The 144,179-nt window shown below is 40.5% G+C and overlaps 1 protein-coding gene across 4 annotated transcripts; it reads left to right on the plus strand.

The window, feature by feature from the left end:
* The first annotated feature begins 44,560 nt into the window (after nucleotides 1-44,560).
* Nucleotides 44,561-115,822, plus strand: FAM83B (family with sequence similarity 83 member B). Of its 4 annotated transcripts, XM_043510382.1 has the most exons (6): nucleotides 45,841-46,110; nucleotides 52,024-52,184; nucleotides 52,305-52,808; nucleotides 91,839-92,003; nucleotides 109,640-109,764; nucleotides 112,883-115,822. In XM_043510382.1, exons 3-6 carry the CDS (start codon nucleotides 52,365-52,367, stop codon nucleotides 115,248-115,250), a joined length of 3,102 nt encoding a protein of 1,033 aa, XP_043366317.1. In that variant the 5' UTR covers nucleotides 45,841-46,110; nucleotides 52,024-52,184; nucleotides 52,305-52,364; the 3' UTR covers nucleotides 115,251-115,822. The 4 variants fall into 4 exon arrangements, with proteins under 4 accessions (XP_043366320.1, XP_043366318.1, XP_043366319.1 ...); XM_043510385.1 differs by lacking the exons at nucleotides 45,841-46,110; nucleotides 52,024-52,184 and adding an exon at nucleotides 44,561-44,616; XM_043510383.1 differs by lacking the exon at nucleotides 52,024-52,184 and having other exon boundaries at nucleotides 45,628-46,110.
* Nucleotides 115,823-144,179: the final 28,357 nt, after the last annotated feature.

Here is a 144,179-nt window from a genome sequence, read left to right on the forward strand (position 1 = left end):
AAAAAGAAAAGTGATCACCACAGTGTGCTGTGGTATGAAAAGTGACAGCAAAATGGCATTTATCTTGTCTGAAGCAGAGCTCTGTGTAAGCTAAAAAGCGTGTCTCTCTCACCAACAGAAGTTGGTCCAATACAAGATATTACTTCACCCCCCCCCAACACTTGTCTCTCACTCTTTACTTCAACAGATGTGTTCTCTGTGTATTCAGAGTCATACCTGCTTAGTTGGCTGATGATGGGAAAAAATGGTTACTGCTATTTATTCCTCCATTCTGGCTTGTTCATCATTAAGAGACTAATTATTTTAATAGGAGCTGGATCAGGCATTATGTTCCCACTTAAATCTGTATCACTGGTGCTAATATGTTTGAGAAAAGAAAGAACAGGGCTTGACTTAGAATTCTCAAGTGAGTTTTTAGGATTGGAAGTTAAAAAAATATCTTTACTTGTAAAGTAAGCAAATTTGATCTAACCGTCAGTCAGAAACAAAATAAAAATGGAACCCTCTACCTATAATGCCATTTGCATGAAGTAACTTTTCAGAAGAGAACCGTGATTTGTATATATACTAGTCTTACTGGAAGGCACTTTCTCAAATAGCTGCTTTCAGTTTACTGCTTTATTCAAATATAAGATTTTTTTTCATGAACATGAGCTCTCCACATTTCTGTGCTGCAGAACACTGTGACTGGGCTGGCCTGTTGTGCTGAAGTCCTCAGGCCATGCCTCAGAAACACCGAGATAGCTTTTTGGTAGGGTAGAGTGACTAATGCAGCCTCAAGAGAAGGTTTCCATGCTCCTTTCCTGCCTAACCTGGACATATATATCCTTGAAAATATTAAGCCCAGAACTGGACATAAGCTAAGGCCCCACCTGTGCCAAGTAGAGTGAGACAATTACCTCCCGATATGCCATGAATTAGCCTTTTTTGCAACTGCATCACATAGTTGTTGACTTGTTCAATTTGTGATCCATTATAACCCCCAGATTCTTCTTTTGCAGTACTCCTGACTACCCAGTTATTCCCCATTTTGTAGTTGTCCATTTGATGTTTTTTCCCTTCCTAAGAGTAGTACGGTCTTTTCCGAATTTCATCCTGTGGATATTAGACCAATTCTCCAATTTCTCAAGGCTGTTTTGAATTCTAATTCTTTCCTCCAAAGTGCTAGCAACCTCTCCACTCCATTATCCAAGTCATTAATAAAATAATTGAATAGTATTGGACCCAGGACATACTCTTGCAGGACCCCACTAGATACATCCCACTCACACATAAGCTTGTACAGGGACTCATTAACATACGAACATAAGAACGGCCCAACTGGGTCAGACCAAAGGTCCATCTAGCCCAGTGGCCAGTGCCAGGTTCCCCAGAAGGAGTGAACAGAACAGGTAAGCATCAAGTAATCCATCCCCTGTTGCTCATTCCCAGCTTCTGGCAAACAGAGGCTAGGGACACCATTCTTGCCCATCCTGGCTAATATACATTGACTAACGCATCCTCCATGAATTTATCTAGTTCTTTTTTTAACCCTGTTACAGTCTTGGCCTTCACAACATCCTCTGGCAAGGAGTTCCATAGGTTGACTGTGCATTGTGTGAAGAAATACTTCCTTTTGTTTGTTTTAAACCTGCTGCCCATTAATTTCATTTGGTGACCCCTAGTTCTTGTGTTATAAGTAGAAAACAACACTTCCTTATCTTCTTTCTCTATACCAGTCATGATTTTATAGACCTCAATCATATCTTCCCTTAGCCATCTCTTTTCCAAGCTGAAAAGTCCCAGTCTTATTAATCTCTCCTCATCCGGAAGCCGTTCCATATCCCTAATCATTTTTGTTGCCCTTTACTGAATCTTTTCCAATTCCAATATATCTTTTTTGAGCTGGGGTGACCATATCTGCACACAGTATTCAAGACGTGGGTGTAACATGGATTTATAGAGAGGCATTATGATATTTTCTGTCCTCTTATCAATCTCTTTCTTAATTATTCCCAGCATTCTGTTTGCTTTTTTGACTGCCACTGCATATTGAGTGGATGTTTTCAGAGAACTGTTCACAATGACTCCAAGATCTCTTTCTTGAGTGGTAACAGCTAATTTAGACCCCATCATTTTATATGTCTAGTTGGGATTATGCTTTCCAATGTGCATTACTTTGCATTTATCAACATTAAATTTCATCTGCCATTTTGTTGCCCAGTCACTCAGTTTTGAGAGATCCTTTTGTAGCTCTGCACAGTCTGCCTGATCTTAACTATCTTTAGTAATTTTGTATCATCTTCCAATTTTTCCACCTCACTATTTACCACTTTTTCCAGATCATTTATGAATATGTTGAATAGGACTGGTTCCAGAACAGACCACTGGGGGACACCACTATTTACCTCTCTCTACTCTGAAAACATTTATACCTACCCTTTGTTTCCTATCTATTAACCAGTTAATGAGAGCATCTTCCTTCTTATCCCATGGTGGCTTACTTTGCTTAAGAGCCTTTGGTGAGGGACCCTGTCAAAGGCTTTCTGAAAATCTAAGTACACTATATCCACTGGATCCCCTTGGTCCACATGCTTCTTGGCCCCCTCAAAGAATTGTAGTAGATTGGCGAGGCATGATTTCCCTTTACTAAAACCATGTTGACTCTTCCTCAACAAATTATGTTCATCTATATGTCTGATAGTATTGTTCTTTATTATAGTTTCAACCAGTTTGCCTGGTACTGAAGTCAGGTTTACAGACCTGTAATGGCCGGGATCACCTCTGGAGCCTTTTTAAAAAATTGTCATCACATTAGCTATCCTCCAGTCATCTGGTACAGAAGCTGCTTTAAATGATAGGTTACAGAATAGAGTAGTAGTTCTGCAATTTCACATTTGAGTTCCTTCAGAACTGGGTGAATACCAGCTTGTCCTGGTGACTTATTGCTGTTTAATTTATCAATTTGTTCCAAAACCTCCTATAATGATACCTCAATCTGGGACAGTTCACAGATCTCTCACCTAAAAAGAACGGCTCAGCTTTGGGAATCTCCCTTACATCCTCAGCTGTGAAGACCAATGCAAAGAATTAATTTAGTTTCTCCACAATGACCTTATCATTTTTGAGTGCTCCTTTAGCTCCTTGATCATCCAGTGGCCCCACTGGTTGTTTAGCAGGCTTCCTGCTTCTGATGTACTTAAAAAAAATTGCTATAACTTTTTGAGTCTTCGGCTAACTGTTCCTCAAATTCTTTTTTGGCCTTCCTAATTGTATTTTTATACTTCATTTGCCAGTGTTTATGCTCCTTTCTATTTTCCTAACTTAAATTTAACTTCCACTTTTTAAAGGTTCCTTTTTTACCTCTCACTGCTTCTTTTACTTTGTTGTTTAGCCAGAGTGGCTCTTTTTTGGTTCTCTTACTATGTTTTTTAATTTGGGGTATACATTTAAGTTGAGCCTCTATTATGTTGTCTTTGAAAAGTGTCCATGCAGCTTGCAGAGATTTCACTTTTGGCACTGTGCCCGTTAATTTCTGTTTAACTAATCTCCTCATTTTTGTGTAGTTCCCCTTTCTGAAATGAAATGCTACAGTGTTGGGCCACTGTGGTGTTTTTCCTGCCACAGGGATATTAAATTTAATTAAATTATGGTCACAATTACCTAGCAGTCCAGCTATATTCACCTCTTGGACATGACCCTGTGCTCCACTTAGGACTAAATCAAGAATTGCCTCTCCTCTGGTGGGTTCCAGGACCAGCTGCTCCAAGAAGCAGTTATTTAAAGTGTCAAGAAACTTTATCTCTTCATCCCATCCTGAGGTGACATGTACACAGTCAATATGGGGATAATTGAAATCCCCTATTATTATTGAGTTTTTTATTTTAATAGCCTCTCTAATCTGTGTGAGCATTTCACAGTCACTATAACCATCCTGGTAAGGTGGTCAGTAATATATCCCTACTGCGATATTCTTATTATTAGAGCATGGAATTTCTATCCATAAGAGATTCTATGGTACAGTTTGATTCATTTATGATTTTTACTTAATTTGATTCTATGCTTTCTTTCACATATAATGCCACTCCCCCACCAGCATGACCTGTTCTGTCCTTCTCATATATTTTGTACCCTAGTATTGCTGTGTCCTACTGAATTATTCTCATTCCACCAAGTTTCTGTGATGCCTATTATTATTTAGACTTCTAGCATTGGTATATAAGCACTTTAAAAACTTGTCTCCTTTTAGCTGTGTGCCATTACACGATGTAATTAAATAGGACTTTTTTTTTATTTGACTGTTTCTGATCAGACCCTGCCTGTATTTTATCATTTTCCATCTCTTGTCCTCACTAGGACATAGAGATTCTCTTTTAATAGATCCTCCTCTAAGGGATGTCCAAACCATGTGCTCTTCCTCACCAGTTGTACATTGATAACCATTTGTACATCCACCTTTATAGTAATTTCATTTAGAACACATTTTCCTAGTTTGCTTATGAGAATGTCATGTGTAACTGTGTTAAAATCCTTATTCACATCCAGATATAGCCCGTCTACAGCTTCTCCCCCCACCTAATAGGCCAGTAACTCCGTCAAAGACAAAAATAGGTTGATTTGGCATGATTTATGTTCTTGGCAAATCCACGCTGGCTATAACTTATAATATTATTATGCTCTAGGTACTTATAAACTGATTGTTTAATAATTTGTTTGAGTCTTTCCACATATTGAAATTAGACTGACTGGTGTATAGTTTCTGGGTGATCTTTGTCCCCCTTTTTAAAGATAGTTATGTTTTTTTCTTTTTCAGCCCTCTGGGGCCTCAGCCATACCCCATGTGTTCTCAAATATAATTGCTAAAGGTTCCAAGATTGCTTCAGCTAGTTCCATAAGTACCTTAGTGTGCATTTCATCGGGCTCTGCTGACTTGAGTGTATCTTACTTGTGTAAATATTCTTTTACCTGTTCTTTCTCTATTCTGGCTTGAGTTTCTTCTCCATGGTTGTTAACATTAATTGTGTTAAGCATCTGTTCACAGTTAACATGGGCTATAGAACTTCCCCAACATCCAATCTTGATTTGAAAACTGCTAGTGAAGGAAAATCCACCACAACCCTTAGATTGTTCCAATGATTAATTACCCTGTTAAAAAATATTCCTTATTTCCAGTCTGAATCTGTCTAGCTTTAACTTTCAGCCATTGGTTCTTGTTCTACCTTTGCCTGCTAGATTGAAGAGCCCACTATAAATTTTTTTGTTCCGCATGTAGGCACTCATAAACTGTAAGCAAGTCATCCTTTTACCTGATCTTTAATAGGTTAGGTTAAACAGATTGAGCCATATTAAAACACATATTGTTTGCTTCTGGCCAGGACTCCAGATCACTCTATATAAGTGACCTGTCCTTTTACAGCCTCCTACTGCTATCAGTTACTCCATGATTACAAGTGGCAAAGGCCAGAGCCGTGGATTTAATGATTCTAATCATCCTGATGAACCATGTGAGTGTCCAAATGATGCCATGTCATGGAATGTTAGTTTTTCAGCTTAATTTCTTTAATTACTTAAGAAATTACACACAAAAAAAAACTGTTAAAGGAACATTATTAAGGTTGCCACATCAAGCACTCCAAAGTTTGGAAATGGCAGAAGTAAGGTTGTCTGTGCAACCTTAACTTGGCTCCCCGATGCATACATCTTATGACAGTCATTAATTACATTATCATACTAATTTTTCCACAAGACTCCTGCCTCATTCAGTGCATAGGATGGGCTTGGTCTGTGGATAAATCAATGTTTGTATAGTAAAGGAGCCTGTCTCATCTATTGCCAAAGTTGGAAGGCATATAGTGAATGAGGTAGGGGATTGCAGGAAGAAAAAGGAGGATCTCATAGTTAAGACTGTTTGCTGCCTTCAGAAATGGATTCTGTCTCTGTCTCTGACACAGAGTTCCAATGCAATGCTAGACAAGTCAATTAAACCAAGCTTTTCAGAGGGTATAACTGTGTTTTCCTTAGTTTTGGGAGCCCAACTTGAGACCCTTGGGCTTGATTTGTAGGAGTGCTGAGCCCTCATGACAGCAACTGAAGTCAATAGAGGCTTTACTTGAATATATGACATGCCATATAATGCTAAGTACTCCGAAAAATCAGGTCCTAGGTATCGCTAATTGAGCAATTAAATTAGTGGATCCTTTGGACTTTTTTTCTGTGCTTCAGCTCCCCATCTGTAAATGAGGATAATATGCCCCACCGACCTAATGGGTTTTGTGAAAGTAATTAGTGTTGTGAAGCATTCACATAGCATAGTGACGAGTGCCATAAAACAGCCCAGGGAGTTAATAATTCTGTTGTCAGAGGTGGGTTTGAACAGCGTGCAGTAAAGAAAGCCTGGGGCGATGCATTCAACAATGAGGAGAAAACAACATTTTGAAGAGCTCAGTGAGCACTATCCATCCTGGGCACCGAATGAGGCAGAAGGTCTGTGGAAAAATTAGTATATGATCTTGTAATTAAAGAATGTATCATAATGCATATGTATGAGGGGTTGAATTAAATTTGCACAGGCAAGCTCAATTCTGGCATTTTCTAACTTTTGAGTGCTTGACTTTTGCAACCTTAATATCCTATTATATACATACACATACATGCACACATCCCTCCATATTTGTATTTCTAAAGCATCAATCAGTATAGTATCTAGGCAACATTACCTGAGATTAAAAATCAAGTCAAGTTCCTCATTAAAGAGGATTTGCCTTTCTCCATCACATGCTGGAGGAAATAATCTACAGTACTCTGTTTCCCACAGCACATACCCAAAAGCAACATCGTAATTAGAAAAGAGCCTGCAGAAAGAGGTGTTACAATGTGTCCTGAATGTGTCGATATCAAGGAAACTGACTTAATATCTGGTAATGAGCTCCATAGCTGTAAGTATAGGGATTAGAAACCCAGCACACTATGGTTGGGATGAATGCACCATTGTCTTGCTGTTTACACAGACAGACCTCCTTGCTATATGCCCACTAATGGTCACCTTGCATAGCGGATCTATACCAGGGGTCGTCAACCTTCGGCACGCGGCCCATCAGGGTAACCCTCTGGCAGGTTGTGAGACGTTTTGTTTACGTTGACCATCCACAGGCACAGCCCCCCGAAGCTCCCAGTGGCCGTGGTTCACCGTTCCCAGCCAATGGGAGCTGCGGGAAATGGTGACCAGCATGTTCCTGTGGCCTGTGCCACTTCCTGCAGCTCCCTTTGGTCAGGAATGGCAAACCACAGTAACTAGGAGCTGCGGGGTGGTTGTGTCTGTGGACTGTCAACATAAACAAAGTGTCTCATGGCCCACCAGTGGATTACCCTGATGGGTCACGTGCCGAAGGTTGCCGACCCTTGATCTAAACATTTACAGCTACCACCACAGTCAGCCCCTTCACTGAGAACACTGTGCCTCTAGTCCTACAGGTTTCATTAGGGTAACCAGATCGCAAGTGTGAAAAATTGGAATGGGAGTGGAGGGTAATATGTGCCTATATTAAAAAAAAGCCCCAAATATCGGGACTGTACCTATAAAATTGGGACATCTGGTCACCCTAAGCTCCATTAGCTGGAGCATCACTATCCAGTCTAGTTGCTGAAGTTGAGAGTTGCACAAAAAGAGTCTGGATGAACAATAGATGGCCAATGCTCAAGGTAAGCAAGGTGAGGGTGAAGAATAGGCAGGGGGACCCATTTCCAATACTCAGGCCAAGACCATTCAGAGCTTTATAGTGGAAGGCCAGGACCTTGAAGTGAATGCAATAACGCTGGCTCACCAATTTGGAGTGCTGAGTATCATTGTGATGTACCCTACCTTGCCTACCCAATCTAGTAGCTGGATCACCCTTTATTGACCAGCTTTAGGTTCTGGAGAGCCTTCATGGTCAGACCAAGGTAGAGCATATTGCAATAGTCCATTCTTGTCTTAGGTACATGGAACACACCTGCTATTTCCTCATAATACTTCTTCTGTCCTATCAGCACACTGCTCCCCCTCATATCAGCTGGCTGGAACTTTGACCAGCTGTTTTCATTCAAGCTCCTGTTTCCCACAGGTAGTGAAATGTCAGGGACACTTGATTATCCACATCCACATCCATATCCCACAGAAGTCACTAACAAAAGTCCTATTAATTTAAATGGAGGTAGGGATTAGAAGCAGATTCAGAACTGGGTTTTGCAACCATATTGGTAGCATTTTAGCTTACAGTGTCTCTTGAAGTGGCCTTACATAAATATGTGCCAGGAGTGGGCCTTGCACAGCCCACAGGCAGTACCCTTGGGAGGACTACTGACATCATGACCTTCTGGAATCTATCTGAGAGGCAAGACGTGTTATCTGTGCCTGACACAGACAGGTAAGAAAACAAGCTTCCTGCCCAGAAGCTCTTTAGTCTGATTATGACCTGTGAATAAAGAGGAATACTAATGTAGCTCACATTATATTTTGAAGGATGGCCTTGGCTTTGAGAGCTGCATAGAAATTTAGCTTACCACATTTTATATTTCTTTGGCTTTCTCCAAGAAAGGCATTATACAGTACATGCTGTTGCTATATTACAACTCTATTGAAGACTGGGTCCCCCTTTTTGCAAGGGGCTATACAAACACATATGAAGACACATTCGCTGCCCTGAAGGGCTTATAATCTCCCAGCTATTGTACATATATTTCCAGGCCAGAAGAGGCTTCCTGTATAACACAGTCCTTAGAACTTCTTCCCACCACCCTTCCCCACAAAATAAATCCTAGAGAAGACCTTTTAGAAAAGCACCCAATCTTGATTTTTAAAATGGTCAGTAGTGGAGAATCTGCCATGATCCTTGGTAAATTATTCCATTATTAATTACTCACTGTTAAAAATGTATACCTTATTTCCAGTCTCCTGTTCTAAGGGTAGTATTCTCCTCCTTAGTAGTGATTATTACTATTATAAATCTCCAGTGTGTCTCCCTGTATATGTACCTCTTTTCCAAGAAAATAAAATTTGTCTTTTGGAAATACATTTTAGACATGGAAACAGGTAGCTTGCTGATTTTTGTTCCTTGCTGTGTCAGTTCTCCTAAATGCTCAGTCAACAGTAGAGCTGCCTTCCAAATCAGTATTTAATCTATTTTCATGTATTTAATTGTTAACTACAAAGCAAACCAAAATGTCTAGGTTTGCCCTTTGCTTTGTTATGATGTATAAAAACAACATCCAACCTTTTGGAGACCTTTGTATGTCTGCGGCATTTTTACATCTGAAATATAAAAAATATCAGGCAGCTCTTCTCTCCCCCACCTTTGAGTGGAATATGAGTTGCAGTTCAGTTGACAGACTTGTGTGACATTGCTGGAAAACTTGGACAGTGATCTTTCTGTGAAATGCTATAAAAGAGAGGCTCTGATATTTCTAATAAACAGGAAGATGTGAGATTTCTCCTTTTTTTAATAAGGCAGATGTGGGAGATGGAAACTGTAACTCTGAGACTGGGTATCCAAGACAAAGGAGCATTAAAGTGGAAGACCAGCTTGGTGGAGTTTTGTTTTTTTGGGGTTTTTTTTGGTCGTGCAGTTCATTTTTATGTGCGGAATGAAAATGTTTAAGCAGAAAGGGGAAAATATATGCTGTATCTCATTGCTTGCTTAGATTTCTGCAGAGAAACACCTTGTAGTTGCAGAAACACTTGATTGAAACAATATTTTGCAATCTGACAATTCTCTCTCTTTAAAAAGCTGGGGGAATACAGAGAAATTTGGTCCCTGATAAAGTCAATCAAAAGATTCCAGGGACTGCAAGAGGGTTGGGATGGGGCCCATAGAATGCAGAATATTTACTTGCAGTGTTCACAGGGATTTTGTTTTTTTAAATGCAGAGATAGAGAAAGAAGTCATGCATACTTGTACACAAAACACGAATGACACAGAATGAAGAGGATTTCCCAGTGACACAGAGATGGTCAGTTACTGCATGGATTAGCTCCTGAATAAGTGTCAGTTGGGCATGATATAAAGTTACCCAGGAGGTCAGTGCCACTTTCCCCCTCAGCAGTCTCAGCTGTCCTTTTTGCCTTGAAGTCTCTTCCACAAACACCTGCAATGTCACTACTATGCTGAGATACTGTTTCTACATTACGTGAAAGAAACTGCTTTGTGAAAGATGCAGGATAGTTGTCTTCTCTCCAGTGTATGAAATTTGATGTTATCTGGGCCTTAAAAAGTAGCCATGTAATTTAGGCGTGATATGTCACATAAGCAGACTGGGGGTGATCTAACCTAGACAGTGATGTCATTAACATTTGTGGAACATTCCAGGTGCAGGAAAAAAGATACTAAAATTCTGGTTTAATGAAGCACACTTTCATGGTTGCTCTGCTCTGTAATAAAGGGTCCCTAGCATTAATATTAATTAATTAATTAATGTTATTAGAGTTAATATTTACAATATTAATTTAAATGCAAAATATTGAATCTTATTTAGTGAGCACGTGAGGCTTGGGAGATTAATGCTAGAATGATAAAATCTTGTTTACCTGTATCATTTTCCTCATTATTTCTGTTGCAATCGAACTCAAAAATCTCAGTCAGAACTGGGGACCCATTGTGGTAGGTATTACATTTAAGTCATATTTTCTATTCCTCTTTTTCTTGTACATGTATTACTGTGGTCCTAAAACATATGCCACAAAAGAATGCTTTGGTATTCTAACTCTATAATTTCTTGACTCTTAAAAAGAAAAGGAGTACTTATGGCACCTTAGAGACTAACAAATTTATTTGAGCATAAGCTTTCATGAGCTACAGCTCACTTCATCAGATGCATGTAGTGGAAAATACAGTGGGGAGATTTTATATACACAGAGAACATGAAACAATAGGTGTTACCATACACACTGTAACAAGAGTGATCAGGTAAGGTGAGCTCTTACCAGCAGGAGAGTGGCTATTGTTCAACAAAAAAACTTCAAAAACAGACTCCAACAAGAGACTGCTGAATTGGAATTAATTTGCAAACAGGATACAATTAACTTAGGCTTGAATAAAGACTGGGAGTGGATATGTCATTACACAAAGTAAAACTATTTCCCCATGTTTATTTCCCCCCCCCATCTGTTCCTCACAGGTTCTTGTCAACTGCTGGAAATGGCCCACCTTGATTATCCCTACAAAAGATTTCCCCCTCTCCACCCTTCCACTGTCCTGCTGCTAATAGCTCACCTTACCAGATCACTCTTGTTACAGTCTATATGGTAACACCTGTTGTTTCATGTTCTCTGTGTATATAAAATCTCCCCACTGTATTTTCTACTGCATGCATCCGATGAAGTGAGCTGTAGCTCACGAAAGCTTATGCTCAAATAAATTTGTTAGTCTCTAAGGTGCCACAAGTCCTCCTTTTTCTTTTTGAGGATACAGACTAACACGGGTGCTACTCTGAAACTTGACTTTTAAATTAATTGCACTGAAATGAATGAAAATTTTCCCATTATCTTCAGTGGGAGCAGGATTAGGCACCATTTTAATATGAACTGTAATCTTGACATTGCATTATAAATGTTACAATATTCTAAACACTTCACAGTTTAAAAAACCAAGCTAAAAATCCCACGTGCCATTATTATATAAAGATGGAGAACCCAGTTTACAAACCTGGCAAACAAAGTTTATACTAAAGGAGATATCCAGTCCACTCCATTTCAAAAAGTGCTTAGAATAGTTATTTGATGCCATTGGGCAAATGATGTCTATTGAAATACAAAAACAAACAACAACAAAATCTGCAATCACACATTTTTGAATCACTGTAATAGCTCAGAAGCATTTTCTTACTTATTGAGTGTTGTTCACTCCTTTGTCAAAACCAAGCCTTCGGTTTTAAAGGTACATACTTTCAGAGATGATCTGTAGAAACGTGTTCACTGCAGGGTAAACCACACCCTGGTGCAGCGAGACTTATAGTATGCCTCATTCACCAGGCAATAAGAGGAGGGAAGATCAGCTCTAAAGTTTAACTTATTCTGTAGTGGAAATTTTTATGCACTGATGTTCCCAAATATTTAGAAGAATTTTCTGTGAATTTTATTCAAGGCAGGACATGAGGCTATTTTTTGTGAGCACTCCAGATATATTTGGTGAAAATTACTCCATTTTGTGCTTGAAACTGAAACCTCAACTAATATAAAAAGAAACCAAATCCTTTCTCCCTACATGGGCCATTGCATAAAGTTTACATTCAGGACTTAGTACCACATGGAATTATTCAGGAACAATTTTCTGGAATAATTCCATGTGTGGACACTTACTCCATAATGACAGGTTTCAGAGTAGCAGCCGTGTTAGTCTGTATTCGCAAAAAGAAAAGGAGTACTTGTGGCACCTTAGTCTCTTAGGTGCCACAAGTACTCCTTTTCTTTTTACTCCATAATAAGAGTGCTTAGCTTAACCCAGTGGGACAAAGCACTCTTATTCCAGAATAGGAGTTTCCACTGCCACACACACACACACACACACACACACAGAGAGAGTTATTCAGGAATTGCTGTTCCTAAGTATCTCCTTGTGTTGAAAAGCCCTCAGTTCAACTCAAACCATCATGATGACATCTCATGCAAATGCCCCTGCTCTGGAAACCTAGTAAGTGTTTTCTCTTCCTTCTTTCCACTCTTGAAAGGAACAGCATTTGGTATAGCAGTTGATCTGAATCTGTGGCGCAGAAGTGAGGGCAACAGAAAGTAGCCCAGGGAGTCTGACACACACTCCCTCTTACGATGGCATTGGAAAGTGTCCAGTCGTTCCTGCTCAAGACTCATACAAAGGAAAGTAAGTATAATTAATCACATTTTACAGATTGGAAAACTGAAGCACAAAGAGACTTGCCCATGGTCACCATCACAGTTCCCAAAGTAACTGCACCTCTGACCCCTTTGTAGCCTCCATGAAGGCACCCCAGTTAGGTCTCAGATCTCTTCCCATCACCTTTCTCAGGGCAGAGTCCTGTGACACACTCTCTCTACACAGGGGGCTTAAATGCAGACTCCTGTAATTCACAGTAATGATCTCAACAGGTCTGCCTTCAGTTCATCATCTGCAGTCTTCTTCTCACAGAGGCCATGACAGGCTTACCCAGTGACCAGACAGCTTTCATAAAACAAAGTACTATTTATTCAGAACAAAAACATTACAGAGAAAACGTATCTTAAACAATAAACAGCTTAAATGTGGGTCTAGCTTACCAAGGAGTCACCCATCTTCCGTATGGAGACCCTGGTAGGATTTAAAGTACTTTCCTCTGTAGTACTCCTCTTTCCCAACAAACTGCAACAGTGTTAATCTTATTCATGGGCATGCTTTATGGACAGTGTCTGTATTTTGTACTCACCCTTTAAGAGTGTTACTTAGAGTGTTGACAATTCATCCAAAATTTTTTGCTCCTATCTTCTGCTAATGATCAGGAAAAGGGAGTCTCTTTTAATGTATGATAGTTAGAAACATGTATAGGAAACCTTCCTTTTCAAATGGTATTGTCTGATTGAAGTAAACCATAAATCAAGACATTTGTATAACCCCTTCATGTCACCTGTTTCACAGTGATAAGCCAAAATCAGCTTTGCCCAGTTTTTTAGCTGTTACAGCCCTCAGCCTTTTAAAATTAATTTCTCATTAACAATCTCTTCCTCATAAGTGTAGGAAATACATTTTTCCTCGACTGTGTTACTGTAATATCCAATTACAGAATGCACTAGCCCTATTTAAACCTCATCATGGTACCGAGTATAGGACTGTTGGAATAATAAATAAGCATTGCTCAAGTCTATAGGCTTTCAGAGATGGTGCTAGCCCATTGGGGACACTAAGCAGGAATATTTTGGAGGCCTTCCTCTGCAATAATAATAAGTAAATTAGAGCCTCCTCTCCCCTTGAGCTGCTCAGGGCCCTAAGCAACTTGCTTATGCCTAGCTCCAGCATTTTAGGCATTGTTATAGTAGAGCTGAGTGAATGATTTTTCAGTTCAGTGGCCAAAACAAACAAACAAACAAACCCAAATCAAATGCATACAAAAATGCAGGCTGAACAAAGCAAAGGTTGATGGCGGAATTACCTCACTGTGCAGTTTAGACTCCTATTTCAAGGCGATGGTTACTTTGTGGATAACATTAATGTATTGTGATAGGAGTAAGTCCCACACCTTGGCAAAATCAGTAGGGTTTTTTTTTAATGGAATAATGAGGTCCATTGTTAGAAAGACTCCTTTTTATTTGCCAGATATGGATTCCTTGAATCTTCAGTTTGTGCATTTCTGTTGTAAGACTGGTATTGTTCAAGCATTCTGCTTCAAACAACTTGCTGAAGTAATCCACAACGACAATATAGTGCTGGGGTCTCAAACATGCGGCCCGCAGAGTTACTTCCTGCGGCCCGCCATAGGCGCCGACTCCGTGGGTGCTCCGGGGCAGGAGCACCCATGGGCAAAAATTAGTGGGGGATTTGGGGAAGGGGGTTGGAATGGGGCAAGGAGGAGGCGGAATTGGTGTGGGGACTTTGGGGAAGGGGTTGGAATGGGGGCAGGGAAGAGGTGAGGCAGGGGCGGGGCCTCATGCAAAGGGTGTTGTGGGGGTTTTGCAGTCTGTTACCAGCCAATTTTGAAGTTCTCAGCTATTTTAACTTGACAATTGGTGTACAACCTCAGAAAGGTGTGTTTCTGTACTGTGCCAAGCGTACTAGACCATTGTGATATCAGAGATAACTCAACCAATCACCACCCGTACTCAACAGCAAATTTGCATGCTTCAGTTTCATTGGTTGAATGAGGGAGCCTTCACAGATGGTGGATTACTTGGCCCAGCTGCCAACCCTTGTGCCTAGCTGCCATCTCACATATCACCACAACCACCTACACAACAACACAACCAGCTAGTCCAAACACAGATAGCCCACACTCCAGCACGCCCCTTATTTGCCACCAACACAAATCAACCAAAATCTCCGAGCGTCACACAACCGAGGCACAAATAAACACAGCTTTCCATCACAACACACATTTGCCCACCTTCACTTATTCTTATCATAAACTTGAGTGGCTAAGTGGCAAGTCCTTTGCTATTAAGCATATATTGGGCTATTGTGACCATGCAATAAAAGTCAGTAGAAAAATCACTGTAGGATGCTATACAATTTAAGGGTGTAGAGAAAAGGTATATATTATATGAGAAACAGTATGTGACCCTGTAATTAAAAGATTACATGATAACACATAGTCTCAAAGGGGCAGAGAACAAGTTGTGTGTGCAACCCTAATTTTGGCATGTGTGCTTAACTGTGCAATCTTAACATTCTCTTAGTGTAGTTTTTTTGTATGGAATGTGGTACAATTTGCAAGCAACACTGAGACTGGTTTCATCTCAGGGTATCAAACCTAATATTGATGCTCCGGTTGATGCAAAACGCTGGCAGCTAAGTGGCCAAAAATGAAATTAGCACTGACTTTTCGCGTTACAGTTTTAAAAAAGTTAATACATTAACTTTTAATAGCATACTATAATATTCTTCCTTTTTTTTTTTTCCTTTTTGACTATACTTTTTGTATCGTTGTATGAAGAGGTTTTAGTGATGCGGCCCTCGCACGAATGTGGCCTTCTTGGTGATTTGAGTTGAGATCTCTGAGTGATATAGTGCATGTTGTTCTGCATACACAGTGATAGACTTTACTGTTGCAGATTTACTAAACTGCACTCAGCTCTCAAAACTGAACCCAACAACAAACAATTGATTTCTATTACTCCTGTGACCTGAATAAAAATGATACCTTTATCAAATGGCTTGGATGAAAGTAGCAGCTTATTGTCTGAACAGGGACTTCACCTGCCATGTGATTATATTCTGGTGCCTGCACTCAGCAGGAGGGCTATATAGTATCCAGACTGATCAGATCACAACACAGCCCCCCATAATGATATTTTAAAAATAGATTTATGCAATATTGTGGTAGTTCCAGAGTTAACTTGTGTTATGTTATATTTGACTAAAACATAACCAGAAGGCCTAAAGAAAAAAATCTTTGACTGATTCTCCCCTTTTCATTCTTTGTGCTTTGCTAAGTGGCTTAGCCAGCTGATAATGTTACTGCTATTTAAGGGGACCAATGAGGGAATCTCAAACTGATAGTAGTAACTTAAATATGAGGCTGCTTTTAACCTGGACTTCCTTTGTCCTAACCTCTTGCTGCTCTGCATTTCCGCTTACCTGATTATTATTGCACACTCTGGTGCTTGAACCTCTATTGCTTTCTGGCCTGATGTTCCCCTGCTAACCTTTATCTGCTGTTCCAGCTCAGCCAGGTGTGTCGAGAAAATTGAAAAATCAGTACAGTATATAACTGTTGCCTAGCATATCTCCTACTGAGTTCCAAATGTCCTTTCTGCAAAACCATCCAACTCCAGCTCCAATTCCAGGGGATGGTAAATGTAGGGAACCTGAAAATAAAAAGGCTGAGACTTAAATTTATTTTTTTCAAATGTTCATTTTCACTTCAGACGGAATATAAATAAGAGTTAAATCACTTAATGGGATAATTAGTAACTCTGGTTTTTTCTTCCTTCCCCACCCCTCTGAATTTAAATATCCTTTAAAAGATCTTGGAAATAATATTTAACAGGGATAGCTTTTTTCCATTTGGCAATAGGGAGCAGCTGCCAATATGGCTCTTCATTTCCTTGTTTTGTGAGCCAACATAATCAATTATATAATCTATAATGTCAGCAAAGTTTTAGAAATAAGGGGACTCATCATCCCTTTGGTTCTGCTCTATGAACCTCAAGGCAAGCATACAAATTGTATTCTCTAGTCTAGTGGTTCTTAACCCGGGGTGCATGCACCCCCTGGGGGTGCGAGATGCCCTTTCTGGGGGGTGCGAGACATGCCAGTTTTTTTAGAAGGTAAATCATCGAAAACATAAATTAAGCACAGGCAGATAAGCACAACTACTTTGTTTCATCAAACCTATGTATTAACCTTATACATTTTTAACGATTACTGTAATATACATACAAAAAAATCTAGATTTAAAGAACTGACCTATTTCAATGATTTTTGATAAGGGGTGCGAGAACATATTTTGAGAACCAAAGGGGTGCAGGCTGCAGTAAAGGTTAAGAACCACTGCTCTAGTCCCTACAAGGAAGTAAACTGCATCCAAAATGCTATGCTGGAGCCTTGCCCCAGCTTCTCCTCAGTGGAGACAAAGTATTGGAGAGAATATGCCCTTTGTACCCCCACAGTTTTCTATAACTATAGATAAAATACAAATGATTATACATCCTATATACACAGTGGCTATTTTAAAAGTTGGCAAATAAGTAATAAACTTTTTTCGTCAATAAATATTTAGGATCCCAACCATCAGATTATAACAATTTTTAAGATGGTTAAATTTGAGCCTAAACTACTTGACAATGCCTCTTTGTATATGATTTTTAAAGTTACATTCACTGGGAGAAATATGACTCTATCACAGTAACATCAGATGGCCATTCTAGCGACTAGGATGTGTGCTCTGCACATTTTTGCACACACATCCCCTGAATTGGGAATGGCAACTACATTTATCTCCAGTCCCTCCCTATCGCCCCAGGAATAAGCTTTGGAGGATGGAGAGGTATTCATGGCTATAATTGTCTGTGGAGGGTGGCTCCGGGAGGCCATTACTGATCAGAATAAATATTCACATTTTTATAGCCTTGAATGCACGTCATTTTGAACCATTTAAATCAGATGTCTCAGGTGTGGGTCTTTGCTCACAAAAAAAATTAAAAATTCTTAATCCTTTGACAGACCACAATGGAGGAGAGCAAGATGGTAGGAGATGGCTCTAACCCATTCCCTGATCCTGACTGGCCAGGGGCTGAAACAGCCTAAGGACTGCTCTAAATGATTCTGGATGCAGGGTTCCATGACATGCTCCCTATGTCTGTTTGAGAGAATCCTTATCTGCCCCCATAGGGCAGGTTTCCAACTGTTTGTTTTGCCAGAGCCAGGGCCAAGGATCGGACCCTACATCTTTTTTTTTTCTTTTTTTTTTAAAGGAAAGTTAATTGAGCCTCATTTAACCTAATGTACCATTAAAGTAGATCTCAAGTCTACTAGTTTTCACCATTTAAAATAAAATAAAATGATTTCTCCTTTCGCATGATTTTAATCCTATAATGCAGTGGTTCTCAAAGCCGGTCTGATGCTTGTTCAGGGAAAGCCCCGGCGGGCCGGACCGGTTTGTTTACCTGCCGCATCCGCAGGTTCGGCCGATCGCGGCTCCCACTGGCCGCGGTTTGCCGCTCTAGGTCAATGGAAGCTGCGGGAAGGACGGCCAGCACGTCCCTTGGCCCACGCCGCTTTCTGCAGCCTCCATTGGCCTGGAGCGATGAACCGCGGCCAGGGGGAGCTGCAATCGGCCAAACCTGCAGAGGCAGCAGGTAAACAAACCGGTTTGGCCCACCAGAGGCTTTCCCTGAACAAGCAGAGGACCGGCTTTGAGAACCACTGCTCTAATGGAAAAAGACATTGAAAGAGTGGTGACTACCAGAGTGTGCCTGAGTGTGAAAGTGAGATAGAAAATAAAAGTATATATCCTCCATCGTGGAGTCTCAGAACCCCAACATCTACACTGCAATTTTATAGACCTGAAGCCTGAGCCTGAGTCAGCTGACCCAGGCTAGCCACAGGTCTTTAATTGCAGTGTAGACATGTATGATGTAAATTTATCCACATTATTTTCCATGGATATGGGGATCTGTATATCATTTCCCCAAATGTATTGCAAACATATAAAAGTTAAAGTGAAGTGCCCCATAATAACATAGTACTAAATACAGCACCAACCCATGATTAAAGTTTTATATCAAGGACCAGCCCTATGTTTTGTGGCACCTCCTTCTTCCAACCATTGTCTGCTTTCCCCATCTCTGTCTTTTTCATACACAGTGGCCTGTGACTTTCTGCAGACGGTGTGGACTCTTGACGCATTTTTGAGGCTCTGTAATCTCTGGTGACCACCTCTGTGGTTTAGGAAGTGAGGAAGAAGACATGAAGTGCAACTTTCCAAACTGAGAATGAGAGAAGGCTATAAGAGAGTTTACTTTTGCCACAGCCTTCTGGTGATAGAGTCAAAAGAGGAAATCTGGGATGGTGCTTCGGCTTCGGAATCTGGGATGGTTCATATATGGTGTGGGACCTTTGAATGAATGGGACCCCTTTGTAAATAAATAGATTGCATGGGACTTCAGCCACCACAGGTTTGTACTGGATTGTACAGAAAAAAGTAAAATACAGTCTCCAAAGATCCACCTAAATTGTCTGCCACTGCTATGCCTGACTTTATCATTTCAGTCCAGGCCTGCCTTGACGAGGGGGCTGATGAGCCTGGCTTACCTAGAGAAAAGAGATTGTAAAGAGGGTAAGGTCTATAACATCTGGAGAGGTCTAAACTTCATCAACACAGTAATGTTAAGACAAACTTAACGCATGTGGCAACCTTGTTTGGGAACTGGACTTTTTCAAGGTTGTGTTTTAGATGGTGCTGGATTTTGGTTTTTGGTTGGGGAACAGAAGGAAGCTTTGTTAATTGCTGGGCCTTGCCTCCCTCCTCCAGCCTGACCTCAGAGGGACCAGGGCTATGGCATGAATTTTCTGTAGTATCTGGCTGGTGAATCTTGCTCAGGGTTTAGCTGATCGCCATATTGGGTCGGGAAGGAATTTTCCTCCAGCGCAGATTGGAAGAGGCCCTGGAGGTTTTTCGCCTTCCTCTGTAGCATGGGGCACGGGTTACTTCAGGGAGGATTCTCTGCTCCTTGAAATCTTTTTAAACCATGATTTAAGGACTTCAATAGCTCAGACATAGGTGAAGTTTTTCGTAGGAGTGGGTGGGTGAGATTCTGTGGCCTGCGTTGTGCAGGAGGTCGGACTAGATGATCAGAATGGTCCCTTCTGACCTTAGTGTCTATGAATCTATGTAAAAGAAAGGAGCTTTGACATCTACGTGAGCTGGTAGGAATTACAGCTACCAGTGTACCAGATGACTGAAAGCAGCACACTTTTCCTTCCCCCCACTCCTTCTCTTTCATCTGGGCTGAGTAGAGCTAGTCAGAAAATTATTTTTCACCACAAAAAAATGAGACAAAATATTGGTTTTCATTTAAATTGAAATTTATGGTTCTAATTGAATTAAAAAGCAAAAAAGTTTGGATTTTAAACTAAAAAAAGTGTCCAGTTGTTTCCTCCCCCCCAAAAAAATTCTAGTTCCCTCCCCCCCCAAAAAATTGACAAATTCCCTTTTTTTTCTGAAAATTTCCATTTTATTGACAAAGCCATTTTCTCTCCAAAAAAAATATTTCAGATGAAAATTTTCAATTAGCTTTAGTCTTCATGGCTTGATTTTAGTTTTAACAAAACTGAAGGATATTTAGTCCTCTAAAATTGAGATGCTTAGTTAGATTTCTTTGACATTTGGTGTGCCTCAGGAGGGTAGGATAAGTGACCCATATTTGGAATCTTTAAGCCAGGAGATCCGGAGATATGAGCACTGAATAAAATAGATGTTTTTAAAAATATTATATATAAGACCAGACCTAGAGCTCAAATTACTATTGATATGATGCAGGTTAAAATTATCTCAGTCTGTCAAGTTTTACTCAAGATGCTGCATGGCACCCACTAAATCTTTGGGGGACCCACACTGAGAATTTTGAGAAAAAAATGTTACACATCTGAATGCTTCCTTGGAGAAGAAGGATAATAGGGGGCAGAGGACTGGGGGGAATAGGGGTAGAGGGGCTTAGGGCTGCAGCAAGGAGAGGGAGGTCATGGGGATAGATTGTAGGGGAATGAGGCTGGGGGCTCTGGTCAGGGAGGCATGGCACCCTTCCAGCTTTCCCAGTGTACCCCAATTGCCCTGCATCTTGGAGCTCTGCCAGTGCACTAAAACCCTCTTGCACTCCCTCAGCTTTACCTGTGCACCCCAACAAGGCATGAAAGCTATTAATGAAGTAAGGAAAGAATAGTCATCAGGAAATTGGCACATTCATGGCTGCCTATAAGATGTGTTATGTAGGGCATAGCAGCATTACAAGCTCTGGGATCCCCGATTTTTTCTCAGAAATGGGTACATCTATTGGACAGGGGTCAGAGGATCTATCTCTCAAACATAAAACTGTCAGTATTTTGAAATAGGATTGCTCTCTGGGATCTCTCGCCAGGTCACAAACTCCTCCTTCCCAACATTGTGAAACACAACCAGGAACACTATTCCACCTTAACATAGGCCTGGTCTATACTAGGGGATGGGGAGGAGATTTAAGTCGGTCAAAGTTATGCAACTTCAGCTACGAAAATAGTGTAGCTGAAGTTGACGTACTTACAGCTACTTACCATGGTGTTTTCACTGCAGTAGGTTGATTTCTGATGCTCCCCTGTCAATTCCGGCTACGCTTCTCCCTCCGGTGGAGTACCAGAGTTGACAGGAGAGCGCTCGGTGGTCAATTTATCACGTCTTCACTGGACTCGATAAATCAACCCCCGCTGGATCAATCGCTCCAGAGGTAAGTGTAGACATGCCCATAGTTGTCCTTTGCTCTAGGTACTGCATGGGGGGGTGGGGGAAGTAACAGCAATAGAAATGTTTGTATAGCAGGGAATTAAGACTTCAGGGAGGTATGTTCCTTGCTTAGGTGGACAGATGTGGATACATTAGTGGGGAGGGGCCATGTGGAAGGAGAGAATGCCTGGAATGGCTCAGGGACATAGCTGAGGAGATGTGCCAAAGCAGGGTTGATGGGGTGCTGTGGGGCGGAGGGGCTAGCTCAGTATGCTAATTATGGGATATGATTTATACAACTGACTAAATGACTCCTAACTCTAACTTCTAACAACATATCTTTTTCTCTTCAAAAACCTAGGAAATTCAATGGCAAAACTATGTTAATATAGAGTTATGACTGGTAGTTCATCCTCTTGCAGAACATTGAATTGCTCAAAACGCAAAGTTCTGAAAACTAGGAAATGCAGAGTCAAGGTTTCCCATGCAACGTTAACTCTACCCTCTTTCTGCAGTGCCTCTGTACACCCCATAAACACACATAACTTTACTCTGCCAACCCCACAGTCGCTGAAGTGTACAATCTCTTCACCTCCTTTTACAGCCCATTCATTCCCAGCCACAGCAGTCCATCTACCTCCAATAAAGGACAAAAAGAAGGGGAAAGAAAAAAGGTTGCCCATGCTACCTTCTCTCTATCCTCTTTGAGCAATGCCTTAACATGCACGTAGTGTCAAGGGCCAATGTGAGTATGCTATCAGAATCAGGAGGTTCCAGATCCTGGCACCCATTCACACACTTAGCCAACTCCCCAGAAGGAATACAACCTGAGTAGGATTTAAGAACCACTTCACAGCCATTTACAATTCCCTTACACTGAGGGGAGGCCTGCATTTGAGCTGGAAAGTGTGATTCCCAGCTCATGCAGACATAGTCACGCTAACTGTGCTCAAGCTAGCAAACTCAAAATGTCAGTGTAGCTGGGGTAGCATGGGAGGCAGCTTGAGCTTGCTGCTTGAGCTGGCCACCTGAATACATCCTCGGGGGATCCAAGTGGGTTTGTACTCAGGTGGCCAGCCTGAGCTGCTTTCTATGCTGCCCTGGTTACTCTGCTATTTTTAGTGCACTCGCCTGAGTAGAGCTGCCAAGCTCTTTATGCAAGCTGTTTACACAAGCTGGGAATCATACTGCCCAGCTCAACTGTAAACATATTGTTACCCACAGGATAACATCTCAGCCTACACTTGCACTTAAAGCATTACTCTTTTCACATCCCATCTCAGTGCTGATGACATCCTTTGTAATAACAGCCCTGTGCCCTGCTACTCACATAGCCTGCACAACTCTGCACAGAACAGATGCAACCTGCACTCCTAAGACACACAGGCACCTCTTCCTTTTCCTCACACACAAGAGGGTGCAAAACCTAGATGTCCTCATATCATAGTCACAGCTCTGTCACACACATCAAAGTATTCCACAGATCTTGCAAATATGCCTCTGCCAAGCAGAGCTAACTGTTGTCTCCATGGTTCACCACAGCTACACCAGACACTGACCACACTCACCGTATCTGGAGTCCAAGCAGATAAATGCTTTGACCACTCTCGTATTCCAATGCCCTTTGTAATATAACCCCTGTGCCCTGCTATTTATACAGTTCTGCATAGAAATGATGCATGCTGAATCCTGAAGATATACATGCAGCTCTTCCCTTTACTCACACACCTGAAAGGATGCAAAACGTAGCTCTCCTCAGCTCATAATCACAACTCTGTTAAACACCTATGTCCTCCTATCACAAACACACCTTTACCCCAAGCAGGACCAGATACTGCCACCACCATAGAGTGTAAGTACACCTAACACACTGACTGCACATGGAGTGTATGCAAATAATTCCCATGGGCTACTGGCAGTGCCAGGGAACAGAGGGAAGATGATCCTCCCCTCCCCCATTTTTGTTCTTTATTACAGTTAGATGGAATGCTGTTGCTGGGAGGGAATGAGCTGTAAAAGGAGATGAAGAGCTTGTATACTTCAGCAACTGTGGGTTGGCAGAGTAAAGGTATGTGTGTTAATGGGGTGAATTGGGTCATTGCTGAAAAAGGAGAGAGTTAAGGTTGCATTTCCTGTTTTTCAGAAGTTTTTTTGCTCAACTCAGCATTCTGCAAGGGGACGACCTATCACCAAGCAACCTTAACTCTATTAATATAGTTTTCTGCCAATGAATATAAGAAAGAGTTAAAATTTTCTTTATAGAATTTATAATTTCCCCTCTGTATTTAATTTAATAAGATAGAAGTTTTGAAAACTATGACAGGTTCTCAAGGAGTTAAGACTTACCTCCTGAAAATAGGATCTCAATTTCAGAACTAGCAATAGCATACAAGAAGTAATTTCTGACTAGTACTTAGACCCATGACAGGCCTAAAATGTCTGAAAATGCAGCTAAAACATAACTAATTGGCTCCCTTGATATGTACTTGAGCAAATCTAAGAGACCAAAAAATAAGCTTGAATGTTCATGTATTGTAACATTTTGGAGTTGATTATTGCTTAGAGACTGCCAAATCAACATGAAAAAGAAGATGATGGTTTTCCAACCTATTGTTTTGTGTCACTGTAGCTGTGGAAGATGAGATGTTGTCACAATCAAATCACAAAAGTCTGGATAAACTGAGTTTGATTACCTACTAGAAAGGAGACTAGCACTGTCAGTTCATGATGGACACATTGAATTGTCTTTTATCTATGGACCATTTAAGAGGTGATTTAGGGAAGAAACAGCCAAGTTTGCAATTATTCTTAACAGAGTTACAAATTTTTTGCCAGATATTTAAAAGAATGTTTAGGTCACAAGCTGATGTCTCTGAGGGGCTTCTTGTGTAATAGATGGTTTTAGAAATAACTGTAGGTTTTCTAGTCATGTTAGAAACAGAAAACAGGACAGACTGGTACTCATCACGATAGGGCTGAGTAAAATGTTCTGTGCAAAAGCAATTTATACACAATGATGAATATTATAGTAAAGCATTTATAGAGTGCTGTGCCTTTGTATAGCACTGTACTAACATATAAGACGCGTTCCCTGCCCCAAAGAGCCTACAGCCTAAACAAAATGAGACCAATCACAGGTTTACAATCCAGAGGAAGAAAGGATGTGGGGATTATTGTTGAGGGTTATAAAGGAAGAAAGATTGCGTGGAAAGGTGTGTTTGGAGAAGGCATGTGGAAGAGATGGGAAAGTGGGATGACGCTGGTCAATGAGGGCAAATATGCATTCCAGAATGATGGAAGGCATAAAGAAGAGTTTGAGAAGAAGCAGTAAAACGAAAGGACTGGGAAGAAGAGAAAGATAAAAGCAGAGACGAGGCGACGAGTTATGTAAAATTTTACATGTACAAAATGTGTACAGGTTTCAGTGCATCAGATGAAGTGAGCTGTAGCTCATGAAAGCTTATGCTCAAATAAATTTGTTAGTCTCTAAGGTGCCATAAGTACTCCTTTTCTTTTTGCAAAATGTGTACATACACTCTCCACACACTAACCATTGTTTATTATGTATTAATATACAGCCCCATAGATGTGCATGACACTTAACAAATATAAAATAACAAGTCCATATCTAATGATTTTACAGTCTAATTAGTACAAGCCCCGTCCTGCAGCCATTTAAGCACATGCTTAACTCTATTACCATGGCTAGTCCCACTGAAATCCATGGGGCTATTTACAATACAAAAATTAAGCATATCTGTAACGATACATCTATACTGCTTAAAAAAAAACACCCAAGGCTGGCCCATGTTAGATGATTCAGACTCCAGAAGCAAGGCTATAAAACTGCAGTGTAGACTTTCAGGGTTGGGCTGGAGCAGAGTCCCAGAGCCCAAACCTGAATGTGTACACTGCACTGTTATAGCCCCACAGTTCAAGTCCTGTGAGCCCGAGTCTCCTAACTCCTAACCTGAGGCCAGCCTCAGGTGTTTTATTGCAATGTTGACATATCCTAAGTGGTTACAGGAGAGGGGCCACAGCAGGCCCATACAGAAAGTTCTCTTTTAGCTGGTAGGTAATTTGTTGCCAATGATAGTGGTATTTCCCACCAGTAATATCATATCTGCCAATTAAAAAGTAAAAGAAAATGTATTCACTGTTTCCAGTGTAACTCAACAAGTAAAGATGCCATCACATGGGAGGCTGGGTATATGATAAAAAATAAGCAAAGTGAGGGAGCAGCCCTGGGGAGATCATTTTTTTTGTCTGTGTTCACTCAGGATTGTAATTGTTTTTATCATGTTGCTGTTTAATGCTTTGGTTTTTTTCTTTTGTTTCATTTTACTTCGTTTTGTAATCAAATCATGACTCAGGAGTGGCAATGGGTAGCATCCAAATGTAAAGCTGAGGTGGAATGCTAGTTGACAGAAGTAAGATTTAAGAAGGGATTTCAAGAACTATAGGAATATATAAAGTAATACTGAGGATGGGTGTTTACATAGGCTTTCATGCCCATGTGCATATATGGGTGTGGGTATCTCTGTAGATACAGACATTCACATATGTGTATATAAAATAGCTGAAACAGGGAGTGACTGCTATGGTTAAGTTGATTATGCATTTCCATTGTGAAGAAGGACATTGATAAGTTGTTCTTAACTTTGTAAAGCTTTCATTTTTGCAGTTGATAGTTTCCAGGTTTGATCTCTGCACAAAGATGAATTTTGCTATTGCAAGTCTGCCAGTCTTACCTCTGCGTTCACTACAATATAGTCTTCAATTGCATGAGCACACACTATCATTTCCTCAGGATCCTTGCCTCATTTAATGTGCAGATAGTGGGAAAGAGAAAGGGATAAATAGTTTGAGAGATGTGTCCTACAGACTGGTTCCTCATTTTGGCAACAAAACTTTTTGCAGTTACCACACTAAATCTGGAGTAAACCCAGTAAAGTCAAAGTGCTTACTCTTAATTTACACCGGTGAAACTGAGCACCTTTGGTCCCTCAGTGCGAGGATGGATGATGAGTAGTGAATGTGACAGGGAGTTGTATGTACTCAGTCCACCAGCGGGACAATAGTTAGTCAATAAAATGGGGCTCCACTAAATGGAGGATAAAAATCATTATTGCACAGCTGCCTTATTCACTGAGCATTATACAGCATGGGTACAGAGGATGAAAGTCACCCCTGTGCAGAAGGTGTGCACTATTCTATTCCCACTTTAGTCCTCAAAACAGAACTTAAGCCTTTGTCCCCCCAGCCAAATCTACATTATGCAAAGCTGGGTGCAATCTTGTCCTTGCTAGCAGTCTTTATACCATATTATACACAAACTAAACTGTGCCTATTGCTTTCATCTTATGCACAGCTCATATTGTGTATGTGAAATCATTGCTCCTTTATGTACTTCATCCTTGGCCTGTGTTTCATACCTATATAAATAGTACAATAAATTGTTTAAGGATCACCTAAAAATATAGATATAAATCACTCAACAGTCAGTACATAGAACATGGAGAAGTAAGGCTGTGCAGCCCCCCCAAAAATGCATTTCTCAAGTGTCCCAAGATAAATTTAGATGTTAATAATGAGGCAGCTCAATCGTTTGACCTATGTGAGCTAGCCATTTTGGAGTCTTCCTCATGCTTTTGGTCATTAGCTGAGAATGGAAGTAGATTTTTTTCTGTTACTGAAAGCCCCCATTCATGATTGTTGTGAATGCTTTAGACAATCACTCCTCAAAATCAGCTTATTAAAACATGAAAGACTCCTTATATATAGAAATCTTGATCAGTGAATAGACAATAACTCTGACTCTGTAGCAGGGGAGGAAGAAGAGAACATTTGAGAGCTTTAATCAGAAATATTAACTGCAAATGTCATAACACTCTTGTGCCTCTAATATTGCTGTCAAACAACTAGCACACTTTGTCTGTCAAAGCCCTGAGCTCAGCTGTCTTTACTATTTACTAGTTAAGGATGGATTTACAGAAGTGCAGCAGGACTGCCTGTGTTGGGGGAGGAGATCAGAGGAGTGACAGTGTTGGAGAAAGGTGGAGCCAGAGAGCCAGCTGGGGACTTAGCTGTTCTCAAGATTTGTTTTCACAATCAAAGGTTTGCAGGTCCTCCTGGAGAACAGCAACACTTTCATGTACACAGCAGGTAAGGGAGGACAATTGGCATTTGCCATCTTTGCTGCCCTTAGATCCATCAGTTGGCTAGTTGGCTCCGGGCTGGCTTAATTAGTAGCAACCAAGCTGCTTACCTGGGCAATGGAAATGAGCATTCAGTGACTCTGGTGCTATGTATATATGGTTGCAATAGTTTCTACAATTTCAGAGTTTGGCTAAATATTACAGGTCAATACCCAGGACTTTGAGGGGTCAAACACAATAACCAACACTGTCACATGCTACTTCCCTTCATTAATTGGTTTGATTATGTTGTTCCCATCACCAATGACAAAGAAGGCAACTTTGCTCTTTCACTACCCATCCTCTCACCACATAACTAGGTCTCTTGCAAACTATCCAATATGCTTAGCAGCATGTGTGAGATCTTTTGTCTAAGATGGCTACATTATGAAATGTCGATGCATATGTTCTGGTGGTAGCAGCACAGAAAAGAGGAGGGATCAAGGGGGCAACAACAAAACATGGAGGGCCATTATTTTAATAACAAAATGAGTTGTCTACTTTAACAGAAAAATGCATTTAGAGGCCAATATTGGGTTAATAATTAGCTCATGTCTACTTTCACGGAGGATACTAACATTCTGTGTTGGTATGCTGTGATGCCAACATTTCTTTCTGCTATTAGTGTAGTCTGCAATAGGCGTATAAGACTTCTCTGCTCCCTCATCCCCATCCTAGCCAATTAATGTGACTGCATCAACTATGAGTGCGCTCATCACTCCTCCCCTGGCATTGGTGCCTTGGGGAGAAATCCTTCATATGCAAGAAAGTAGACCCAAGTAAGAATCAGGCCCATAGGGAATTCCTATTGTCAGCCCCACTGAGCTTGTTTGGAGTCCTGCCTATACCTAGAATTTTCTGGAGGATAAAGAGGACAGCAGTGGTAGAGAGCGGGTGCAGGTGCATGAGGTACCCCTTCTAAAAGCAACAAGGCTGCCCTCTTAGGTGAACACAGTGCATGAGGAAGGTATCATCAGAGCAGCAGTGAGTGCATCAATCACATCACCATGCACCAAAAATAGTTACTTTCTTACAATTATTATAAGTTTTTAAGACTGAGTTTGGGTTAAGATTGGCAGGATAAGTTTGAGCCAGCTGCTGTTCTTCTAGGAGCTGATCTCTTGTAGGCATTGTGACCTCCTTAGTAGTGGCAGTTGTATCTGTGGAAAATAAGAAATGCAAAGGGAATTATTATTTTTTTTATTTATTACTTGTATTACCATAGTACCTATGGTCATGCCATCATGTGCCAGCAATGCTCCTCTGCCATGTACATTGGCCAAACTGGACAGTCTCTATGTAAAAGGACAAATGGACACAAATCAGACATCAGGAATGGTAACATACAAAAGCCAGTAGGAGAACACTTCAATCTCTCTCTGGACATTCAATAATAGATTTAAAAGTAGCCATCCTTCAACAAAAAGCTTCAAAAACAGACTTCAGAGAGAAACTTCAGAGCTACAATTCATTTGCAAACTTAACACCATCAATTTGGGCTTAAATAGGGACTGGGAGTGGCTGGCTCACTACAAAAGCAGTTTTCCCCTCTCTTGGTATTGACACCTCCTCATCAGTTAGGGTGGATGTGGTCCACTCCCAGTGACTGAATTGGCCTTCAACACTGGTTCTCCACTTGCAAGGTAACTCCCTTCTCTTCATGTGCCAATATATATTTATGCCTGTATCTGTAATTTTCACTCCATGCATCTGAAGTGGGGTTTTTACCCATGAAAGCTTATGCCCAAATAAATGTTAGTCTTTAAGGTGTCACCGGACTCCTTGTTGTGTTTTGAAGATGGATGTTTATATGGAGTACCTCCCAAGTGTAAGGGGTAGCATAGGAAAAAGCACAAAGGTGTTTGAAAATTTTAAAAGTGGGCAGTTGGCATGATGGGCCAATGGGAGAAGGGCACAGAGAACTCTATAGTGAATAAGAGATGATGGGTAGAATGGGGATTGACTATGAAGAGATGTGAAAGTGGATGCTTTCAGCATACTATTGGCAATGAATACTGTGGCATCTCACTGCCTCTCTAAGTGGTTTCATGTAGATGTTGAAGAGAGAAAAAAGAAGTATTATGGCTCTTTCTGGGACTGTGCAAGTAGTACTCAAATTCTAACTCATCATCACTCTGGGTTCTGCTGGAAAGGGACAACCCATTGTAATATTGCATCATTTACTCCAGCGAGGTCATGCTGGTGGGTGAGGAACACTTGAAGACACCTCTGTAAAAAGCTGCAAAGAAGTTAAGTCATATGACCATAGCAATATTGCCTGCATCCATAGCCATGTAAAGGGCATCTTTTTGTGCTATCAGAATTTTCTTTTTCCTATAACAATATCTGAAAACTAAGTGCAAGTCACCTGGGAAGTCCAGGATGTTGGCAGGGGTTACATGTTTTTGGAGCCTGAAAGTCTTTACTTTCTCTATGTTCTTGCTTCTGAATGGAAAGTTGGATAGGAGATGACAGTTTGAGAGGTCTTCTGGGTCCAGTGCTAACTTTTTTGGAAATGGCATGGACAATTGCATTTTTAGGGGAAAATAATAACTGATTATTATTATTTCTAAAATGGCCGTGTAGATCTTAGCCTGAATGGGATTGTATAAGATGGTTCGGAGTGGGAGAAATTGCATATAGCTTTGGTTTAAAGTTTAAAAAAAAAAAAAAGCTTGACAACAGCTGCTGTGAGTTGCTATGCTTCAGTTCATTCCCACCCACTGCAGTGTCAACTTCAGCTGAGTAACAGGACTTCTCAGTCTGCTTCTCTTCCAAGTTCAGAGAGTTTGTGACTGGCAGAGGCCTACCAGGGAGATATTTAACAACTCACTGTAAAATTCCAAATAGAATATGTTGGCGTTAAAACTAAGTCAACACAATACAGTATCTCCAACTGAAAAATACTTTAGTTATTACTGTACTTTTCTTACCTAGATATAAATGTGTGTAATGTGATAATGAGCTAAATTACAGGTGTATGTCTTATAATCAAGCAGAAATCCTCATTACTGCTTAATAATAAGGCATGCAAAACATTACAAAAGAGAACCTTTTAATCTGCAAAGGTCCTTACCTGGATTATATAGACACCCTAAAACAGGGGTGGCCAACCTGTGGTTCCGGAGCCACATGCAGCTCTTCAGAAGTTAATATGCAGTTCCTTGTAAAGGCATCGACTCCGGGACTGGAGCTACAGGTGTCAACTTTCCAATGTGCCATTTGAGCAGTTAGCAAATGCTCAAACCCTGGCTCTGCCACAGGCTCTGCCCCACTCCACCCCTTCTTACCCCCTCCCCTGAGCCTGCCATGTCCTCGCTTCTCCCCCCTCCCTCCCAGAGCCTCCTGCATGCCACAAAACAGTTGATTGGGAGGTGTGGGGAGGGAGAGGGAGGTGCTGATTGGCGGTTCTGCCGGTGGGTAGGAGGCGCTGGGAGCGGAGGAGCTGATGACATATTACTGTGGCTCTTTGGCAATATACATTGGTAAATTCTGGCTCCTTCTCAGGCTCAGGTTGGCCACCCCGCTCTAAAATATCCTAGTATTTTTATTTCTTTGAAGTAAAATTATTTCTTAAAAATATAACATTTATTTTGGCTAGGTATTGATAACTTGAATTCCAAAATACACACTGTAATAAAGCAATAATTATAATAATAGCTCGTAAGACATGTCGTCATAGACCATTTGTCTGCAGTTAACTGCTTAATGAATGATTTGACTGAGGTAAGTTATTTACTTAAAAGTGACCTACAAAGCTTTTTCCAGATTGTTTACTTTTATAGCATAAGAAATTCCTGACCCACAAAGATACACTTTTTTTGTCAAAATTCCTTTCACTTTTTAAAAATTAGGGACTCTGACTCTTCTCTAGCCCACCATCAACCTACACTTCGGAGAAAAACCAGAGTGAGCAGTAGTTATATTGGTGCGATTTGCATGCCAAACAGATGGAAATATTTCCTCTCTTCATCACACTCACTTTCTTTATTCATTGCTAACTTATTTGAGTTAAAGCTGCTACATTTTTGTGATTGAACTTGGTTCAGTTCCTTGCCTCCCAGCCTAAAGAGTGTGGGAGGTGAAATCTCCCACACCAAGATTAGGGGACACTGTAATTAAGTGATTAATATGTCTATGAAGTTTGATGTTACTATTTCACAGTAAACAAAGTTAGACACTGCTGAGGCCAAAGAGCGAGATCCAAAAGAAAAACTGCATGGAGGAAAAGAAAAGGGGGGTATTTGTAGTTACCCCCATATTTAGATGACCAAACATTTTTACTTATAAAGGATTCTTGTGACTTTTTTTAGCAGCTGTTACTCCTCCATTGCATCAGAACTTTGAAATTTGGCAGTGGAAAGCCCTCTGGTAGCAGAAATGCCTTTTCTTTGTCACAATAAAATTCTGTTCAGTTTTGCAGAGAGAGAAACTTTTTTGAGAATCTTTATTTCCCTTCTCTTTCTTGTGTCCTTCAGGAACATTTTTGCAGCCTGGCAAAATAACTAAATGGGATTCTTATTAAGAGCTGGGCGCAGGCTGTCACAAGTGCAGCAGCACCCAACATACTGGAAAAGCAGTAATGTGAGGGGGAGAGCTGGTCTGGGCTCCCCCTGACCACCTCCCAGACTCAGCATAAGGGTGCAGCTGTGCATTTTCTCCTGGCTGCAGCCACCACGTGGGTCAGGATCTCTCAAGCTCCCATGGGGAGGGAAGAGAGAGAAGCCTGGTTGGGCTTCTCTGACCAACCACTCTTCTGAGAACCAGCTCTTTCCTTCAGTACTCATCTTCTTCCATGGATAAAGCCTTACGCTGCTGCCAGCTAATGTAGTTACTCCTGTAGCTCAATCAGTAAAACCTTGTGTTGTGGTGCTTAAGGTTGGTTCAAGGGTCAAACCCTCCTGATTTATGATTGGGGAGTTGTTACAGTAGCACATAATAGTAGTTGTTTCTAGCTTTTTTCTTGAAAAGCAAAAACCCAAACTGGAAATTACATTATAAAAATGACATTAAAAGAATGTTATTTAGCTTACAATGTCAAGCAGTCAACCTTCATTCGTCTCCCTTGTGTGTATGCATTATGATGCCAACTTTAATGACGTGAGCCTGCATTACTTTTTCTCACTGGACACTACCTCCTTCAGTGCACAGGCTGGATGTACAAGAGGGTGGAAATAAGATTGCACAAGAACCATAATTCTAGAATATCTTAATATGGGGAGGAATTTTAGAAAATTTTGAAAAAGCTGTGCAGGTCAGTTTTAAAACTACAACTTACTGACAAACATCAAGTAAGATGGTGACCAAAACAGGACAGATTATTTCAGATGCGGGTCTGACAAAGCATTAGTACTTACCAAATTAATCAGTTGCTATTTGTAAAGTAGTTTGAAGAAGAAAAGCACAAATAAGTGCTAAGTATTACTTTTGCTAATACATACTTTGTTACTATCATCACAAAATACTTAAATAGATGTAAAAAGAAAAGGAGGACTTGTGGCACCTTGGAGACTAACAAATTTATTTGAGCATAAGCTTTTGTGAGCTACAGCTCACTTCATCGGATGCACTGAATGCTCTATAGCTCACAAAAGCTTATGCTCAAATAAATTTGTTAGTCTCTAAGGTGCCACAAGTACTCCTTTTTTCTTTTTATTTAAATCAATGGAGCTAATACACTGAAGAACTGGTCTGAGAACAGAATCAGATGCTTGCCCATCAACTTAGCAGTTGTGTGTGAAATATTTGTTATAGAAATGGGAATCAACATTCAGTTTAGTCTCCTCCTCCCCCCAATTTCTTCATGTTTTCATGCTTCAACAAGTTTAGCTCCTGATCCAAAGAACCTTAAAGTGTTTCCATTGACTTCAAAGGGTTTTGGATTAGGACTTCTTATTGCTCACTATCAACATAGTGGAGTCAACATATGTGATAGTGAATGTTGAATAGTAAAACAAAAAATCTTACAATTGCCCATAAGGAACTCTTACACGCAGGTACTGTGCAGTTTGGACAAAATTGCAGAAAAATTATAGTTTGCCAGTTTTATCAGCTCTAGCGGATAAAGAGGCCTATCATGATTGCCATGCACTAGTGTCCTGTTGGACAGATGGAAGCACATCAAAAGGTCTTGCTCTTCTCACAAGGCCCTGAAATAATGTTTTGTTCATATCTGCTGTTGATTAGATACTGCTACCTGCTATATGGTATTCAAATTACCATGTCAAAATGCTTATTGTCAAACTCTTAACCATTAATATCAGACTGTCTACCATGAGAAGAGAGAATGAAGATATGACCTTTAGGAATATCACCCACATCAGGAAACCATTATGTCAGCTGAGTGAAGATGAGCAGGGAGACATATGCAACTCTGACAATAAAAAAAATAACTTTTTTTTGTATGGGTGAGCAGGTATGGGAGATTACATGAGATGCTGTTAAATGATCCACCTGTGAAACAATCTTCAAATAGTGCTATGTTCACATCACAAGCTGGAATGATCTGTTTTGGTATCATTAATAATAATGCATCCTTTCACCAAAATATCTATGCTCCAATCTGTGTAACTTTTGAGATGAGCAACAAAATCTCCCCAGTTTAAGATTATGGGAGATTTCTTTATGCAATATATTATTTGTTCATACAAAACCATTTCTTTTATTAGTATATACCAATCTTTGTATAGTGCTAATATCGTTATAGTAGTTTCTCCTACATATTGGTCAAAGTCCAAATGCTATTGCTCTCTTGCATGACATCTCAATTAAAATGTTATTGCTTCCTACGTTTAGGTTATAAATAATAGAAACTGGATATGACAATGTACTTGTTTTTTCCCCAATTGTAGGCATTTTACATACCTTGTGATAAATAATAACTAATAATGCAGCTGGCCTTCATTATGTTCCTGAGGCAAGAGTTGGCCTTTCAAGTTCAGAATAGTTTTGTTTGTTTGTGTGCAACACATCTGAGAAGACATCAAGAGTTCATTTTGAGAGTTAATATGTTGTGTATTAAGGTCCTAAACTAAAAGCCATCAGACAATGGGAGCCTATTAAAAAAGCTGCTTGGATTTTGAGAAAATTTGCACAAATACCATTTGCTTTACTTCTGAAATCTGTTAAACTTTTTGTTGTTGTTTCATTAGACTTCTGTTATATTCTGCCTTATATTGATTTACCATACATTTATAGCTCAGTACAATGATATACACTGTGCACTTTGTGTCTTTCAAACACACTTGCTCACTAGGAGAGATTTTCTTTTTAAATTACGTTCCTTTTAGCAATGATAAAATATCATTTTCCATATCTATAACTCCAACCATTTTACTATGTGACTCCTATATCTCTGGATTTTTTTTGTTAGGCTAATTCACCTTTGTAACAAATCTTCCTAATTAATCATTGCTGTGATTATGCTTATCATCTTCATGTAAATATGACTGCTTGATCAAACTGATGTATAAATACCATGATGATTCATACATGGCAAATGCAAATAGAGTTCTAGGGGACTGTTTGGCTTTTAGGATGCCATTTAGCAATCCCCATTGCAAACAGCCGAAGGGTAGGGTAAGAATCATAGTGTTTTGAATCTAGAAACAGGTCTGAGCCAGGATACTATACAGGAAGAAGAATGGTGCAAGGTACTTAGGAATGTTCCAACCAACAGGTAATGCAACAGTTTTAAAATGATTCAAACTTGTTAGATTTTTTTTCTCAGTGAGGGCACTAGTTAGAACAGAACATACTTAACTTAGTTTTAAAGGTGAAAAGGTTTTTCTCAATGCAACTGAAATACACAGGATCTGAAATTTGACAGTCCTGGCAGGCTCTGAAATGAGGTGAGATGATTAAAACTACTATGCAATTGCCAGCCTATATCAATTACTGTACTCACACAACAATCAGTGTCCTAGGCCTCACAATTCTGAATCCTAAATGTGTGCTTCATAATCCCATATTCTAAGATTGTCTGCAATGCTGTTTGAGACTGCACAAGGCATTGCCATGGATCCAACCTCTCTTGGCATGGCATGGAGGATTAATACCAATTCAAGGAGACAGAGTATATCCCCACATTCCTAATCCTGGCTTGTTGGGAGACAAACCACCATCCCCATTCATCTATAATCCATTGGTTGAGGGAGGGCTGATCTCACACATGCTGTCCAGAACAAGCCTTAGATTATACTTGTATTCACCACCCAATAAACCCCTGTTAAATCGCTAGGTCTGTCAGGATGTCAGTTTGGCCGCTAGGATAAATATCTCAACTCAATTTAATCATATTTCACCTGAATAGTCAATGTTCCATAACCAGGTCTTTGCGACCAAGATGTACAATCTTTGTAACCCATACTGGTATGAGTCTGTGTGATTTAGCATAGAATGGGCAACCCTCCTTAACAGCCAACATTAAAAACTATGGATGGCAGCAACCTCCTTAATTGTATCTTCTGTATAAAAACAATATAATAGAAAGAATTTGTTGCTGCAAGTAGTGTCTTTTTGCTTGAGTCCATTTATATCCTAATCTTTATAAATATGAACAGTAAATTCAATACTCATAGATAATGGAAAAGAGCTAATCTGATTTCATGCTATGAACCTGTCAGGTTAGCTAGATTCTGTCCAATGGCAAGTCAAGCTGGAAACCATGGTACCTGCCAGAAGCTCTCTTTCTATGTTGGAATTGATTTTACAAACTTTGTTCATTTACCAATCAATTCAAGGATTTAAATTTCACATGTGGAATAAACTTGCACAAGTATAGGTTAACAGTATGCAAATATAATTTCAATTCTTAGCAAAACCTTTATACCAAGAATAGAAATACCATTTTGTTACAGTCACATTAAAAATGAAGGTGCTTTAGACATCTCCTTTTGCACAGCACTGTAGTCTGATGTGTCATGCTTTGGCCTTCACAGCCATAGCAATTATTTTGTGATTTACTATATCAGCATAGTATATGACATCTTAGTTGCACTGAGTCCACGCACTGGTGGAAAATACAGTGGGGAGATTTATATACACACACAGAGAACATGAAACAATGGGCTTTATCATACACACTGTAAGGAGAGTGATCACTTAAGATGAGCCATCACCAGCAGCAGGGGGGAGGAAAGGAGGAAAACCTTTCATGGTGACTAGCAAGGTAGGCCATTTCCAGCAGCTAACAAGAACATCTGAGGAACAGTCCATGATGTGGTTATGTTAATGACTCATAGCAACCATGGTAAAACAAGGAATTGAGCTAGTGTGTTTGTGGATACATCACAGCTTCCTTAAATTGTGCCAAATTCATGCATAGGGGCTGCTCCATCTCTAATCCCACTGTGGAGCATGGAGACCTGAAAGGGGTGTACAGAATGGTGGAGAAGAGGCTGTACCTGGCTTCCTCCCATGCACCAGTCAGCAGAGCAAGCAGTTTGTCCTTGGATGATTAATCTACACCCCAAAAAGGGGTGTAGTAGTGAGTGCCTGGGTGAATAGCCTGGGAACTCCAGGAAGCGGAATCCTTACTGCTACTCTCCCTGAAGCGGTGTTTCTGCTTTTCATATAGCATTTTGGGAATGGAGCAAGGAAGGGAGTATTACTTTTCTTTTAAGTAGGAGCACAGGTGTCATGGCTGCAAAGATAAGGGGAAAGGAAGTGCTGGAAACACTGAGTGTAGAGACATTAAACCTTTTAAAGCCAATTTTTGCCCTGTCACCCTTAAATCTGGCTTTTTGAATACTTGAGTATTTTACTTTAATGTATATTCTTTAATGATCGTTGCATTTATGATTTACGCAAGATGAGACAGATCCTGCTCTCACCAACACTGGTGTAAATCAAGAATAATTCCATGGGGAATTACTAGTTACTGAGCGCTTTTGAAAATCTGGCCATTTAGGTGCCTAAATATTACACCTAATTACTGGCACTTTTTATATATATATAAAAAAAATCTTGGTCTGTAGCTATAGTCAGTAAAACTTTGCTTTTCATTACAGAAGAGAGGCTCTTGTAAAGGTGGAAATTTTGTATTTGCATCTTAGTGTAAAAACTGGTCCTATAAGTTTCTACACTTTTGGACCAAAAGAAAGCTCTACCTTATTTAATTACAATAAGGGTATTTCTGGATTTAGGTAACAGTCCATGATGTGTGAGAGTTTGAAAGTTCTCTGTTTGGGAAATGTGGTTTTAAAATACTTTTAAAAAATTCCTTTTCCTCTTTGATTTGAGTCTTTAGAGTGACACTGATAAGATTAATTTCATTAGTTGCAATGAAATGTTTGATCAACTGTTAATTTATCTGACTAAATATTTCGTGCATGGTAGCTTATTTTTTCCTTTACTCTTAATGTTTCTATCGCTTCCATCTTTAGAACAGTGTAATAGACACCAAAATAATTTCAAGCCAATAAGAACCAGTTAATGCAAATAGGGTTCTTGGTTATTCAAATGAGCAGCCCCATGCTTTGTGTACAAATAAATAATAATAATAATAATGTCACCAACCATTTTAGCAAGATTGTGTTTGCAGGTATGATGGGGTCTACCAGCCCCACACTGGGCAGCAAGGGATTAAAGGATTATTTTGGGCTCAGCCATCCTCGGCCTGCCACATCTGCAGCAAATGCTCCGTGTGCTAGAGGACTGAAAAGGCAGGGAATTAATTAATTTTGGGGGCAGAACTGGAGGTGAGCAGACAGCTACAGCAGAGCAGAGGGAAGCCTAAGACTTTGACATAGCTGCCTAAAGGGGCCACTCTGAGAAAGGACCCACCTCAGAGAAAGAGGGAAGTATCCTGTGGACCTTGGACTTTAATAACTCCCCTTACTTATTGGGTTTGAGTTTCCTCACCATGGGAAAGCCTTGGACTAAGCTGACCGTAAGGGGGTGGACAAGAGGAAGAGGCCCATGGAGGACCTAGCCCAAAGGGCCCTGGTTTCGAGCCTGGTGGAGTGGGAGGGCCAGGGCCTAACCCTAACCCACAACCCCCTTGGCAGGCAGGATTTTCAGCCATAACCACTAGGCCACACTCCCCAAGAGGACCATTACAGTGGGATATAGTCTTTTCCACATGTAGTAGGCCAAAGCTGTGAAATGAACTCCCTCAGACTATGGATCCTCACAAATCTCACCACCAACACTTGCAAGAGCAAGCTTGCCTTGTCTATTAAAATACATAGCAGTGTGTACACTTAAAAAAAAAATCCTATCCCTCTGCATCCCCCCCCCCGCCAAAAAAAAAAAACAAAAACAAAAAACTTCCTACCAAAGCAAACTACTAACCACACAATTCTCTCTCTGGAGACAGAATGAACTACCTTAATACATTCATGGAAGGCACGCAGATCCTACCGTGATGGGAAAGATATAAAACCTTTATAGAATAGAACAGAATGTTATTTCATTTATAATTGATATATGGTACAGTAAATTACTAGACTTGTAACAAATATAGGTGCAGATTCTTAAACCCCTGTAAATGTTGACCTTCCCATTGATGTCAAATTGACTTTAAAGAGTACCATCTATGGAGTAAAATGCTACCCAAGGTGAATAAGGGTATTGGAATATTTCATTACAGCCTTTGTTGGGAAAATATTTCTCAAGTCCTAATCTTAATTTGAATTTAAAAAAAAAACAACATTCTTAGATATTTTATCAGGTGATGATCTAGCATGTAGCAAGGAGGAGTATATTACCCTAGAGCAGCCTTGGATAGCAACTGCAATGGGTTACTTGCAATCTCCTGCCTGCTCTTGGGAGGGTATAAACCATGACAGAATTATAGCTGTCACCATGAACACTTGTGGGCATAAATTATGCTATTGGAGGCATTCGGTGAACAGAGTTGGAGCTTCCCCAGCTCCCTTCCAGTCACCTGCATAGGGAAGGGCTCTCTGGTGGCTGCCTGCCCTCAGTGCAGAAAATGGTGGTACAGATTTACCCTTCTCTGCTCCCCTACCAGTTCTGGCACACTACTACACAAATTATTCATATACACTAAAATAATTAAGTCTCTATTAATTTAAATGAAGCTGCTACAGAATTTCCACACTTGAGTGCAACAGAACCCAGGGATCTTGCTGCCACGAAGTACAGAGTTGCCTATACTTTGTGTTCTCAATCCACTTTATTAGTTTATTGTACAGCTAGAACTATAGATTTACATGGCATAAGATTGAGATGCAACAGTATTGTGCACATTTTCTACCCCATCCTGTCTTACTTGTGCCTTACCTCTATTTTGCAGTTAACACAGAAACCTCACTTCAGAATTTTCAAAAGCTTGCACTAGTGCAGGTGGCCTCTTGCTTGTTTCAGTGCGGGCTTGGCATATGTTTGGATGCTGATGTGGCTTTCAGAACAGCTTGTCGGTCATTCCCAAGTCACCTGAATCCTTACTGAATGGCTGGCCGCTCAATGGGAATTTTCAAAGTATTTCAGAGGACTCCACATGCTGAGCTGTGCACTGCTCAAGAGTAGGCCAGCTAAGGGGCATGACTGTGCCAGCAAACACAAATTAAGTGACTTATTGATTACTCTGTAAACAGCACATACAGGATCACCATTTCAGATTGCTTATAAAACTCCAGTCCTACAGGAGGGAGTAGACAGAGCTCAAAGTTCAACTCCGGTACCTGTATGTTAACACACTATGGGACCACCAGGCCTAGAGACCATCCCTGCATGCACCATTTGCGTGGCGTAGCCATCTATTATATTCTAGAGAGTTAACAACTATGAAATAGTCAATATCACATTTTCCAGCTTATAATATAAGTTTGGGGCATAACTGCCTTGGCTGTACATGGAAAGATCTGTACATGCGTCATCCTGCTGTTTCTGGCAACTGCATTCAGGTCAAGAACAGTGATATCATTAGAGATTAAAATATTTTTTCATGCTGAAGGTCTGTGTGTACGATTTGATCATTTGGGACAGGTTTCTTCTTTATCTCCTAGATTTCTAAAAGGGTTCTTTACTCTTGTATTGCTGCCAGTTTTGACAGTATTGACAGCCAGAGCACCTCAAAGTCCTTAGTCCAGTCCCAAATTTAAATTACAAAAATGAAAAATGTATATATACTGACCACAAAATTGGGTTTGTATCCTTTGGAAGGGGTTGTGGGGAAGACTGACCTGTGCCCCACAAGGCTCATGAGAGGTCTCAGGCAGTGGGGCATAAATTCGGGCAGTCTCCGGGTCCCTCTAGCCGGAACTGGAAGCCAAACTGGACCCAGGAAGTCCCAGGACTGGAAGGGCACAATCCAGCACCCCTCCATCCCTTTTGGTGGGCTGTGCATCAGCATAAGGATGAATTCCATGCCAAGAGTTGGTTCCTATATTTACCAAAATTGCCCTAGTAGAGACATTGCTGTAACTTGGAAAATGAACCATTTGCACATCTGGAAGTAGTTTACTCCCCTTCCTCCCCCAATTTTGTCTAGAATGCTACTTTTGCCTACCTATAAAGTTCTATAGAACATAAGAACAGCCATACTGAGTCAGACCAAAGGTCCATCTAGCCCAGTATCCTGTCTTCTGACCAGGGATGGCTCTATCAATTTTGCCGCCCCAAGCAGTCGCTGCCGAATTGCTACTGCAACAGTGGTGGAGCTGCCACCGAATTGCCGCCGCCCCCAGAACAGCAGCAGAGCTACCACCAAATTGCTGCCACGGGACACAGACTGCCACCCAATTGGAAAGCTAGTTCCTGGAGCCGGCCCTGCTTCTGACAGTGGCCAATGCCAGGTGCCCCAGAGGTAATGAACAGAAAAGGTAATCACCAAGTGATCCATCCCCTGTCACCCATTCCCAGCTTCTGGCAAACAGAGGCTAGATACACCATCCCTCTCTATCCTGGTTAATAGCCAGGATTACATTGCTTGTGAAGTGTCCCACTCAAGTCAATGCATAGAAGCAGGCAAAACACAGGATTTTGCTTCATGTCTTAACAAATTCAGATTAAGCAGCAATGAAGAACTTCAGCCTTTTAAGGTGTTTGCTAATATATGAAAAGAAAACATTTTGCATCAGCTGGACAATAATTGGATTTAAGGAGATGGAAACTGTGTGGTATACAGGAGCAAGGAGATGTTCTCAGTTATAATGGGTTGAACCAAATCCCCATGTTGAACACACTTGATCTGTGGGGTATTCAAATTTTGCATTTGAACCTGCCAATAGCTTGGAGTAAATTGTTTCTTTCACAAACACATGATGCAGAATACTATATTTCTGTCCTACTAATTAATCTGTCTTTATTTTTATACCATCAAGCAGTCTGGTCTCTGCCACAAAGGTCCCTCAGCCCAGAATCCTAATCACAATGATGAAGCATATTTCATCTTTCCACACACATAGCCACTTTACTAGAGTTTATGGGGATGCAAGGTGAGGGAGAGGTGAAATTCACCCAGAAAGGTTACAGATAGTATAGCTTTGTAACAGGAGAGAGGATAACAACTATAAAACATAAGAGATAATGCCAATGAATAGAAATATTGTAACAAACTAATAGTATCCAGCTGGAGGATCACTGAGGCATGTATATTTCCTAGGTGGGGGTCATAATAATAGAACATTCAATTATAATTTTTATTCTACCAAACAGAGATATTGTAGTTGTGATCATTTTATCTGATGGACAGATAGTGACTTTGTTATATGATAATGAATTAATTGGTGATGACTGGCATCCATTTTTAGATATTATTGGTAAATAGAAGTTAACAATCCAGGGATCAGTTATCTGGGCCAGTATGTACAAGCAGCTCTATTACAGTTGTGCCACTTAAGCACAATCATTGATTTAATTTTTTTAAAATGTATGTACATTTTTAAGGGAACTGTTGAAAATAAGGCCACATAGGTGCCTAAATACTAGTTAGGAGCCTAGCTCTAGTCACCCATCTTGACCTTAATTCTTTGTTTTTATGAAGTGGTGACTTAGTGGTCCTAACAAAAGGATCAACAAGACCATTGGTAAATGGCAACTGATGCCATTGTTTGTACGTTTGCTACAAATTGTTTCCATTTCAGGTGTCTACTGCCCATTCTGTATGAAATCCTTCTCCAACATCCTTCTCCCTGGCCAAAGACACATTTTTAATCTGACTGGTGTTCTGTGACGTACCCCTGAGAAGGTAGTCTATAGCAAATTTGTTTTGTAATAACATGTATTGAAAACAGGACACTTGCTCTCCATTCTGATTTTTATTCTTCCATATCAATCTTTCTCCCTGCCTCTTTATAAATGGTGCATATCTTGTATCAATACTATTCAAAGCTTTACATGAATGAGATATGGCCCCTTTTAGATTAATATCTGTAACAACCTATTTTTCTCTTTAAAGATAGCAGGTTAAAGCCTCTTTACTCTTGACAAATTCTTTGACTTGTGAATATTGTAAATTTGATGATCTTTGGAATTGTATGTTTCTCTTTCTTCATCTGTTTGAAGATCAAGAAAGATGAGGTATTTTTACAGCTCACGGCACTGATGATCTTAAGTTTTAGATTTCAAAGTTCCCTTTTACTAATCTGATTGAACTCTTCATTATCATACATGTGGCAGTGGAGATGGAAGCTGATTTAGTTTCATTCATTATTTAGTTTATTATGTGTTGTGGTAGCACCTAAGAACCTCAGTATTGGATCAGGGTCCCATTGTGCCAGGACTTGTACAAATATATAAGAAAAAGATACTCTTACCTAAATGTGGAAGAATTTTTATTTTTTCTTATAATTGACAGACAATTATAGATTGTATATTGTATTTTTAAACTTTTTTATTTTAACTGATTTAAAGTTTCACAGTTGTAGGAAATTATGGGAGAGGCAGACAATAAAAAATTTCTTACAGTAGACATTGAGATTCAAAAGTTAGTTTTATAACCATTAAAACATAAATTGTCAATATCACCTGTCAAAGTATAGAAAATATTTTAAATCAAACTCTTAAGTTCCCAAGCAGCACTTTTCTTCCTTTGCCTATCTAAGCTACACAATTTGAATTACGAGACTCGCAGAAGTCAAGTTGACATAGCTTAGATCTACTTATCGTGGGATCCACACTATGCGATGTCAAAAGGAGATGCTCTCTCACTGAGATGTGGGAGGCACCTGTTCAAATCCTTCTCAATCTGGTGGAGTACAGGAGTCAACAGGAGAGCGATCTGCAGTCAATTTAGCAGGCCTTCACTAGACCTGCTAAATTGACCGCTGATGCATTGATCGCTGCACATCAATCCCCCTGTAAGTGTAGACAAGCCCTTAGATTGCAAAAGCAAGGATGCTATGCATGCAGCTGCCAAAGGCAGCAGCCTAAGCTAGCTAATGGGAAATGCCAATAAAAGGGGACTGGGCTAAGCCAGGCCCTTCTCTTAGATAAGTGCTTAGCAATCCCCAAATGGGAAGCAGCTGCTTGGGGTATGGTCTACACAGCAACTAGACACCTATAGGTGGCTCATGCCAGCAGACTCTAGCTTGGGCTGTATCATTGCTGGGTAGACTTGTGGGCTCAGGCCTGATCCCAGAAGTCTACCCAGCAATGATACAGTCCCCAAGCCTGAGTTGGCAGGCATGAGCCAGCTGCAGGTTTTTCTTTGCAATGTAGACATACCCTTGGAGTCAGCTGGCTTAGGTGCTTCTTGCAAGAATTAGTTAGGTACCTGCCTGGCTCCCCACAAAATAGCTGGTGATGGTGACCACACAACCCACCTTATATAGAGAGCACTTACCTGGGATGCGGGAGATCCAAGTTCAGTTCCCCCTTTTTGCTAGAGGGGCAGAAAGGATTTGAACAGGTGCCTCCCACATCCCAGGTCAGTGCTCTAAACCATGTTCTCTACACTACTAGCTCCCTTTCATTAAGCTGTTCAGGAGAGTGCTCCAGCTTTGGAACTATAGGATATTCTGATGTGGGGCTCCCTCAGTCTTTCCTGATTAAGCTGTTCCACTGTGGATAAATAATGAAAGAAGTGATTGGAGCAAGGGCCTAGGGTCTGTACCTCCCAGGCAAGTGCCCTAACCACTGGACCAGAGTCATTCCATTCTCTCTGACCCAATAATTGTTCCACTAAGAATAAATACTTGACTAGCCATTGAGCCAGAGAAAGTGAGAATGACTATGAAATGGGAATTAGGTCCCTAAATACCTTTTTAAAGATTTGGGTCCAGGTGACTTACGAGGAAGTCAATGGCATAGCTAGGAATAGAGCCAAGGGCTATGTCAGCCTACACTGCAATAAAAGACTGATGGCATGATTGTGGCTGGAGTCAGCTAACTGGGGCTCTGATTGTGGGGCTAAAAATGCCAGTGTAGGCAGCTGGGCTAAGGCTGCAACAGGAGAGGGTCAGAGCCCAGACTCCAGCCCCAGTCCAAACGTCTCCACTGCTATTTTTAACTTCACCGCCCCAAACCAGTTGACGTGGCCTCTGAGATGAGGTGCTGTGTTATTTGCAGGCTAGATGTATCCCAGGTGTCCTAATTCCTATTCCCTTTCTCTAAACCATTAGCCAACACTGCCTCCCAAAACTCAACAAAGGAGCATTATAGTGAGCGCCACAATTAACTTTAATTAAGTAAGTAAATAGTTTAATTTAAATGCAAACCTCCATATAGGAATCAGTCTCACCATGGAAGGCTGCATTTCCTTTCATCTTCTGGGAAACCTGAGCCTGAAAACCTCTTCATCCCAGAAACGGATTCTGGTTTTTTGAAAGTCTAAAGCAAACGGTTGATCGAAGTTTACTCAACTCCTTTTAGCTTAGGTTTTGTTTTCCCCTTCCCCCCCCCATGCATCTTTTGAGTTTCCTGAGTGCAGGTGCCCCCCAAGGCCGTTTCCTTTTCGCCGTTTCCATGGGTGCCTGCTAATTAAAGTAGGGCTGCGTGGGCCCCACTTCCAAGTCCAGCCTGCAAGCCCTGTGGCGCGCTGCTGACTTTCCGCTTCCTCGTTGCCCCCAGCCTGCCCGGTGCAACAGAGCAAGCCGGGGCAGAGGGGGGCTGCCCCCGTCGGGAGCAGCCTTTCCCCACGGTGGCAGGGGCCCAGCCTCGTGTTCTGCCCAGGGCTGGGTTTGGCTGCTCTCGCCCCGCTCCCCTGGCTGCTGAGAAGGGTTGGGTGAGACACGCTCCTGGCATGTCCTAACTTGGGTCCCCACCCAGCGCGCTCCTGAGAGCGCCGGGAACTGCCGGCTGCACTGCGCCGCGCTCCGACGTGACTCTCGCAGGGTGACGGAGGCGCTCGGGCTCGGGCTGGGGAAAGCGCCCTGGACGCGGGTTGAGGCGATTTCCACTCGCGGGGGGAGGGAGCGGCACCGTAAGTGGCTGGCGTCTTTCCTCGCCCTCTGCAGGGACCGCGGGGCTCGGCTCCCTGCCCGCCGGGTGGCTCCGCTCGCCGCCGGGCCCTCGCAGGGCTGAGGGGCGGCGGGGACCCTTCCCCACGGGCAGGCTACTTTCAGCCCGGCTCGCCCCGGCAGATCCGCCGCAGCGCCGCTCGGGTTTGAAAGCGGAGCCCCGGGCCCAGGGAAGCAAAGAAGCCGCGGGGCTTTGGCGCGAGCCGCTGGGAGCCAGCCCGGGCGTGCAGCACCCAGGGGAGAGAGGCGATGGCTGGGCAAGGGGGAGCAAGGGCTGGAGGGGCGAGTTGCTGGGTGATCAGCGGGGACGGGGCAGGGGGAGGTGGGCCATTAGGGGGAGTGAAGGGGGCAGCTTTGGGGCAGGGCAGTGAGGGCTGGGGGAAGGGGCCAGGGGGTTGTGGGCAGAGCTATGGCAGAGGCTGGGTGCTGCAGGCTTTCCCCCCCCCCCCTTCACTCTGAGCTGCAGACTTGTTGGGATAAATGTGCCCAGGAGCTGGGCTTTGTCTCCACAGAAACGGCCACATCTTGTGAGATCTAAGCTTGGCTGTGGAGGGGCAGGAGCGGCCCTGCAGGCACACCCCACTGTGGGTGCCGCCTGTGCTCCTCCGAGCCAGGGCTTGCGCGCCACAGGGGCAACAGCCCACTCTGGCTTGCTCTGAGCCTGTCCCCTCACCACACCCACCCAAGTAGTGAACTGGCTGAATAGCTACTAACAGGCTGGGTCACGTCAGGTGGAGCCCGCCGGCCTGCCACACTACCGCTAACACCATGCTGGTTTTGGTCTTGTCTCGGGGCAGCTCATCATCTCCACTGCCCAGGTGTTCACTCAGCAGGTAACATGCCTGCAACTGGCTCAGCCCACTGAAAGCAATGTTCTGAAGGGCTCCATGTTCACAACTGCTCTGCTGACCATTGGGTCCTTTCCCCCAGGCTTACTGTGGGGCCTGAAACTTCTTGGAGGCCAGGATGCAAGTAGAACTCACTCCAGCTCTTATCCCATCTTTGCTTCCCACCTGAAGTAAATAGTGGTTTGTTCTGCACTTCTTTGAACCTCTTGAGGAACTACACAATCACTGTTGATTGAGTCTTTCTCCTATTTGTTTTATAGAAACCTGTCCAGCTCTGGCCATAGCTACCACAAGTTTAGTCTCCTAAAGGTCAATCAGCATTTGGCAGTTCTCATATTTGCGTCAACAAAGTTTAATTTTCTGTTCTACAGAAAAAATGGTGTTCAACTTTTCCCTATTAAATTCTACTTTTCCTCTAACTGTAATAGAGCATTTTGGATCCTTTGGTAGGAGAGGCACTACATAGATCAGGAATGCAGTGTCATAAAACATCTATTCTGTTAGCAACTGGCTGAGCAAGGCTCTTGTGTATTGTCAATAGCTTTGATAATCGGAATAATTGGTTTAAAAGTGTATTGTTCCAATAAAGGCCATAAAATCCACAAGCATCATATGTGACGGAGGTGAGGGAAGCAGGGAGATGTTTGTGTGTTGTCTCATTGATATATACCCACAGGTGGGTCATTCCTAGAGTAATGTGCAATGTATAGGGGCCTGAATATGGAGCAGGACTCATTATTTATTTTGCATTTTCTATGTCTGTCATCTTTGTGGAGGCAAAGATGTTGTAAATCCATTTCCATGAAGACACACATTTCCTCTTCCTTCCCAAAATAAAAGCTTCATCTTGCTAGGCTCCTGGTAGCAACATTGGAGAGCGCGGGGTATATTGTTAGCATGAGCAAAAATGAGCAAGCCTGTGCAAGATGCATGCAGATTTTACATACTGTACCAACTGATTCAGCTGGAGCACGTGCTCTGAAATGCAAATCTCCAGTTCATTCAGTGAAGCACATTTCAGCTCTTCGTTGGAAAATTCTTTCCTGACCAACGTTAAGTATCCAGTCCCTATGTCCACAAGTGGAAGATGGCTAATACAGTAAAAAGAAAAGGAGTACTTGTGGCACCTTAGAGACTAACAAATTTATTTGAGCATAAGCTTTCAAATAAATTTGTTAGTCTCTGAGGTGCCACAAGTACTCCTTTTCTTTTTGTGAATACAGACTAACACGGCTGCTACTCTGAAACCGGCTAATACAGTGAATGTCAGGTGCACTCACCTAAACGTAGGGAAAGCATAGGGAACTGACAGTATGTCTCAGAAGGTACCTGACAACTTTCTCAAAGCCAGTCTGTTTTAAAAGCATGTACACACACAGTCTGATTAGTCAAAGTGCATTTGACACATACAAAGATAGGAAGATGAATTTAGGCAAATTACTCAAACCTCAGACTATGGGCTCGATCCTGCAAATCCTTAGCTGTGTCAGTAATAGGGTTGTAGATACAAGGATTAATCTTGAGGATAAGTTTTTGAAGACTCAAGCCCACTATACAGAAACAATATACGTGGCAGAAGGGACTTAAAAAGAATCTTTCAAAAGTGAGCACACTTGTGTCTCAATGTAATCTCTGTGTTGATTTATATTAAAAAGCTCTCAAAAAATCAAAACCATTTACCTCTTTTAAATGTAGTGAAATTTTAACCAACGGACACACCATAAACAGTGATATGAAAAGTTTAGTTTGCCTGACCAATTGCCTAAATCTCTGTTCTATAGCTTATCTTCTACAAGTTCTTAACATTCCATCCAGGTGCCCTTCCTGTGCAATAACTCTTTCTTTTTTCTGGGGAGGAAAAGACAATTTCAAGAGAGTAAGAGATGGTAATATATCTACTTGATACAATCACTTCAGTTTGAGATTCTTTTGTCTGTACTTATCCACGTACCAGACACTGATGTCCTTAATTCCAGACAATACGTTTCATGTGTCTCACCTGCCTTGCCTTCCTTGTTTTTCCTGGTGATAAACAGAAATTTTATTTAATTTCTTAAAAGGATGCTGCTTTTGACACTTTTTTTATAAGCAACATTTTCTGAGAAACATAATTAGTCTTATGTGGGACAAAATTCATTAATGCAGAAGTCTGCAGCTTTTTTTGAGATGGAGAGCCATATTATATTTATATTCTGCTGTCGTTTGTCTTAGCCCAGGTAATTGCATTTGATCTGTATATCCTATTTAATACATTTTCTTCAATAAAACAACAAGCAAAAACCAAAACCTCCTAGCCTTATTTAAAAACAAGGGAATAGGAAAAAATATCGATGCTGGGCCAGATGCTAGGCTGGAATAAATTTGGGGTTCAATTTAAGTTAATGGAGCTTTACAGTCTACAACATCTGAGTTTCTAGCCCATTAAAATAAGAAAACTAAACCTTCTTTCCCTTAATCCCCACTGCAGAGACTTGCATAGACTAGTTAGAAGTAATGGAGTGGAACAAATGAAGCTTTGCCTCATTCATTGTCCATCAGTCCCCACGCCCAATATTTAAAATATATTTATTAGGGGTGGAGGTGCACACAGAATAATTTGAATAGCAATACATACTGAAGAGAATAAAGCAAGAAAGTATCATGACAAAGGAAAAAGAGTACTTTTCATTGGATGCATCCGATGAAGTGAGCTGTAGCTAAATTTGTTAGTCTCTAAGGTGCCACAAGTACTCCTTTTCTTTTTACGGATACAGACTAACATGGCTGCTACTCTGAAATCATGAGAAAGGGTAGAGGAGAAATATATACAGAAAGTAGAAATCCCTTTCTAACCATATTGTATAACACCACAGTTGAAGATTATACACTGCCATAAAATCTATTTAATTTAAAATGTAGTGTTTTTTCACTTGTTCTCAAAATGTGAATGTTTTATATTTGCATGATCCTGTTCCAACTATTGAAATCAATGGGAATTCCCATTCCCAACTGCACTTACATACCACAGAAGTAACCAGCTTTAGAAATACCTTAGAGAGAGTGACTTCACTGGAATCAGGATCAGGCTCTTAACATCAAACGAACAATGCAATGGTTAGGGTGATATTAGCCCTGGGGAAAGTCCTACAAAAGTGCACTAACTGATCAGTTTGATAGCCTGCATTAGTGAATTGTCTCCCTATGAATATTCAGTTGAATATATATGAATTTTGTACTTAGTAATTTTTCACTCTTGAACTTAAATAGCTTTGAAAAAGTGTTGCCCTGTTTCAGTTCACAAAAGATTGATTTCAAAGTGATATTATTACAACTTCATGAGAGGCCTAATTTTGTCTCTAATTTTTTTTGCTCCTTTATGCATCACGGACTGATTCTCCACAGCCTTGCACCAGGTGTAGTCATTTGCATCTGTGCAAAGTGTGTGTAAAGATGTTACTATTTGGAATACACTTTGCACAGATGCAAGTCAGCCCCTGCATATCTCCCACTATAACACATCATAATTCTCAGTCAGTGGACATGAACCTAGCCTCCTTTAGCTTACTACTAACCACTGAAATCCTCCATTACAGTAGCAGCAAAAAATACTCTTTTTCCTCAGGCTCAAGAGCATAATATTTTGGGTGATGATCTCTTTTCCTGCTGACCCAGAGACAGAATTCAAATTGAATCCTTCATGTGTCTGGCTGATGCCAGCCTCAGATTGGTCTTTTCCCATTTCTTTTAAGCTTCAGATTTAGCAATCTCCTCAACAGCAGTCTTGGTTTAATTTTCACCCCTATTTCATCCTCATTTATCCAGCTGATCTTTCCTCCCTTAGAAGAAATTTAGTTGTAAGACCAACAAATCTGCAGACAAATATTATTTGGATTACTATCCAGAACTGAAAATAAATATTTTAACATTGAATTGGATTTTACAGTTAAGTTAGCACAGAATTTTTATTTCATTAGGCTTAATTTAAGTGGTATTTGGAAGCCATTTTTAGTTCCATTTTCATGTTTAGGCTATTTCCAACATAGATTGCTAAAGTAAATACACACTGCACTTCTTGCAAAAACATTAGGAAGATCTACATATAAATAGAATATTTTATATGCTCAATAAATAAGTTCAGCATAACATGTACATTTATTATTTACATAAATAACGTATTACGGCAAAATATAATTAAATAGGCTTCCAACAAGAATTTTCATGTTAATTTTCTAGCAGCACATTAGGTATCTGTGTCCTAAGTTACTCTGCACTGTTTAGCTGTTTTTCCAACTCTCGCCTAGCCTCCTTTGGTTATCTTTCTCTGAGTCACATTATGTTGTTACCACTGGGGTTGGGCAGGTTCTGCCATGTACCTGCTTTCTGTTCTACTTGATCACTTGCATGCTGCTCTCATGGGTTTTCAAGTTATAGCTTATCTCCCTAGGCCAATGATTGTAAGTAAATTGTAGAAGTTCAGTAAAGTTGTATGCCTGTAAATGAGAGGAGAACTTGGCCTTCTATTCTTCTTTATGTACTTATTCCCCTTGTACTTACACACTTTCTCTGTGGCAGCAGCCACAACCTCCCTTCCAGTTTAATTGAAAAAAGAGCATGTAAGCAATGAAAAACTCCTGGGGTTTTTTATTATTATTGTTTTAAATTAACAGTAAGATAAAAGCAGCCGCTCCATAAGGTGAGCAGGGTGGAACTAGAAATCAGATTGCTGAGTCATAGTCTGATTCAAGATGTGGGAGGAGAAAACTGTTTCAAGTAACTCATGAAAGTGAAGTAGGCTGGCTTTGGCTTCGGCTTCAAGCAGCAAGAGGATTAGATCAGCATGGGGAATAAAAAGGTAGATAAAGATAAGGACATCAAAGGCTGTAGTTTCAGAGAAGCCTGAGAAAAGGTATGTGTTCAAGGGAGGAATATGAGGACTAGAGCATAAAGAAGCAGGAATCAGGGTTGGGGTTTTAGCACTTTTAAGAATGGTCCAACAAGTATAGAGTACTGAACTCAAGGAAATTTTACATATTCATTCTCCACACGCAGAATATGTGCTGTTTATACTATAAGACTAGGAATCCGGAAATCTGTGATGTATTGCCAGCCCTGCCACAGACTCTACATATGAACCTCAGCAAATCACTTAACTCACAAGTGCCTCAGTTTTCCCATCTGAAAAAGGGGAGAATAATATTCACTTGGCTTGGGTTTGTGAAGCTTAATGAATTTTTCAAAGCATTTTGAAATCCTTAGATGGTGGAAGAGAAGGTTAAAGTATTATTAAAATTGTCAAAAACGTTAACTGTTTTCTTTCAATTTTCTCTTAGGTATATTTCATCGGTGCATGAATGGAAATTTAAAAGGTTCGTCACTAAATATTGGTGAAAATGGAAACCTCATCTATGCTTTCATCTTTACACGATGAATGCAGATCAGACAATTACATTGAACCCCATTACAAGGAATGGTATCGTGTAGCTATTGATGCTTTAATTGAAGGAGGTTTAGAAGCCTACCAAGAATTTCTTTCCAAAGAGAGATGTTCAGAGTTCCTAGCAGAAGAAGAAATTAATTATATTTTGAACACTGTTCAGAAACTTCCTCAAAACACAGTTTATTCCTCTGACAATGCTGTTGATGATACCTCTTCCTCGGGAACTTATTGGCCTATTGAATCTGATGTGGAAGCTCCGAACCTTGACTTGGGCTGGCCCTACCTGATGCCTGGAATGTCTGGAGGTACAAATATTGATCTACTTTTTCATCCACCACGAGTACAGCCTTTCACAATAAAGGAAACTATTAGGAAGATGATAAGAGAAGCAAGAAAGGTAAACAGTTTAAACAATATTTATATTGTCTTATTTTTTCCACTGATAGTATGAACAAAAATCTGGCTGAAAGAAAAGTGGATGCCAAAAACACAGTAAAGAATTACTGGATTGAGGCCTTTGATAGGCACATAAGAAATGCATAGACAATTGACACACTTCTTATTTTGACCTCAGCTTTCCTTATGTTGAATATAAACTGAATCGTCATGTGAATGTTGTAATAAATTTGGAACATTGGACTAGATCCTTAGCTGGTGTCATTCAGTCTAGCTTCAGGAACTATCCAATTTGTTATTTTGTGTTATTATGCTGTGATTAGGTGTTCGTATGTGCATGTGAAGTTGTCTGTCAGTCCTATTCTTGTGAAAATTTTGCTGACTTACATGTACCAGTCTTGTTCTTGAAGCACTCAGGAAGCAAGATTTTTTTTTTTATGACTTTGAATACAACTCCTGCTTACAGTAATAGAACAGAAAAGTACAAAAGAGGGGTAAGAAGATGTGTTATCTAAATATAAACCAAATGCTATCTTCCCGTTTCCTAAAATTTATAAAGTCTGGTATTCTGCCTTTAGAAATTGCCAGTACCTGACACATGAGGAAAAGGTGAATGTTATCCCACAAATTGTACTTAATTTACTGTGGAATGTTGGACACGGGGGAAAAATCTTTATGCAGGGATCAGGAATGTATATCCAAAAGTTGCATGCACTCACATCTTGAAAAACAAATAGAGGTATTATTTTAAGCCGACTAGCCTTGACTTGTGACCTTTTAACTGTACATTATCATATTTAGCTTAACCATTGATCACTGTGTGTGCTGCTGGAAAGCTATAGAGAAGTATTAGTACAATTGAAATTCCTTACCGTTTCAGAAGAGTCTCAGTCTTGGATCAATATTTCTTTAAAATGGAAGCAAAACATACAATGTTTACTAATTTTAAGCTGTGATGTATGAGGCGCCTATCAAAGCTTTTTGTAACAGAAAGCTGTATAAGCAAATACACATCTGTCCGAAGAAAAGACATGACTTAAAGCCCCGCACTTACCTCAGTAATGTGGCATGGAGGGGCACTGGAAGAGTGTAGGCTCAGATTCAGCAGTTGATCCCTGTTTAGCAAAACGTTTACCAAAAAGTTTCACTTTAGACCGTTTCATGTACCATGCGCTAAGTAAAACCATGAAATGACTCCATGTTTCTAACATTAAATTGGCTCTTTATTAAGAGAACTATTTACAGGCATGCTGCAACTGTAGCTTGTATTCAAGCCAGGGGAATACAAATTGACTTTGTGGTACCTCCTCCAGACCCTTCTCTCCTGCAACCTGTGCTCCTCCCTCCAAGTTCCCTGCTGATGGCTGCAGGTCATGGTTAAGCCTACCAAGGGCACATAAGTGCTCAACTTTAAGCTCCCGCTGAAGTGCTTTGCTGAACAAACATGCGTTTAATCATGTGCTGATTTGTGGCCATAAAGAGGAAATGGACTGGTAAGAGAATGGTGAGAAAAGGAAGTTATGTGGTAGTATTTTTCTACTATTGCTGTGCTGCCACCAGTCCATCCCTACCATTTGCTTACTGGTACTGCTGCATGTTGGGAAGAAAACAGTCCAGTTGCAAGGGAGGGAGGAGTTGGAAAGAGTTGATCTTCATTGCATATTCCTTTTTGAATGAGTCAGAATACTGTATTTATGTTAATGCTCCTGCTAGCAGCAATAATTCCGCCAATTTACTCTAATCTTCTTTCCCCATTGGAGGGCCTGATACATGAAACCCCCCCTTCCCCTAGGGAAAGCAATCAACAGCACAGTTAGCCATGCTGCCAGGACTGGCTTCCCCTTGTGGAGGGGGCTTGGAGTACCAAAAAGACATATTGGCTTCTCTCTGAAGACTTGAGATTGTGAGGTATGGCATGTCTTTTCTGTGTACTTGTTTCTTTCAGGCCTACAATCCATGCTTTTTCCACTGGTTCTGCCCTATGCAGGGGATGCTGCCACATGAATGCTCAAAATTTTGGGCAAATACTCCTCCTCTGTGTGTTGATATGGGAAAGGTTGGATGTGACCTTTACCCATTTTAAAGGAAGGATCTGTGTATAGTACTTTAAATAAAGGATTAGAGATCTAAATGACTTCCATGTTAATTAAGATAATGTTTTGTAGTTGATGTTAAGACAGAACAAAGGCTTGATTGGTTGATCAGTGTAATACCAAACAGGAAAAAATGAAGTTTAATAGCAGTCTCAAAACTGAGCCTTGTGATGATTTCGATTAGGTTCTTCCAGAAGTTAACATTCAGTCTTGAAAGAGGAAATGGTATTTGTCTGGGTCTTTAAACTTTTTTCTTGTATCTGCAGGTATGTGATTCATGCATAGTTATGCTTAAAGGTGGACTGTAGGGGAGGTACTAATTAGCTGCAGTACAAATGTTTTAAGTCAGTTAGTAAACATTAGGATTCCAGAAAGAACCAGGTAACTTGTTTGGCAGAGGTAGGTATGTTGAGACATTTTCATTAAAATGTGTTACTTGTCACATAATGGGGAGTGGTCAAATGAAACAGTCCTCAAGAAGGAGAACTTCATTTATAACTTGATGATGAGGCCCCAAATGTTTCATACCTTATCCCCCGCCCACTGAACACAATAAGAATTTCAGCTTTAATGGGAGTAGAAGCATACCTTAAGTGTGCAAGGTAAACCAGCCTGAGACGTGGTGGTGGTGGTGGTTGATCCATCAGATAATCTAGATTCTCTTTAAATTTTGGGAGATTTACAGGGGAAAGATTACAAAGATTACCTTAAAGGTGAACTAATTTTTCTTGACCTCTTTCCTCAAGGTTGGATGCAACAACATGTGATTTATTAAAATAAGTACATATATTAATTTTATCCACTGCTTTCTTTACTTAAGCATGTTTTGTAAATATAATCACTGACTAATGATGAATCTACCCTGCCAGAGGAAGAATGTCAGATGTAAGGCCAAGCTGTGCTGGGGGGGTGGAATCCATAAAAGATGTCAAAAGAATCTTGCCAATAATGTTTTCCTTATTCACTTAGCTTGTTGTGAATGATATACAGATTAACATGGCAAAATACACTGGATTTAAAAATTAAGTTTAAAATTTAAATTAAATTTAAAATTAAGCTACCATACTAATATGAAAACACAGGATGGTGAAATAGCCATAGTGAGAAAAAGTACAAAGCCACCTTGAAGCAGCTCCATGATTTTGAGCTTCCTCTGAAGAGAAATTGAGGATGAAGCTGAGTAGACAGGGCCTCCAGAAATAAGGCAATTGGCTTGTTATCCTCATCTTTCAGAGATTTGTCAATAATACTGGCCTGTTTTCCAAATTCCTCTGGAGCTCAAGATGCTATAAAAGGGCTGACACATTGCACCTGATGGATAATATTTTTTCCCCAGATAATTAGTCTTCTGGGCACTGGTATCAAGAACACTACTTCTCTGTTTTGGGTCAACATGAAACTTCCTTATCTTACTGTCCAGTACCATGGGTAACTCTATTAATAAAGTATTCCTTCCATGAGTTCCCTATTGACCTCTCTTCACAATTGCCTCCAATATTATCGGGTCTGAGGCTTGCATACTGTGGTGTGGCAAAGAAATGAGAAAAATACTATATTAATATCTCAGGTGCGATGGTTCAGAGATGTCACAGCAGGAAAGAGGACAGAGAAGTGGCTGTGAAGCTGGGAGATGTACATCCTGGCAATGTCTCTTCCTCTCTTTTTATGAGCTTGGTTTCTGTCTCCTCCCTAATCACTCACCTGTTCCTACCAAGTCTCATAGCGGATATCCAAATATTGATCAGCTCCTCTTGGAAATCATTCAGATTAGTTTCTGCAGAATCACCTAGTTCAGACAACACTATGAGGTTTGGTTTGCACCACAAAGGGAGGATGTTTGGAAAACAACTCTCAGTGCTTACTGCAGTACTTTTAGAATTTTTGACAGCATATAATAAGTTAAGATACACACCAGATCTTGGAAACAATTCTTGAAAATGCCAAAGCATATTTTTTTCTGCATTTCAAAAGATGTTTTAAAAACAACAAGCAACCAAAACCCTGAACCTGCGTTCTTTACACCAAATTACATTTACTTACTTGAATAGTCCTATGAGCCACAATTTTCAAACATGGGTTTCTGAAATCAGTGGAAGTCGTGAGGCCCAGCCCTTTCATAAGTAAGGCTACTAAATGAATTTACGTGGCCAAACTTATGCACCGAAGTTTGAAAATTTTGGGCATTACCTTCAGTTGGACTATCAATGTGAGAAAAGATTGCAAAACTGGGACCTTAGAAAACATTAAAACTACACTGTAAAAAGGACTTTTATTAAATGTGGTAGGACTCATGGCAGAAACTTACTGACTCAGAAAGAAGTACCAACTCTGTTTGAATTTAACTCAAGAAAGATACAGGTCCATACAGAAAGTACTGCTTATGGTGTCTTCCAGCTCACAAGATTTAACTAGATCCAGGCAACTGAATCTATTTATGAACCTAGAAGGAGATTTTGTGTACAATAAGAAAAACTAATTCTTCTTTGAGTGATTGCACATCGGGTCGGGGAGGGGAGAGGATGTGCCACACACCTTGTGCACCAATGCTGGAGAGTTTGCCTAGCAGAACTCAGAAGGGTGGCCACACTGTGACCTGGTGTTCCTTGTGCTCTGAGCTAAAGTTATAAAGGGTAGAGCCACCATGCCTATCCTACAGTTCCTTCTTATCAGTGGTCAGAACATGCTTTCTGATCATTCCGTTAGAGAACTTGCTGGTTTTAGTTAGTGGTACTAACTTTGGGGTCCTTAGACCTCCTTTTTTCTTTTTTAATCAATTGTTCACAATTAGTAATCAGTGGACTCCAGGCTCTACCTTGTACTGGAGGAACCTATGCCAAGATCCCTTGACTTCTAACCTAGCTCTGGATGTCACAAACCAGTGCTTGCGAGTGACTCTCACTGCCTGAAGTGCCTCAGTGAGGGTGAAGTCAGAGGCAAGCATCTGATTTTTCAGGGACTTCAAGACAAGAACCAAGAAGCAGAGAGAAGAACGTCTCCAGTACATCCTTGTGGAGGCCACTGTTGGCCTGGCATCAATATTACTTCAGTTGACTAGAGGGAGTTCCTCGCCATGTGGGAGTGCTCCCCTGCTCTTGCAGACAGAGAGATGAGGATATCCTCCTCACTAGAGCACTCCTCAAAGAGGCCACAAGTGCTTGGAGCACCCTCACACTCCAAAGCCAAAGAAGAGAATGGCCTCCACATTGTTAAAGTCCGTGGTTCGGAACTCTGCAACTGCAGAAGCTGCTAGCAAATCTGGTATTAAAAATAAAGTGTGCCGTTGAGCCACTCGGATGCAACAACAGGGAGCAGTGGGCTGAAAGGCACAAGGAACACCGTGGTACACACCTGTCTGCTTCTTTGGTTACTGCCTGGGAAACTTTTCAGCTCTGGTCTCGGTGTGCCTGTCTGTCTGTCTCTCTCACTCACAAATGTAAGAACATAAGAATGGCCATACTGGGTCAGACCAAAGGTCCATCCAGCCCAGTATCCTATCTACCGACATTGGCCAATGCCAGGTGCCCCAGAGGGAGTGAACCTAACAGGTAATGATCTAGTGATCTCTCTCCTGCCATCCATCTCCACCCTCTGACAAACAGGCTAGGGACACCATTCCTTACCCATCCTGGCTAATAGCCATTAATGGACTTAACCTCCATGAATTTATCCAGTTCTCTTTTAAACCCGGTTATAGTCGTAGCCTTCACAACCTCCTCAGGCAAGGAGTTCCACAGGTTGACTGTGTGCTGAGTGAAGAAGAACTTCCTTTTTTTTTGTTTTAAACCTGCTACCCATTAATTTCATTTGGTGGTCCCTAGTTCTTATATTATGGGAACAAGTAAATAACTTTTCCTTATTCACTTTCTCCACACCACTCATGATTTTATATACTGACCCTTGGGGAACACCACAAGTTACCCCTCTCCATTCTGAAAATTTACCATTTATTCCTACCCTTTGTTCTCTATCTTTTAGCCAACTCTCAATCCATGAAAGGATCTTCCCTCTTATCCCATGGCAACTTAATTTACGTAAGAGCCTTTGGTTAGGGACCTTGTCAAAGGCTTTCCGGAAATGTAAGTACACTATGGCCACTGGATCCCCTTTGTCAACATGTTTGTTGAACCCCTCAGAGAACTCTAATAGATTAGTAAGACATGATCTCCCTTTACAGAAACCATGTTGACTTTCGCGCAACACTTTATATTCTTCTATGTGTCTACAAATTTTATTCTTTACTATTGTTTCAACTAATTTGCCGGGTACTGACGTTAGACTTACCAGTCTGTAATTGCCAGGATACCTCTAGGGCCTTTCTTAAATATTGGCATTACATTAACTATCTTCCAGTCACTGAGTACAGTAGCTGATTTAAAGAACAGGTTACAAACCATAGTTAATAGTTTCGCAGTTTCACATTTGAGTTCTTTCAGAACTCTTGGGTGAATACCATCTGGTCCCGGTGACTTGTTACTGTTAAGTTTCTCAATTAATTCCAAAACCTCCTTTAGTGACACTTCTATCTGTGGCAACTCCTCAGATTTGTCACCTACAAAAGATGGCTCAGGTTTGGGAATCTCCCTAACATCCTCAGCCGTGAAAACTGAAGCAAAGAATTCATTTAGTTTCTCCGCGATGACTTTATTGTCTTTAAGTGCTCCTTTTGTATCTCGATCTTCCAGGGGCCCCACTGATTGTTCAGCAGGCTTCCTGCTTCTAATGTACTTAAAAAACATTTTGTTATGATCTTTCGTGTAATGGACATATGCAACATTTTTCAAAGAGCAACAGTTACGAGTAGGTGATTAACCACTTTTTAGTCATTGTTGCCTTTTCGGTTCAGTAACAGATATGAATCACAGAATAGATGGGCACTGCTCAGATAAAAGTGCTGCCCATTGAAATGTCATGGAATGACTCCCTTTTATGGGCATCAATCAGAGTAGACATAGACATAATCTATTAGCATATTCAAATAGTCCTCTATTGGAGGCTAATAAAATACTACTTTGAATTAAACAACTTCTATATGTATTTATATAAACATAAATGTTCATACTGAGAAAGAAACTTATCACAGACTATGGGTGTGGGAGACTGGGTTGAGCAACATTTTTCACCCTCTCAGCAATACTCTGTGCCAACTGTTTTGAATATAATTTGAACAGAGACTGGAACAATGATAAACTGTGCTTGAGGCAATGCTTGTCTTAGTTTATTAATTACAGAAGTCTAATTAGATTAAAGTGATGCCATTTTAATGATTCTTTTAGAGAATTTAGAGAAACTTGCTTGGTTTCGCAAAGAACAATACATAAACTTGTTAATCAACCGACTGACTGAAAAGATCCCCAAATGGTTTGAACCAGTATGTATTAGGTGAGGTAATCTTTTACCATATTGCTAATAACAGAGACAAATTCTGCCTTCCCTTACAAGTGCTACTGATGTCCAATGCAGTTGAAGGGGTGTAAAGTGAAGGCAGAATTCAGCCCTGTTAAAATGTTTCAGCAAGTATTGAGTTCAAGCAAGTGCTCTGCATATTTAAGAAGCACACTAATATCATTCCTTTCACCTGTTCTCCTGTAAAATGATTTATTATTATTTAAAAACTGGCACAGCAGTCATGCCTGTAGCTTTCAGGCAAAATTTTGTATTGCCACCTTTTGATAAGAGATTGCGTTACCACCTGCCCTATGAGCCTTAAATGCTCTGCTGCTGTAGCTCACAGCCTGGACACCAACAGCCAGAAGACAAGAATGCAGTTCCCTGAGTGTGTGTGTGTGCTATGCTGCCTTGGTTCAGCATCCTGACCCTGGCAGCCTTGCTGCAACACAACGGCTCTGCTGTGATCTCCACTAGCCTTGGTTACTACTTGCAGAGTAACCCTAGTCCCAGATTTCCCCAAAAACATCTGCCCTGGAGTAATCAACCCTTTCCTAGAACACTCAGAGAATTAATGAGGGTGTTGTCTCCTTTAGCACAGTTTATTACTGTAAATGGAGTTAACAATCATTTCTCTCCTAACCCAGCACTGAATTGGTTTAGATTAAAAATAAAACAAGTTTATTTAATCAAAAAGGAGACTCCTAAAGACAGAGGTTTTAAGCGAGTTCATGTACAAGAGATGAAGACAAAGTGGTTACAAACAAATAAAAGTAAAAGATGCTTTCTAGTGGCTAATACGTCACTCAACAAGTTACAGCCTTGGTTCAAGGTAGATTTCTTGTCAATATTTTTTTTTCTTTCCAGCCATGCTGACTTTCTCTTGGTCAGAACCTTCCACTGAAGTGCAAGGTGCTGGTCTCCGTTCTCTTGTTAAGTGAAATACTTTTGCCTACACAAGGTTTTTCATTTCTATTCAGTTCCCAGAGGCTTCAGCTTTCTCTGTTGAAGGACTCAGCTTTATTACCTTGCAAGAGCTTCTGTCCATTATCTGTCTAGTGGTGGATGCCAAGATGGCTTCTTCTATCGCTTTTTTGCACACTCACTGTTTTGTCCCCAGACCATGACCCCATGCTGTTCTTCCCTTCCTGTGAACTTTCCATCCCCCAGCTGATTCATATGTTAATATGGCTTCAATTTTTTTTTTGTCACATGTTGTTTAATTTAATTGGAGACAGGTAGACAGCTGCCTTCCTTCTGGTCTGGGAGAGAACCTATCTCTCCCTTGTTTGGTCACAGACTTTAAAGCATAATATCAGTGAGTATTTATAATTCCCTATATTATGTTAATACATACATTCTACAGTGATCTTAATCACCAGTGTGTCATTAGCTTTCACAAAAGACCTTACCTGATGCACTTTTATAATACAGTAAGAATGCATACAATCAATTATTCAGTTACTTATCATTTCAGATTCAGATCCATGGTCTATATCAGGGGTTGGCAACCTATGTCATGTGTGCCAAAGACTGCACGCGAGCTGATTTTTAATGGCACGCTGCTGCTTGCCAGGGTCCCAGCTGCCAGCCCCACTCAGCCCGCTGCAGAACCCAGGCTGGCAGTGGGCTGAGCAGGGCCGGCGGCCGGGACCCCAGCAGGCAGCAGCGTGCCATTAAAAATCCTACCCACTACAGCCCGCTCTTCTCCGCACACCCCCAGCCCTCTGCCCTGACCCCTGCACCCCCCACACATCAGTCCTGATTCCAGCACCCCCCCCAGCCCTCTGCCCTGACTCCTACACCCTCCTCACATGCCCCCAGCCTTTCATGCCCGACTCTTGCACCACCCCACATTCCCACCCCCACCCTGAGCACCAAATGGGAACTCCTGCACCGCCCCCACCCACATTCTCACCTGCACCCCTCGCACCAAATGGGAGTTGCCCAGGTAAGCACTCTGCACCCAAACCTCCTGCCCCAACCCTGAGCTCCCTCCCTCATTCTAGCTCCTGGCCAGACCCTACACCCCAACCTCCAGCCTGCTCCTTCACCCCCAGCCCTGTGCTCAGTGCACTCCCACCCTCCGCTCAATGTAGAGAGAGAGGAAGAGAATGGGCCAGAACCAGAGAGAAGGTAGGTACCCACTCTATGTGGGCAGGACTGGGATTCCAGACCAGCAGCAGGCTGAGTGGGGCTGGCAGCGGGGACCCTGGCTGGCAGGAGCTGGCGGACGGAATCCCAAACCAGCAGTGGGCTGAGTGGCAGTGGGCTAAGCCACTCAGCCCACTGCTGGTCTGGGGTCCCGGCCATCAGCCCCGCTCAACCCGCTGCCAGTCTGGGGTTCTGGCTGCTGGCCCCTTGCCAGTCGGGATCCCAGCCGCAGGCCACGCTCAGCCTGCAGTCGGCCTAGGTGAACGGAACCCCAGGCTGGCAGCGGGCTCAGCAGGCTGGCGGCTTAAGATCAGCATTTTAATTTAATTTTAAATTAAGCTTCTTAAACATTTTGAAAACCTTGTTTACTTTACAAATGACAATAGTTTAGTTATATAATATATAGACTTAGAGAGAGAGACCTTCTAAAAATGTTAAAATGCGTTACTGGCACGCAAAACCTTAAATTAAAGTGAATAAATGAAGACTTGGCACACCACTTCTGAAAGGTTGCTGACCCCTGGTCGACGTAGTCCAATAAACCATTTGAAATGTATTTCCAGAGGGAGAAAAGCCATGTGGTCTGTGAAGACTTCATGCTGGTTCCTTCTCCACTGGTAATAACTGAGTCATTACCTCTTCCCCTTGTTAGCTTGATGACTTTGTTTACCTTTTAATGTAAATGCACTTTCATTGTCTCTGCCTGACAACCAGCGAAGCAAATACACATTCCATTGTCTAGGACAGACTGCGCTTATGCATTGCTTACCAAACACATTTTAAGAACATCCATCTAGCACAAATCCATAACTTTTTGTACACAACTCACACATACATTTCAGAAGAATATAAATAAGTAAGTTATTTGTTGTCCAGTGACCTATTACATGCCACCTTTTGGGTATATATCATGACAACAGTGTGTTAGGTGTAGTGAGCATGTCAAGCCTCCTAGAAGCTGCTAGCCTAGAGTTGTGAACCACCATTGGGCCTCTGTGTCACAGCAGGGACTACACTTTGTTCTGTTTTTGCACAGTACCTAGTACAATGGGGCTATTTTAATAACAGTTCATTGGCTGCAGTACTGGTCAGAAAGGGGCCAAGTCTCTACTTGGAACACCTATATGAATCACAGTGCCAAATTCCTCAGACCCTATTCGGTTTTTGAGAATTCCTCTGTGGGACATTAGTCTTAGTTTTGTATCTGTAGTACAGTATGTTTAATCTTTTGGGGAAAGGTTTTCACTGCTACTGTCCCTCAGGTGTAAATTTAGTTTCATTCCATTGTGGAAAGAAAGTATTTTCAGCTCCTATCACTCTTAACATCTTACTCTAAATTACTTACCTTAGAGCAGCGATTCTCAAACTCTTTTTCAGAGAACTATCCCCAATGACTCCAAGATCTCTTTCTTGAGTGGTAACAGCTAATTTAGACCCCATCATTTTATATGTGTAGTTGGGATTATGTTTTCCAATGTGCATTACTCTGCATTTATCAACATTAAATTTCATCTGCCATTTTGTTACCCAGTCACCCAGTTTTGTGAGATCCCTTAATAACTCTTCGCAGTCTGCTTTGGAATTAACTATCATCTGTAAATTTTGCCACCTCACTGTTTAGCCCTTTTTCCAGATTATTTATGAATATGTTGAACAGTACTGATCCCAGTACAGACCCATGCAGGACACCACTATTTCTCTCTCCATTCTGAAAACTGACCATTTATGCCTACACTTTGTTTCCTATCTTTTAATCAGTTACTGATCCATGAGGGGAGCTTCCCACTTATCCCAAGATAGTTTACTTTGCTTAAGAGCCTTTGGTAAATATATATGTGTATAATACTTTTGGCTAGATTTTTTTTTGTAAAGGTATATAGGCACTTAACATCGCAATGCTGAACTGCTTTAGGCACCTAAACATCATTTTCAACAGGGATTTAGTCACCTCCAAACCTAACTTCTGTTGACACTCAAGTGCCTAAATCCTTTCAGAAAATGTGATTTACGTGTCTAAATCAGTTAGGCATTGCAAATTTGGTTAATCAATGTCTAAACATTTCAAAACTCTGGGCCTTAGTACTTACACAATGCTTTTCATCTTTCATCTCAAAGTGCATTACCAAAGGGGGTAAGAATTATTATCCCTATTTTACAGCTGGAAAATCTGAGCCACAGAGAGAGTAACTGAATTCCTCTAGCTGCCAATAAGGGTATGTCTACTCTTTGACCTGGGGTGTGTGATTCCCAGCTTGAGGAATACCATGCTTTCACTGATCAAGCTGATGTGCTAAAAATAGCATAGCTGCAGTGGTGTGAGCAGCAAAAGGGGCTAGCCATACTGAGTACCTACCAATCTGAGAACATAGGCAAGTACCTGGAGTGGCTAACCCCTCCTGCTACTTGCACTGCTGTGGCTACATTCTATTTTAAGTGTAGTACCTTGATCAGAGATAGTGTGAGTATGTCTCCTCAAGCTGGAATTAGATGTTCTGGGATAACACTGAGAAGAAACCTCCCTGCCAGAGAAGGCTTCCCTCCACTCCTGTCTTGCTGAGTAAGACACTCCAGTCAACTACAGCACAGAACAAGAGGTTTGGCTATGCCCCCTTCAGTTCACTGAAACTGAGATCCACTCAGCTCAGGGGCATCTTAGTTAACAGAGACTTTCCCAGCACCCAGTATTCAGTCTTTCTGGGAGCCTAAACCCCAAATAAATCTGTTTTACTCTGTATAAAGCTTATGCAGGATAAACTCATAAATTGTCTGCCCTCTATAACACTGATAGAGAGAGATGCACAGCTATTTGTTCCCCCAGCTATTAATTACTTACTCTTGCTTAATAAGCAACAAGTGATTTTATTAAGTATGAAAAGTAGGATTTAAGTGGTTTCAAGTAATAACAGGCAGAACAAAGTAAGTTACCAATTAAAATAAAATAAAACATGCAAGTCTAAGTCTAATACATTAAGAAACTGATTACAGATGAAATCTCACCCCAGAGATGTTCCAATAAGCTTCTTTCACAGACTGGACTCCTTCCTAGTCTGGTTCAGCAATCACTCACACCCCGGTAGTTACTGTCCTTTGTTCCAGGTTTTTTTTAGGCATCTCTTGGGGGGTGAAGAGGCCATCTCTTGAGCCAGATGAAGACGAAATGGAGGGGTTTCCAGGGCCTTTTATATTCTTTCTCTTATGGGCGGAAACCACAGCAAAAAGATGGAATTGGTAGCCACCTGGGCAAGTAACATGTCCATGAATGATTCAGCTTTTTGCAGGCTGACGTCACTGTTTACATGTTAGTTTGAATGTTCCCAGGAAAGCTCAGATGTGGATTGCCATCTCACAACGTCCATTGTCAGTTAGATGGGGTGGGATCTGAGTTACTACAGAGAATTCTTTCCTGGGTATCTGGCTGGTGAATCTTGCCCATATGCTCAGGGTTTAGCTGATCATCATATTTGGAGTCGGAAAGGAATTTTCCTCCAGGGCAGATTGGAAGAGGCCCTGGAGGTTTTTTGCCTTCCTCAGCACAGTGCACTGGTCACTTGCTGGAGGATTCTCTGCTCCTTTAAGTCTTTAAGCCATGATTTGAGGACTTCAATAGCTCAGACATAGGTGAGAGGTTTTTCGTAGGAGTGGGTGGGTGAGATTCTGTAGCCTGCATTGTGCAGGAGATCACACTAGATGATCATAATGGTCCATTCTGACCTTAATATCTAAGTTATAAGAAAAGGAGTACTTGTGGCACCTTAGAGACTAACAAACTAATTTGAGCATAAGCTTTCGTGAGCTACAGCTCACTTCATCGGATGCATACAGTGGAAAATACAGTAGGGAGATTTACATACACAGAGAACATAAAACAATGGGTGTTACCATACAGACTGTAACAAGAGTGATCAGGAAAGGTGATCTATTACCAGCAGGAGAGCGGGGGGGTGGGGGAACCTTTTGTAGTGATAATCAAGGTGGGCCATTTCCAGCAGTTGACAAGAATGTGTGAGAAATAGTAAGGTGGGGGGGGAGAAAATAAACAAGGGGAAATAGTTTTACTTTGTGTAATGACACATCCACTCCCAGTCTTTTTTCAAGCCTAAGTTAGGCTAGTTTATCTAGTTTGCAAATTAATTCCAATTCAACAGTCTCTCGTTGGAGTCTGTTTTTCTTACAACTACAATACCCACCTGCTGAAGTGAAGAAACAGATTGACAGAGCCAGAAGTTACGTACTGCAGGACAGGCCCAACAAAGAAAATAACACTAGCCATCACCTTCAGCCCCCAACTAAAACCTCTCCAATGCATCATCAAGGATCTACAACCTATCCTGAAGGATGACCCATCACTCTCACAGATCTTGGGAGATAGGCCAGTCCTTGCTTACAGACAGCCCCCCAACCTGAAACAAATACTCACCAGCAACCACACATCACACAACAAAAACACTAACCCAGGAACCTATCCTTGCAACAAAGCCTGTTGCCAACTCTGTCCACATATCTATTCAGGGGACACCATCATAGGGCCAATCACATCAGTCACACTATCAGAGGCTCGTTCACCTGCGCATCTACCAATGTGATATATGCCATCATGTGCCAGCAATGCCCCTCTGCCATGTACATTAGCCAAACTGGACAGTCTCTACGTAAAAGAATAAATGGACACGAATCAGATGTCAAGAATTATAACATTCAAAAACCAGTCGGAGAACACTTCAATCTCTTTGGTCACTCGATTAAAGACCTGAGGGTGGCTATCCTTCAACAAAAAAACTTCAAAACCAGACTCCAATGAGAGACTGCTGAATTGGAATTAATTTGCAAACTGGACACAATTAATTTAGGCTTGAATAAAGACTGGGAGCGGATGTGTCATTACACAAAGTAAAACTATTTCCCCTTGTTTGTTTTCTCCCCCCCACCCTACTGTTCCTCAGACGTTCTTGTCAACTTCTGGAAATGGCTCACCTTGATTATCACTACAAAAGGTCCACCCCACGGCCCCGCTTTCCTGCTGGTAATAGCTCACCTTACCTGATCACTCTCATTACAGTCTGTATGGTAACACCCATTGTTTCATGTTCTCTGTGTATATAAATCTCCCCACTGTATTTTCCACTGTATGCATCCGATTAAGTGAGCTGCAGCTCACGAAAGCTTATGCTCTAATAAATTTGTTAGTTTCTAAGGTGCCACAAGTACTCCGTTTCTTTTTGCGGATACACACTAACATGGCTGCTACTCTGAAACCTGTCAGTTAAGTGTTTCTTGACTGGGCACTTACTGAGAATAGTCCTTTCTCAAGAAGCTGACCAAATGCTTCACTGAGGCTACTTAGAATCAAACACATTGAGATACAAGTTCACAGCCAATACTCATAACTTCAAATACAAAAATGATACACACATACAGATGGCATCGTAACCAGCAAACTACAGCCTTTCCATAGACACCCCACTTGTCGTCCTCTGTACAAGACTTGGTGCAACCATAGGACCATAGTTGCAACAATGATCTATACAGTCACAGTTCATGTCAATAATGTCACATGTACATTCAGCTCAGAGTGTAGATTTACCCTAAGAAATGCATAATATAAACCAAAAGCATAGAAATAATTTAAATTGTCAGCTAGTACTCTGGGAGGTTAACTGTCTTTATGTACTTGTTTCTATGATATAACTTTAGTTAATATAGTTTTTGAGCCATGCAGCAAGTATTTACAGTTATAAAAACCTGAATTCTAGTGGGACATCAGTGCTCCTTAAGAAGCATTTCCATTAGTATGTGACTGACTTTATAAGGCTTTCTTTTTAAAGGACAGTAAAAACGTAAAGTCGTATCATATCCCCAGATATACAGTTCTTATCGGGGCATATCTGGAGTGTCCTAATCTTTTAAGTAAGAATGATTAGCTTAAGTGGTCAGTCGGTTGGTTTAGAATGTTTCTTACTGCTCCAAGAGTGAGGTATGAGGAAGCCAGTGCAAAATTTTCAAAAACAGACTCTCACCTCCGATACCCATCAGAAAGGCATCTAAGTACAAACCTGGCTTTATTTCAAAAGCATGATAAACACTCCTGTTGTTGAGAACTTTTGCTAACTGCAGCTCCAGATCTCCTCAAACCACTTTCACTACTACAGAGGTAGACTATCCAGAAGAAGGATAAATCATATTGCTAGAATAACGTGAAAGAATGCACTGTATCACTCTTGAAGATAAAGAGAGCTTCAGTATCATGAGCTTCTATGTGATCATCTAACAGCAGATAGGGATCCAACAAACCCCAACATTATGAACTCGAATAACCAAATGGTTTACCATCACTTCAAGGGGCAGAACTAATCCTGGTCATATTTTCCTGTCATTTCCTTGATCCTATCAACATCAATCTGTTTTAACTTTACTGAGCTTCAGCTAGCTAAACCTCCTCTATGCCCTGATCTCTAGGCAAGCACTGGGTAAAATATTGGATGGTCAGATGAAACAGATACAGAGCTCAGTGGGATAAGCACACAGAAAACACTGCAGTCCATGCCACTTCACTAATCTTTTAACAGCCTATATGCATATTTAAAATGGGAAGGACATGATGGTGTCCTGACAAACCCCACACGAAAGAACCCTTGCAACAGAAGAGCAGTTGCCCAAAGCTGCCCTCTGGGATATATCAAAGATAGGAATGGTACCACTGAAAGACATCTCTGTTTACTTCAAGTAGAGTTAAAGGAAGTCAGCTATACCTCATTAATCTGATGATATCAAAGACAGCTAACAGAGCTGACAATATCAGTTGGGAAACCTGATCTTTTATCACTTGGCAGGAGAAGATCACCTGCTAAAGCAATCAGTGCCATCTATATGGCATACCCATGTCTGTATCCAGATTGATAAGGACCAATGAAATTGAGGCGATCTAATGTTCTGGGAGTTGTCTCGACTTAACCTAATGGAAGATTAGATATTGCAGTTGGCCTATTTGTCAGTGTCAAGGGTAAGTTTTTGAACAATGAGTGCATGATATATTCCTTTATAGGAGCCAGTACCCACCTTCCTTGAGGTTGGAGGCTAATAATGTCTACCAGCAGAGGTCCAGATATGCCCTGCAGAACAGATTCATAGATTCCAAGGCCATAAGGTACCACTGTGATCATCTAGTCTGGCCTCCTGTATACCACAGGGCATAGAACTTCCCCCAAATAATTCCTAGAGTAGATTTTTTTTAATAGAAAAACACCCCATGTTGATTTTAAAATTGCCTGTGATGGAGAATCTACCGTGACCCTTGATAATTTTTCTAATGATTAATTACCCTCCCTATTAAAAAATTACACCTTATTTCCAGTCTGAATTTGTCTAACTTGAACTTCCCAGCCATGGAATTGTGTTATTCTTTTTTCTGTTTTTTGAAGAGCCTATTATCAAATATTTGTTCCCCATGTAGGCACTTATAGATTGTTATCAAGTCACCCCTTAACCTTCTTTTTAAATGTATTTATTTATTTACCCTCAATTCATCTGATGCTATTTTGGTGCTGCAAAACCATCAGCCTGAAGTGTCAAGTGATTTGTTGAAATGATTTTTCAACTTTTTATCAAATGGCATGAAACAGTTATTGTGTATCTCTGCAAACTGAAAGAGCCTGCAGTTCAGCTATATTTACACATCTGCAATAATAGCTAGTGGAAAATAACTAGTTGGTTCAAACATAAAAATAATAATTTTGCCCTTAAAAGATGTGTTGAAAACAAACTAAGTCCCCTATCTCCCAGGAGTTACCACCTGTACTTAACTTTATGCACAGAAGAAGTCTATTGACTTCTCATGCATAAGTCTTGGCAGGATCAAGACCTGAGGGTCTAAGCATGTGTCATTAGGGATCTGAGTTTAAATATCATTTAAATAATCTTTTTTTAAAATTGTGCTGCTGTAGACATGTATTGCTTGTTTGGAAAATGAGTAAGCATCTTGATTTGATTACATCCACGTGTGAAGAGGAGTGGTTGGGGAATAAGAAACCTTTCTCCAGACAAATTGCTCCCATCTTCTTTGTGTCTATATCAGATGAGTAAGTTAAATCTTCAAAAACTAGGTTGAATATTTTTTCCTGTCTCCTCCTATCATTCTGCCACTCACTACCCATTTACTTACACACACACATGCGCGCCCCCTCTCATGCATAATTCAACTGTATAAACTTAAAGCACATATAAACATTGTAGAAAATATATGATTTCATTTTACAAACCTCAACTCCAACCTCAAAACTGTAATTTCCTATTTTAATAGCCTTGAGAAAGAGAAGGTCATACTAAGGGAGATGAGCAAATATTCTGATGCCAAATATATTGTTAAAAACATGCAAATGATAAATGGCATGAACCAAAACCCTGATCTGGATTCCAGTCTAAATTCACAGCTTGAACAAATTAGAAGGCAACAAGTCAAGGCCCATCTATTTGCACAGGCTCCTGGAGAGGGTTGATTTTGTCCAGATAGGGGTTTTTGGAGTGGAGGTCTCTGGGGGATGGTGATATGTCTTAATTTTAGATATTCTTTATTGTAATAGGGTATAGATGACCTGCTGGAGTTACCAAACCTGATTCTTCTCTCACTTACATTGGTGTAAATCCGATATAACTCTATCAAAGTCAATGAGGTTACAGTGGTATAAAATTGTGTACATGCAAAAGAAAACTAGGCCATATTATTTGTATTTGTGATAGGTTTGGTCACAGAGATAACATGGGACTGTCACCTGATGTGCTGGAATTACCCCGAGCCCGTTTTCCTTGCCAGCTTGGGACTCCAGAACCCTCTTGTTGAGCCAGAGATGCTAGCCTGCTGCAACACAGACCTAGGGTCTGGGCCACACCCCCAAAACTGCAGACTTTAACCAAAAACTGCTCACCTATCTCCAGCACACGGACACCCAGTTCCCAAATGGGATCCAAACCCCAAATAAACCCGTTTTACTCTGTATAAAGCTTATACAGAGTAAACTCATAAATTGTCTGCCCTCTATAACACTGATGTAGAGAGATGCATAGCTGTTTGCTCCCCCAGGTATTAATCACTTACTCTGAGTTCATTAATAAACAAAAGTAATTTTATTAAGTATAAAAAATAGGATTTAAGCGGTTTCAAGTAACAACAGTGTTGTATCAACCAGGCAAGGTACTAACAAGCTTCAACAGGACCTTATTTCAAAGTGGAAACCTCTTTACTAAGCTGTTGCTGCACCCTCTGTAGCTGTCTCCCAGCCTCTCAACTCCTCCCCCCTCCTTCCTGTTTCCTGTCCTTTCAGACTCCCAACAGCCAGTGCTCCCAATTCTAATAATTACAAACAACATCTAAACACCACAAACAGACCAAACAAAGTAAGTCATCAAGCAAAATAAAGCAAGTCTAAGCCTGATACATTAAGAAACTGATTACAGGTGAAATCTTACCCTCAGGGATGTTCCAATAAGCTTCTTTCATAGACTAGACTCCTTCCTAGTCTGGGCCCAATCCTTTCCCCGGTACAGTCCTTGTTAGTTCCAGCAGACATCTTAGGTGGAAAGCAGGGGTGTTCTCATGATTGGCAGCCCTCTTTGTTCTGTTCCACCCCCTTTTATAGCTTAGGCACAAGGTAGGAATCTTTTGTCCCTCTGAGTCCCCTACTTCTAAATGGAAAAGCACCAGGTTTAAGATGGATTCCAGTATCAGGTGACATGTTCACATGTCCTGTGAAACCCCAGCCTCCATTCTTCCAGGGCTGGCCCGCACATACCCAGGAAGGTTTGCAAATAAACAGAGCCATTTACAACCAATTGTACTAGTCAATGGGAGCCATTTAAACCACCATTAGTGGCCCACACTTTTGCATAATTAAAATAGGACCTCAGAGTTATACTTCATATTTCTAGCTTCAGGTACAAGAATGATACATGCATACAAATAGGATGAATACACTCAGTAGATTATAAGCTTTATAATGATACCTTTTACAAGAGACCTTTTGCCTAAAGCATATTCCAGTTATATCATATTCATATTCATAAGCATATTTCCATAAAACATATGGAGTGCAATGTCACAGTATTACTAAAAACTTTTTGAGCACCAGGGCCTGACTAGCTTTTATTTGTAGAAATGTGTTATCTTCAGTGCAGCTGTGTTCAATTACACTAGCTTAAGGATCTGACCCAGCATACTTAAATAAATAAATTGGGCTGTCTTGGGGTGTTCAATGACCAAAAAAGTGGCCTTATTTTAGTAGTTCATTTTATTAATAGTAATATAATTTTATTTTTAGGGTAGCAGATTGAGTGGTTTAATAATTGTCTCTCACAATACAAGGAAATATATAGAATTTGCAAAAATGTTACAAGAAGATTGGATTATTGATATTCCTTATGAGATGACTTTTAATCAAGTATAGGCATACAGTATAATTGATATGAAAACTAGCAATTCCATTCTCTGACACACAAATACCTGAGGCCACTGCTTTATAATTAGGATGCAATTTGTTTTTAAAACAAAAGGAAAAACTTTAAAAATCCTAAGTATTTCTAGTAAAGCAGATCAGTTTGCATGCTAGAGCAGCTTTGTTATGTAACAGATAACTAGCAAGTATACAATATGCAAATAGGAATATAATATGCCAAGTGAGAAATGCAGTGTTTTGAAATAAAATAGCATAAAAATGAGATTTTTTTTTAAAAGTGGTGCTAATGACTAGAAGTGTAAGAAACAACCTAGTCCTGGTTTATAGACATTTCAGCAATGATATTTTGCTTCAGTTCATGTCCTCATCCTGATTTTCACTTTGAGTTTTATTTGAAAAATCAAAGTAAAAATGAGTCAAAGTTTCCTGTTTCATGTGGTTTGTATGAGAAGCCAGAAGAGAAGAATGGGGTTTGCTAAGAACTTGGTCTAGTTGTATTCAAAATTCAGCTTGAGCTTGCTTAAAAGATCTGAAAACTTTGGGAAACTTTCTGATGGAACTCGGCTGGATTTAAGTTTGTAACAAAAACTGAAACTAGTCAGGTTTCAGAGTAGCAGCCATGTTAGTCTGTGGCAAACCTGGTGGCTAAACTTTGTGACTTTGTCCTCACCCATAACTATTTCACATTTGGGGACAATGTATACCTTCAAATCAGCGGCACTGCTTTGGGTACCCGCATGTCCCCACAGTATGCCAACATTTTTATGGCTAACTTAGAACAACGCTTCCTCAGCTCTTGTCCCCTAATGCCCCTACTCTACTTGCGCTACATTGAGGACATCTTCATCATCTGGACCCATGGAAAAGAAGCTCTTGAGGAATTCCACCATGTTTTTAACAATTTCCATCCCACCATCAACCTCAGCCTGGACCAGTCCACACAAGAGATCCACTTCCTGGACATTATGGTGCTAATAAGCAATGGTCACATAAACACCACCGTATACCCGAAACCTACTGACCGCTATGCTTACCTACATGCCTCCAGCTTTCATCCAGATCACACCACACAATCCATTGGCTACAGCCAAGCTCTGCGATACAACCACATTTGCTCCAACCCCTCAGACAGAGACAAACACCTACAAGATCTCTATCAAGCGTTCTTACAACTACAGTACCCGCCAGCTGAAGTGAAGAAACAGATTGACAGAGCCGAAGAGTACCCAGAAGTTACCTACTACAGAACAGGCCTAACAAAGGAAATAACAGAACGCCATTAGCCATCACCTTCAGCCCCTAAAACCTCTCCAACACATCATCAGGGATCTACAAGCTATCCTGAAGGACGACCCATCACTCTCACAGATCTTGGGAGACAGGCCAGTCCTTGCTTACAGACAGCCCCCCAACCTGAAGCAAATAATCACCAGCAACTACACAACAAAACCAGTAACCCAGGAACCTATCCTTGCAACAAAGCCTGTTGCCAACTCTGTCCACATATCTATTTAGGGGACACCATCATAGGGCCTAATCACATCAGCCACACTATCAGAGGCTCATTCACCTGCGCATCTATCAATGTGATATATGCCATCATGTGCCAGCAATGCCCCTCTGCCATGTACATTGCCCAGATTGGACAGTCTCTACATAAAAGAATAAATGGATACAAATCAGACGTCAAGAATTATAACATTCAAAAACCAGTCGGAGAACACTTCAATCTCTTTGGTCACTCGATTACAGACCTAAAAGTGGCAATTCGTCAACAAAAAAACTTCAAAAACAGACTGCTGAATTGGAATTAATTTTAAACTGGATACAATTAACTTAGGCTTAAATAAAGACTGGGGTGGATGTGTCATTACACAAAGTAAAACTATTTCCCCATGTTTATTTTCTCCCCCACCCCCACACTGTTCCTCACACGTTCTATCAACTGCTGGAAATGGCCCACCTTGATTATCACTACAAAAGGCTTCTTTTGTTGTTTTTTGTTTTTTTCTCTCCTGCTGGTAATAGCTCACCTTACCTGATCACTCTTGTTACAGTCTGTATGGAAACACTCATTGTTTCATGTTCTCTGTGTATATAAAATCTCCCCACTGTATTTTCCACTGCATGCATCCAATGAAGTGAGCTGTAGCTCACGAAAACTTATGCTCAAATAAATTTCTTAGTCTCTAAGGTGCCACAAGTATTCCTTTTCTTTTTGTGAAACTAGGCCAAAATTGTCTGATTTGGGGTTGCTGCTTTTTTTTTTTTTACAAAATATTTGCACTACCTTTCTGCCAAATTGTATTGCGAAGTGCTTAGAACTATTGTGCCATATGCATTTCTCTAAGGAAGTCTGGAAACTGCCCAGACTTAGTTCTGAACTGTGTTTGCATTGGGAGGGATGCCTGGTGCTGCAGTCCTTTATGCAGGGAAAACTCCCATTGACTCCAAATTCTGTAGTATAGTCAGATTTTAGTATTCAGCACATTGTAATACATATTTAATTTTGTTTTCTCACTGGAATGTCTGATCTGCATGCTCACTGGTTTACAGGAAAAAGCTTGTAGTTGATAGATATTGCAGCATAACTAAAGTAGTTTAGATTGTTCTAATTTTATGTGCAAATTGTTTACTTATAGATGGAACTGAGATTGTTTTTTGTGTTACTGTTGAAGACCAGCAATCTGCTTATTTAATCATATGAAGATGAACCATCCCAACAGACAAAATCTATTTGCTCAGTGAAAAAAGTGCCATTAAATAATTCAATATTATTTCTTTTGGGTTTTTTTTTACAGTGCAAATACTTGTAATCAAAATCAGATGTTCCTTTCCTAATAGGAAAGGGAAGATCGGAATTTTAAAAGATGCAGAGGATTTGGCTCCATAAAATCAGGTTGCTCTTAGCATTGTTAATTGAAATGTGTTTTTAGAATGAGGAATATGCTGTTCTGCCATCCATTCCTTTCCTCATTTTTCTCTGGGGCTCTCAGCCACTCAAAGATTTTGAAGTAGGAACATCCTTGTTCTGCAGAGGAAACAAAAATTCTGATCTTCCCTCTCTTGGCCTTTCCTTGGAGTCTTTCCCACTTCTATAAAATGGAGTGGGGATATGGGTGCTTGTGTGTATATAGTAAAACCTCCAATCATGTAACAGTGGGAGATCTAATGCATCATTTTACAATTAAATGAAATTTTTGTGTTTACTGAAAAATGCTTTTATCACAGATACTAAGATAGCATCAGCACTGAACATTTAATATGGTACTTTTAAAATATACTGTTCACTCATATAATAATGGAAGTCAGATACTAGCCCTGTATGATTTTAAGAGACTTTTGTTTCCTATAAAACCTATTGTTATAGCCTCAAAGATGAAAAATTCTTATACAGTTTTTACATGAGAAATGATGGGAGAAATCAGTCTCCTGAATTTGGAAAACAGGTTCTGTGGAATCATTTCTTCCAGCAAAATCTGCTTTTGTACTAAACCACAGGGAAGTTTGCAATTTGTCATGAATCTAATTAGCAAATACCTGTAAAGTTGACTTGTTTAATGGAACTTTGCTTGAATACTGTATCTCATATCCACTAATGTTCTTTAACACTGTGATTTGTCTGCGCATCTTATTTTTCAATATGGAAATCCAGTGTGATAGATGATGAACGCTGACCATGTGTTCATACTACATTTCTAAAGAAAAAGAAAGGAGGCAATGGGGTGGATTCACTTAAAAGCTCCATCCACCTTCCACATTGTGGAAACCCCACCATCATCAGTTTTCTTAGAAGGAATCTTATAAAGACCATTCATTCCAGTCCTCTACCCTGACTCTCTGGTGAGCGCAGGGTTCTTTTTCCCCCTTTAAAAAAAAAATCTTTGAAGAACTTTGGCCTTACTGACACGCATAATATTCATTAGCAGAAACACTTTGGAGTTCATCATTTTAGCACATTTCTTTCATTTTTTATATTATCTTGAGTTGATGTAATGTTGCAGTGATGTTTTTCAGAGTTTGAAGGCTGCTGTTTCACATGCTGACTTTTCTGGTACATGACAAAGTGCATCAATGATTCAACTGTGCAAAGATATTGAAAAGGATTTTAAAGCACATTAACAAAATACAGATTATTTTTTAAATTATGATAGGTTTTATAGGGGAAAAAAATTAGAGTGAAATTCCTCTCTCAGATCTGTGTGGACGGAAAGGATTACTTTGCATTTAGAGTCCCATTTTCCCCTACTGGGAATAACCAAATAGAAGAGCAGAAACTCTAGGTGTTTCAGTTCACTGTTTATCCTTTGAATTCTTCTGTTTGCTCCACTTGTCACTGCCCCATGCACGCACATGTATACCTACACGTTGTCAGAATGATCTCCTAGTGAGAACTGGTAAATAAAGGCTCTAAACATCTGCACTGCCAATCGTCACCATGCCCACCCCCAACCTGGTCTTGAACAGCACAACTTCAACAGAAGCTATACTAATATTGGCTTCTAAAATCACTTCTACCTTTGTATATGTCTCAACAGGGGTCCAAATTTCAGAAGGGTAAGTTATGCAAACTACTATAGAATCTGGTTGTAAAGCTTCTTCTGTGAGTTGAGAGAATCTGATGTAAAATATATGATTAATAGAAAACAATATTCAAGATAGATCAGGAAAATAAACCATTGTAAACAACTATACAAATTAAAATAAGGAGCATTCTTACAAAAGAAATTATATTAAATGAAAGCTCAAATATAAATTTCTTTACTGCTCTTAGCATAAAATCATAGAAATGTAGGACTAGAAAGGACCTCGAGAGGTTGTGAAGTCCAGCCCTCTGAGCTGAGGCTGGATCAAGTATACTTAGATCATCCCTAATAGGAGTTTGTCCAACTTATTCTTAAAAAAAACTCCAATGATGGGGATTCCACAACCTCTTTGGAAGCCTATTACCAGGGTTTAACTACCCTTATTGTTGGAAAGTTTTTCCTAATATCTCCCTTGCTGCAGATTTAAGTCCATTACTGCTTGTCCTATTTTCAGTGGATATGGAAAATAATTGATCACCATCTTCTTTATAACAGTCTTTAACATATTTTAAGACTGTTATCAGGTCCCCCCTCAGTTTTCTTTTCTCAAGACTAAACATACCCAATTTTTCGTAACATTTGCTCATAGTCAGGTCATGAGCAGCAAGTATCGTAGGCACGGGGAGGCCATGGATCCGCAAACAGCCTAGTGTGGCCACACCCACGCTCCACCAGGGCTCCTCCTGTCTGCTGTTCCCTTCTGTGGCTGAGAGTCTAGGGCAGGCAGGCTGGGGGCCGTGGTGCACAAGACCACACCCGGCCACCTGTCCTTCTGGTGCTGGGACCACACTGGGCCCGGGGGTGCTCCAGCCGTACCACCTGCCTGCCCACCCAGCACTGGGGACATGCGAGGGTTCAGGGGGGAGCACGTGTGGGGGGGCGGTATGCTCTGGGCTCCAGTGGGGGAGCAGAAGGGGGGGGGGCCTCGGGCAGAGAGGGAGGAGCCGGGGGCTAGCCTCCCACAAGGGCACATTAACCTGCCGCTCATGGGTCAGGTTTTCTAACCTATTATCATTTTTATTGCTCTCCTCTGGGCTTTCTCCAGTTTGTCCACATCTTTGGTAAAGTGTGGTGACCAGAATTAGTCCAGCTGAGACCTCTCCACTGCTGAGTAGAACAGGATAATTACCTCCCATGTCTTACATATGACACTGCTGTTAATACATGACAGAATGGTATTAGTCTTTTTTTGCAAATGCATCACATTATTGACTCATATTCAGTTTATGATCCCCTATAACCAGATCCTTTTCAGCAATACTCCTGCATAGCCCATTTTGTAGTTGTGCATTTGATTTTTCCTTCCTAAGTGAAGTACTTTGCATTTGTCTTTATTGAATTTCATCACATTGATTTCAGACCAATTTTCCAATTTGTCAAGGTCATTTTGAATTCTAATCCTGTCCTCCAAAGTGCTGGGAAAACTGAGAATTATCATCCCAGTTCAGGTTTCAGAGTAGCAGCCGTGTTAGTCTGTATTCGCAAAAAGAAAAGGAGTACTTGTGGCACCTTAGAGACTAACAAATTTATTAGAGCATAAGCTTTCGTGAGCTACAGCTGCTCACGAAAGCTTATGCTCTAATAAATTTGTTAGTCTCTAAGGTGCCACAAGTACTCCTTTTCTTCTTTCATCCCAGTTCAGCAAGTTACATAAGCACATGCCTACCTTTAAGAAGAAGAGCTAAAAGCCCTGTTGACTTTAGTGGGCCTATTCACATGTTTAAAATTAGACATTCCATTTAAAGTTGAAACAAGGCCTACAGCCCTCCCCCTGGCAACACATGTGTGCTTAACTTCCCTGTCCTGAGAAGTCCCATCGAAATCAATAGGAACAACTCACAGAAATAAAGTTGAGCACATGCATAAGTATTTCTAAGATTGGGGCCTATATTATAGTATTACAGTATTATTCTAATTGTTTTTTATTTTATTATATAATCTCTTTCACTAAAGTCAGCTTTAAAAAAATAACATTAACTGGGAATAGGTCATTTGCAGTAATACATCAAACTCAAATCTGAAAGGTTAATAACAAGTTGTTCAAAAGCGAACAACAAAGAAACACCTGCTAATTTTATGTAGGTGACCAACAGAGCAACCAGCGGTGTGAACTGAAGGGGAGGAAGTAAACAAATGCCAAATCTTTCTATCTTTTTAGCCGAAAAGCATATAATGAACTAAAAATCCAATCCCCCTGTGCTTTTGTATCAGCTGTTGTGGTTGCTTGTTTGTTAGTAGTACAGCTCTAATACTATAGCAACTTCAAAGTTGAAATGTGGTAAGACCTTAGTGCATAGCATGCTGTAACTACTGATACTTTGAAGAAATGATTGAAATTTATAGTGTGGATGTGTATAATTATGCATTTTGAACAGTCTCTCTAAATTAAAATACAAAATCTTACATATAAAAATACAAATGTAAAATAAAATGTAAGGTTCTCATAACACAGACTCAGGCAGATTACACATCCTATACATTTTGGAATACTCATAACAACACAAACATTAACATATTTTAGGGGCAGCTGGTCAAAATCCATTTATTTATTCCTAATGTGTAATTCCATTTTGGCTTAGGTAAATTATAAACTATTAAAAATTGCTAAATAATTTCTGTTGCTTATAGGAAAACTTTGGCAGCCTGCCAAAATAGCAACCGAATCAGAACATTCTGAAGAGCTGAATAAATTCTGCTGTTTTCCAATGTCATCAAAGCAGCAGCCAGTAGCACCCGCTGGATTAGGAATATCTAAGAGCTACTGGATCAACTGTAGTCCGGGTAAGGGGCTGAGCGTTCCCCTAATCTCATCACCTGAACCTAGCATAGGACCTCCGCATCCCATCTACCCTTCTGGAAGCGCTACATGGAACAGGAGTTTCCCTGATTCCTGGGGGCAAAGATACTCAGGCCAGGACCCCTTGACCATCCTCCAGACTGAGCACATGGTCCCAGTGGCCCATGTACCCTCTGGAATAGCAGCCGTCTTGTGGTGCTAGTTTGCGTAGCTAGTCCTGTATCTCCAGTAGCAGCAGACTGCTGTGGTGCTGAAGGCTCAAGGTTCAGATTCTGCTGATGATTCACAGTGGGGGGGGGGACTGTTATAATTGGGCATAATAAATTTGTTTAGCGTTTCCTAAAAAAATGTACATCAAGATCTTACTACATTAAGATCATTTTATTTAGCTTGCACAGTCAAGCACTCAAAAGTTAGGAAATGTCATATTTATGGTTGCCTGTGCAACCTTAATTTGGCTTTCTTGCCACCTGTGCATTATGATATTCTTTAATTACATGGTCATATGCTATTCTTTTTGTAAGACCTCTGCCTCATTCAGTGCACAGGAGGGACAATGCCCTGGGAATGAATCAGGGTTGTATAGTGAAGGAGACTGTTCTCTGTAGGACTGCTCCCTTATTTCTTGCAGAAGTTGGAGGGTGTATAAGTGAATGAGGAAGGGGTTTCTAGAAAGAAAAAGTCATATCCCTGACACCAGTGCAGTCCCCCCTGTGATAATTTCTAATCTCTACTCCAGAACATAGAAGTGGTAGGCTTTTCAGTGAAACAGCTGTACAGGTTGTCATAAATATAAAGAGAAGGGTAAACACCTTTAAAATCCCTCCTGGCCAGAGGAAAAATCCTTTCAACTGTAAAGGGTTAAGAAGCTAGGATAACCTCGCTGGCACCTGACCACAATGACCAATGAGGAGACAAGATACTTTCAAAGCTGGAGGGAGGGAGAAACAAAGGGTCTGTCTGGGTGATGCTTTTGCTGGGGACAGAACAGGAATGGAGTCTTAGAACTTAGTAAATAATCTAGCTAGATATGCATTAGATTATGATTTCTTTAAATGGCTGAGAAATTAGACTGTGCTGAATAGAATGAATATTCTTGTCTTTGTGTCTTTCTTTGTAACTTAAGGTTTTGCCTAGAGGGATTCTCTATGTTTTGAATCTAATTACCCTGTAAGGTATTTACCATCCTGATTTTACAGAGGTGATTCTTTTTACCTTTTCTTATATTAAAATTATTCTTGTAAGAAATCGAATGCTTTTTTCATTGTTCTTAAGATCCAAGGGTTTGGGTCTGTGGTCACCTATGCAAATTGGTGAGGATTTTTATCAAGCCTTCCTCAGGCAGGGGGGTGCAAGGTTTTGGTGAGGATTTTGGGGGGAAAGACGTTTCCAAACAACGCTTTCTCAAAAATAAACCCAGACGTTTGGTGGTGGCAGTGGAAGTCCAAGGGCAAAAGGTAAAATAGTTTGTACCTTGGGGAAGTTTTAACCTAAGCTGATACAAGTAAGCTTAGGAGATTTTCATGCAGGTCCCCACATCTGTACCCTAGAGTTCAGAGTGGGGAAGGAACCTTGACACAGGTCTTTTTTAAAATATTTGCAAAACAGCATATTTTCCCTAGAAAGGCACTGGATTTGAACAAGTATTGTTGAAGGCATAATTTTAAGACATGGTGTGGACTAATTGAGAGACTAATTTAGCTTGTTGAACCTTTATTACCATGAATAATGCGCAAGTTGGAAAGAATCTTGCTTAATTTTCAGAGCTGAGTTAGCAAGGCTGGCATCTAAAATAGAAACACAATTTTTTTTTTATTTGTAAACTAAACAGATTTGGTCCAGAATCACTGAGAGATAATAAACATGGAACTACATAAGGCCATTTTTACAGTCACTAGTCAGAATAGAGCTGTAATACTGTAATTACATTTGTGAATGGGTTAATCTTGGTCTTCTCCTTATTTATTGTAATACTGTAATGCAGGCTGTAGAAGCACAGTGCATTTCAGTAGTGTTTTATTGGCATGTTGACAAGCTGCAGAAGTGCTGCCAAAGTGAGAAAATGACAGAGCCCCTCAATTATATGAAAGGCAGGTGCAATTTGGAGGTGAGATCTTCTTAATGTGTTTGAGATTTTATCCCATATCCTTGTGAAATGTGGCTGATGCTATATCTGCTATATCTTTCCTTTATGCTAGGGATAATGCAATATTTTTCCTCATTTTTATAGCAAGTATTTTAGCATTTTTAATAATTCAGTGAAATATCTTTCTCAAATGTGTCTTGGACAGTGGAGTAGAGAATTTCTCTACATATAAATCCTAATCACATTGGTTGCACAATCATTCATCTGCACTTTGGGTCTCCCAGTTTTAATCTGTAATTTATGGTCGCGGATTCAGTATTTTGTAAGAGTTGGCCTTATCTTCACACATTCTGCAGTGATGAGATAGGATGTGCTGAGATCTGTAGCAATCTAACTTGCTGTTTCTTTTTCTTCCAGTGACACATTTATTGGTTTCATTAGCCTCGTGAATACTATTCATTCTTGGATGAGTTTGTTTGAATCACTGTTTGAGAGGATAAGTGTTATTGGGACATAATATTATGAGTTCATTACACTTTCATTTAGATTTAGTATTTGATTCTGTAATGCGTTGTGGTCGAAGCAGTATTCGGTGCTTTGAGGCAGTATCAGAAGTTTAATGTTCTTTTTGTATGGTGATGAGGAGAAGGAATTGACCCAATTTTGCCCTGCAGGTATTGTTGCTAGAATTTGTGTACATTTAATATTTACAGAACAGAAAGTATAAGGGTGGTGTTTTTTGAGATGGGAGGTTGGCGGGGCAGAAGGAGAGGAGGTTGGGCGGGTGTTGTGTTGTTTCTGTTAGTGTAGTTAGTTGGCTGTTTAAAGTTGGGCCCCCACCTTCACTCCGGTGGATTTTAATGGATGATGGAAATTCCTTCTAAAGAATGTAACAGTATATAGGTAGAAGTATATTTCTTGTCTGTGATTTGTTGTTTTCAGCTTTAATGCAGAACTTAATGCAGAACCAGTTAGAATGCATTATATTTGAATAAATGGAGCCAAATTTGGTCCTGATTTACTTCATGCAAAGACATTAACTTAATGGATGTTGCATAAGTTGTAAGTCAGCAGAGATTTGGCCTGTGAGCATTGTCTTCTTTTTTCGATAGTTGTGTTAGGAGGGTGGATCATATTCATCCATTTAGTTGTTAGAATTTCACTAAACAGAAGCTTATATTCTAGTAAATCGTGTTCCTTGGAGTTAGCTCATGTGATCTTGGAGTTTCAACCAAGCACTGGGACATCAATTAGCCCTGAGATAAACAGGTGCAGTATGTATTGGTTTCAAAACTACTTTTTTGTAATGGAAGGATATGTTGCATAAACATATGTTTGTTTTATTAAACATTTAAAAAAATAACATAAAATTAGTAGCAGTAATGCACTCCAGGTTGGGCATTAGTAGACAGTTTGTACACAAAGTAATGCCTCACAATGCACCCAAGCAGTGCACTAATAGCCTGCTAATACACACTCTGTTGTGGGTTATTGTTATACTGTATTGCAAGAGTCTTACATTGTTCCCTGATGTTAGCTCCCATAATCCAGATTCAAACATAGCCAGAGGGAAGATTCACTCCAGAGGTAGGGTAGCTTTAAAAATCCAGTTGGGGATCCATACGAGCCCCAGCAGTGGTGGAAGTCTGCACGATGCAGTGAATCAACGTATCTCTTTGCCAGCCCAACACCCTCCTGGCTTGTCCCACCTTTTTTTTTTTTTTTTTTTGCGCTACACCTGGCTGTAGACTATTGGCAGAGGAAGTCATAGGCAGGTTGTGCCATGCATTTCTACTCCAGCTAATTCCATAGGTGGAGACCTGCTGTAGGTTCTGCCAGGAGAAGACAATGCCTGAACCTTTCGCTGTATGTGCTGCAATGCCTTCCTCCTCTGTGAAATAAGTTTTTAATAATGTTGTTATGATCTCAGTATTTGAATATTTAAGAATTATTAGTAAAAGAGAAAATCATGTATTTTTCCTAATGTAATAACAGGATTTTATTTCTTATTGAGGAAAATGGGTAAAAGCATGCTAAAAGCAAGCAACTAAAATACTCGAAAGTATATTTCAGTGGATAACTGTTAATTCTATTCAGATTTATAACACATTTTAAAACTGAGACCTTGAAAATGCAAACACTCAGTGAATTAGCAGTGAATAAACATATGAAAGTATGGATATGTCCACCCATATTGGCTTTATAATGATATAAAGAATAACAACATTACAAAAGATTTAGGGATCTATTCAGCACTTCTTGCTCAGCTAAAATTTCCCATGACTTCAGCTCACAGGCCTTTTACAGAGTAACAAGGTTGTATAATGTGTATTATGTACTAAAAAATTAGCAGTACAGAATAAAGCATCTAACTTTAATCATTCAAAACATATTCTTTATGGTTTTAAACAGACTATACTTTAATACATGTCTGCTGTAAGAAACATTTTAATTTTATTATTAAAATATAGCAAAGTTGCTACTTGCACTAGTGTGGTCAGGAAACTGATCAGTGTCATCTGTTCCTCCCTGGGCACTAGCCCAGCACTAGTAGTTTGTTGGTTGAATCTAATGGTCATCAGAGAAGAGGGTAAAGGGAAGGTCTCTTTCTAGTGGCTGGGAATCCCTCCAAAGGACTGTGACAAACACAGCATCCTGATCAGAGTTCTTGAGCATAACCATAAAGATCTCCTGGAATGGAGCCAGCTAGTCTTATGACATGCTGCTGGGGAAGGTATCAGTTAACCCTAAATCAGAGATAATGGTTCCTGAATTTGGCCCATCATCAACAAGCTAGATAGGTATGGTAGTAGCTGGGCCAGGGCTAGATTATTCAGGGACTCCTCCAGTTTGGCCATTAAGGGCATTAGATCTTGGAAAGTCTCTTTCCATCTCCTCCTTGATTTGAGGGTTCACTCAGTTACCTTTACATTCATAGGTCAGAGGATCCCCGCCTTTTAAGTACCTCCACACACCCTCTTGTTTTCTTAATCTGAATTTGTAATCTGCTGGGTTGTGTTGGTTTTTAATTGGCTCTCAGAAACCCCTAACACTAGAGCCGTTAAAAGGTCAGCAAAGTGCTTTCCCCATCAGATTTTACTTCAGACCGGGCCCTTCCTGATTTCTTTGTGGGACAAGCAGATTTATTGCTTTCTCCAAGTTTCCTGAAGGGCTGTACACTCATGTATTTCTATCACAGTGTTTGTGTTTTAGGGCTTGTGTATACTACAAGAAATTAGTGCATGCTGGTGCAGTGAAGATAGGTCTTGAGTGTTCCTACTGGTTTATCAGTACCTTCGGGGTTGCCCTTTCCAGTAAAGCATGAACAAAGGAAGCAGATGAATCAGAGAACCTCTCTTCTCTGCTGTTCATGTGCTAGAAGTCTTTAAAAAAAAAAAAAAAAGTAGCCTCCGCTTGGTATCCATTTTTTCCAAAGTGAATTTATTGTTTTTGAAAGGAATTGGATGAACAGTCCTGGAGAGTGAAGTCGTCGGTTATTTTCAGAATGGATCTAGGGCAGGGCAGTAAAAGCTCCAACGCCATTCCCTACCAATGTGTCTCAACCCCTTACCTTGAATGACTAGTTCAGGGATTGGCAATCTTTGGCACGCGGCCCGCCAGGGTAAGCCCCCTGGCGAGCCGGGCTGGTTTGTTTACCTGCCATAGCTGCAGGTTCGGCCAATCATAGTGCGCTTTGCTGCTCCAGGCCAATGGGGGCTGTTGGAAGCGGCGACCAGTACATCCCTTGGTCCGTGCCGCTTCTTGCAGCCCCCATTGGCCTGGAGCAGCGAACCGCAGATGTGGCAGGTAAACAAACGAGCCTGGCCTGCCAGGAGGCTTACCGTGGCAGGCTGCAGGCCAAACATTGCCGATCCCTGATTTAAGAAGACATCATTTCCTATATTCAAATCATTATCAGATAAATGCATTTTGTTTTTTATTGGAAAGAGCCGTGAATCATTTATTAACATGTTCTGGTACTTTTACGGAACTGATTTCAGAGTAGCAGCCGTGTTAGTCTGTATCTGCAAAAAGATCAGGAGTATTTGTGGCACCTTAGTCTCTAAGGTGCCACAAGTACTCCTGTTTTTTTTTACGGAACTGAGAGCTTCTCTACACTTACAGCACTGCAGAGGCACGGGGGGCAGCCCCACATGGGAATGACAACTCAGGCTGTCAGCCCCGGGGCAGAGGGCTCCAGCGGTGAACCTGGCACAGGGCTGAAAGCCAACAAGCAATATAAGTAACAGAGTGTCTACAGGGACACTGCATTGCCCTAACTACATTGATCTAAGCACTACTCCTCTTGCGGAGGTGAAGTTAGTAGGTTGGTGTAGTGGGTCATGTACATCGGCAGGAGCAATGTTGTAGTGTAGACGCTTACAGAGTTAGGTTGACGTGTAGTGTAGACGAGACCTCAGTTTGAAATACTGTGACCAGATACTGTGTTGCTTTAAAGACACTTTTTTTGCTTTCCGCTGACATATTTCATTTCATTTCCTAAAACCAAAGCGCTATTTAGCAAAAATGTTTTTTTCTTATCATTGAAAACTTATTTAAATTTATCTAAATTTTTAAAGTAACATGACATTTTACTCATGTACTGTGAGTCTAATTTTGCTCTGTTTCTTTCACTGATGTAAGTGTAGATTATAAAACATAGGTCTGATAGTACCTTCGGTAAAGTTAATGAAAACTATTTATTTAAATGGGAAAAATTTTGAGCCTATTGACTTCAGTGGAGTTACACATTTGTAATGATGTAACTGAGAGCCAATTTGGCCTTACCTATTGAAAACCCATGCATCATTTAGAAAATATAGAAGACAGTAGCAAATGTGCGGGAGTGGGTACATTTGTATGTCTAATCTATGACAAATACAGACTTTAAAATTTGAATACTAGGAGAGAAAATAAACAAATTACAGTATTAATTTTCAGCTATTACTATCTAATCCTAAATCAGTGGGAGCAATTCAAGTTTCTGTTTTCTCTTTGAGCAGTTTTGCTTACCCAGCCAATTACCTTCCTTCTGACAGTGAAGAATGCTTAGTTGTTTTCAGTTCAAGGTTACTTTTTATTGCTGACTGATAACAATTTTGAAAAGGTCTAAAAATTTCTACTGAAGTCATAAGATTCTGGCAGTGTTTGGCTGGAAAGTACCATTTAAATCAGTCAATATCTACTGTAAAATTTGAATAACACTGTACATTTTACAAAATGAACATAACCATTTGTTTCAGAAGACACTTCTGTTTTTCAAGGATTATAAAGTATTTCAAAAAGAACAAAGACAGTTTATAGGTAAACACTTCAGTATACTTTTAAGTACTACTCAGGTTATGGGGAATTCCTTTACAACAGGATAGGTATCAATTAACCCAAAATAACATTGTTCTGTACAGCATTTGGGCAACGGACAATTTTGTGACTTGCTGTATATGTTTCGAATTTGTATCACTTCTTCCTCTGCCCTCTCCCTTAGTAGATCTCATTGTTTTGTGACTTCTTGCTGCTACTATTAGCATAGAAATTATTTCTGCAGATGAGCTTTTAAAAACAATTTAAAACACAACTCTAAATTCAGTACTTTGAAACTAATGCAGAATATAAATAAAGCTGCTAATGCTATCAATAGAGCTTTAAACAAATTAACATACTAATTAAATGTGTAATCCTCAGTGTTTTTGCCAAGTCTTGATCTCTAATCAATTAACAAAATTGCACTTCCAGTGCAGAGGGGGGTACATGAGCGCAAAGAACCAGAAATTCAAGGAATATTAATACATTTTAAGCCAGACGAGACCATTATGTAATGATCTCAAAATGTAATTGTAAACAGGGAATCATCATTGAGCAGGTGCGTTTGTAGTGGGGTGCCTCAGGGAGTGGTTCCTGACCCTATTCTATTTAGCATTTTTATTAATGACCTGGAAGAAAACACAAATTCATCACTGATAAAGTTTTCAGATTACACAAAAACTTGGGGAGTGGCAAATCATGAAGAGTCCAGCTCACTGACACAGAGAAATCTGGATCACTTGGTAAAATGGGTGCACGAAAACAATATGCCTTTTAATGTATGTAAATGTAAACATCTAGGAACAAAATAAGTAGGCCATACTTACAGGATGGATGGGGGACTCCGTCCAGGGAAGCAGTGATTCTGAAAAAGATTTCGGGATTGTGGTGGATAATCAGCTGAACATCAGCTCCCAGTGGGAAGCTGTGGCCAAAAAGGCTAATATGATCCTTGGATGGATAAACAGGGTAATCTCATAGGAGTAGAGAGGTCATGTGACCTCTGTATTTGGAACTTGTGTGACCATTGCTGGAGTACTGTGTCCAGTTTTGGTGTTCACAATTCAAAAAGAATGTTGATAAACAGGAGAGGGTTCAGAGAAGAGCCATGAGAATGATTAAAGGATTAGAAACATGGTTTATAGTGTTAGATTCAAGGAACTCAATCTGTTTATCTTAACAAAGAGACTTGATCACAGTCTATAAGCACCTATATGGGGAACATGGGTGTGGGGGGGTAAATCTTTCCCCCAGGGAGGCTAGTCTCCTGCCCTGCCTCTTCTGGTGAAGGCCCCACCTCTTCTGGCCAAGGCCACACCCCCACTGCTCTGAGTGAGAGGGCTGAGAGCTCAGTCAGGGCCATCAAGGGGCGGGGATGCTCAGAGTTTGAACCTGGCTGCGGTCTAGCTCTCAGCGCCGGTTGGGATCGCAGAGGAGATCTCGGCCCTGGCCAGAGCTGCAAAAACAGGGCCCCTCCCCTGTTTTGCCCATGGCCCCGCCCATTCCTGATATCTGCTGGGAGAGCAATACAGCGGTGCATAGACAATCCAGGAAGTTTTTGGAAAGCGTAGGGGACAATTTCCTGGTGCAAGTGCTAGGGGAGCCAACTAGGGGGAGCGCTTTTCTTGACCTGCTGCTCACAAACCGGGTAGAATTAGTGGGGGAAGCAAAAGTGGATGGGAATCTGGGAGGCAGTGACCATGAGTTGGTTGAGTTCAGGATCCTGACGCAGGGAAGAAAGGTAAGCAGCAGGATACGGACCCTGGACTTCAGGAAAGCAGACTTTGACTCCCTCAGGGAACAGATGGCCAGGATCCCCTGGGGGACTAACATGAAAGGGAAGGGAGTCCAGGAGTGCTGGCTGTATTTCAAGGAATCCCTGTTGAGGTTACAGGGACAAACCATCCCGATGAGTCGAAAGAATAGTAAATATGGCAGGCGACCAGCTTGGCTTAATGGTGAAATCCTAGCGGATCTTAAACATAAAAAAGAAGCTTACAAGAAGTGGAAGGTTGGACATATGACCAGGGAAGAGTATAAAAATATTGCTCGGGCATGTAGGAAAGATATCAGGAGGGCCAAATCGCACCTGGAGCTGCAGCTAGCAAGAGATGTCAAGAGTAACAAGAAGGGTTTCTTCAGGTATGTTGGCATCAAGAAGAAAGCCAAGGAAAGTGTGGGCCCCTTACTGAATGAGGGAGGCAAGCTAGTGACAGAGGATGTGGAAAAAGCTAATGTACTCAATGCTTTTTTTGCTTCTGTTTTCACTAACAAGGTCAGCTCCCAGACTGCTGTGCTGGGCAACACAAAATGGGGAAGAGATGGCCAGCCCTCTGTAGAGATAGAGGTGGTTAGGGACTATTTAGAAAAGCTGGACGTGCACAAGTCCATGGGGCCGGACGAATTGCATCCGAGAGTGCTGAGGGAATTGGCGGCTGTGATTGCAGAGCCCTTGGCCATTATCTTTGAAAACTCGTGGCGAACGGGGGAAGTCCCGGATGACTGGAAAAAGGCTAATGTAGTGCCCATCTTTAAAAAAGGGAAGAAGGAGGATCCTGGGAACTACAGGCCGGTCAGCCTCACCTCAGTCCCTGGAAAAATCATGGAGCAGGTCCTCAAAGAATCAATCCTGAAGCACTTAGAGGAGAGGAAAGTGATCAGGAACAGTCAGCATGGATTCACCAAGGGAAGGTCATGCCTGACTAATCTAATCGCCTTTTATGATGAGATTACTGGTTCTGTGGATGAAGGGAAAGCAGTGGATGTATTGTTTCTTGACTTTAGCAAAGCTTTTGACACGGTCTCCCACAGCATTCTTGTCAGCAAGTTAAGGAAGTATGGGCTGGATGAATGCACTATAAGGTGGGTAGAAAGCTGGCTAGATTGTCGGGCTCAACGGGTAGTGATCAATGGCTCCATGTCTAGTTGGCAGCCGGTGTCAAGTGGAGTGCCCCAGGGGTCGGTCCTGGGGCCCGTTTTGTTCAATATCTTCATAAATGATCTGGAGGATGGTGTGGATTGCACTCTCAGCAAATTTGCGGATGATACTAAACTGGGAGGAGTGGTAGATACGCTGGAGGGGAGGGATAGGATACAGAAGGACCTAGACAAATTGGAGGATTGGGCCAAAAGAAATCTAATGAGGTTCAATAAGGATAAGTGCAGGGTCCTGCACTTAGGATGGAAGAATCCAATGCACCGCTACAGACTAGGGACCGAATGGCTCGGCAGCAGTTCTGCGGAAAAGGACCTAGGGGTGACAGTGGACGAGAAGCTGGATATGAGTCAGCAGTGTGCCCTTGTTGCCAAGAAGGCCAATGGCATTTTGGGATGTATAAGTAGGGGCATAGCGAGCAGATCGAGGGACGTGATCGTTCCCCTCTATTCGACACTGGTGAGGCCTCATCTGGAGTACTGTGTCCAGTTTTGGGCCCCACACTACAGGAAGGATGTGGATAAATTGGAAAGAGTACAACGAAGGGCAACAAAAATGATTAGGGGTCTAGAGCACATGACTTATGAGGAGAGGCTGAGGGAGCTGGGATTGTTTAGTCTGCAGAAGAGAAGAATGAGGGGGGATTTGATAGCTGCTTTCAACTACCTGAAAGGGGGTTTCAAAGAGGATGGCTCTAGACTGTTCTCAATGGTAGCAGATGACAGAACGAGGAGTAATGGTCTCAAGTTGCAATGGGGGAGGTTTAGATTGGATATTAGGAAAAACTTTTTCACTAAGAGGGTGGTGAAACACTGGAATGCGTTACCTAGGGAGGTGGTAGAATCTCCTTCCTTAGAGGTTTTTAAGGTCAGGCTTGACAAAGCCCTGGCTGGGATGATTTAACTGGGACTTGGTCCTGCTTTGAGCAGGGGGTTGGACTAGATGACCTTCTGGGGTCCCTTCCAACCCTGATATTCTATGATTCTATGATTCTATGATTCATTGCCCTACCACATTCTTCCCCCTTCCCTGTGGCCCCACCCCAGATCTGCCCCCCACTCTGCCTCTTCTCCCCAAAATTGTACCATGTTAACTATCCTGGATGGAAAAAATAAAAGTAGCGCTTTTTGCATGTAGAGAGTACTAATTCATTAGATGCACTATGCAAAATGTTATATATTTTGAGGTCATGAAGGAACACTATTTATACACTGATTAAATTATTATAGTAGTTTCTCTTCTTTTTTTAAAACAGGTCATTGCCATAATTATGGATATGTTTACAGATGTGGATATCTTCAGAGAAATTGTAGAGGCATCTACCAGAGGGATTGCTGTGTATATTCTGCTTGATGAGTTCAACTTCAGTCACTTTCTTAAAATGACAGAAAAACAGGGCTTTCAAGTTCAGAGATTCAGGGTAAGGCTTCATGTTTTATAATAAAATACATATTTACTACGATACCTAGCTCTTATGTAGTGCTCTTCAAGGATATTATTTTTGTAGGAAGTAAATATCTAATATTGATTTATTTTATGTAATATAATATGTAATTTATTTTATGAAAAAATAATTGCTATCAATAGGCTCAAAGCACAACTTTACACTATTTTTGTTACCTTCAAATTTTTTTTGTTCTTTTAGGACTTTGCAAAATAAATACATGCAGTACATTCTATAAAACTACATATGTTTTCTGAGTACTATTATTATTTTAAGAATATTATAATCTGGGAGGACTTAATCAATTTGTTTTTATGTTTGTAAATCAGCCTGCAAAATATAAGCATAATGAAAATATAAATTGTTTAGGAAAACAAAATATGGGCTTTCTTTTTTTAAAAAAAACCAATGATTTCCTTTCAAGAGATTCTAGGTTAAAATTATATCAAAAGGCACAGGATTCCATTTTTTCATTTTTTTCCTATGAACAGCTTTACCGTATATTTGTCCTTGTGAATATTCAGTATCATTAGAAAAACTTTTATTTATAAAATATGTGCCTTTCTCTGGTAAGAAAGATCATATGTAAAGGGATAGAATCTAAATACTCCAGAAGTCATACTGTATGTCCTTAGTGTGCCATTGGGAGCACAGTTCAATACAGTGTACTTCTATTGATCTGAGACAAATATGTGGACTGTTCTTCTAGGTCTGTTTTGCCAAGGAAAACACTAAAAAATATTGAAGCTGCTCAATGATAGCTCTCTACATTTCCTCTGAGATACTATAAGCAGCTTCCTTTATTGAACTTTAGCACGTATTAATTTGCAGTTCTTTGTAAATATACCAAGTGTGTAGTTTTTATGTTCTCGACTGTTATGAGAATATTTACAGTGTTATCATATCATCATCAAGGAATTAATGCAGAAATTTTAAGAGTCCTGGAGGAACTGTGATATCACAGCAGTCATGTTGGATTCATTTCTTCTGAGGAGTGAGCAGTTGTAGTTACTTCTAAAACTTCATTTTCTATAGGAAGTATTCAAAATTGCTTTTGCAATAGATACCCAAACTTACATAACTGAATTTAAGACTGTGTTTGAAAATTAATTCATAAAACTAACTTAATTAAAGATATTTAGTAATGTAATGCTTAGTTTTTGAAAAAAGTCTTCTGCAACATCTGTAGTGGGCTAGTTAGCTTATATATTATATTTAATATATCTATATCTCTTTCTATATATTAAAAAAACCTTTCATAATGGCATACATATAAAAGGAGCTTGTGACCACTATTTTTAAGCCACTTCCTCTGATGGAAAAAATGGCTGCAAACTCTCTCAAAGCTATGTATAAAGAGACATTTGTAATAGAAAATGAAGCTTTAAAAGTGGCTACAGGTACACATGGTATAAGTTCATGGTTGCTTTTGTAAAGTGGTTTGAAGAGATTTAATAGATGAAGGATATAGCATAAGATATAAGTTCTGTACACCTTCAGACTGTGGACACTGCACTTTAGAGTATCCATGATCTCCTTTATGTGTGTGGAGTAGTGACATTCGGCTGCTTCTTTTCATTTGTATGAAGATCAGGTTCTGTTACTATTGTTTTAATGGGCTGTGAACCTGTGTTTTGGGTGGGGTTGGGAGGTTAAACTTATAAATAATTTGTATTCTGGTTGATGGAACTAATGTAATTAAATTAGAGTAGATTAATTAGTGAAGATTAATGTGTATTAGAGAAGTTTGCCATTTTTAAAGAAATTGGGCAAAGATAATACAGTGAGATCACATTTTATGTGGGCTCAAGTAACTTGAATGGGAGTAATGTATGTGCATTCATTTAGAGGATAGTAGATTCCCAGGTTTACCTCAAAGACCCAAAACCTATGGTAAATAGTAAGAAGATAATGGTCCAAAGATAACTTTGATGTTTACTGTCTTCTAGTTTATTTTATAACAAGGGTTGGTTCTCAAACATAAGAACATAAGAATGGCACTACTGCGTGAGACCAAAGTAGGGTGACCAGACAGCGAGTATGAAAAATCAGGATGGGGTGGGAGGTAATAGGTGTCTATATAAGACAAAGCACCAAATATCAGGACTGTCCCTATAAAATCGGGACATCTGGTCACCCTAGATCAACGGTGTCCATCTAGCCCAGTATCCTGTCTTCGACAATGGCCAGTGCCAGGTGCCCCAGAGGGAATGAACAGAACAGGTAATCATCAAGTAATCCATCCCCTGTCACTCATTCCCAGCTTCCAGCAAACAGAGGCTAGGGACACCATTCCTGCCCCTCCTGGCTAATAGCAATTGATGGACCTATCCTCTATGAATTTATCTAGTTCTTTTTTGAACTCTGTTATGGGCTTGGCCTTCACAACATCCTCTGGCCAGGAGTTTCACAGTTTGACTGTGCATTGTGTGAAGAAATACTTCCTTTTATTTGTTTTAAACCTGCTGCCTATTAATTTCATTTGGTGACCCCTAGTTCTTGTGTTATGAGAAGTAGTAAACAACACTTCCTTATATACTTTCCCTACACCAGTCATGATTTTATAGACCTCAATCATATCTCCCCTTAGCCATCTCTTTTTCAAGCTGAAAAGTCCCAGTTTTATTAATCTCTTCTCATCCGGAAGCCATTCCATTCCCCTAATCATTTTTGTTGCCCTTTTCTGAACCTTTTCCAATTCCAATATATCTTTTTTGAACTGGGGCGACCACATCTGCACACAGTATTCAAGACGTGGGTGTACCATGGATTTATATAGAGGCATCATGATATTTTCTGTCTTATTATCTATCCCTTTCTTAATTATTCCCAGCATTCTGTTTGCTTTTTTGAATGCTGCTTCACATTGAGTGGATGTTTTCAGAGAACTATCCACAATGACTCCAAGATCTTTCTTGAGTGGTAAAAGCTAATTTAGACCCCATCATTTTATATGTCTAGTTGGGATTATGCTTTCCAATGTGCATTACTTTGCATTTATCAACATTAAATTTCATCTGCCATTTTGTTGCCCAGTCACCCAGTTTTGAGAGATCCTTTTGTAGCTGTTTGCAGTCTGCCTGGGTCTTAAATATCTTTAGTAATTTTGTATTATCTGCAAATTTTGCCACCTCACTGTTTATCCCTTTTTCCAGATCATTTATTAATATGTTGAATAGGACTGGTCCCAGAATAGACCACTGGGGGACACTACTATTTACCTCTCTCCATTCTGAAAACTGACCATTTATACCTACCCTTTGTTTCCTATCTTTTAACCAGTTACCAGTCCATGAGAGCACCTTCCCTCTTATCCCATGGCAGCATACTTTGCCTAAGAGCCTTTGGTGAGGGACCCTGTCAAAGGCTTTCTGAAAATCTAAGTACACTATATCCACTGGATCACCTTGGTCCACATGCTTGTTGACCCAGTCAAAGAATTCTAGTAGATTGGTGAGGCATGATTTCCCTTTACTAAAACCCATGCTGACTCTTCCTCAACAAATTACGTTCATCTATATGTCTGACAGTATTGTTCTTAATTAGAGTTTCAACCAGTTTGACAAGTATTGCAGTCAGGCTTCTCTGCCTGTAATGGCCGGGATCCCCTCTGGATCCCTTTTTAAAAATTGGCATCACATTAGCTATCATCTAGTACAGAAGCTGATTTAAACAATAGGTTATAAACTACAGTTGGTAGTTCTGCAATTTCACTTTTGAGTTCCTTCAGAACTCTTAGGTGAATACCATCTTGTCCTGGTGACTTATTGCTGTTTAATTTATCAGTTTGTTCCAAAATCTCCTCTAATGATACCTCAATCTGGGACAATTCCTCAGATCTGTCACCTAAAAAGAATATCTTCAGTTTGGAAATCTCCCTCACATCCTCAACCATGAAGACCAATACAAAGAATTCATTTAGTTTCTCCACAATGGCCTTATCGTCCTTGAGTGCTCCTTTAGAACCTCAATCATCCAGTGGCCCCACTGGTTGTTTAGCAGGCTTCCTGCTTCTGATGTAATTTTAAAATTGCTGTTTTTTTAGTCTTTGGCTAGCTGTTCTTCAAATTCTTTTTTTGGCCTTCCTAATTATATGTTTACACTTCATTTGCCAGTGTTTATGCTCCTTTCTATTTTCCTCACTAGGATTTAACTTCCACTTTTTAAAGGACGCCTTTTTGCCTGTCACTGCTTCTTTTACTTTGTTGTTTAGACATGGTGGCTCTTTTTTGGTTCTCTTACTGTGTTTATTAAATTTGGGGTATATATTTAAGTTGAGCCTCTATTATGGTGTCTTTTAAAAGTTTCCATGCAACTTGCAGAGATTTCACTTTTGGCACTGTACCCTTTAATTTCTGTTTGACTAACCTCATTTTTGTGTAGTTCCCCTTTCTGAAATTATATGCTACAGTGTTGGGCTGCTGTGGTGTTTTTCCTGCCACAGGGATATTAAATTTAATTATATTATGGTCACTCTTACCAAGCGGTCCAGCTATATTCACCTCTTGGACCATGTCAAGGTTCCTTCCCCACTCTGAACTCTAGAGTACAGATGTGGGGACCTGCATGAAAGGTCTTACCAGCTTAGGTTAAAAACTTCCTCAAGGTACAAACTTTGCCTTGTCCTTGAACCCTATGCTGCCACCACTAAGTGTGTTAAACAAAGAACAGGGAAAGAGCCCACTTGGAGATGTCTTCCCCCCAAAATATCCCCCCAAGCCCTATACCCCCTTTCCTGGGGAAGGCTTGATAAAAATCCTCACCAATTTGTACAGGTGAACACAGACCCAAACCCTTGAATCTTAAGAACAATGAAAAAGCAATCAGGTTCTTAAAAGAAGAATTTTAATTAAAGAAAAGGTAAAAGAATCACCTCTGTAAAATCAAGATGGTAAATACCTTACAGGGTAATCAGATTCAAAACACAGAGAATCTCTCTAGACAAAACCTTAAGTTATAAAAAGACACAAAAACAGGAATATACATTCCATTCAGCACAGCTATTTTACCAGCCATTAAACAAAAAAAATCCAACACATTTCTAGCTAGATTACTTACTAACTTAATAGAAGTTCTGAAGAGCATTCCTGATCTGTTCCCAGCCCAAGCATCAGACAGACAGACAGACACCCTTTGTACCTGCCCCCCTCCAGCTTTGAAAGTATCTTGTCTCCTCATTGGTCATTTTGGTCAGGTGCTAGCGAGGCTATCTTAACTTCTTAACCCTTTACAGGTGAAAGGGTTTTGCCTCTGGCCAGGAGGGATTTTATAGCACTGTGGACAGAAAGTATTTATATTTATGACAGACCAGATCCTGTGCTCCATTTAGGACTAAATCAAGAATTGCCTCTCCCCTGGTGGGTTCCAGGACCAGCTGGTCCAAGAAGCAGTCATTTAAGGTGTCAAGAAACTTTTTATTTCTGCATCCCCTACTGAGTTAACATGTACCCAGTCAATATGGGGATAATTGAAATCCCCCATTATTTTTCTTGATTTTTTTTTTATTTTAATAGCCTCTCTAATCTGCCTGAGCATTTCACAGTCACTATCACCATCCTGGTCAGGTGGTCAGTAATATATCCCTTCTGCTATATTCTTATTATTAGAGCATGGAATTTCTATCCATGGAGATTCTATGGTACAGTTTGATTCATTTATGATTTTTATGAATGACATGGTGGCATTATATGTGAAAGAAAGCGTAGAATCAAATGAAGTAAAAATCATGTGTCATTCATTTTAATGGGACTCTTTTTTATTTGACTGTTTCTGATCAGACCCTGCCAGTATTTTATCATTTTCCATCCGCTCGTCCTCATTAGGACATAGAGATTCTCTATTCATAGTTCCTCCCCTAAGGGTTGTCCGAACCATGGGCTCCTCTGCACCTGTTGGCTTTCCCGCAGCCCTTAGTTTAAAAACTGCTCTACGATCTTTTTTAATATTAAGTGCCAGCAATCTCGTTCCATTTTGTTTTAGGTGGAGCTCATCCTTCCTGTATAGGCTCCCCCTTTCCCAAAAGTTTCCTCAGTTCCTAATAAATCCTAACCCCCCTATAATATCATCTCATCCACGCATTGAGCCTCTGCAGTTCTGCCTGTCTAACTGGCCCTGCGTGTGGAACTGGGAGCATCTCAGACTCCTCCTACTAGCTTTTGCTCAGAAGACCAGGCCCTTCCTGCTCCTGTGGTACTTATTTTATGGCTATGAAAAAAATGATAAGGAATTGGTTGCACCCTTGAAGGGGTTGGCCCGTCTTTAGAGAAGTCACCTCCATATCTCTGCTTCTCTTCTGTCCAAGGTTTTAAGGCTGGGCCACTATCAACTCTTTGTGTTTAGGTATACAAGATGTCCCTCAGCTCCACCTCCTCCAGGTTATTGGATGAGAAAGAAGAGAGGGTAGCGTCGTATGGATATCCTCTCTTCCTTCAACCTACAGACCCAGCAGCAGCCATTGTTATTCTCACATGGCTTGGCTCAACTCTACAGGAGCATGGTAGAGTCTGTGTCCATCTTCCTAAAAACAGACATTGTATAAAAAAGGGAGTGGGGCAGTAGAGGAAGCCTTTGTTCCACTCTAAGCATCTTCTAACTCTTCTTTACTCCACTGAAATAAACAAAGTTAAACTGGTATAAAACTGGAGTAATGGAGTGGTGAAACAGGCCTTATGTTTTGAGTTATGACGTTTACCATTCACTTGTCTACTTATGGAGAAACAAATATTTATTCTTAACTGCATTTAATAGCCATGCAGAAATCTGCATTTAGCTATATTCTGACTTCATGTCAGTACTTGTTCATCTGCTTTTCTTTACACATGTAACCAGGAATAGTGATAGACTGTGTTGTAGAAAGGATTATTGTGGTAATCTGTATATGGAAGAATGTACAAGTCAGAAATTTAAATTAACACTTTTTCTGCACTTTTTTTTTCAAAAGGGGAATGATTTAAAAATTTGAGGAGGGTGAGTTTATTTGAAGCTATTTGAAAATATTATCATTAGTTGATTGGCAGCCAAAAGAAACTCAAATACAAATTTAAACACTGTACCTTTCTATTCCTCAAAATCTCTCTCTCTCTCCACTTTAGACTTTGTAAGTTTATCTTAACCCCCTCTTCTCTATCTTTCCCTCTATCTCCTGCATTATTTTTTCTCTTCCTCCCCACAGAACTTGTTTCAATAATTTCCCCACCCATCTGTGTAGGGAGGGAGAGAGGAGGAAAGAGTCATCAAAAATCCTCTGATTTTTTTTTCAGATGATGAGGGCCGTCTATCTAATGAAAACTGTAGAGGCAAATTATTTTCAAAACTTATTAGAAGCAAGTGTTAGCTCTTTCTGTTTCTGGATGATTGACTGGTGCTCCAGTAACAAGATGAATTAGCAGATTTGAACCAGGGTACCTAAGAAAACAGCACTCAAGTACCACTATGCTGCATCTCCGGAATGTGTCCTCTTTTTTAATTTGAGTACTTAATTCTGATTTTTAAAAAATGAACAAACATAAGAGCTTGAACATGTTTTATAATACCTGAGATGTGATCTAACTTGTTCAGCTGATGTCAGATCATCATGTTTTGTGAGATAATAGGTGGGGTATGTGACAGACTTTGTAGTTTGCAAACACTTATATTTACTTCTCATGTGAGAAACAAGAAACAGACTTGCTGCTGCATGATGAGAAAACAAATTTGGCAAGAAGCATTTATCTCCTGATACACCCTTTACATATTCACTGAACTGGAGGAATGAGGAAATAATGACATTTTTGTAATACAGTATGATAAAGAATTATCTTTATTTCCTTTGGGCAAATTCTGCCCTCAGATGCACATATCTAAGATGTACCTAGTCTCACAATGAGAGTTGCATGTGTGAACTTGAGAGCTGAATTAGATCCATTATATCTTGCCAATGCTATATTTCAACAGAAGCTTTCAGGTGCTTCCATAATATAGGACTACCGTTGCCATCAGATAGGTATGTACAGCTCTCATTAACCTCACTGGGGATTACATCTGTGCAAAGAACTGAGAATTAAGGATCTGGTCCATTGTCCAGTGACAATGCATGCATCCGATGAAGTGAGCTGCAGCTCACAAAAGCTTATGCTCAAATAAATTTGTTAGTCTCTAAGGTGCCACAAGTACTCCTTTTCTTTTTGTGGATACAGACTAACACGGGTGCTAATCTGAACCCTGAAGTTATTAGTTGGATCAGGCCCTAACAGCAGAACAGAAACTAATTCAAAAACCATTGCACAGATCACAAATAATGAAAAATGAAACATTTTACTAATGAAAAATGTTTGAAACATTTGAAACTGGATTTTTTTCTTTTTAAAAATATATTTAGGTAAAATATTAGACATCCATTTTATTCTTTCTGAACACTCTTGGCAGCAAATACAGGATGAGTAATTGGACACTGATGAAAACAGCCCCCACAAACATAATCTGCTGAAATGAAATGCTTTGGAAAAAAATATTTCCATTATATTTTTCTATCACGTTGGAGACTTGCTGCTGCTGAAAATAACATGCCAAACTGTTCTCCCAGATAGGTTTACACAGCTACCATTGAACTTAGAGTTGTGCAGTCGTATCTAAGAACCAAAGTTATTGCTTATTTTCTTATTTATTAACATTTATATTACAGTATTACTCAAAATATTTTTGGGACTTACAGAAATATAGAAAGACACTGTTTCTGGCCAGAAAATCATAGTCTAAAATAGATGAGAAATACCAGGTGAAGGTTGGATGAAAGGGATACACTATACGGTTAAACTAGTCAGGGTAATGACTGGCATTTGTCTTCATTGTTCCATTAGTTTAAGTTTTTCAGCAAGGAGAAAGGGGTCAGACAAGGAGCAATGAAAGGAGGGGATGAGTTAATAGGAACACGGGTATAAGAAAAATAAAAAGAAAAGGAGTACTTGTGGCACCTTAGAGACTAACAAATTTATTAGAGCATAAGCTTTCGTGAGCTACAGCTCACCGATGAAGTGAGCTGTAGCTCACGAAAGCTTATGCTCTAATAAATTTGTTAGTCTCTAAGGTGCCACAAGTACTCCTTTTCTTTTTGCGAATACAGACTAACACGGCTGCTACTCTGAAACCTAAGAAAAATAAAAATGCACTGTCAATTTGCTGTTATCAAACAAACTCCCCTAGAGTGCTTTCCTGCCTGCCCCAAGACTTTTTTTTTTCTTGTTTCACAACCATTGCTTCCTTTCTGCAAGCCAGGATATTCTTTTTAGTCCGGTTGAGTTGTCTTGATTGAAAAGCATGATAGTCTGACAATAATATTATTTGGACCAACATGGCTATAGCAACACTGCAGACAATAAAAAATTAAAACAGAAGAAGAAGAAGAAAACCAAAAAACGTGAGATGGCAAAGGAACTCTGGCAATGGACCATGCCTTAGTTCAGTGCTTCTTGTTATGGGAAGAGTTAGTGTATTCATTCTACGACATCACATTTCACTTACAAATTAATGATGTAAGAATGCCCTAACTACATCTGTTTTCATTAGTGGCGGGGAACAGGTTCCAGTTAATGATCTACTGGTTAAAGTGGACATTTATGCTCTAGGTCACAGTGAACAGTGAGTACTAAATACAAGATTATCCCAAAACACCAATGTACATTTTTTGCAATGGCCTTATTTCAAGAAAATGTGACCCTAAATAAGCAGATTAGACCATTAGAAAATAACCAAAAGAGATGAATCTTACAGTATGAATCTAGGGTATAATTTGACATCCATTATGGTGAAATGACACCAACAATTATGTATGGTGAAATTTTATTTGGAAATTGATAGTGCCTGTTTAACAGAGAAATTGATGCCTCGTGTAGAAAGTCATAGGATTCCTGTACTGAAAAGAAAAGTATGAATTTGGTGGTACTTTTCACCTGGGAGAGATTTGTGAAAATAGTTTAAAAGGGAAGAAAATGTTTGGTTTAAAAAATAAAGTCCACCTGTTTGTACAGCTAGCACCAAATGCTCCTGTGGTATGGAAAAGGTTCAACTGTTAAAAGTCTAAATATTAGTCTGAAGTTCAGATCCTGGAGCGGCTAGGGTTTTTTTCTCTTCAAAATCTGTACTATCCTTCAAAGATGAAAGCTCACCTATATCGACTGTAATGAAGACAAACATTTATCAGGCCTTGTCTACGTTACCACTTAAGTCAATATAAGTTATGTCACTCAAGGGTGTGAAGAAAAATCCCCCTGAGCGACATGAGTTGCATCGACTTAAAGTGGTGTCTATGCCGTGCTGTCAGTGGGAGACACTCTCCCGCCAAAATATCTTCCGCATCTCATTGAGGTGGAGTAATTACGTTGACAGGAGAGTGCTCTGCCGTTAACATCATTTGACTTCACCAGACTCACTAAATCGGCACAACTGCATTGATGGCAGCGGCGCTGATTTAGGGGGGTAGAGAAGACAAGCCCTCAGTGTCTAAATAACTTACAACAAATCTTTGGTGCCTATACTTAGGCACTAAATCCATGCTTGGGTGCCTGTGACAGTAGTGGTCTGATTTTCAGATGTCCCGAGCACCCACAGCTCTTATTGATTTCTGTCACCAAGATAGAAAATTTTAGCCTTATTTGTCTAATTCTAAGCACCCAGGTTTGAAAGTTTGGCTAAAAAGAACCTTGAAAACCTATCAAAGATGAGTTTACAATAAAGCCCTGCTGTTGGGCTCAGTTCCTTGAGGAATGCAGAGGAGATGAAAGCAGTTGTTCTCAGAGCTGCTCTTGAAGCGGGTGACAGCAAAGCATTGGAGAAAATCTTTCTAAAGGCTTCCTCACCCCATGCAAAGCTGCTGCGAGTTTCTCTCCAGACTTTAAAAGCAATGAGCTAGCTCTCTAGTGTAAAAGTTAGAACTCTGGGTGCAGAAAGCAGTGATCAGAGTTCCAAGAAGGTTGGCCCCTCCCCCTGGGCAGTAGCAGCACCACAATGAGCATCTGGGAGAACAGTAATTATAGTAGCTCTTTTCCTTAGAGACTTCAAAAGTTCAGGTCCAAGGCAATATGACAATATAGGAATCTTGTTCCACTGGGAGAGTGATATCATCTGCATTGGTCCCATCACAGCAAAAGCAGAACTTCACTTTTTGTTTACTTCACTGGACAGAAACTTTCAATGACAAGTTTATCAAAGTGCAGATTAACTAGATTATATTGTAAACACTCGAGGAATTATGAGGATTAGTTAATGTTTATAAAGATCTTTGAAGATGAAAAATGTTATGCAAGTGCTTATTACTGGATGACATTTACCCTCCTGAATTTACAGCCCTTCTTTCTATGGGCAGACAAATGAACATACATAGCAAACTGTCACCATGCCTCAGTGGGTCACAGCTGAGAATACCAGATTCAGGACAAACTGCTGAGAAATGGGGCAGCCCCAACCCAAACTGGTGGTTATTCTTCCATAAGATACCAAGCCAGGAACAAAAGTAAACTTCTGTCTCATCACACTGGTTAACAAGAAGTCAGAAATGGAGTCTCCTTAGGAATCCCAGCCCTTGTTTCACCACCCAGACACTAGACTTAATGTTGAGTGGTTATTTAAAACCAATTTCATCAAACAAAGGGTTCTTCTAAAATACCAAGAGATCAGCCACATGGCCAGGTCAATATATAACTCAGATCTTATCCAATAATCAAGCTGTGGCCAATCCTTTAGTATTTAGGTTTATTTATATGAGAAAAGAAAGAGGTGAGAGTTATAATGGTCAAGGAAAACAAATACATGCACTCATGGTAAAGTTCTTATTTCAGATTTGTAGCTGTGATGGAATAAACTGCTGGCTTTTTAAGTCTCTGGTAACTTCTAAAAGATTGGAAGGTCCTCAGTCCATTGGTTGTTAGTGTAAGTCCATAGTCCAGAGATCAGAGCAGGAAAGAGGCAAAATGGAGATGCTTCCAGGGTTTTTTATACCTTCTCTCATGTGAAGGGACTGCTCTCAGTCTTAGTTTGTGGAAAATTACAAGCACACTATGGAGTCCAGAGTCACATAAGCTAGTCACATGCCCGTTTATGATTTGATGACTCATAGGGGCAGCCATTAACCATACTTTGGCTAAAACAGCTCCAGGAAGGCCCATCTGGTAGGGACATCATCAATTGTGCAAGCTAATTGACCTCTAATGGGTCATCAACTTGAATAGTCCATTCACAATGTGCTGGATACATGGGATGCAATCTACCTTGTGGGGGTTACCCAAGCAGGAAACACATTTGAAATACATGTATATAGTAAATATTCCTAATTTCAGACACAAAAATGGTACATGCATATAAAAGGATAATCATTTGATAGATTGTAACTTTTGATACCTTACATGACATACTTTCCATAACATTTGTTGCACTTGTATAACAGTGGCAGCAACAATGATATACATAGTCATATTTTAATCAGACAGTATCACACAAGCTAATGAGACATGGTATGGTATAACTTGCCAGCAGCAGCAGCTGGCAATTTAGCAGACCCCTGGCCATTAGCAGTTATCTCTGGATATGGTTCCAGATGGCAGTAGGTTCTTTGAACTGTCTGACCTTTTGAGATGGTTTAAAAAAAAGAGTAAAATGTGTAGGGCTCTTCAAACTACCCATTATTTGCTATTCATCCTTTACTTTAGGGAGTTTTTCTAAAACTTTTACTGAATTTCTGTTTCCCCAGAAATATTCTTCAGTGAATTACAATACACCATTACACCTTCTATAGTCATAATGTACTATAATTTCCATGGTTTAACTAAATATATATTTGTCTAAGGGAGCACTTCCAGGATAAAAGATTTTGGCAAGTTTAAGGTTTAGAATATTGTACATTTAATGGCAGCTTATAGAGACCGAATGCTGTACAGTTTCTTTTTAAAGCGAAATATTTATTTTGATTCCTCTGACTCTGTAGAGTGTAGACAATGCCTTGACCTAATGGTTCTCCTATATCCTCTATCAAATTACTTTTTTACAGAGCTAAATTCTGCCCTGATTTCCAACCTGTGCATTTAGTCATATGATATAAGTCAGGGAAGAATGTAGCCCATTATTTATTTATGAACAGTTAAATTGGGCAAGCTATTGATCCTTGTTCAAAAATGTTATATTCCACTATTTCATATATTTACCCTAAATAATAATAATGAAGATAGTGCTATAAATGTGCAAATTCTTTGTAGATATGTATATACAATAACTCATTGGTTTCATTTCTATTCTAGCACTTTTCAAATTACCACGTTAGTGTTTCATTTATTTTAAATAGTAATACATAGCTTATAACACCACAAACTATTGGGAAATCTGATAGAACAAAAGAAATAAACTCTGCACAAAAAGAATATATATTTACCCCTCTGCTCATTCCCTTTCTTAGTGTTTTTCATGGCTAGCTAAAGCATCCTGTATCACACGGATACTCAGCAGGCAACTTGTTTACAAGCAGCTTCCGGTGTAAAAGCCAGCTACAAAAGGGGTGTTTACATTGTCTCTTTCCACAGTCAGAGATACAAAGGAACAGTGAGCCTTTTAAGTCTAAATCTTTCTTCTTCAAGTGCTTGCTCATGTCGATTTCATTCTAGGTGTATGCGTGCCCACGTGCACAGTTGTTGGAGATTTTTCCCTTAACAGTATCGAGAGGGTCGGCTGCGGTGCCCCGTTGAATACCGTGCTCATGCGTCAGTATATTAGGCATTGCCAACCCTAAGCCCTCTCAGTTCCTTACCATCTGCAATGGTTGGTCAGAGAGCCTTGTCTTGCATTGCAATAGCATTAGCAGATCTTATAGTCCATTGTTTTGTATCCTTTGTATTTAGTTGATAGGTAGTTAGTTAGACAATTAAGTTAAGTGTTCGAGTAGTAGTTTACAAGTTAGAGTCCCGGCTGGGACTTCACCTCGGAGCGGGGCATGCCCCATTTCCCAGGCTTTAAGCCATGCTCATTGTGCAGTTGGCCGATGCCCATTAGCGAGCCCCACGAGAGCTGTTTGAAGTGTTTGGGGGAGTCCCACAGAAAGGACAAGTGCAGGATCTGCAAAAACTTTTGCCCTCGAACTCAGAAGAAGCAGGCTATCCGCTTGAGGGCCCTCCTCATGGAGGCTGCGCTTCGTCCTGTCTTGGATCCCTCTCGATCGGATTCCACACCTGGCACTTTGGCATTGGCGTATGGACATCTGTGCCCAAAGCAGGCCCGATGGCCAAAGAACAAGTAGTCTGAATGGCACCGCAGATGCCAAGCCAGGCAACGGACCCAGCTAAGGCCTTGGCATCTAGGGGCAAGCCGGTTATGGGACTACCCTCTAAAGAAGTGAAGTGTCCCCAGACTGCAGGCATCAATACCCATCACTGTGGCTTCGGATTCTAGCACTCCAGCCTCAGTCCCTGGTTTGAAGATCCAGGTCCCTGACACCAAGATTTCCAATAGGATCTCCTGAGGTCCCTTCCAACCCTAATAGTCTATGATTCTATGATTCCACCTACAAAGCACGGGACACCTGAGTAATTATGCCAATTTCCGTACGCACAGTACCATCGAGCCTCCCACCAGAAATCACCACAGCACAGATCACTATTGCCTAGGTGGTCTTCCAGGCGTCGATTCCCCCGGTGTGGGATCGTTCCAGATCACAACATCGGTCTCCAGCTCCCCAGTATCGTTCTTTGGGTAGGCACTGATCCTCACCCTCTCCTTCCCGGTCGCCGACAGGGGTCAGGCAGCAGACTCAGGCATCTGCAGCTCCACCCTGGTCACTGGAAGGGCAATGGTTTGAGTTGGAAGGAGAGTTCAGCTCCTCTCCGATAAAAGGCAAATTGCCACCAGCCTGTGAAACCGGTGTGGCTCCTGTGGTGGCAGCATGGAGGCAGGGGCAGTGGCTTGCTCCACAGCAGTAATGGAACCCGGGGGATGTTCGTGTTATGCCAGTCCCGTACTCCCACTGTTCCTCCCAAGCCACATCAGACAAACTGCCCCCCGGCACAGCTGGCACCTGAGTTGGAGCACGGTGCTGAATCCAACGCAAGGGGGCTGCAGCGGGCCCTGATGCCCAATGAGCAGTCCCCAGACAACTAAGGGGAAGCCGTCCCTCCTCCTGCAGCGCAGTCCTTTTAATGGTTTCTGGACAAAGCAACCAGGAGCAAATGAGCAGTCCCGCCTCCCCACCCCCGACGACTTCAAGGAGCGCCAGGCCCTGCTCAAAAGGGTGGCTGCCAACCTGAAATTGGAGGTCGAGGAGCTAGCGGAGGAGTCCAACCTCTTTAATGTCATACGCTCCTTCACCCCAGCCTGGGGACTTCATCAGCAAGTTTAAGGAGGGCCTTCCACAGGACCGAGCCCAGGAGTTTGCCTCCTTCGTGGAAGAAGGCAAAGTGGTGGTGAGAGGCATCCTCCAGATAGCCTGGCATGCTATGGACTCAGCAGCCAGGGTAGTTGTCTCTGCGGTGGTCATGACACACAGCTCCTGGTTGAAATCCTCCAGGCTGTCTCAGGAGATGCAGACTACCCTTCAGGACCTCCCATTTGAGGAAGCAGGGCTCTTCTCGGAGCTGACTGATGCAGAGCTCCATGGCCTTAAAGACTCCTGTGCCACCCTCTGTTCCTTGGGCCTCTGCAGGCTAGAAAGCTCTTCCATCCCCCACCTCCTCTGTTGACATCCTGGGGTGTCCCCTGGTTCAGCTCCTACAGGAAGAAGGACAGAGAGAAAGGGTTTAAGCGGCGGCACCCTTTGTCTTCCCATTCCTCTGTCCCCAGCCTGGTTCTTCCAGAGGCCAAGGAAGCCAGAATCAGGCATTTTGAGGATGGGCTCGAGGAGAGCACCCCCGTCACTTCCCAGGATCCACTCCCCGTGCTTTTTCCTCAAGCACTTGCACCTCTTCTGGTTGGCCTGGTTGCGGCTGACCTTGGACCGTTGGGTGTTGAACATAATATCTTTGAGCTACACCCAGCAGTTCATGTCCTCTCAGTGGCTGCTCCATTATGTCTACTGCTCCGGTTGGATCTGTTGTCACAAAACCATGGCAGTCTTCTGCATCCAGAACTGACAGCACTGCACCTGACAGTTTGGCTGCTGCATGGTTAAATGCAGAGGAACAAGAGTGCTTGGCTGGTTTCCAACAGGTCCACCAGCACAACCTGTTTGGCCAAATGGAAGTGGTTCGCTTGTTGGATCTCGAATAAATGCATTCTGTCCGAGCAGGCCTCGCTGCAGTTAATCCTGGACTACTTTTGCATCTCAAGCTCCAAGGCCTATCCCTTTCCACTATCAAGGTCCACTTGGCTGCTATCTTAGCCTTCCATCCGCCACTCGAGGATAGGTTGGTTTTGACATGACTGCCAGGTTCCTCAAGGGCCTTGAGTGCCTCTACCTGCACATCAGGGTCCCCATCTCTCTGTGAGACCTGAATCTTGTGCTGTCATGGCTCACAAGACCCTCTCCACACTTCAAGCCTCTGGCTTCCTTCTCTCTCCTTCTCCTTTCCTGGAAGGTCGCATTCTTGGTTGCAATGACATCTGCCCGCTGGGTCTCTGAGATCAGGACGCTTACCTCGGAACTGCCCTATACAGTCTTCTACAAAGACAAAGTCTAACTGCGCCCATACCTGGCTTTCCTGCCCATGGTGGTCTCACAGTTTCATACATGCCAGGACATTTACTTACCTGGTTTTTTTTCCCCAAACTGCATAACAAGGAGGAAGAGCATAGGTTGTATTCCCTAGACATGAGGAGGATGCTAGCCTTCTACACTGAAAGGACCAAGCCATTCCGCAAGTCAATGCAATTGTTTGTCATGGTGGTCAACAGGATGAAAGGTCGTCCAGTGTCTGCTCAAAAAATTTCTTCTTGTATCACTGCCAGCATTCGCTACTGATATGATTAGGCAAGGGTGCCACCTCCGGTGATCGTGAACACCCACTAAACCAGAGTGCAAGCCTCTTTGGCAGCTTTCCTAACCCAGGTGCCTATCCAGGACATCTGTAAGGTAGCCACCAGGTCACCCATCCACATGTTCACATCCCATTACTCGCTTATCCTGCAGGCTTGGTAGAGTAGTGTGGCAAGCCGCAAGACCATGAACTCTGAGCCCACCTCCAAGGATATTGCTTGTGAGTCACCTAGCATGGAATCGACATGAGCAAACACTCGAAGAAGAAAAAACGTTTATCTGCCTTTTTGTAACTTGTTGTTCTTCGAGATATGTTGCTCATATCCATTCCATTACCTGCCCTCCTGCCCCTCTATTGGAGTTGCTAGCAAGGAGGAACTGAGAGGGTGCATGTTCAGCGGCATACCGACGCATGAGCGCAGCACTCAAGGGGGTGCCACAGCCAACCCTACGGATACTGCTAAGGCAAAAGTCTCCGACTGTGCACTTTGGCGCACACACACCTAGAATGGAATGGACATGAGCAACACATCTTGAAGAATAACAGTTACGAAAGGTAGGTAACCATTTCTCTCTGCCTCCAACCCCCCCCCCACTTCCCTGATACTTAAAAGTGTAGTATCAGGCCCTGAGATCTTAAATATAAACTACAACATTCATTTTGCTCATTTTAAAGATATTCTATAATCTTTTTCAGAACATGAGGGTGCGGACAGTAAAAGGACAAGAGTATTATTCCAAATCAGGGGCAAAATTCCATGGCAAAATGGAACAGAAATTTCTTCTGGTTGACTGTAAGAAAGTCATGTATGGTACTTACAGGTAAGTTCAATACACAAGGCTGTGAATAGAATATGTTTTCTTAAAGTTAATCAGAATATGGCTCTTTCATGATAAGTAATTTTGCTATTTCTGAAAATGGTCAGTATACTCTATGGTTAACTTGGATATAATTTATATTGTATATTATTTAAAAGTCTGACATAGACGTTTTGTTGGGTAACTAGCATAATGTAGGGCCAAATTCTGAACTCCTCATTCAGTATTTAGTGAATAAGGACTCAAGCAGACTCAATTTGGCTTCAGTTCAATGAAGTCAGTAAAAACAGAGGCCATGTCTACGCTTACCGGGCATTGACGCTGCTGTAATTGATGCAATGAGGGTCGATTTAGCGAGACTAGTGAAGACCCACTAAATTGACTGCAGATTGCTCTCCCGTCGACTCCGGTACTCCACCTGAATGAAAAGAGTAAGGTAAGTTGATGGGAGGGCATCTCCCGTCGACACAGTGCAGTGTAGATACTGCAGTAAATTGACCTAAGCTACATCAACTCCGGCTACGTTATTCACACAGCTGGAGGAGCATAACTTAGGTCGACTTACCCTAGTAATGTAGATAAGGCCAGAGTGAGGACCCCAGTATTTGTCCCATACCATTTAATTATTCTTATTTAATATTCACATTAGAAAACATCACCAAGGTTATATTTCATAAGCTCTCCTGTTAAACTTCTATTTGTAATAGTCCTCCAGATACTTGCATCATTAATTTGTTCTTTCCTGTTTTGTGTTCTACACTGGGGTCCAAATTCAGAGGTGATAATGTATAAGGTAAGATAAGTTAGACTCTCACACACTTGGTTAGATTCCCTTAGACCAACTTATACCTACTTAACAATATACAAATATGTGCAAAGGAGTGAAAATTGGCATAACTTACATACTGAGGAGCTGGAAGAGACTATAAAAATGTGGCAAGCTAAAAGGAGGATGGCCAACTTTGTCTTTCACATTATTATATTCTTTATTTGCTTTTCTTGCAACACTTCTCTCTTTTGGCCTCTCAAATTGATTTGCAGCAACATAGAGATTATGGGCTAGATCCTCCGCTGGTGACTGATAGAGTTCTGCCAGTGTACAGCAGCTTACAATCTGGCCTTCTATGCTTAGTGAGACTCGGCTAACTAAATTCAAATGTGAGGTGTGCAAGGTGATGAGGGAAGTGACATCAGTGAGTTCAAAAGTGAGTAAGTATAAGAGGACGCAGAGGGAATCTGACTGGTTTGACATTTTTCACCGATAATGCCTTTGAAATGTTAGTGTCTGTGAGAATGAGACTTTGAAAATTACTATGTCTCAAAGAAAAGCATTTTAGAAAATTGCAGTTTTCATGACCTAGCACTATGGGGCCTAAATCATCCATTTCTGCTGAAATTAAGCTTCCATTACAAAAATGTTTCTAGCCATTTTGGTAGCTAAGACTATCTTATTTGAATTTGTCTTCTAAAAATCAGTTAAAACTACAGACTTTTTTAAATGTTCAAAAGTACAGTATGCTCATTTAATAACCTCATTGAAAATGAATGAGAAATAAAACTGTTTTTACATGAGTCACTAAGTTAACTTTTTGATGTAATTCTATTATATTTTAATTTTCTTATTTCTTTCCTGAAAAATACAAAACTAACTGAACAAATAAAATAAAAGAAGTAAGACCATTCAAATTAACTCAACAATCCTTATTACTGTCATCAGGACCAACAAATGGTAACATATTGCTTAATACCTTCACTTTCAGTTTTCTTTCATTATTTTGACGCAAGGAAGAATGGGATCATAAGATAAATGTATATCTGATACAAATGTAATCTACAAAATATGTAGTTTTAATAGTGACATCACGGTGTGACACTTTACTCTGGGGGAATTCTGTGCCAAAAATTTAAAAATTCTGCACACAAAATTTTAAAATTCTGCATATTTTATTTGTCAAAATAATGCAATATAATCACTCTGGTTTCAATTATTTCGGTAATTTATTTAAACTACAATACAATGGATGGAGAAAGGGAGTGGGGAATATTGGAGGAAATCCCTCAACCCCTTTGCCTACTAGTAATGTAGCTAGGTTTGGTCCTTTATTTCTAGTTATTAGTCAACAAATAAATGCAGCCATATGCTTTGTGTTACATCATAGGCAACTGAACAGCAAGTGAGGACTGGAGAATTAAACTCACAGTTTATATTGGCTACTGGCCATATCCAGAAAGATCAGTAGCAAACAGTTCATGGAGCACATTTTGACAGGAAATTTTTTCATTCCAAAAATTTAGACCAGTTCTAATTACTAAAGCACCATAAGCATTTATAAGGCCATACTGTCCTTTACACCACTCTGGCAATGTAAAGGAGCCTTAAAACTTTTATACCTGTTTTATACTCCTGGGGGGATTCACTAAGCAGGCAGGCTGCTACATTGTGCTCTGTCTGAGGGGACAAAGCCTGCACCATGCCTACCTCCTCAGAAACACCCTGAAGCCCTGCCCCTCCACATCGAGCATGCTGCAATAGCAAGCAAGAGGGACAGAGTATTTCTCTCTCACACACACCCAAGCTTGCTGCAAAGTAAATGTTTGTGCAGACAAGCTCTTATTCATTCAGAACTGTCAGAAAGACATTTGCATATATTCCTAATTTACTGTTTTCATATAATAATACAAATTACTTGTACATACATGTGGCCTCTGACTTGCAGGGCTAATTTTGAACCTACAAATAATTGTACCTACAGTCTTACATACACTATTAATTGCTAGTGAAATTATTTGCACATGTGCACCTATCTAACCAATTTGTGGATGGAAACATTGAAATGCATAGTGTTTGTAAGTACAATTAGATAGTTATGGGCCTAATGCAGCTCCCACTGAAATCAAAGGTAAGTCTTCCACTGAATTCAATTGGAGTTGGGTCAGGCCCTCCATATCTAAGTGCCATGAATCATGCCTACAGTTAACTGCATGAATAAGTATTTGTGCATGAAAAATTGTGCCTGCTAAATCAGAGACTGGGCGGAGGCCCTCATAATAATGAGGGCTGGTATGATGCATTTGTCCAAAAGTTTTAGAGTATTATTAATTGTATTTTTTCTGCTTTCAGCTTTATGTGGTCATTTGAAAAAACCAACCTCAGCATGGTTCAAGTTATCACAGGACAACTGGTTGAATCCTTTGATGAAGAGTTTAGGACGCTGTATGCCCGTTCCTCTGTTCCTAGTTCATTTGCCACAGAATTAGTTAGGGTAAATAGTCACAGGATACTCTGGGAGAATGGCACATACCAGCATTCACTGTCTTCTTTAGCTTCAGTCTCCAGCCAACGAAACCTTTTTGGTAGGCAAGACAAGATTCACAAACTAGATCCCATTTACTTGAAAACTCGAGGAAGATATGCAGTGAATGAAATAGATACATATGGTTTGAGAAATCAAACCCACAACAAACTACCCTTTCATCCAGGTTTTAACATGCAAAATAAAATTCAGCAGTATCAACCCAGTGAACAAAATGAGCATTGGAAGAGACATAGTTATGCTGGGGAAAACCCAGAAAGGACTCCTTACTTTTTGCTACACAGAGCTATTAATCGGACCAATAATCTATCAAATACTTGGAAGATGCCATCTGATACCCTTAGTATTGTATCTTCATTAAAGGGAGGCTATACAAACAACTGCAATGCACCCCAACAAAGTTTTGCCGATCGGTTTGCACAGCCAAAGATAAATATTGCAGAAAGAAATTCAATTGTACGGAGGTCTTTTAATGGAACAGATAATCATATCCGCTATCTGCAACAGAGGATGCCAACCCTTGAACACACTACAAAATCATTTCTACGTAACTGGCGAATTGAATCATACTTAAATGATCAGTCAGATTCTGCTGCAGATTGCAATGGATCAGCAGTCAGTGACAGGTATGAGGGCTATGACACAGCTGAAAATATTAAAGCTCATGCCCTTTATTCTCATTCTCGCCTGAGGTCATCATTAGCTTTTAAGCCAACTTTGCCAGAACAGCAGGAAGTAAGCAGCTGTACAAGTTCTTCAAATTCAACTATCATTGGTTCAGAGGGAAGTGAAACACCTAAAGGGACACCCAATCATATCCCAATTGTGAAAAATGTGACCGACAAAGAATCAGCAGAGATCAGCACTAATGTCCCACCTGACTCAGATGAACTGAAAAAGCTTGGAATGCACATTGCAGAAAACAAAAAACCTATTTTATATCCAAATGCCACTAGGGACCCATCTACCTACATGCACGCAGCCTTCTATGTAAAGAGACAGGCAGAAAATGTAAAGAACCATCAAAATGAAAATATACTAAAAAGGCGAAGTTTCCCTATGTTTGACAACTCCAAGTCCATTTTGGATCATGGTGTCAACAAGCAGGCATCTAGCTGTGTGTACAGCACACTGACTAGGCAGAGACTTAAGTGGCCAGAAAATCTAAAGTCCTCAGAAGATGCAATAAAAAACTCTAAAAGCTTTCACAGTGTGACCAACCACATAGAACATGAAGATAAAAATCTCAAAGGAGAATCGAAGAGCCCCACTACCACAAAGGCCATCTCTGTGGCTGCTCTAGTTGAAGATAGCAAAGAGGAACCTAGCAAAGAATGTACTTTAAAGAAAGAAAATAAGAATTCTCCAAGTTTCCTGAAAAAAGGATCCCAGAAACTGAGGTCATTGCTGAATCTCACACCAGACAAGAAGGAAAACTTGTCAAAAAACAAAGCTCCTGTGTTTTATAGAATGTGTAGCAGTTCTGACACGTTGGTTTCTGAAGGCGAAGAGAATCAACAGCCAAAAATATCTGAGACTAAGGCTGATTCTTCTCCAAGAAAAAAGAGGATCACATCATCCAATTCACAAGGCAGCTTGCATAAAAGTAAAGAGGATGTCACTGTGAGCCCACCTAAGTCTCCCCAGCCACCAAAGTCTCCCAAGCCACCAAAGTCTCCAAAACCTCCATTTCATGAAAGTAGTAAAAAGTGCCCTACTTTATGCCCCCCTGAAAAGTTCTTAGAAACAGTAGGAGATGCATCCACTCCAAGATTTAATACTGAACAGATCCAGTACCAAGAGGTGAAAGAAGCTATAACTAATGCTACACAGGAAACTGCACGTGTTTCTAGTTCTCCACAAAAAGTAAGCACAATGACATCCCAGCCTGGAAACTCAAAGCACAAAGAGGAGTTATTAAGATCTCGTTTGAGTGAAAGACGTGTTTATAGTCGCTTTGAGCCATTCTTAAAGATGGAAAGCTCTTGTCAGCTAGCAAGAAATACACCCAAGACCAGTACACAGCCCCCAGAAACAAAAAGCAAAACCTTAGGAAATAACTATGCAAGGGTGGCTCATTATAACTCGACTGTATACCATCAATTACAGCCAAATGAAAACAAGCTTCGAGGATTTATGCAAAAGTTTGGAAACTTACTATACAAAAACAAATAAAACCAATATAGTCTGAGGACTGTGTGAAAAATAGCAAAGGCAGCAGGGTTGTAAGTATTTAACTGAATTAGACAGATGGGCCTGTAACGTTTACAAGGGTTTCTGCAGGTGTTAGAACCTTGGAATTTATGTATAAAGGTTTTTATGTAATAAACCTAGAGTTATTATACTTCAGTCATTGCACAAGTTGTGTCTAAAAGATGTTTTAAATGAGATGTTTATAATGTTTATACTGTAAGATTAATTTGAGATAGATACTTTCCCTCATGCAGAAAGTGTGTAATAATATCTTATAAGTGTGAAAAAGAGGGAGGAGGTTTTTTAAACTCTGATATTTTTTTCAAAATCCTGTCATTTAAAAATAGAATAATACTGGGATAAGTGGTCTGCTGTGTCTTTTCAGCATGTATGTACTCTTGAAAGTGATAAAAGCAGATGTTAATTAATTGCATGTTACTTAGCCATTTAAACTCATTTTTGAAAACCTCTTACAGACTTTACCAGATTGTCTCCACAGACTATATTGAACTGTGAGGATAACAAATGGAGAATCTCACTTATTTTACTGAATATTGTATGTAATTACATATCACCACAAACCTCAAAGTGACCCTCACACCAGGGTGTGGTGTACTTGTTTACAATGTGAAGTGGTTGTAACTGTAGGGTGACATTTTAAAAACTATTGATGCATCAAGATTTATTGAAAGTAGGCTTCAATTGGAGTTAAACCTTTTGTCGTATATGCTAATATTCCATAATGCATCCTTAGAAACGTGTGCTTTCCTGTATTTTTAAATTTGGAGCATCAAGGAAGAAAATTAGTCTGTGGATTACCATTTCTCAGGCAAGTTTGTAAGTTCTCCATACAGTACTTAGCTTTAAATGTTCGCAATTGTATTTGCAATTCTAAGTAGTCCAGTTAAGAAAAGTTGTAGGCACTTATTTCACTCAAAACTTGAAGTATTTCCAAAGACTAAAGTAATGGAAGCAAGAAAAGAACTTACCTTTTAGACAAACTAGGTAAAATTCTGGCTCCATTGGAGTCAGTGGTAAAGTACCCATTGACATAAGTAAAGCCAAGATTTCACCTATCTTGTTTATAAACTCCTGTTCCTAATTTCTTTCTCGATACTATATGGACCAAAGGACTTTGCACAGCAATGCTCACTGTTCACTTGACCAGCTTGCATTCAAATAATTTTTTTAAAGTATGGAAATATTCACAAACTCTTTTCATTTGAATTGGTCAGTGCTAATTTAAGGATTTCTCAAATTGAGATAATCTGTTTGCAAAATTTGGGTTCTGCCAGTGACTTCAATAGACATTGGATCAAGACCCAACCATTTTATTTAACTAAGACATGAGTAATTCCCACTGAAGTCAATAACAGTTACTTGTATCAAGCAGTAAGATAATCAGGACCCCACTACTGTGCATAGTAAATATAGGAAGAGTATGAGAGAGACAAGGTTGGTGAAGAATATCTTTTATTGGACCAACTTCTTTTGGTGAGAGAGACAAGTTTTTGAGCTTATATAGAGCTCTTCTTCAGATCTGAGAAACTTGTCTCTGTAATATCCTGGACCAACATGGCTACAACAACATTTCATATAAGAAGAGTATGACGCAGATGATTAATATGTAATGTTAATTCATTCACAAACATTTATTTTTAATGTCTATACCTGAACTGATTGTTGAGATGAGCACACCAGTGATTTCTGTATGTTGTTTCCTTTATTTTAATGGGGGAGGGATTTTGAATAAGAATATTGTACTGTTGAGGAGAGCAGCTACCATCCAAATAACTTTTTTAAAAGCAACCATATTTTCATGCAGTGATTGTTAATATTATGGAAAAAGTTGTCTTGAATTAATCTCACATCACTGAATTGACAGAAAGGCCCTGGTTATGATCTCACTTAATTTACCTTTATCTTTATAACTTGGAACAATACGGACCACAGAACCATAGTATCTAAGTGCTTTACACTCCTGTAACCCCACTGAGTTATTTCTGATTTATACTAACATATAGTGATCGATCCTCTGTCAGCCATCCCCAGCTTCTGGCAAACAGGGGCTAGGGACACCATCTCTGCCCATCCTGGCTAGTAGCCGTTGATGGACCTATCCTCCATGAATTTATCTAGTTCTTTTTTGAACCCTGTTACAGTCTTGGCCTTCATAACATACTCTGGCAAAGAGTTCCACAGGTTGACTGTGTGTTGTGTGAAGAAATACTTCTTTTTGTTTGTTTTAAACCTGCTACCTATCAATTTCATTTAGTGACCCCATAGTTCTTGTGTTATGAGAAGGAGAAAATAACACTTCCTTATTTACTTTGTCCACACCAGTCATGATTGTATAGAGCTCTATCATATCCCCCCCCCTTAGAGGTCTATAAAATTATTCAGTTTGAAACCTAAAAGAGATGTGACCCAAAGATAATAGGCCTTACCTAGCTGAACTCTGAATTTCCAGATGCAGTTAGGACAGAAGATTGGGTCATGAAATTTGAAAGATAAAGTAAAATGTATAATCAGTGGTTGATGTGAAAGAATTTCCGTCTCCCGACAGCACTCCTCAAAAATTCCAGGGGAGGGTATGCTATTTTAATTCTTTTTAAAAAAAAACAAAACACATGCCTGATTTGTTCATCAGCTAGGTCAGAAACCTGCTTGTTCTTTCCCACCTATTGCTCTGATGGGAGTCCTTGAACTATAGTGTGCTGCATTTCACCTAGAACCCTCTCCTATTCCAATTAAAATCACAATGGTTATTGCCAGTGACCTCTATGAGGCAGGATCAGGACTGTTTCCCAGAGAACAGTTTTCAGCAAAATTATACGTAATAACAATAACTAATACATAATGGGGATGGTATTTACAGTTAGTGGTGATCTCTTGTATCTCAGTTGTATCTTGGGTCTTTCTCTATCTTGGGTCTTTTCTCTACCAAAAGTATTCAGTTCCTTCTTAGCTGAGATATTTGCAGAAAGTATATGGATTGCTTCACTAATACATGTTGTTAGTTTGCCTTTTCCATGTTGAACTGGCATACCTGGAGCGTTCTGACATGTAGCAGACAGCAATTTCAGATCCTATCTCAGTACAGAAAATGTCTCCTCACAACTATAGGGGGCTGCCCAGTATGGACTCCTGTTGATCTCTAGACAGCAGCATTATTAATTAACATTACATCTTTTATGATCAGCAAGTTTTCAGGAGGGTGTCCCAATTAAGAGAACTCCACTGGCATACACACAATCTGCAGAGCTGCTCATGGACCTGTAAGTCACGATTTGTAGGCAATGGAAGCTCATTTATTTGCATTCTCCTGCCCTGGGAAGTTCTCCAGCATACCACCATGAAAGGTTCATATTTTCTTTTGGGGCTTCCATGGCAGGTGTTAAAAATGTCAGTTCTCTGTGTGTGTGTGTGTGTGTGTGTGTGTACACGTACATACATACTTGCAGTAAATCTTATGAGAGATAGTTTGTTACAATTTTTGGAAAATTACTCTTTCTTCTATCAAAGGCAGATTGCTAAATCAAGAGGAAGAAAATATAAACTTTTCCAGTAAAATGCACCTAATATAAATTTGTTTGCCAATTGGTGTTGTCTCTCTAGATAGGTATGGTTGAGAAAATGGGGGGAGGGCAGGAAAATAGACTGCTCACCTGACACACTTTCTCTACAAGTAGAGTACACAGGATGTAACATAGTCCAGGAAGGAACCTTCCTGTGGGAGTCTCCTATTAAAATACTGGCAGGATACCATTAGCAAAATTTTATTTTCTTTACTGATTTAAGAATACACTAGATGCAAAACACCAAATATTTGCATGTGAACATAGTGCATTTAAGTGTCTGTTCTAAAATGCCTGTTCTTGCCTCATCTAGCAGTCAGAGCTCAAAAACCTGATTGTTTCCCACTGGTTTTAATGTATCAAGCTTTGTATCAAGCTCTTAGAACCCAATCTAGCAAAGCATTTAAGCATGTGCTTATCTTTAAGTGCTCAAGTAGTCCTAGCATAAAGTTAAAGTATAAAATTAGGCATGTGCTTAAGTGCTTTCCTTTATCATGGTCTAAAGACTCATCATACTACTTGGGCATCAAATCACATATTCCAATCAATTGCTAAACTAAATCTATGGTATTTTTAATTACTTAGAGCAATGTCTGGATTTCACACAACCAAGCTGTAGCAAGATCAGGATTTTATTGCCCCTTCCAAGCCCCATGTAAATGGTAACTATTGCTTCTGCTCTTTGTAATCTAGATAATGCGAAGGAAATAGACAGGCTATTATACACATATACAAGCATCCAGAATAGGTATTCTTGATTGCAAAGGAGAAAACAGAATTTACAAAAATTTTGAAAGCACCAGGGAATTCCATGAAGCTTGGTTTTGGCCACGCCAGATTAATATGCCTGTTTCTATTCTGGATTTAGTTTTACACTGTTACTCATTACGTAAACTCTGGTTTGTCAGTGGAAATACTTACATTACATGGTAGTGATGCCATGCATATACTGTATATGTACAAATGCAAACCAAAATTTGTCAAGAAATAATTTATTACTTTTGTTATTTTTTACCAAATAAAATGCTTCTTTTAAAGCTTAGCTTCTCTGACATCTTTATTTACATTGATTTCATTCTACTATTAATATTTCTAGTTTTAAATATCTTCATCACATTTTTTAATTAAAAAAAATTTACTGACATAAAACAAGTGAAGCTACAAACGTTGGTAATGAAAGCTCCAACCATGCAATTTAGTGCATGCTATGCCCTCATGGAGCCTCACTGATTTCCATGGGGCCTGGTACAGGATCAGCAGTCTACCCTTGGACTGTGAATTGAAGGATGAAAACTTAAATCATTTTCTGTAGCATATCAATAGTAAACTAGAGGTAGCAATAAAGGAGATACTAAGGTTACAAGGATCAGGTCAATTATGTCAACTTCCTGTGCTTAATTTCAAAGTCTTATATCACCCTGCTTCTACATACATCTCCAGCTTTGTTTGCTTTCATATTACCTCTGCTTTGTTAATGATAATAGATATCCTCTTTTCTTCCTTCTAATACAGCCACCCCTGGGCCAATTCCATGCTGCCCCTTTCAAAATCTGTTTGCCTAGCATCTAACCTCTCCCCATTTAAATGCTTCCTAAAAACTCACTTCTATCAGATTGCTTACAAGAAGTGTCTTCACACACTCCTCTGTGCATAAGCATAGACTTCCAACTTCATGTCTCATGAAGAATTGATTTTGAATATCCAAATATGTGCTAGATGCTTTAGAGAAATAAGTAATGAAAAGAAGTCCTAAAGAGCGTACAGTCTACATTTAAACTTAATAAGGAAATGGACAAAAAGGAGAGGAAAGAAAAAGAGAGGACAAGATTTATAGAAATAAGATTGGGTGGTTATCTGGTTATGGGATGTGTGTGTGTCTCTGTATATACATATACATTAAAATCAGACAATGTCCCCATATACAGAAATATAAATAAAAGAGCATAAAGATTTAACCTACTCAGTAAGATGTGTTCATGCTGTAACTGAGTAACCACTTGGATTACAGTCAGGATTACACTCCTGGGTCCCACTTCTTCCCTTTCCCCTCATTATGTTAATTTCCCTCACTTGTGTCAAATCTAAACTTAGACTGTAAGTTCTTCAGGTCGGGGGACTGTTTTCAACTTCTTTCTCTAAAGTGCCTAGCATGTATTTGGGAGCTCAAAAATTAGTATCAATAATAATTAACCCTATTAAAGTCTCAACTGACTTGAAGAACAAGCCTTGTCTCTGTAGCTAAACCAAATCCAGATTTAATTTATGATACAAATGATTGATTTGTTTGAGACTAAGCAATGAGATATTTATCAGCAAAAAAGTGTCATGTCATTTTTGATTCAGTATGTACTGTTAAAAATAATAATACATAGGATGAAATCTGCTATAAAAGTGCTTAGATCTCAGAGACTCTGCATTATTACCTCTGTTTGACAAATGGGGGAAACTGAGGTACGGAGGTCTTATGTCACTCATCCAAGATTTCATAGTGCACTGATAGTAAAGCTGAGGATATAATTAAGGTCTCCCGACTCCCAGTCTCAGTCTCCTGCCAGTGGCCTAAACCTTCAAATTTTCAAATGTCAAAGATTACCAGTGATATGGGTTGCCTACGTTTTTGACTGCCTGAGCTGAAGCCAAATTTTCAGAAATTGCTGAAACACGTGCCCTCTGAAAATCAGGCCCATTTAAGCAGACTCAAAATGGATCCACCCAAAATCACTAGTCCATTTTGAAAATAGGCCTCTGTATAGGTATATAACAGTGTTTCCATAAAAGTCTCAAAAAATCACTGACAGTTACCACACTGTATTTGAGATACCCACTTATTTTCCATTCTAAGTATAGTGTTGTCATTGTGGTAATTGCCATACATGTTGAATGTTCAATGGCAATATAGGGGTAATCTTTATTATTTTTATACAGCAATCTGTTCCAAGCCCATCAGAAGCAGCTACTGTCTTCATTAATCATTCTTCACTGTGCTTTCCCAAGCTCAGAACACCTCACTATCTGACCAGGGGCCAGTTTTCAATGGGTGTAATTCAGGGTGTTTCCACTCAGGCCAATGGAACTAGTGATTTACACCAGCTAGGGATCCAGTCCATAGATGGTAATTTTGGTTTATCATATGTCAAAGAACCATCAATGAGCACACACACAGGAACTCACTCCTGATTGTCAGTTCCAGGACCGGCTCTATCTTTTTTGCCTCCCCAAGCCATGAAGCAAAAAAAAAAAAAAAAAAGCAGCCACCAAAGAAGAAAAAATAAAAAAGCTGTGAGGAAGGAAAAAATAAAAAATAAAAAGTGCTGAAGTGCCGCCCCTTCTGATTTGCCGCCCCAGGCACCAGCTTCCTTAGCTGGTGCCTAGAGCCGGCCTGGTGAGTTCTTCCCCCACTGAATAAACCTCAAAGTGACCAAGAGTAGCTACAAGGATGCACAGGCTTGGCTGACTGCAGTAACATGTCAGGCAAGTGCAGTAAAAAAGCCTCAAAGATTCATGCCCCTTTTCTCCTTTTTTATAGCATTACAAGTGTTTTGGGTGAGAAAGGTGAGTTGGGTCCCAAAGAAGAGAGAGAAAAAAAAATGAATCAGGAGGATAAGAGTACTGACTGTTATCAGTCTCTTTGCTCATAATCACAGAGAAAAAGTTGCTCTACCCCAGAGTAAGGATAAATTCCATTTGAGGTGCAACTCCACAGAATTTATCAGGCTATATAAATACATGTAAGAGCATGGATAAACTGGCATTATGCAGACAGCAAAAATTAAAAGCAGTGACTGAGCAGTACTTTAAAAGGAAATGAACACAATCATCTAATTTTTTCCTCTTTTGTTTCAGAGAGTTCAAAACACTGGACACTTGGCACTGAAGTCTCCAGTTCTCAATTGAAAATTAAGCATCGTTCTTCTAGGTACAGCAATTCCTCAATAAAATTCAGTCAAGTGGCCTGGAATGGAGCTGTCTCTGTCACTGTACTTTGAAACTTGAGGTCACCAGCCAGGCCCAGCATAACAAATCTCGGATCTAAAGGAATGTTCTGTTTAATTTGTTGGAACAGATTAAACTTTATCTGAGAGAGGTGTGTATTCCCAAATAAAGTGATGCAGATTCTACTGTCTGACTTCTTTTTTTCACTTGAGGATGGTAAAGTTTTATCACCCACAATGTACAGATTCAAAGCAATAACACCGCTTCGAGCAATGAAATATGAACTCTATATGAGATTACTGATAGACTTTCTGCTTTGCCTAGCCCCTTCTTCACTGCAATTTCACACACAAGACAAGGGAGCAGAAGGTGAGGATGTACCAGATAAAGCAATGGACTGTAGAGTAAAAGATAAGGTAGAAGGAAATGCTGTATCTTACATACTCCTGGTCATTGCTTTTCCTGCTAGCCCTCGCTCCTATTTTGTGCACTTTTTTTTACCCACCCTTGGAAATCCGTATGATGTAAGTTACACTAGTGTACCATTTATGGGCTGCATAGACCCACCTTCTAACCCACTTATAGCAAACATATAGTTTGTACCACAATTTACTTCACTACTGAATTTGGCCCTCAGCATTTTTTAAAACAAGCTCTACATCAGGACAGCCTTTCTCTGAGTAAGGTCAATGTTCCATAGAGCCAGTCTCCAACACATTTCCTGGGTTTGACCTGGCTAGGAGATCACATATAGATTCAGCCTCATCAGTCCTAAAGACATCAATCATACCCAAACGTATTATAAAATTCCAAATGGAGGACTTTTTTCTCAGAGATGAATTCGCTGCCTTTAATGATGGGATTAATAGCCAATATTTCATTCACTACAAAAGGTAAAGCCAATAATTTGGTTGAATTATTTTCAGATCAATTGATTATAACAATTTAGATCTAATGATCTTGAGAGTATAGTAGTAAATTAAGGCGGTGTTTGGCAGTATAAATCCAATCTAGTCAGCTGATTTACATTTACTGGGGCACACAATCACATCAAAAAAGATAAGAGCCAAAATCCAAATGTATGGAGCTTTCTTTAAATTTTCATTAAGCATGGGACAGTCCTAAAAATGTGTGGTATTAGTACCAAAAAATAAACAAACAAACAGCAGGAATTTAAAAACTCACATTGCCATATCTGAGGTAAAAAGTTCAAAAGTGCCTTTGAGATTTAGTAGCCTAAATCCCATTTTCAAAGTCACTAAGATGCATAGGGCCAGAATTTTCAAGATATTTAGGTGCCTAAGTATGCAGGTAGACATCTTGTGGACTCTTTTGAACACCTATGCTCCTAATTAGAATTTAGGCACTTAAGTACTTTCAAAATTCCTACTAGGTTCCTATTTGCATCTTTAGGCATCTAAATACCTGTAAAAAAACCTGGCCCTAAATTACTTAACTGCTTTTGAATTTTTTTTTTTTTTTGCATTCCTTATACAAAGATTCCAGTAAACTATGGCAGAGATTCCAGTTATCCAAATTGAGCTTCTCTCTAAAGGCTGGTTACATGCAATATTTTGGTCATAAAGACAACTCTTGGGGCCACATTCTTTTCTGGTGTAAATTCAGAGTTCTATCATGGATGTGTTTGATTCTTCATTTCTGAGAGAGTCTGAGTAATAAATATTTAACAAATAGCTTAAATTAGGACAGAAGTGATTACACTTTATCAAAATAGATCTCCAGTCTCACAATGATTCTTTGCCCAAGATTGAACTTCCTTCTATTAATTAATAGGTTTCAGAGTAGCAGCCGTGTTAGTCTGTATTCGCAAAAAGAAAAGGAGTACTTGTGGCACCTTAGAGACTAACAAATTTATTAGAGCATAAGCTTTCGTGAGCTACAGCTCACTTCATCGGATGCATTTGGTGGAAAAAACAGGAGAGATTTATATAAACACACACAGAGAACATGAAACAATGGGTTTATCATACACACTGTAAGGAGAGTGATCACTTAAGATAAGCCATCACCAGCAGCAGCGGGGGGGGAAGGAGGAAAACCTTTCATGGTGACAAGCAAGGTAGGCTAATTCCAGCAGTTAACATCTGTTTCTTCACTTCAGCATTCCTACAACTACAATACCCACCTGCTGAAGTGAAGAAACAGATTGACAGAGCCAGACGAGTACCCAGAAGTCACCTACTACAGGACAGGCCCAACAAAGAAAATAACAGAACGCCACTAGCCATCACCTTCAGCCCCCAACTAAAACCTCTCCAACGCATCATCAAGGATCTACAACCTATCCTGAAGGACGACCCATCACTCTCACAGGTCTTGGGAGACAGGCCAGTCCTTGCTTACAGACAGCCCCCCAATCTGAAGCAAATACTCACCAGCAACCACACACCACACAACAGAACCACTAACCCAGGAACCTATCCTTGCAACAAAGCCCGTTGCCAACTCTGTCCACATATCTATTCAGGGGATACCATCATAGGGCCTAATCACATCAGCCACACTATCAGAGGCTCGTTCACCTGCGCATCTACCAATGTGATATATACCATCATGTGCCAGCAATGCCCCTCTGCCATGTACATTGGCCAAACTGGACAGTCTCTATGTAAAAGAATGAATGGACACAAATCAGACGTCAAGAATTATAACATTCAAAAACCAGTTGGAGAACACTTCAATCTCTCTGGTCACTCGATCACAGACCTAAGAGTGGCTATCCTTCAACAAAAAAGCTTCAAAAACAGACTCCAACGAGAGACTGCTGAATTGGAATTAATTTGCAAACTGGATACAATTAACTTAGGCTTGAATAGAGACTGGGAATGGATGAGTCATTACACAAAGTAAAACTATTTCCCCATGGTATTTCTCCCCCCCCCACCCCACCCCCCACTGTTCCTCTGATATTCTTGTTAACTGCTGGAATTAGCCTACCTTGCTTGTCACCATGAAAGGTTTTCCTCCTTCCCCCCGCCCCGCTGCTAGTGATGGCTTATCTTAAGTGATCACTCTCCTTACAGTGTGTATGATAAACCCATTGTTTCATGTTCTCTGTGTGTGTGTATATAAATCTCTCCTCTGTTTTTTCCACCAAATGCATCCGATGAAGTGAGCTGTAGCTCACGAAAGCTTATGCTCTAATAAATTTGTTAGTCTCTAAGGTGCCACAAGTACTCCTTTTCTTTTTATTAATTAATAAAATCTCTCCTTTTGAATTTTAAATTGTTGCTCTGTCCATCACCTCTGCTGCCACTCTTGGATTAAAGACGTATATGATGCACAAAAGATATGACAAACCTCATCTGCTTTAGTGCTTCAAAGTGTTAAGAAGTGGCCCATAGAATATACATCACTATGTTCTTTTGTGAGTAATTAAATGCTTTTTCCCCTCTCAGCAGAGTGGTGAATGCCACAAATCCCCTTGAAATCCTGAGAATATAATTTGAGGAAAATATACAGATCAGACTCTCTACTTTAACACACTTTTGTAGATCTCTTAGTTAAAGGGGGAAAATCACAGAGGAGAAAATATGAGTCTCTCTAGCTGCCTCTAAGGCAACCAAAGTGGCATTTTTAATTTTCTTTGAACAACAGACCAAATTTGTAGCACTTTGATGTAGCTAACTAAGATTACAGATGACAACACTGGAACGTATAGGCTAGTATTTTGCACGGAACGTTGACTTATTTATTGTTATTTTTATTATTTTTAAAGGAAACAAGCTCCAAGATCAGACACTTACAAAAGATCTATTTTGAGAAAATAGAAAACCTCAATCCTGTAAAATATAAGGTGTTTCTGAGCTAAATTAACCCATGCAGAGCCCCTCTTCAAGTCAATGGGGCACATCAATGCAGCTGTGCATTGTATTTTGTAAAATGGGGGCCTCATGCCTCACTTTTAACATCACACAACAATCTGAAGTGCAGTTACAGCTATGTAAGTATGTTAACCACTCAGTAGATCAATCTGCTCCCTGCCTGCATTTACAGTCACACCTGCTTTAAAAGGTTTTTTTTTGTGGGGTGGATAAGGGGGGTATGTCTTTTAGAATGGAAGATCAAATAGAGCTTTGTGTGAGCTGGATTCTTTTCAGTCTCATGAACCATCAAGCAAAATAGTTAGACAATTCCAGTTCCAAAATCTTTGCTATTGCTGGTGATGCAGAAACCTGAAAGAACACAGCTTGACTTTCAGATTCAAGGGTCGATATCTATTTCTGGCAGATAGATAAACAGCTTCTTGTAAAGCGAGAAAGTTTGTTATTGAAAGTCACAGAAAGAATAAATGCAAATTCCTACCTTAATGATATTTTTAGAGTCACTTTTCAGAGTAGCAGCACACTTTAATGAATGATTAGTGGGAGAATGATTAGTAATGTGTCCTGTTGAAACTAGAGTGGAGTTTTAGGTAGCTAGAATGTAATTTCTGAAACTGGAATTTGGACTTGACACCTAGGGTAACTAATAGCCTTATTCCTGCAAAGAACTCTGTGGATGCTTTAAAGATCATGTTCCATATTGTTCCCCTATCCAATGCGAGTTCTACACACACAATCAGGATAGATTATGATCCCAAGAATAACTAAGAGTTTAGTTTTGCAGTTCCTAAAGAAATGCTCTACAGCAACACATTTCTATGCTGGGGCACGAGTTCAGTAGTAATTCAAACAAGATAATTCTATTGCCACTATGACCAGTACCACTTTTTGCATGTGAGTATTTGTGTTTTAACATGACAGCAGTTTTAAGGAAACCACAACAAACTACTCTGTGCAGTGATTAGCAATGAGATGTATATGTTTGAGATGTATAGGCTGTTATTGATCCCTAAACTATTATAAGATCCAAACATAATTCACAATACATACAAAAACATCTGAAGAAATGAGCTTTAGCTCACGAAAGCTTATGCTCAAATAAATTTGTTAGTCTCTAAAGTGCCACAAGTACTCCTTTTCTTTTTGCGAATACAGACTAACACGGCTGCTACTCTGAAACAAGAACATCTGTTTTTAAAAGACCTAACAAAGTAGAAGAATGTCCTGGGATTAAATACCCATCATGAAACAGTTCAGGGCTTTCAGATGTCCCTTTTCCAGCCTTCAAAATTATGTGTGTGAAGTTTGATTTGAGATTTAATCCAGCAAGCAATCCATTATATAAAATGGAACATTAAAATCAAATTAATTATATGTTTTCTATGTGATTATGATGCAGGCATAAAAATGGTAATTATCATGGGCAAAGCTATAGAAAATAGGAACCTGATTATGTACTCTTTCAAATCACTGTTTTTTCATGAAGCTGATGCATATTGCCTTTAAAGATTGAGATATATTTTACTTCAGTATTCATCTATAAGCAATATTCTGTGAAGGACCTTGATTCTACTTCCTGTGAAGTGCAATTAACACACATTCACTTGTTTCAGCTAATATTAGAGCTGCCAGCTGCTACACTGATGTGAATTGAAAGAGTTTGGGGATAAATTCCATCCTGAGTTACACACAGTAAAAGCCGAACCCTTCTCCTCAGGAGGGATGATATTTTCATTAAGGATTGGCACACAGGAGATTTGGGTTAAGTTCCCAGTTCTGCCACACGCTTCCTGTCTGGCCTTAGGCAAGTCACTTAGGACCAGATTGCTGAAGATATTTTAGTGCCTAAAGACACAAATAAGTGCCTATAGTGATTTTCAAATGCCTCTAAGTGCCTAACTCCCATTGATTTCAATAGAAGTGCCTAGGTGCTATTCAATATCCCACTAGAAGCCTATCTGCCTTTTTAGGTACTGAAATACTATTTTTAAATCTGGCTCATGAATCCTTTTTTTTTGCCTCAATTTCTCATCTGTAAAATGGGGTTGATAATGCTTCATTTGCCCAGCTTGTCTATTTAGATTGTAAACAGTTTGGGGCAGGGACTCTTTTCTGTGTTTGCCAGTGCCTAGTATCATGGGGTCCCAATCTTGGTTGGGTCCTCATGGTACTACTGTAATACAAATACAGACTAATGGTAATCAATCATTAATAAATGCTGCCATTGAGATCAATGGAAAAACTCTGATTAACTTCACTAGATACCTCAGTGGGCTCACCTGTAAGGGCCCTGGTGTTAATGACAGAATCTGTCTCAGTTACTTAGCTTTTTCATGTACCTGTGCACAACAAAAATAGCTTTGGGTCTTGCTTGTTCCAAGGTGATTTTATCTGTAGTTCAAGAAAGATTGCTAAACTTCATGTCAAAGACCATGATTCTGCTCAGAAACACCTCTACCAATATGAAATGTGAGATCAATATTGGTCACTTATGCTCTTCTTAAAATCTTTTCTTTCGTGCTGGGTTGCCTCCCCTAGAGAAGAAAGATCATAGCAGGGTATTTCAAGCTTTATTAAACTTCTACTTCCACTGAGCAAGTTCAGCAGAAGAAAATCCCCACATATGCAACAAATGTACTCAGAGAAGTGCTTTTTCTAGTGTATTAAGGGTACCCAATAATCATCAGTTTCTGAGGCCAACTCATGGCGTAATCCACAAATACTCCTCAGCTCAACTCAGTTTTATGTACCGGTACTAATAAGGTCCTGTGCATGTTCAAATGGGAGTTGAGGGTACTCAGCATCTCTTGGCATTAAGCTCTAATAAATTGAGTCTTTTCGTTACTTGCCCTACAGTGGAAGAATACAACACTCTGCATCTTCTTTTGTGACTACCTGGCCCCATCTAATTCTCCCCAGTAGATGGTAGCCCTCTTATAGGAACTTTTTTCTCCACATGCCTTTCTGTAGCCTGGCCCTTTAAATTTTGCAGAGCCAAGCAGGAGAAGGCCTAAGGTTACCATTTTGCAGGTAGTTTCTGCATGATCCAATGTTTTCCCTGCTGATAAATATTCTTGCATTTTTCCTTCATCTTCCATATCTTAATCTGCAGAGATGGCATGTTCTCATTACTATGCATTATCACCTTTAGGACAGAAAAAGAAAGACCTGCCTCCAGTTCAAGTAAAAATAAATCAAATCCTCCTGCTTAGCCACATGGTTAAACAATTTATGAAACTTGGACCCAGATTTACTTGAATAGATTGGGCATAATTTCATGGGCTTATCAGACAGAAGTAAGCATTTGTGCTCTGCAGATCTCTTCCAGAATTGGTGAGGTATGGTACTTGTAGCACTAGCGCAGGGAATAACTTTGGATTTCAAGATTCTAGGCTAAGGAGGTTTCACTTGATATTCTACTTGATTCAGTAGAATATCAAGTTATGTGGCAGCTTTTGAGTTTGCCCTTCATTTAGTGTGGTTAATTTTGTTGTATTGCTATAAAAAAACCTGCCACAGAAATGAATTTTTAAAAAAGTTATCTTGACAAACTTGACTTCTGAAGGGCTTGCTCCAATCTGGAGAGTTATTTGATCATTTTCTTCAATTTCCTTTATCTTCTTTTAAAATGAAAAAGTAGAAAAAATGTTTGGAGAGCACAGGGATGCCCCCTCCAAGCATGGCACTACAAAGGGCACAGATAGGAGGCATACACCTGATACCACGCCAGCCTCCACATGAGGCACCGCCGAGGGAGCCTCCCTCGGGAGTGCGGAGGGGCAGCAGCACGCTGTACCATCTAAAGGGATGGTGCAGCACATGCATTTCTCTGCACAGCTGGGGAGCTAGGGAACAGATAGTGCCTCATCCCCTCCATCCAGCCAGATGGTAAATTCCACAATATGTACTTGCTTTTAGTCCATTTCCCAGCAGAGAGGCTTTCAAATAACATGTACCACTATAGTGAGCCCTGTTTCAAGACTTACTCATGGGCAACCTTAGCAGAGAGGCCAAGAAGTAAATGGTTATAGAAACTGAATTACCCCTAGAAATGCCATCACTCCCAAAGAGAGTCTATTTGAGTCAGACTTGTGAATTGCCCTGGGGCTCCCTGTGCAATGTAGATGGAGGAATTTGGTCTCCAGGGCTGTGCAACTGCCATGCACAAAACCTTTGCACAAAAATCTACAAGCAAGCCTCCCCCACAAAACAAACAAACAAATACAACCCTTTCTGCATATTTGAAGCTGCTTTCTGTTTTGCCCCACTGAGGAAGTGGCTGCTGTTAATTGAACAGGCAATTGAAATACTTGTTCTAGGCCAGAGGCAAAGCTTGACAGCATAATGTATTGCACATTCCTACTAAAGAGGTGTGCACAGATGAATAGTGTATGTACTGTTGATTCCAGGTAAAGGAAATAAGAAGTTGTTTCAGCAACATAAAACCTTTTTTCCCCTTTTCTTTCTTCAGTGAAACATTTTCTTCTGGTTGTAGTTTTGGTTATTGTAGCCCAGGCTTTCAAAAGTGACAGGTGATTTCAGGCACATCAATATTTGGGAACTCAATAAAAGACACCATAAAGGGAGATGGTTTTCAGAAAGGGCTGAACAATAAATGCTGCAAATAAAGCCCTTTAAAATATTTCAAGTTGAGTGCCTAAATACAGAGGCCCCAATTTGGGCTTTTGGCCCGAGACCCTCAAGATTGTTCCCACTTTCTCAGCCACAGCCGTTGTAGATACTGCAATTGTGAAAGCAATCTTCAGTAGAATAAAGGGAGAATACAGACATGTGTCTTGGGTCCATTCTAGCTGTTAAAGCAGATAGTATTTGGATTCATCGACCATAGGGGTATATTACTGTCCTGATTTTTTTAAGCACTTTCCCCCCCACACGTGTTGGAGGGAAATTGGCGTGGCAGGTGGGGAGGTGGGATGGTTATCTCACCAAGAACAAAATCTCAGGCTTTCTAAATCCCACTCTAGCTAGTGTGTTTCTTGGCCTATGACTGTGTGGGGAGATCTCTATAGATGTTTTTTTTAGTGTACAATAAAATGGTCAACAAACAAAACCACCAAAGTGCGTTGACGAGCCAGGTGATGTTCATAGCGGCAGGACCTGATGTAGGGAGGAATTCCCCAGGCCTAGGAAAATGGTGTATAATTGGCCGAGTCAGGGGAACACTGCTGATCCAGAACACTGGGATGACACCAAATTTGATTGTTTTAGTGGGCCCCCTTTCGAATGTGAATTGGGTTAGGTTCCAGGCCAGCCATTCTATTAGCATTAAAGTGGCCCTTTGCACTCCCTGTTATAGCTGTTCAGAGCAGTCCAGGACTCTGAAAATAGAAAGAAGGGACGATGGAGGGATGAGAGTAGCAAAAAGCACTATGTAGTGGGCGAACACAAGGGTGCTAATTCTCTAGGAGAGCCTGCAGCAGTATTTCCTCCGAGTGTGATCCTGTCAGATCTCCTTAGCTAAGCAGGGTCTAATCAGTACTTGAGTTGAGGACTTGCTAGGGAGAAAAAGCCTCGCAGGAAGCGGTGCTGTGCTTCAGTAGGTGGCGCTCTTCTCTCTGAATTTGTATCACTGTTGTTGATAGAAGAGGTTCTAGAGCACACTTAATGTAGTGTCCTCTTTTACCACCAGTTCAACTAGTTTAATATTCTTCTTACATGGAGAATTATTTTCTTTAGGAATGTATGCTAGGTTCTTATGGGTCTGCCTTGGTGTTTCTGTCATTAGGCTGATTTGTCTTGACCTTCAAGTTCAGTATAGCAAGCCTAAGGGAATCATAGAATCATAGAATCATAGAATATCAGGGTTGGAAGGGACCCCAGAAGGTCATCTAGTCCAACCCCCTGCTCAAAGCAGGACCAAGTCCCAGTTAAATCATCCCAGCCAGGGCTTTGTCAAGCCTGACCTTAAAAACCTCTAAGGAAGGAGATTCTACCACCTCCCTAGGTAACGCATTCCAGTGTTTCACCACCCTCTTAGTGAAAAAGTTTTTCCTAATATCCAATCTAAACCTCCCCCATTGCAACTTGAGACCATTACTCCTCGTTCTGTCATCTGCTACCATTGAGAACAGTCTAGAGCCATCCTCTTTGAAACCCCCTTTCAGGTAGTTGAAAGCAGCTATCAAATCCCCCCTCATTCTTCTCTTCTGCAGACTAAACAATCCCAGCTCCCTCAGCCTCTCCTCATAAGTCATGTGCTCTAGACCCCTAATCATTTTTGTTGCCCTTCGTTGTACTCTTTCCAATTTATCCACATCCTTCCTGTAGTGTGGGGCCCAAAACTGGACACAGTACTCCAGATGAGGCCTCACCAGTGTCGAATAGAGGGGAACGATCACGTCCCTCGATCTGCTCGCTATGCCCCTACTTATACATCCCAAAATGCCATTGGCCTTCTTGGCAACAAGGGCACACTGCTGACTCATATCCAGCTTCTCGTCCACTGTCACCCCTAGGTCCTTTTCCGCAGAACTGCTGCCGAGCCATTCGGTCCCTAGTCTGGAAGGACAATATTTATTTATGGTTACACTTGAGTTTAAGGTGCAAGCTGTAAAATGCCATTTATTATTTAATTTTATTTCTTTAGTTATGTAAGGCATGTCTGCAGGTACATAGTTCGCAGTGGGGGTCTTATTTTGCTGAATTTGAGCTGCCTTGGCTTAGATGGTCTGAGAAGCTTTTTAGTACCTTGTTGATTTACTAGCCACAGCTGGACTATCCTGTGGAAATGGCTTATGTGAATAAATTCACAGCAATATCATGCATCAATTTTTACAGATAAGGAATGTGTCAGCTACATGTCATTTTCAAAGTGAGCTAGGCATTAGGATGCTAAAAAACATTGTATCATAGTAGGCATAAAAATATTGGGTTATAACAGACAGACAATCTTGTGTGTATGTAGGATTTTAATATCCATAATTAAAATATTGTCTGCCAAATATTTTTGATGACTATCTGTCAGATGTGCAGGGGTGAAGTTTTTACATGAGTAGAAACTAAGCCAAAAGAAGCCTGGAAGCTTCTGGTGAAACTAACTAGTGATTTCAAGGATTAAGGAGAGACCATGGTCCAGATTTTCAGTTCCAGGTTCATCCAGATAATTTAGCTGCAGGCGACGAAGTGAGAATTCCCTCAGCAGATGGGAATGCTGAATGTGCCAGCAGAGCCTGCTCCTTTACCAGCCAGCCCACTCTTCTGGTCTGGAAATGCATTGACTGGAGCTCCACTGTGTCCCTTCTCAGCTGACCTGTGATCCTTCAGGGAATCATCCAGGTGAGTTAAATTAAAGTAGCCATCTCCTCACTCCTCCGTCTTGTCACAAAAAGAGAATATGGCCCACTATGTACTACAAATTATTTTATCACTAACTTTACATTGGTTTAATTAAGGCTTGGGAAGTTTTACCAGCATTATATAATACCATATTCATGTTTTTAGATACAGATCCTTTTATATAAGTGGTACAGAGCTTCATGTAAAGTCAACCTATTGTCCTTATGAGGGACTGTGTGCAGATCTCATATCCAAAGGCCACAAAATGGAAAGGCCTATCGAAATATTAAAAATGTTCAGGATAAAATATTAAATAAGTGTAAACTGTGCTGAAGTATAATGGAAAAACTCTCTTTCAAAGCTAAACCAGCTTTTATTTCCCCAAAGAAATGACCCAGCAGATTTCTTTATGATAAGGTCAGGTGGAAAGTAGACCCTGAGGCCTTTTCAGAATAAAACTATTTAGCTTTACGAGGGAAAAAATGAAGAATAATGAGTTCCGTGACTAACGCATCATTCTGCCTTCAAACTGAAAAAACATATGTGAAAATGGCTTTTCATAAAATTATTCTCACCAGTCTGTTCCAAGTCTTTTTAGAATCGCTTCAGTGATACCACACCCAATCTGGCTAAGACATATGTGAATCAAACCTCTTGTTTATAGGTCTGACTATACAGTTTAAGGATACTCCCTGGTGACTCATCTGAAACTACATCTTACAGAATATCAAGAAATGCTTGTATTCATTGGAACAATGTCAGCGTACAAAACTTTTCTAGACAAGCTGGCCTTTATGTCTCATATCTCCATGAAGACAAAGCAGTGAAAAGTCATTCAGAGATGCATGCATTCAAAACGTATCTCCATGGAGATAGAAGATAAGAATAGGACAAAGAACAGACCTTCCATTAAGATATTGGGCATGAATATGACCTCCGTTATACCTGTGCAACACTCTTAGGCCATATTCATCCTTGCAGGTGTAGGGAGTGGAATTTGTATGTACACACCCATGCCAACAGGATAACTGTGCTGAAGAAGGGGCTTACCCACATTCAGGGGATACAGCCAGGGACGGCTCCAGACACCAGCGAAGGAAGCAGGTGCCTGGGGTGGCCAATAGAAAGGGGCGGCACTCTGTCTGTAATTGGGGCGGCACGTCCGCGTCTTCGGCGGCGGGCCCTTCACTCCCTCTCTCTCTCTCTCTCTCTCTTCGGCGGCAACTCTGCGGCAGGTCCTGCTTTTCTTTTTCTTTTTTTTTCTTTTTCTTTGCCGCTTAGGGCAGCAAAAAAGCTGGAGCCGGCCCTGGATACAGCTATATACCCTCATGGGCTCCACTAGGGGAGAAAAGCTTTAAGATCCTGGTAGTGACCTTTTACGTTATTTTCAGAAGGACATTGCCTCCCTTGAGTGGGGAAACATGGGTTTATCTGAGGAAAGAACTGAGCCAAGGAAATAAAGCACATCAGAAACATATCTGCTCAGCATGCCAAACATGTAAACCTCAATTACTCAGACGTACTCTAAGAGAGTAAATACAACACATCACAAGCTTACACCCTCTGAGGAAATCTGGGAGACCTCTCTGAATGTGACTTTAGGAAGGGAGAGTAATGAGCAAATTTCTAGCAATAACAGAACAAATGAGGAATACTAAGTCCAGTATTTCATGTTTACTTATTGTCAGATCTTTATTATATTCCCATGCATTGAAACCAAGATGTGTCATAACTACTGGACAGTGATAACAGATTAACTATTTCTTACATAAGGGGGAACAGAAAAACAAAAGACTTCAAGAGAGATCACTCGAATAATAAATACTGTCCGGAAACAAAGATTCCTTGCAATTAGCTGCATAACTTGTTTGTTAGGCCGTGTACAGGATGATTTAGATAATCAGTGAATTGATTACATGACAAAATTACTTCATGTATTATTTTCCTGTGACAAACTTTGCATTACGCAGAAGTGGAAATCCCAGAGGGCCACCAACAATAGGTGGGGAAGTGTCATAATACAAACTTACGAGAGAGTGGAGTACAAACTGAAAAATAGACTGAAAACTTGAGAAAAATCTGGAATCCCTGCAAAGACCTTATGTCATAAACAAACACAGAGTGTCATTGACGACATGGGTTCTAGTCTTGGTTCTGCCACTGATCTGCTCTATGACTTTGGGTATGTCCTTTCTCTTCCCACCCTTTATCTGTCTGGTCTGTTTAGAGTGTAAATCTTTGGGGTAGAGATTGCCTCTTTCTATGAGTTTGTACAATGGCTAGCACCATGGCCCTTATCTCATTTGGGATCTCTAGACACCTCCATAATACAAGTACATACTACTGTAAAAGAGTTTAGTATTAGATATAGTGTCACCCCAGGGATATCTCTTCTAACTGCAGGGAACTTACATGAAAGATGAATTTTGCCCATTCTTTTTTGTTACAAAGCTCCTTTGTTATCACTGCTCTTGGAAAATACTTGGAAAAATTGATCAACATTTTTTTTAAAAAGGCTATAAACTAGAATTTAATTTTATTAGCATTTTAAGGCAGCTCACACTGCTATAAAATAACGTGATAATAGAATAATAATAGAAGTGTTGAAACAGCATGCAACCAACCTCTCGAAAATAATATGCAAAATAAAGCAATGTTTTTGAATAAGCTGCTGTTATAAGATTGTTTAGGCTCTTATAGGTAGAAGAAAAGCCCCAATAATAGTAGGAGCTATATTTTAAGACAAAGAAGAGCATTACCAGGTTGGGGACATGTTTTTGCACATTGCATAGCAAATCCTTTGCAGAAAGGTAAACGTTAGGGGAAAAAGTTACACCCTAAACACCATGAAAGGATCTCATGCAAATTGCAGGCACAGATGTTCAGGCTTAATGTGGCATCAGAGGCCAGGCTGAGTTAGAAATTTTCTGTTTAAAATGGGGCAGAGGGGGGTTCAAGCACGACCATGGACAAGATGTAAATAAAATTCTGTTTATTATTTAAAGTTGTAATAGTGAAAGTGTGGTCTGGGATTTCATGCCACATTATTGCTGGTGACTCCCATTCTTACAACCTACATTACAAATATTTAACCTTATATTAGAGATAAAGAAAAAGAAGGAAAAGTAATTAAAGCTTTTGACATGTAAAGTAAAATAAGGCTTTCAGTATAACAATATCCCTTATTCCTTTTCCCTTTAGTAGTAGAGTGTTTGTTTTTGTAAGGGGGATAAGAAAAACCCTGTTTTACAGTCTTTTAGATGGTATTAAAGATGGTAAAAACTATCCTTTCTGGGGAAAACAGAAGTAGGTAGTGGAGATGGGCTGGAGCTACATCTGAAGTTACTGAAGTCCAGTCCTTTAAGGATAGAAAACACAGCTTCTGTGTCTGGTGCTATTTCTCACTTGCAGCCTCACTGCTGGAGAAACGGAGGCACAGTCAGAGTTCTATCAGCTGCTCTGAGACCTGGCAAACTTGTACCAATATTCAGCTCTTTAGGTCATGGTTTTTAGCTGCCTTACTGATCATGGGTTCACAGAGATGTTGCAGAAGATTCAGTCTTGGCTTACTAAGCCAGACCCTTATTAAACAGAGGGCAAAAAAGAGAGAGAGTAAAAAGGGAGATAAGGTGGGGAAGGAAAAGGACGAATGAAGGAAGGTGTGACAGCAGGAACCCAAGTCTCTCATGCCAGCTGGTGTTCAGAATTTAGGCAAAGTTGGTAGAGGTGGTGATGTCATCATTCCCCCTCTCTGGACTGATCTGGTCAGGATGCCTTTTAGTATCAGGACTGTGCAGGCCCAACAGTGTCATGGTGGATCCAAGTGTTCCCAGGAGATGATAGAGGTGATAAAAACTTATTCCTCCCCCACACTTCCTTTCAGTGACCTCTAGATAAACAATGTCCAAGAACAGTGTCAATCTCATCCTATTAGCATTACCCAATAGAAACATGTTTTGGAGATTTCAACAATAAATGTTTCCTCCCATTTCTTGAATCTTTCAGCTTGTTGTCATTATCAACCTGTAACTTTATCAGAAGCCTTAAAGTCCCTTTATCACAGTTCTTTTTACTTAAACAATCCAGTCTGTTGAATCTCCCACTTTTCCTGTTTTTCATAAACAATTTTATGGAACAGCATGAGTTGGGCTTTGTTGACCTTGGTCAGTGTAGAGTACAATATCTGCATGACAACCAATAACATCAAAAATTATGAGACATAGGAGATACGGACCACAGACAGGTGTAGCACTGGCAGGGAGGAAAAGGCCCCCAAATGTCAGCTAAGAGGACATCAACATTTTGGCAAGCCTAATTCTACGACCTGAGAGATTGCTGCACCCGCTAGCATGAAGTATGTTTGAACAAGCCCATTTCACGGCTGAGAAAAAAAAAAGAAGAAGCTATCAGTAGAGAACCTCCCACAAGTTCCATCTCAATGTCCAAGTATCACCAAAACTGTATGCAGAGATGCAGGCACAGCAGTCAGCAGATACGTCTGCATGATACCCATATAATAGACTCCTAGAAATGTAGGGTTGAAAAGGACCTCAAGAGGTCATTTAGTCCAGCCCCCTGTACTGAGGCAGGATCAAATATACCTAGACCATCCCTGAGAGGTATTTGTCTAGTCAGTTCTTAAAACCACCCAGTGACAGAGATTCCACAGCCTCCCTTGGAAGCCATTCCAGTGCTTAACAATCCTTATACAGTAAAAGCTGTGTTATCTGGCACTTTACCAGCCAGAAAGCTCTATAAACCGGCATTTCTGATCTTCATTGACAGTCCATTTTATAGTCTGGTTGGCGCGGGGCCAGCAGGCTCCTTACCTGACACTGCATGGCTCCCTGGAAGCGGCGACATGTCCCTGTTGCTCCGAGGCGGAGGAACAGCCATGAGCGGTTCAGAGTGCAGGGGCGGTGTGGGCTCTGGGAGGGAGTTTGGGTGCAGGAGGGAGCTCAGGGCAGGGTGTTGGGGCACAGGAGGGGCTGCAGGGTGCCGGATCCAGGCGGCGCTCAGCTTGGGTGGTACCCGGCAAGCAGCCACATGTCCCTGCTGCTCCCAGGTGGAGGCGCGGCTAGGCAGCCCCCACCCCACCCTGAGTGCTGGCTCCGCAGCTCCCATATGTAGCCTATTTAAATATTCTTTAACGGATTCTTTCCCTATCTTTGTTTGCTTCCCTTCCCACTTGTTGTTAATATTTATCGGGTTAAGTATCTGGTCACAATCTACTTTTTAGTGAAGACTGAAGCAGAATACCTCAGCCTTCTTGATGACCGCCTTTATTAGCTTTCCTTCTTGGCAAAGTAGTGGACCTACATTTTCCATTCTTTCATCTTTCTCTTGCTCCTAATGTATTTATAGAACCTCTTCTTATTGTCTTTATGTCCCTTGCCTTTTATGAGGATGATTAATTTAAATAAATGGGGTGCAGTGCTGCAATTGTGGCCACACCATTCAATGGCACCCACGATGCCGTATATATCTTAGCAAATTATTATCCATATCTGACACTTGCTGACTTATAGACTGACTGGAGCTACACGCCCTGCATGAGTCTATGTTAGGATACACCAATGTTTGGAACACTCAGGCACCTGGCAATATGTTCAAAACATCCACATTATCATAAAATGTCTAGAATATTGATAGATTCTATACTAGAGGTCACAATCTCCAGTACATGTGCCTCTGAATGAGCCCGGAACACCATAACAACTGACAAGTTTTAGAGTAGCAACCGCGTTAGTCTGTATTTGCAAAAAGAAAAGGAGTACTTGTGGCACCTTAGAGACTAACAGGTCTCTAAGGTGCCACAAGTACTCCTTTTCTTTTTGCATAACAACTGAGTAACCATTGGACATTTGTTTATCTATGCACTCTTAAGGGTGCAGACCCACGGACATATCAATCTGGGCCTGAAACCACTACAATTTAGCAAAGCAAAGTTCTGGCAGAGGAAGAACAGGGAACAATTTTGACATGTTTGAGGATGTGGGTTATATAAAGAGGCATGCTCGGGGACAGAAAGGCACAAGTCCTACTGAATAAGTGGCTGTGTCTGATGCTTGAATTAGCAAACCACAGGCTGCTACATACACCAGTGAAGCTTAGTGAAACATTTGGTGGAGGTTCCTTCTGGCCAGTGTTTCTCAAGAGCCACCAGAAACAACTACGGTGCATTATAGTGACTGGATGAAGAAGTAACTCTGAAGAAACCTCTATGCCAGCGGTGTCCAATATGTTCACCACTAGCCACATGTGGCTAATAGGCTATTGAATTGTGGCTAATGCATGTGGCTTTTTTATAATGTGGCTTATTTATAATGCGGTTTTTAATTTTTCTTATTAGCCACAAGTGTGGCTAGCAGTGTGGCTAGCATCGAATTTCTATTGGACACCACAGCTCTATGCCATAACAAAGAAAAAGAGTCGGAAGGGAATGAGTGATTTTTTTAATGTAAATGTCTAGAGTTCGGGATACATCTGCCTCTTTTATGTAACTCTTTTTGCTCTGTGCTGTTTGAATACCTGATGTTTGAATTGCAGTGGAACAAGTCTGTCATTAGATTTCTTACTACATAACATACTTCTCTTGCCATCTCTTGCTGATATATATATATATATATATATATATACATATATATATATATATTTTGATAGACCCAGGCCAGTTGGGTATAGCAGAAGGCAGATATACTGGCCACTGGATTAATAGTTTTCTGTTCCCTGACTGACCAGAGCAGGGCTGCTCCAGGCTTATGAGAACACCTGACTCCCATTAACCTGCAAAGAGTCAGGTGAGGCCATTAAGCTAATGTGACCACCTGACTCTAATTCATGCCCCTCTGATAATATAAAAGGGCTCACTCCAGACAGGCAGAGAGGAGTGGAAGTGTGGCTGATGGGCTGGTTAATGAAGATACCCTCAAGTCATTGGTAAGGGAGCCCTAAGGAAAGGGTGAAGAAGGGAGAAGCAGGAAAGCTGTGGGGAAATGGCCCAGGGAAATGTAGCAACTCTGGCAGTAAAACTCTGCCAACAGCTGCTACCATTAGGGTCCCTGGGCTGGAACCCGGAGTAGAGGGTGGGCCAGTGTTTCCCCCCCAACCTACCACTATGGAAATACCTCCTGGGAGGGGAAAACAGGCCCCTATCAGGACAGGAGGCTAAACTGTTTTGGCATGAGGCCATAGGAGCAACAGAGACTGTGGGAATTCTCTCACCAACCTCCATTGCTGGCTTATGATGAAAAGGGGCTCAGCAGACTGTATCCCTGGCCTTAGAGAGAGAAGGGCTATGTGGAAGGTTGCAGTGAGCCTCTGAAGCTAGCATAAACCACCTGGAAGTGTGGGACCCATGGCGACAAGGTCGGAGCTCTGCCACAATATCTAATCTATATTAGTGTTACATTCATTTTGCTTCATGAAATTTGCAAGACAGTGTTATCTGCATGATGCCCTGCAGTGCTGCCCTACAAATTACCACCTATGTCTAGTGGTGAAAGATGTTTACCTGTGTAGTTCTCACTTACTCTGAACATTGTGTTCAGTTAGTCTCATGCTGACTTTGTTTCCTGAGCATTAGGATATGAGTCAGTCTGCACGTGCCCCTCCAGACTGTAATCATTGCAAACATTTCAGGCTGCTATCTCCCTCCTCCATTAAAGATATTCCAAATCTGATAGCAACGTTGTACAATATGTTGAAAGTCAGGAATATCTCCCAGATTGTGCTGTGGCAATATAATAGGAGGCCACTGCATCCTTCTAATCTAGACATTGGAATTTTGGAATTGCATGTTAAATGGTCTTCCTGGGATGGATCTGCTGGCTATATGAGCAGCATTGTAACTCTTCCTTAGGAGTTCAGTGGCAAGAAAATAGGAGTCATTGTCAGCTATAAGAAAGGGCAAATACAACTGCTATGTGGGTTTTGCATTATTATGGCAATCAGTATTTGTATAGAGAATGAGAACATCCATAATAATATCAGGATTTGTTTTAAACCTGAGTTTGTCAGGGATGTTGTAAATCCTCATGTCCGAGCATAAGTCAATTTATGAGGGTGCTGGGAAGAAACTTTCTCTGTGGCCAAGTTATTTCACAATTGTCCACTGCACAGGGCCTTTGCACCTTCCTCTGAAGCATCTGGTACTGGCCATTAGGACAGAACAGGATACTGCGCTAGAAGGACCTCTGGTCCGATGAATCTTTCTCTATGTAAATGCACAGTGAGGTAAGTCTTGTACAAATGGCCAGACACTACCAAGAACATTGGTTCCAAATGCTGTAGCCAAAGCTGAATGTCTGGGAACATATGAGGTATGACACCATCCTGAGTACTTTGACAGGTTTCAGAGTAGCAGCCGTGTTAGTCTGTATTCGCAAAAAGGAAAGGAGTACTTGTGGCACCTTAGAGACTAACAAATTTATTTGAGCATAAGCTTTCGTGAGCTACAGCTCACTTCATTGGATGCATTGAGTGGAAAATACAGTGGGGAGATTTATATACACAGAGAACATGAAACAATGGGTGTTACCATACACACTGTAAGGAGAGCGATCACTTAAGATGAGCTATTACCAGCAGGAGAGCAGGGTGTGGGGGGGGGGGAAGAAAACCTTTTGTAGTGATAATCAAGGTGGACCATTTCCAGCAGTTGACAAGAACGTTTGAGGAACGGTGTGAGGTGGGGGGAATAAACATGGGGAAATAGTTTTACTTTGTGTAATGACCCATCAACTCCCAGTCTCTATTCAAGCCTAAGTTAACTGTATCCAGTTTGCAAATTAATTCCAATTAAGCAGTCTATCATTGGAGTCTGTTTTTGAAGTTTTTTTGTTGAAGAATTGCTACTCTTAGGTCTGTAATCGAGTGACCAGAGAGATTGAAGTGTTCTCCTGAGTACTGTGTGTCTTCTGTATGGTGAATGAATGGAAAACAGTCCAGCTTCTGTAGGTAGCCTCATTCCTTGGAGGAAGGGAATGGGACCAAGAGAGATGTAAGTGCAGTCTATAGCACCAATCCAATTTATGATGTTTTGCTATGCCATAGAACTCTTTTATAGTTTAGCTTAGATTTCAAACTCCTCAGTCAGGGAGCTTTCTTTGCTTTTGTCAATAAAGTAGAGATGGGTGAATAATGGAATTTTTTGTTTCACTGTCAATTCTGAAAAAATCAGGAGGAAAAAAAATCCGTGTTGAATTCAGATTTTTTTTTAAATTTGACAAATTGAAAAACAAAATGAAATGGTTTCAGGTTGAACTAAATGTTTTGTTTCAACTTTGAGCATTTTTAATGTGTTAAACTTTTTTAAACTAAAATCATAGGAAATGTGCAAATGAAAAGTCATTTCAAATTGAAGTCCAAATGTTTTGTTTAGAAAATGTTGAAACAATGTTTTGATTCTTTGAGGGGTTTTTTTAAATAAAGTTGACATAAGTCCATAAAATGTATTGGTGTCACTGAATCTGCCTTTTTCACCAAAAGTTTCAGTCAAGAATTTTGCCTACCTCAATTATAAAAAAACAAAAAAAACAAAAACACGATGTAAATATAGTATCAGAGTAGATGTCTGTGTTTGAAGACCATGGTTTGAAGGTAAACAAAAAGAAAACTGAAGTTATACAAGTAGAGAAGGTGGAAAAAGAGCTGTTGATTGAGGAGTCAGGAGAGAAGTTGAATCAGAAGAAAGAATGTGTCCTTGGGAAGTACACTTAGTGCCACTGGAGAGAGGTCTGGATAATTGAAAGGAAAAATCAGTGTGCCTGAGAATCAATAAAGGTGGCAGCAGTACTGTGGGACCAGCAGTCAATAAACTGTAAGAAAAAGTGTATGCTATGTGTGTTTGTTCCTGTATGTTTGCAAATGGTGGGTCTTACGGAGATGGAAGAGGAAGATAATCTACTGAGGAAAATGGCAGGCAAGCAGAGGGCAGACAAGGGGTGTACATGGAATAAAGCATGCAGAGGATGAACTTGGGACTCTCTGATAGGCTGGACTGCTCACGTTTGAGGTGGGCTTGACGTGTGATAAGAATGAAAGAAGAATGACCAGCAAAGAAAGCATGGGACGAAGAGGACAGCCACCAAGCATGTGACAAAAAGACACTACCAAAAAGTTTGCAGAGGGAAAAAAGACTGGAAATACAACAGCTATGAACCCATGCTATGGACTGGAAAGAGTGGTGAGGAATCGTGGGCATCTCTGACTCTGCATAAATGGGAAAAGGAGTTGAGAAGTGAAGTACGTGCACAGCT

Source organism: Dermochelys coriacea, chromosome 3 (genome assembly GCF_009764565.3).
Source record: "Dermochelys coriacea isolate rDerCor1 chromosome 3, rDerCor1.pri.v4, whole genome shotgun sequence".
In the NCBI taxonomy this organism is placed as follows: domain Eukaryota; kingdom Metazoa; phylum Chordata; order Testudines; family Dermochelyidae; genus Dermochelys; species Dermochelys coriacea.

Coding starts and splice junctions, on each gene's coding strand:
- FAM83B (XM_043510385.1), top strand. CDS start 52,365: ATGGAAACCTCATCTATGCTTTCATCTTTACACGATGAATGCAGATCA. Junction 52,809..91,838: donor TGATAAGAGAAGCAAGAAAG/GTAAACAGTTTA, acceptor TTTTTAAAACAG/GTCATTGCCATAATTATGGA. Junction 92,004..109,639: donor TTCAAGTTCAGAGATTCAGG/GTAAGGCTTCAT, acceptor AATCTTTTTCAG/AACATGAGGGTGCGGACAGT.